We start from the raw sequence: 113,660 nt of genomic DNA, 5'->3' as shown, positions 1-113,660 counted from the left end.
ACCACGCCGTCGCCCGCCGCGGAATACCGGTGTCTGCTGTTGGGAGTGCCTGGGGGAACCCGGCGAGCCCCTCATCCTGGTTCCTTCCTCTCGTTTTTCCTGGAAACCCACACTCGTGTCCCGAAATGACTCAGCTGTAGTAAATCTGCAACACAACGTGCAATAGGATCACATTCGACACATTGCAAATAATGCAAAATCTTACTTTTTTCCTTACACACTCGTTTTGATCCGCACTCGTGCCTGTATTTTTTACTGCTGTGCTTAAATTACGCAGAATGTTTCTGACAACCATACCTTGGAATCCAGTAATCGTCATTTTAAAAACGTGGCGCACGGATGTAGAAGACTGAGGCCATTTCATTTTTACTAGTATTATTAGTAAATGCCTTAGGGGGAAAATTATTCTAATAAGTTTGTGTAAAAATTCTCCCTGTTTTCTTCAGGGAGAATTTTGATTAGCAAAAGAGGTTTAAAAAATAATATTAAAGAAGAATTTAAAAATTACCAAAATAGGCAACTTAGTTTTATTAGGTAAGAAATTCCTTTGGAAGTCCGAAATCTGTGGCTTAGCACTGGTGATAGAGTGTTTATCCAATAACAAATGCTGTGCCGCTGTTATGAGCCAACACTGTGTATGGCACCAGGAGTGCAATGGTGAACAAAGCAAACTGAGTCCCTCCTTTTAGGAAAGAGAACAATTTATGAATTATAATACATTTGGAAAAATACCTGATGAGCACACATTTCATATAACAGAGATGGATCAACCCAAGATGAGTAAATAAACTAAATATACTGTACCTAGAACAGATGTAGGCAAGCTTTTTCTGCAAGGGGCCACATAGTAAATATTTTTGGATTTATGGGCCTTGAGTTTTTTCTGGCAAATATTCAATAGGCAATGTCTTGGCATGAAACTGGCCAGAGATAATACATAAGAAATATTTGGCTATATTCTGAAAAAACTTATAGGAAAATTTCATTTTATGTAATTTATATGTCATGAAATATTATTATTTTAATTTTTTCCCCCAACCATTTACAAATCTAAAAGGCAACGGCTGGGATGTGGATCAGTGGTAGAGCTCTTTCCTAGCAAATGTGAGGCCCTGGGTTTGATCCCCAGTACTAGAAGGAAAAAAAAAAGTAAAAAGCATTATAACCTTACAGGTATACAAAAACTGGTGCCAGCAGGATTTGTCTTGCTGGCCACAGTTTTCTGACCCATTATATAGAGTAATAAAAGCAGAAGTGCACTTAGAAACCATCTAATGAGCCTTCCTCACTAACACTTCCCCTGCAACTTTGCAAATGAGGAAAAAGCCCAGGGAAATTAAGTAGTTTACCCAGAATCACAGGTCTGTAAATGGAGCAGAAGTAGCATCCAGAAATTCTGACAGTAAATCCAGAACTTTCTCACATCCAATTGTTGCCTCTTCTTCCCTGTCTCCTCTTCCCCTTCTTCCTTTACACTTATCTATATTTTCCCTTTATTTCTTTCCACAAAGGAGATGAAGTGTTACCCTAAAATGACACATTTAAAAAGAAAAATACAAAAGTAACCTATAGGCCAATGGCTAGTCAAAAATTGGATAGGATGCCTGGCATGGTGGTGCATGCCTGTAATCCCAGCAGCTTTAGAGTCTGAGCAGGAGGATGACAAGTTCAAGTTCAGTCTCAGCAATTTACCAAGGCCCTAAAAAACTTAATGAGACCCTGTCTTAAAAATAAAAAATAAAAGGGCTGGGATGTAGCTCAATGGTAAAGTGTCTCTAGGTTCAATCTCCAGTAAAAAAAAAAAAAAAAAAAAGGAACTGGATAGTATTATAGAAATGAAACAGGAATTGCTTTTATCACATTACATCAGCCTTTTTCAAGAATGTCAAAGTGCTTTTCAAATATTTTAATTTATGTAACAAATTTTCCAGATTTTACTTCAGAAGACAAAGGTTTTATATATATACATACATACACACACATATATATACATACATATTACATATATGCTTCCTGGTTACCATGGGCATCATTTAACCAACATTACAGAGAAAACAACCATGATTATAGTGGTAAGACTTGGTTTTGGGGATCCTGAGTAATTTTCTTCCCTTTTTCTTTCTTTCCTCCACCCCCCCCTCCCCAGCTTGTATGTGTCTGTAAGTGTGTTTTGAGGATTTAACCCAGGGGCACTTTGCCCTGGATTACATCCTTTTTTTTTTTTTTTTTTTTGAGATGAAGTTCTCTGTTGAAAGTTTCACTATATTGCTGAGTCTGGCCTCAAACTTGTGATCCTCCTGCCTCAGCCCTCTGAGTCTGAGTCGCTGGAATTACAGGCATGTGCCACCACACCTGGCTCCCCCTTTTCTCTACTACAATGTTATCATATTACTTCAGTGAATTGAGTACATTTTATATACATATAGAAATATTGCTTTGACGGGCTGGGTTGTGGCTCAGTGGTAGAGCACTCGCACGTGCAAGACCCTGGGTTCAATCCTCAGCACTACATAACAATAAATAAGTAAAATAAAGGTATTGTGTCCAACTACAATTGAAATATTGAAAATATTTAAAGATGAAAGAAATATTGCTTTGAAACTAGATATTAAAGCATTTATAAAAAGTTGCTTTTCCCAAAGTAGGAATGAGATAATATATATGTAGTCAGTTCTACTCCCTGCCTGGCTCACTCCCATTTGCTAAATGGTTCAGCTTTGGTCACTAGCCATGAAACAGAATTTTTCCATTTACTTTATTCAGTACCATGCACTGTGTGCACAGGACTGACTCATCTGCAGTCCACTAATGGATAAGGTTCATAGTTATTGGCCTCTCCTGACTTTAGTGCATGCATATATGTATTAATTCAATATACACATACTGAGTGCTGGTTACCATGTGCCAGAGTCTATGCTGGAGCAGAGACAAAGAGAATTTTGAAGTTATATCCATTCTCTAAGTCTTTGGAATGCATTCTAAACTTTTGGGGAGCTCAGATTCTGGTGATTTATTGGGCATGGAAATAATTATCATAGCTAAATTTGTTGAGCACATACACATACTCTGTACTCTCCCTATGTTAAGTGTTTCAGTGTACTGTGTCCTCTCATCTTCACAGTACCCCTATATAATAGACCTGTTCACAAATAAATTACATTCCAGAAAGGTCTTGAAAATAATGGATGGAAGGGTTCAGCCTTGACTATTTGACTCCAAAGCCCACACCTGTAACCTTCACTAAATCATCTTGCTAGTAAACATTAAAATATGAGCCAGGGGCTGGGGATGTGGCTCAAGCGGTAGCACACTTGCCTGGCATGCGTGCGGCCGGGGTTCGATCCTCAGCACCACATACACACAAAGATGTTGTGTCCGCCGAAAACTAAAAAATAAATATTAAAAATTCTCTCTCTCTCTCTCTCTCTCTCTCTCTCTCTCTCTCTCTCTCTCTCTCTCTCCCTCTCTCTCACACTCTCTCTTTTTAAAAAAAAAAAAAAATATGAGCCAGATGTTGTGGCACATGCCTGTAAGGCTGAGATAGGAGGATGGAGAGTTCAAAACCAGCTTCAGCAATGTCAAGGCACTAAGCAACTCAGTGAGACCCTGTCTCTAAATAAAATACAAAAAGGGACTGGGGATGTGGCTCAGTGGTCCAGTGCCCCTGAGTTCAATCCTCAGTGGGGGGGGGGGGGAGGCACACACACACAAAAAAACCCTATGTGTATCATTCAACAAATACATGCTGAGCTCATTATCATCTGTTAGTCACTGTTCTTGGGTAACAGAAAATAAGACTGATCTTTCTCAGTGGTGCTGGGGATTGAACCCTGGGTCTTGTACATACAAGGTAAGCACTCTACCAACTGAGCTATATCCCCAATACAAGACTTATTTTAAATAAATTCTTTCCTTAGTGACGGTGGATGTCAAGTTGGATAGTTAACTAAGATTGACTTACTTAAAGTTCTCTTAGATGCTAATTTGATTAAGAAAAGAGATATTGTTAATAAGGGACATTGATGGGGCTGGGGTTATGGCTCAGCGGTAGAGCGCTCACGGAGCACTTGTGAGGCCCTGGCTTCGATCCTCAGTACCAGATATAAATAAATAAATTAAATAAAGGTATTGTGTCAACTACAACTAAAAAATATTTGAAAAATAAAAGTGGGGGGGCATTGAGGAGTGAGTGACTACAAAAAAGTGGACATTTAAACAATTTTCATTCAAACCAATTTCCTTTTCTTGGCTTGAGGGTAAATTGCCCTCAATCAGAAGAACTGTCAATGTTGGGATCTCATGCAAGTGTTCAGAGAAGTAAATAGGTCCTCCAGAATCAGAGTACATTATGCTAGCAAATGGATTTTTTTTTTCTGTCCTTATTCTTCACCCTATATCTAAAAGCTGACCCAGATGTACAATAACAAAGGTTGAGAATCATTTTTTTGTTCATTTGTTTTATCTGTAAAATTTACACACACAGTTTTCCTTACTTGCGTAAACAAAGCTTTGGTAGAATTTCAAACTAGAATGCCCAAACTTACAAACAGATCTCTTCTTGTCTGTACATCTATAAATAGTCAACTAAATAAACATCAGTCACTCTAGAGTCATCTATAGCATCTCATCTGGCTCTGAGAAAAGTCACTCAAAAAGAGTTGCTGGAATCTTTGTTATGCAAAGGTAAAGTGTGTTTACCTTTACCTTTGCAAAACAAATGGGGAATCAAGTTGAATAATCCCTTCTTTCTGGGAATGTAGATTTGTTTCCTGTGTTATAAGATTGAGAGAGAGAGAGAGAGAGAGAGAGAGAGAGAGAGAGAGAGAGAGAAGTTAGAAAGTTGTTTCACACTAACTACCATAAAAATGGCTAATATTTTTTTAAAAGAACTAGCATCACTGAATGTTGTTACAGATACATAGAAATTGGATCATTTGTACCTTGCTGGGAGTAATGTAAAATGATGCAACTCCTCTGAAGAGCATTTGGCAGTTTCTTAAAAAACAAAACCTGCAACTACCATATGAACCAACAATTGCATTCCTGGGCATTTATCCCAGAGAAATGAAACCTTATGTTCACACACACAAATCTGTACACAAATGTGTATAGCAGCTTTATTTGTAATAGCCAAAAAATGGAATCAGCCCAGATGTCTTTTAACAGGTGAATGGTTAAACAAACTGTGATACATATCATGGAATACTACCTGGCTATAAAAAGGATGAACTATTGATATATGACAATTTGGATGAATTACACAAAGCAGAAAAAGCCAATCTCTAAAGTTTACATACTTTATAGGTCCATTTGAATAACATTTGAAAATAACATAATAACAATTTGAAAAGTGGAAGAAAGGTGGGAGGTGACTTCTGTATGTATGTTTTAAAAAACTTAGCATTTCTTATCTGGGGAATGCTGGTCACTATGTAAGACATTTAAGTAGTCCTATAAAGAGACTTACATAGGCACTGAGACCTGTTGCCAACAGAGGGAAAGTGGGTATAGTTACAAAAGGGCAAATGAAGGACACTTGTGATATTGAAACTATTCTGTATCTTGACTGTAGTGGTGAATCAGGGTTGTAACATTGTATAAAACAAACTATACACATACACAAATTAATACAAGTATCAATATTCAATTGTGATATTATACTATATAGTTTTACAAAATGTTACCAAAGGAGGAATTAGAGAAGGTATGCAAAAGTTTTCTCTGCGGGGGTGGGGGGGTGGGGGGGGGTTGTTTTAGGCACCAGGGATTGAATTTAAGGGCACTCGGGCAATGCCACATCCCCAGCCCTATTTTGTATTTTATTTAGAGACAGAGTCTCACTGAGTTGCTTAGTGCCTCGCGGTTGCTGAGGCTGGCAGTGAACTCTCCATCCTCCTGTCTCAGCCTCCCAAACTGCTGGGATTACAGGTGTGTGCCACTGTGCCGGGCTTCTGTGTTATTTCTTATAGTGGCATCTAACTCTATTAGTATCTCAATATTAAAAAGTTATTTCAGACGGACACCATGGTACATGCCTATAATCCCAGCAAAACAGCAGGCTGAGGCAAGAAATCACAAGTTTTGAGATCGGTCCGAGCAACTTAGCCAGACCCTGTCTCAAAATAAAAACTAAATAGGATTGAATATGTAGCTCAGTGGTAGAGTGTTCCTGGGTTCAATCACCAGTACCAAAAAACAAAAACATAAGTAATTGTTTCACGTGTTAAGAAAAGTGTTTCCAGAAAAAAGTGTCAAAAGTGGCATTTCTGTATGTGTGGTTACTTGAGTAGTCCTTGCTCTATTCTCCAAGCTTTACGGTTCTCAGGGGACCTAGATTTGATAAATCTGCAGATTAAAAGAGCACTTTGAAGAACCAGGCATGGTGGCAAACACCTGTAATCCCAGCAGCTCAAGAGGCTGAGGTGGGAGGATCACGTTCTCAAAGCCAGCCTCAGCAATTTAGTGAGGCCCTAAGCAACTTAGTGAGATCCTCTTTCAAAAAATAAAAAGGGCTAGGATGTGGCTCAGTGGTTAAGTGCCCCTGGGTTCAATTCCTGATGGAAAAAGAAAAAAAAAAAAAAAAGAATAGAATACAAAAAGCATCTGAGAGAGATGTACAAAAAATGTGCAAAGTTCCACTTCAATAGTAGCTTTTTTCCCCCTTGCAAAACAGCAACAGTGGTGGACTGACCAGATTCCAGTTTCCCCTGGTTATCAACCTTCTGATGTTAGAAGGAAACTGCCTTCATTTTTTTAGATTGAATAAATCTTTTGGGATTTGGCACATCAAATAATAAAATCTCGTGCTTGTGTGCCAGGCACTCTGCCATGTGACTTTACATGGATTACTTTTCAGTTCCTGAAAAAGAAACAATCTGTGAGGTGAACAGAGAACCCACATCCTGGGAGCAAATTTTTACCCCTCACACATCAGATAGGGCACTAATCTCTAGGATATATAAAGAACTCAAAAAGCTAAGCATCGAAAAAACAAATAACCCAATCAACAAATGGGCCAAAGACCTGAACAAACACTTCTCAGAAGAGGATATACAATCAATCAACAAATATATGAAAAAATGTTCATCATCTCTAGCAATCAGAGAAATGCAAATCAAAACTACTCTAAGATATCATCTCACTCCAGTCAGAATGGCAGCTATTATGAAGACAAACAACTATAAGTGTTGGCGAGGGTGTGGGGAAAAAGGTACACTCACACATTGCTGGTGGGACTGTAAATTGGTACAGCCAATAGGGAAAGCAGTATGGAGATTCCTTGGAAATCTGGGAATAGAACCACCATTTAACCCAGCTATATCCCTCTCCTTGGACTATACCCAAAGGACTTAAAAACAGCATACTTACAGAGACACAGCCACATCAATGTTTATAGCAGCACAATTCACAATAGCTAAACTGTGGAGCCAACCTAGATGCCCTTCAGTGAATAAATGGATTAAAAAAAATGTGGCATATATACACAATGAATGGAATTTTACTCAGCATTAAAAGAGAATAAAATCATGGCATTTGCAGGTAAATGGATGGAGTTAGAGAAGATAATGCTAAGTGAAGTTAGCCAATCCCCAAAAAACAAATGCCTAATGTTTTCTCTGATATAAGGAGGGTGACTCATAGTGGGATAGGGAGGGGGTGCATAGGAGAACTAGATGAATTGAGATAGGGAAGAGGGTTGGGAGGGAAAGGGAAGTGGCAGGGGATTAGCAAGGGTGGTAGAATGTAATGGACATCAAAATCCAAAGTACATGTATGAAGACTCAAATTGGGTGTCAACATACTTTATATATAAACAGATATGAAAAACTGTGGTATATATGTGTAAAAAGAATTGTAATGCAAAAAAAAAGTACATGTATAAAGGCATGAATTGACATGAACATACTCTATATACAAAGATATGAAAAATTGTACTCTGTATGTGTAATTAAAGAATTGTAATGCATTCCGCTGTCATGTATTTAGAAAAATAAAATCAATAAAACTAAAAAAAAAAAAGAAAGAAATATTTTTTAAAGAGAGAGAGAGAATTTTTTAATATTTATTTTTTAGTTTTCAGCGGACACAACATCTTTGTTTGTATGTGGTGCTGAGGATGGAACCCGGGCCGCACGCATGCCAGGAGAGCGCGCTACCGCTTGAGCCACATCCCCAGCCCAAGAAAGAAATATTGATTGAAAACTTATCATAGGAAAAGCCCTATTATAGACCCTGGGGATAGATCAATGAAAAAAAATAGGGATTCTTGAGAAGATCTATTTTAGCAGGATGAGAATGGTGACAAACAGCTATATAATATGTCAAGTGGGATATATTCTATACTTTTGTATAGAATATATCCCACTTGACATATTATATATGAGACAAAGTGAGGGAATAGGGAATGATAGGGATGGGAAAAAGACTCTTTGAGCTCTGGCCTAGAGGTAATAAGGGTATTAGTTTGTGGATATTTTGAAAAGCAGCTTTCCAAGGAAGTACAAAGACCCTGAGGTAGGAACTTGCTTGGCAAATCTGAAGAAAAGCAGGAGGCAGTGGGACTGGAACAGAGTGAATCAAGAGGAAAGTGATGGGTTAGCTAGGTAATTAGAGGTCAGATCATGAAAAACTTTGTTAAGCTAAGAGCTCTGGATTTGAATATCAAGGGAGACTGGAAGACATTTAAGGTTTTAAGAAGAGGAATGAAATGATCTAACTTACCTTTTTAAATTTTTAAATTTTTTTTTTGAGAGAGAGAGAATTTCAATATTTATTTTCTAGTTATTGGTGGACACAACATCTTTGTTGGTATGTGGTGCTGGGGATCGAACCTGGGCCGCACGCATACAAGGTGGGCACACTACCGCTTGAGCCACATCCCCAGCCCTAACCTACCTTTTTTAAAAAAGTGTAATCACTGCAACTGCTCTATGGCCATCAGAGTCCAGGGGGCATAAGTGGAAGTAAGTAGGGAAAATAAGAGACGAGTGTGATCATCCAAACAAGAGATAATGCTAGTTTGGACTAAACTCATGGTGAGAAGTTGGACTCTGGACTTATTTTGAAGATAAAGCCCCCATTTTTGCTAACAGATTAATTATGGATCTAAAAGACAAAGAAAAATCAAGGATGACACCCAAGTGTTTGTCCTGAGCATCTGGCCTGAGATGGGGGGAAATGATAGAAGAGAAGGTTTAGAACATTGCTAATTGATCCAGAATTCAGTTTTAGACATTGTGGTAGCCAGCTTCAAGACATTGCCCTGCCCCCCCTGTTTTTCCTCTCCACCTTCATACCCTCAGGTACTTTCCTCTCACATTGGATCAGTGCCAGTCTGACCAACAGAGTATCCCTGAAGTGACATTGGTGACTTATGAGTCTAAGGTTTTTTTAATTTTTATTTTTTAATATTTATTTTTTAGTTGTAGTTGGACACAGTATCTTTATTTATTTATTATTATGTGGTGCTGAGGATTGAACCCAGGGCCTCACACATGGTAGGTGATGCTCTACCGCTGAGCCACAATCCCAATCCGAGTTTAGGTTATTAAAAGCATTTATCTTCTACCTTGGACTTCTTGTTCTGGAAAGCCAGTTGCTATGTTGTGAGACAGCCCATTAGAGAAGTCCACGTTGAGAGAAACTGAAACCTCTTACCAATATCATGAACTAACTTTCTAGGCTTATGGGGGCCCATGTTAGAAGCAGATTGTCTGGCCTTGATCAAGCTTCAGATAGACGACTGTACTTCTGGCCAATATCTGACTGTGATCTCATAAAAACAAAACAAAACAAAACAAAAAAAAACCCAGGCCCATCAAAGTGTTCTAAAACTCCCAACTTCCACAAACTCCTAGAAACAATAAATAACTTGGCTTTAAACCATTAAGTTTTGGAAAATTATTTTGGGCAGCAATAGTAATTAATATAAAAATCTCTAGGTAATGTTGAGTAAGTAGTGGGATCAGTAAATCTAGACTTCATGAGAAGAGTTGGGTCTGGAGTTAAAATCTATTAGCCTGCAAATTGTGTTTAAAGCCAGATATTTTAGCTATCTTGAAAGTGAGTAAGTTTAGAATGGAAGGCCATAGGGCATTCCCCTGTATAGAGGAAAGGTGAGGACTATTCAGAAATCAGAAGGCATAGCCAGAGGAAAAGACAGAGAAGAAACATTACTTAAGAAAGTTGGAATTTTTAAGTGTATCAACTGGAGTTCATGGGTCAAGTCAGATGAGGACAGAGAACTGACCACTGGATTTGGCAGCAGGGGGTAATTGATGAGCTGGACAATTCCACAGAGGAAAAGAGGTGAACATGTGATTGAAAGGGGTTGAGCAGAGAAATTAGACAGCAAATGGCAGTTCTCTTGAAGAGTATTATTGTAAAGGGAAATAAACCACCAATAAAGATACCAGAAGGTATTGTGAGGTAGAGAGAAGGATGGGGTTTGCTTCTATTTTGGTTTCCCTTGCTTGTCTGTTTGTTTGCATAGAAGATATATGAATGTGGATAGGTACAATCTGGAGAGAGAAAATATAATGGTGCAGGTGAGGTGAGCAACTTGGGAACAAAATCTCTAAGCATGCAAAAGATAATGGGGTTTAGTGTACAAATGGAATATAAGTCTTAACAGAAACCTTAATTATTCATCATAAGTGCAAAAACAGAGCCCATATTGGTAGGTAATGATATGATGGAGATGTGGTAAAAGAAACTCATGGAAGTTCCTCACTAATTGCTTCTAGGTTTTCAGTGAATTCAGAAGCAATCATCAAGAGCTGGGCATGGTAGTGCACTGTAATCCCAGTGACTTGGGAGGCTGAAGCAGCAGGACTATTTGTTTGAAACCAGTCTCAGAAACTCAGTGAGACCCATCTAAAAATAAAAAATAAAACAGTGCCAGGGATGTTGCTTGGTGGTAGGATGTTCTTGGGTTCAATCAATCCCCAGTACCATTAAAAAAAAAATCAATCACCAATTTAGTGTAAAGAGGGATTTCTGGATGTTTGAGTCAGATTGTCTTTTTGGAGGCAGGGGCAGAGGGGGGTTACCAGCGATTGAATTCAGGGCACTCAAACATTGAGCCACATCGCCAGCTCTATTATGTATTTTATTTAGAGTCTTATGGAGTTGCTTACTGCTTCACTGTTGCTGAGGCTGGCTTTGAACTCATGATCCCCTTGCCTCAGCCTCTGAGCTGTTGGGATTACAGGTGCAGATTGTCATTTTTAGCTCTGGTTCTGGGGATTGGACCCACAACCTTGTGCATGCTGGTCAAGTGCTCTACCAATTGAGTCTGGATGTTTATGGAGAGAAGTATCAAGAGAAAATTTATTTTGTTTTTCAAATTCAACTTTTTTTTTTTTTTTACCTAGGCTGGCCTTGAACTTGTAGTCCTCCTGCTTCAGCCTCTCCAGTCTTTGTGACTACAGGCATTACTACCACACCAGGTAGTTTTTCAGATATTTTAAGCTCCTTCCCACCATGGAGCCTGTGCTCTTGTATTTATTGGTCCTTTCTTCCTGGAATTATTTTCCTCACATCTTTGGATGGGAAGACCTCTTCATAAGAAGAGCTGGATCTGGAGTTGGGTCTCCACACCTTTTTGAGAAGGCCTTCCCTGACTATCCAATCTAAATTAATACTCTATTTCTTTGTCCTACTTATTCTAAATAATATCATCCTGTTTTATCTTTGTCATAGCGGTTTTTACTATCCGAAATAGTTTTTTTCACTTATTAATGCTCTCTACCCCACCCCAACTAGAACATCTTCATAAAGTCAGGTATTTTGTCTTCAGTTATATCTGTAGTGCTAGCATAAAACCTCTAATATGTAACAGATGATCAATAAATATTTAGTGAATAATTTAACATAATCATTACAACAATATTACTAAATAAGTACTATTATTATGATATTATAGGCCAAAATCAAGTAATTTGCCCAGGGTCACACAGCAAATTGAGTATAGGGGGATCCATGATTTAAAATCAGGCAATTGGACATTAAAGTCCATGCTCCCAGATATTACATGAGAAAGATAGTAGTCTTCTTTTTGTGGGGGGTAGTGGATACTGGTGATTGAACCTAGGGCTGCTTTACAATTAAGCTATATCCCGGCCCTTTTTATTTTTAATTTTAAGACAGGTTCTCACTAAGTTACTGAGGGTCTCCTTAAGTTTCTGAGGCTGCCCTTAAATTTGTGGTTCACTTGCCTCAGCTTCCTGAATTGCTAGAATTACAGGTGTGTGCCACCCTGTGCAGCAAGATAGTAGTCTTCTGGTTAATAAGATATTGAGAACCTGAAGCATAGCATGGTGGCACACTCCTGTAATCCAGTTACTTGGGAGGCTGAGGTAGAGGATTGAAAGTTCAATGCCAACCTAGACAAGTTAGTGAGAACTTTTCTCAAGGCAAAATAACTTTTTTGGGGACTGGGGATGTAGTGGTAGAGTGTTTGCCTAGCTTGTGCAAGGAGGCATTAGGTTCTATTTCCAATAATGCAAAAAAAAAAAAAATTTGGGGGGCCTAATTAACAGGGGGTAGAGAGGGGGACATGATCCTGGTTGTTTCCCTAATTTATAGTGTAGATAAGTCTAGTTTCATGATATAATAGAAACAGGAACCTTAAACATCATAAATGCACAAAATAAAAATTTAAAACTAGTTAGTAAATTTGAAATTTCAACAATATGTTAGTAGTTATTTTTTTTTCTTCCTTCCTTTTTCTGTTATGGAGTCCTTGGACTATTCCACACTGGCGATGATGATAATGGTAGTGGCAATATGGATAGTAGGCTGTTTGGGAACTACAAACAGTGTTTTGATGACTCAGGTGTCACATTGCCCATATGAGCCCATGACACAGGGTTCAGTGCTCTGTGGAATGTTGACAAGAGGGCAGGCTGAATCTTATGGACCCTGAGTCTGTAGTTGTATAGAATGAGTGAGTGATTTCTAATTCCTCAGGATCAAAATATCCCACTTTAGAAGAAAAGTAGACATTATAGAGGCTTTTCAAAATGTTTGCATCTGAGCAGTGCAACTTCTCTAATTTGGTTACATTTGTTTAAATAACAAGGCAGTCTCCCTGAGTAACAAAGCTACTATTCCTAGCTCATGTCAATCAGATTTAGAATTTTCACTAATTGATTGACCAAACTGGTTTCCAGTGGTCTCCACATTTTTATTTTATTTTTGGAGCCTGGGATTGAACCTAGGGACACATCCCCAGGCCTTTTTACTTTTATTTTGAGACAGAGTCTCCTTAAGTAATTTAGGGACTTGCTAAGTCCCTGAGGCTGATTTTGAACTTGTGATCCTCCTGCCTTAGGCTCCTGAGCTGTTGGGATTATAGGTATGCATCATCTATTTTTCTTGATTGCTTGACTATTTGATATTTCTTTCTTTCTTTTTTTTGGTACTGGGGATGGAACTCAGGGGCACTCGACCACTGAGCCACATCCCCAGCTATATTTTGTACTTTATTTAGAGACAGGGTCTCACTGAGTTGTTTAGCACCTTGCTTTTGCTTAGTCTGGCTTTGAACTCTCCATCCTCCTGTTTCAGCCTCCAGAGCCGCTGGGATTATAGGTGTGCGCCACCACGCCTGGCTGTTTAATATTTCTTGAGCACTTACTGAGTACCAGGCATTGGGTTAATCACCTTGCTTGGTAAAGCTCATTTTATTCTCACAGCAAGCTGAAGAGGTAGGTATTATCATTATCTACATTTTATATGGGAGGACTCATAGGTCTCCAGGGTTGAAGGAACTTGCCTAAAGTCATAGAACTAGAATGGGACAAGGCCTCATCAGACCCTGGCATTTGAATTCAAAGTCCATGAAACAACCACTGAGCATAGTACCTTCCTCCACTGAAGTTGCACAGAGGAACTCCAGCATCAACTAAGCTCCTGAGTTCTAGAAGGCTTTTATATTTCTACTCTTTGTGTCATTTAAAAGATTTTTTTTCAAGTACTGGGGATTGAACCCTGGAGCACTCTACCATTGAGCTACATCCCCAACGTTTTTTTTTTTTTTTTCTTTTGAGACAGGGTCTTGCTAAATTGCTGGGGCTGGCCTTGAACTTGGGATACTCCTGCCTCAGCCTTCCCAGTTGCTGAGATTATAGTCATGCACTACTGTGCCCAGCAAAAAATAAGTATTCACTATTCTAGAAGTATAAAGATAAAGGTAGAACATGTAGTACCTTGTGTCTGAGAAAAAAAATAATTTAGGAACTGAAGGTGTGTAATAGGTTAAGGAGGTAGTCACTAGGAGCCACATGCCTGAGGACAGAAATATCCAAAGAAGTTCTCATAATTCTTTCTTCAGAGGACCCTGTCATATAGAGAAGTTAGGTAAATATGGATAAAAAGCATATACAAAAGGACTCAAAGACATGTCAAAATTAATTATAGTCTGTGGATCTAAATTTAGAAATGTTGACTATTTACTGAATTGAGTGGTGTAACCAGTAGGGCAAGTTTGGGGGAAAAAAAATCAGGGAGCAATTGAGTTTTGTTAAGTAGTTTTGAAGAATGACTGCCATATGGTTCAATGGTCTGAAAGGGTATGTCATACAATTATACCATGTTAACCAGCTCAGTTAGGCCAGGAAAGAGTTTTATAGAGTACAGGTATCCTTTTTTTTCCCATTTTAATCATTGTTTTAGTTTCCTTAAAACAATGTTAACAATAGCTGACTTTAAAAAGTTTATTATTTTAAAATTTAAATTAAAATTTTTTTTGAGGTACTAGGAACCTAGCCCAGTGATCCTCTACCACTATATTTCTTTTTTCTTTTTTTTTTTTTTTTGAATTTTTTTTTTAAAGAGAGAGTGAGAGAGGAGAGAGAGAGAGAGAGAGAGAATTTTTTTTTTTTTAAAGAGAGAGTGAGAGAGGAGAGAGAGAGAGAGAGAGAGAGAGAATTTTTAACATTTATTTTTTAGTTCTCGGCGGACACAACATCTTTGTTGGTATGTGGTGCTGAGGATCGAACCCGGGTCGCACGCATGCCAGGCGAGCGCGCTACCGCTGAGCCACATCTCCAGCCCTAGAGAGAGAATTTTTAATATTTATTTTTTAGTTCTCGGCGGACACAACATCTTTGTTGGTATGTGGTGCTGAGGATCGAACCCCGGGCCACACGCATGCCAGGCGAGCGCGCTACCGCTGAGCCACATCTCCAGCCCTAGAGAGAGAATTTTTAATATTTATTTTTTAGTTCTCGGCGGACACAACATCTTTGTTGGTATGTGGTGCTGAGGATCGAACCCCGGGCCGCACGCATGCCAGGCGAGCGCGCTACAGCTTGAGCCACATCCCCAGCCCATACCACTATATTTCTATATCTCTATCCCATACCCCATATTTTTTCATATTGAGATAGGGTCTTACTAAATTGTCCTGGCTGGCCTTGAACTTACCATCCTCTTGTCTCACCGTCCAGAATAAAAGGAATTACAGATGCGTGTCACCATGACCAGCAAAAATATCTGACATTTTAAAGTGCTGAGTATATGCCAGACATATTCATCATGTTCATATGCATAAACAGGGTTTATATGCTTATTATTTCTTTAATTCTCATAGCTGTACTGTGAGCTACATACTATTATCACCTTTAGTGTTTAGTTGAACTGCTTGATGTCACTCATCTAATAAATGATGAACTGGATCTGTTTGACTTTGAGCCTGAGCTCTATCTACTATCCTTGCTTGTTTCCTTTCTTGCTTGCTTTTGTTGATACTGGGGATGGAACCCAAGAGCACTATATCACTGAGTTACATCCCCACCCTTTTTTATTTTTTAATTTTGAGATAGGTTCTCACTAAGTGGCTGAGTCTGCCTACAAACTTGCAATCCTCTTGCCTCAGCCTCTTGAGTCACTGGGATTACAGGTGTACGCCACTGTGCCTGGCTATTGAACTACCTTTCTAATAAAATTTATCTAAAGAAGGTATTCCACATGGGCTAGCAAATTTCTGAGGCTGACCTCAAACTTCCTATCTTCCTGCCTCAGCCTCCTAAGGCTGAGGTATGCACCACTTTATTGTCCCTGGCCCAAAAAATGATTTTTGGAGGAATCTTAGTCATTAAAATAGGAATATTCATAAGAATAAATTTGGAGGCATGAGGGCAGGTTATACATAATTTTTTTAAGAGAGAGTGAGAGAAAGAGAATTTTTTAATATTTATTTTTCAGTTCCCGGCGGACACAACCTCTTTGTTTGTATGTGGTGCTGAGGATCGAACCCGGGCCGCACACATGCCAGGTGAGCGCGCTACCGCCTGAGCCACATCCTCAGCCCCACATAATCTGTAAACATATAATTGCCTTTTTATTTTCTGCTTTAATGTCTTATGCCCATTAGAATGTAAGCTCCATGAAGGCAGTAACCATGTTTGCCTTGTTCCCTACTCTATTTCAGTTTTATGTAGGGTTCATGGGAAGTATTCAATAAATATTTGTTATATGAATAATTGCAATTACCAATGTGAATTGGAAGGAGATGAATCAAACTTGACAGCTAATACAGGTTAGGGCAGAATTGGAACAGGAAAGTAAACCTAAGTTAGAAGAGCTGTGGAGTATGAGATTCTTTTATTTTGTACCAGGGATTGAACCCAGGGAGCCTAGTCACTGAGTCACATCCTCAGCCCTTTTTATTTTTTACTTTGAGACAGGTTCTGGCTACATTGCCTTAGGGCCTCACTAAGTTTCTGAGGCTGTCTTTGAACTTGAGATCCTCCTGTGTCAGCCTCCTGAGTTGCTGGGATTACAGGCATGGGCCATTGCATGTGCCTGAGATTCTCATATTCATTTAAACAATACTTATGAGGTACCTGTCATGTGCCAGAAACTGTACTAGGCACAATCTTTGCTGTTTTGGAGCGTGTAGTCTGGTGCCAAACAGGCAATTATGGTATACATCTGTAATCCCAGCTACTCCGGAGGCTGAGGCAGGAAGATTGCAAGTGCCAGGTCAACCTGGGCAAATGAGACCTGACTCAAAATAAAGAGGGATGTGGATGTAGCTCAGTGGTAGGGTGTTTGCCTAGCATGTAGGAGGCCCTGGTTTACTCTCCAGTACTACAAACACAAAGCAACATCAAACAAACAAAACTAGGCAATTAAATTTAGTGAAATTAATTTTCCAAGGGCGGTACTTAGGGGATACTTAGGGGAATTTCTAGGTACTTTAATCCAGACTTGGGCCATCAGTAAGCAATTTCTAAATTGTTAGTAGCTAAATGAAGAGGGTGTGGAAAGTTATGGGGAGTATTTAAATGTTTAAAAGCCCGGAGTCAGGAGAGCCAATGGTGGATTCTCTATAACTTAAGGTCTCTTTTTAACTTTCTCTATGCAATACATTTTCATTGAGACTATCTCACATGCCAGGCATTGTGTTAAGCCATCATTAAATCTGTATTTTAAAACTAGTTGTTAGAAATATGAAAAAAAATTTTTATTTAGTCTTTTTGTAGACACACCTGAGCTGTTGCCCCTCACCCTCTTAAAGTCCTTTGTAGATGCCTAATGTTGAAGGGATTAATGAATAAACTCCTGAGCAACTAATCTGACCACCAGAAAGTAGAAGCCTTGTATCAGTGCTGTATTTTTTTAAAAATATTTTTTTTTAGTTGTAGAAGGACACAATATCTTTATTTATTTTTCTGTGGTGTTGAGGATTGAACTTAGTGCCTCACAAGCGCAAGTAAGGTGCTGTACCACTGAGTTCCAGCCCCAGCCCTCAGTGCTATATTTTAATAAAAAATAAAACTTTTTGCTATGATGGAAATGTTCTATACCTGCACCATACAGCCACTAGCCACTTGAAATGTGGCTTGTGCGACTGAAGAAATATTAAAATTTACTTAATGTTCATTATTTTGAGTTTAACTTGTCACACCTAAGTAGAAACTACTGCATTAACAGATTTGCCTTGGGTGATACTGCTGCTTAAATGGATTAGTCCGGCAGGGAAACAGGTGGAAAATTTTTGGTCTCTTACCTAAAAATGTAGATTGTTACTAAAGGGCTATAAAATGTCTAAATGTGAGCTGTTGAATGCCACAGACAGTAACTAATATCTATGCATAGTGGTAAGCTATAATTAGCACCTCAGTCAATGAACAGTAATTAACTTCGCATTCTGGCATCCTGACAGACACCCAGCTCGACAGGGTGAAAAGGTTGAAGGCCCTAACTCCACCTCTCCAGCGTCGGCTTGCGGCATCCAGCGATCCCGAACTGCATCATGGGTTTTGTAGTTTACGTGAGCAAACGTAACTTCCGGTGTCACCTCTGAGTGGATCCATTCACGGCTGACTTCCGGTAGTCCGCTGTGTTTTGGGAACTGTAGTCAGCAGATGTCTATGGGACGTCGGCTTTCCTGGTTTGGAAACTACACTTCCCGGCGGGCCGTGAGATGCACCCGGCTGTAGTTAGTTACTGGTGAACGGGGCGATTGCCTCAGCAGGTGTTAAGTGTGTGCTTTAGTGTCGTGGATGGCCTGGCTTTTCTGAGAGGGAGGGGAAAGGTTGTAACCACTCCTTTGAGGGGATCACCGGGGTCACTGTCGTGGATTTCCAGAGTCGGCTGGGCGGCGCCATGGCTGTGAGTTTGGGCGGGAAGAACCCTCTGGGTCGGGCGCTGGAACCGTGTTGTTCCGTGGCTGGGGACTCTCCATGTGCTGTCCTCGTCGACTCGAGGGGAAAAATGTTTTCCTAAAAGGCTTAAGGCGCAGGTGTTCTGCAGGATTGATTGCCTTTTCTTGCGAGCTGATGAACCAGGAACTGAATGTCTAGCTTTACAGACTATTTGAGTGTCATATGTGAAACATCACTAGATTTTTTGTTGTTTGTTCCTGGGTATCTTTACCACTGAGCTACGTCCCCAGCATCCCCTTTTTAAAATTTTTATTTTGAGGCAGAATCTCGCTAAGTTAACGAGACTGGCTTCCAATTTGCAGTCCCCCAGCTTGATAGGGTGAAAAGGTTGAAGTCCCAGACACCCAGCTCCCTGGGATTACAGGCGCGCGCCATCGCACCCCTACATCACAGGAGTTTTAAAAAGAGTGGTGGAGAGAGAGGAGTATGTAAGGTCGACTCGCCTTACAACAAAAAATTGGGCGCCTCTCTGTCAGACAAAAATCTTTGTTTTCAGGAGGTTTTACGAGCGTGTGTTGGCGACATACTAAATTATTTAGAAAAATAGTATATCGGGTGCGGATAAGCGATATGGAGAAAAATAGAGTAGAAAGTAGTGCTAGGGGCAATGGCGTGAGGATACAGTTGCAATTGTATTTTCAATTTATTTTTTGTTAAGGCGACTTAGCCCAGGGGGCGTTTTTACCACTGAATACCACTGAACTACATTCCCAGCCCTTTTAATTTTTATTTTTTTAAAGTTATTTTTTAAGTTGTACGTGGACACAAGACCTTTATTTTTATTTATTTATATTTATGTGATGCTGAGGACTGAACCCAGTGCCTCACCCCTGCTAGGCGAGCGCTGTACCGCAGACTAACAAACCCAGTCCCTATTTTGAAACGCGGGTTCTCAAAGTTGCTTATGGCATCGCTAAATTGCCGAGGCTGGCTTCGTATTTGCGATCCTCCTTTCTCAGCCTTCTAAGCAGCTGGGATCAGAGACTAGTGCCTGCGCCGTTTGCCAAGCAATTTAAAAAGGCTGGTCAAGCAAAGCTTTACTAAGGACGCATGAGGAAAGAGATAAGTGAGCAAGCTTTGCAACTGAAAAAGAGCTTTCCAGGCAGAAACAATAGTGAGGTTTTTTTTTTTTTTTTTGAGAGAGAGAGAGAGAGAATTTTTAATATTTATTTTTCAGTTTTCGGTGGACACAACATCTTTGTATGTGGTGCTAAGGATCCAACCTGGGCCACACGCATGCCAGGCAGCGTGCTACCGCTTGAGCCACATCCCCAGCCCGAATAGTGAGGGTTTTATGGCTAAAGTACAGTGATCCAGGGGGAGACATTGTATTCATTCCCTGGTTCAATTTCCAATATTACAAAACAAAACAGAGGTTATCATTGATTACTGGGTTGAGGGGAAAAGGTAGCTAGAGGTAAAACCAAAGAGATCAGTAAGAGTTCTGAGTAATCAGTTGAGAGAGGATGGGTACTTGGGCCAGGATAGAAGTAATAGAAGAAAGAAGAAATGATTGAATTCTAGATATATTCTGAAGGTAGAGCCAATAAGATTTGCTGATGGATTCAATGTTGAAGATTTAGAGAGTTGTGGGAAAAGCAGGGTTTAGTTGGGGGATGTGTGAGATTGGAGATTCTTTTTTTCAGAACTGTAAAGTTTAGGTTGCTTTTAGGTATTTCAGATGGATTGTTGAGTAGGTATTAGACCTGTGAATTTGAAGATCAGAGGAAAGATGGGGGTCTATTTTCTTTATTTACTGGTACCAGTGTTTGTACCCAGGTTACTTTACCACTGAGCTACATCTTCAGCCCTTATTTTTTTTTGAGACAGGGTTTCAGTAAGTTGCTGAGGGCTCACTTAATTTGCTGAGGCTGGCCTTGAACTTGCAATCCTGTCAGCCTCCAGAGTTGCAGGCCACCACACCTGGCAATATTGCTTATATTTAAAGCCATGGGACTGAGCAGGGCACAGTGGAGCATGCCTATAATCCCAGCTACTCCACAGGTTGAGGCAGGAGGATTACAAATTTGAGGTCAGTTTCAGCAATGTAGTGAGACCCTGTCTCAAATTAAAAAAATAAAAAAGGACTGAGGGTAAAGCCCAGTAATAAAATGCCCCTAAATTTAATCTCCAGTAATAAAAACAAAGCAAGCCATAGGACTAGATGAAGTTACCAAGGTATACCTTAGTGTTTTGGGAGGCTTAGGCAGGAGAAACGCAAGGCCAGCCTCAGCAATTTCGTTATTAGACCCTGTCTCAAAAATAAAAGGGGTGGGGGATATGGCTTAGTGGTAAAGTGCCCCTGGTACCAAAAAAAAAAAAAAGGAATTAGCCAATAGAAAAGAGAATGAAGCCAAGTATGGTGGCCCATGCCTGTTACCTGTAATCCCAGCAATTTGAGGGGCTGAGGTAAAAGGATTACACATTTAAAGCTAGTCTCAGCAATTTAGGAAGACCCTAAGCAACTTAGTGAGATCCTGTCTCAAAATAAAAAATAAAGTGGTTAAGTGTCTCTGGTTTCAATCCCTGGTACCAGAAAAAAGAAAAATATCCAGGTGTAGTTAGTCATTATTGTATTGAACAATATGCATTTATTTTTTAATTAAAAAAAATTTTTTTAGTTGTAGATAAAAACAAATTTTTTTTAAAAAAAGTATTTTTCATGTGGTGGGGAGGATTGAACGCTCTGCCACTGAGCCACAACCCCGGCACTGCCCTTCCCCCCAAACAGTATGCATAATTAAAGTCTGAGAATAACTGACCTAGAATAAGAAGGAGTGACAGACTGACTTCCAGAAATTAGTAGCACTGCATGGAATCATTTGAACTTAATTAATTTAAATTAAGATCATTCATTTTGGTTTAGTGATTTCCTTCTGCTACTTCCAGCTGCCCAGGTGAAGGAGCAGAGAAGGTGGATAGGAGAGTTGGGCTTTTGTTAGGTAAGAGCAGGTAAAACCAGGAGTGATTGTATAGATGCAGAAGGGAGGAAAGTGAAGATGTTGGACAAGATGGGGTGGCAAACTAATGATTAATGAGAAAGGGGTCAAAATCCCAATAGAGTTGAAGAATTTTTGCAGTTGGAATTCATAAAGGATCTTCTGTGTGTTATATTGAAATCTTTTGAAATGATTATGTGGCTATTGAAATCATCAAAATTATGAGATAAGTAGTGTTATAGAGGGTGACAATGACCCAGGAACCAAAAACCTTAAGAAAGAAGGGTGTAAGATAGGTTTTATTTTCTTCATTTGGGTTCGGGGGATTTGTTCTACAATGTGAAATACCCTTAAGTAAAAAGCAGTATTTATATTCATAGAATACCAATTTGCAGTTTACGAAAGTTTCTAGTGTGTAGGAACTAGACTATATAGAGAGCACTGAACAGTTCGACAGGTGACCTGGGTAGAACCTGTTTTGAGCTCTACAGCTGGTAAGTGGTGGAACCAGGATGCATGCAGAATTAGAAAAGGAAGCAGAAATAGGAATGAGAAAATAAAGCACTTTTTCCAGTTTCCTCAATTACTGCCTTGATCTTTGAACTTCAGATTTGTTGTCTTTGAAAGGATAATTGCTTCTCAACCTACTTCTTAGACTTTTAAAATCAATTAAGTTAAATGTTAATAAACGTGTCTTAACTGCAGAATGCCATGAATTTATGAAAAGATTTGTTTATTTAATTTATTTCATACGGGGGTGATTCTGCCCTGCGGAGAACATTTGCTATTGTTTGAAGACACTATTGGTAGTCCCAGCTCAGGGTGTGCTACTAGTTTCTAGTGGGTAGAAGCAGGGCTGTTTTTAAACATCTTTCAGTGCACTGGACAGCTCTGGAAAACAGTTATCTGGCACAACATTAGTGCCAAAGTTTTAGGAACTCTGATCTAGTTAAATAATGTTTTATTTTTAAAATTTTTATTTTATTTATTTATTTTTTCCTATAGGGGATTGAACCCAGGGGTGCTTTAACATTGTGCTATACCCACAGTCCTTTTTTTACTTTTTATTTTGTGACAGGGTCTCTCTGAATTGCTTAGGTCCTCTGTAAGTTGCTTAGGCTGGTTCAAACTTGTGATCCTCTTGCCTTAACCTTCTGGGATTACAGGCATGGGCCACCACGCCCAGCATTAACATTTTATTATCAATGAAGAAATTGAAGCTCACATTGATTAAGTGACATGCTCAAGGTTATAGAGCAATTTGGTGCTGAGGCCAATATCAGGTTTCATTATGATTGACCTTTGAGGTACTGGAGTCAAGTTATGAGAAGTAGAAAACCCTTCATGAGTTTAGCATGCTCAATACACGGAAAAGAGTTCTAAATGTTTGGAAGACTCTTGCTTTCATACTTTAAGGGGGTGATGTGGTCATTTTTAAGCAAAAAATGTTTTCATGTAACTTACGAGTCAGTATCATTATTCTTGGCGCTGAGTTGACTATAATGATCTAAAAGTTCCTTCCTGCCGGTTTATAGTTCAATCAGGTGAAAATGTTTTAGGTGTTATTTGATTACTTGTAGAGGAGTCAACTAAAGTTGCTTAAGGAGAAATTTAGTTAAGATATGGTGGGAATTCATTTGACCCAGGACTCCTAGGGTATGAGATACCCCTATACTTCATGAGCCCCAGGAATTTATTTTCTTTGTAGGTTTCTTCCTCTGTAAAAATATTAAAAACTATATTTTAACAACTATATTGTTATGAAGACACATTCATATTATATATTAAAATTTTTTGTTTGACTTCAAAGTTCATGTTTTCTCATGATTTTATAAGAAACTAAAACATTTTCATGAGTCCTTAAATAAGTGGTCTGTTAAGAATTGTACAGGATTTTTTTTTTTTTTTTGTACTGGAGATTGAACCCAGGGGCACTTAACTACTGAGCCTCGCCCCAACTCTTTATATATTTTATTTTGAGGCAGGGTCTCGCTGAGTTGCTGAGGCTGCTGTCGAACTTGGAATCCTGCCTCAGCCTCCCAAATTGCTAGAATTATGGGCATGCACCACTTATTTTTTTTTTGGATACCAGGATTGAACTCAGGACCACTCAACCACTAAGCCACATCCCCAGTCCTGTTTTGTATTTTATTTAAAGACAGAGTCTCACTGAGTTGCTTAGTGCCTTGCTTTAGCTGAGGCTGGCTTTGAATTCACAGTCCCCTATCTTAGCCTCTTGAGCTGCTGGGGTTACAGGTGTGACCCCCGTGCCAGGTGTGCCACTACTTTTATATGGACTGGGGTAGAAGAAAGTGACTTACTTTCTTATACCCCAAACTCCTTTGCCAGAACCCAGTCACATATCTGTAATCTAACTGAATTTGCCTGGAAACCTAGAAAAATGTATTTAAATTGCTTTTACTGTACCCTAAGTAAGACTGGATTTCTTTTCTTTTCGTTTTTTTTTTAATAGTTATGTTTTAGAAGTAGTTGGCCACAATATCTTTATTTTTATGTGGTGCTGAGGATTGAACCCAGGGCCTTGCATATGCTAGAGAGTGCTCTACTGCTGAGCCACAATCCCAGCCCCTGGGTTTCTGTTACTAAGGATGAAGGGGAGGAATGGATGTTGTACAGGCAACCTGTTGTCACTGCCATAGTGTATTTGAGTAAGGTAGTCCTTGTATATTAGGATTGAAAACAGGGTTTTGTATATCTGAGACTCGAGAGACTATTAATAAGGTAGCCCTTGTATATTAGGATTGAAAACAGGGTTTTGTATATCTGAGACTCGAGAGACTATTTGTTTTTTGGTGGGCTGGGAATGTGGCTCTGGTAGAGTACTGGCCTGTCATGAACAAGGCCTGGGGTTAATCCCCAGTAGCTTCCGCCTGCCAATGTTGTTTTGCAGTGTAAATCAGGATCTAAATGAAAAGGTGACTGGTAGCAGCAGTGGAAAGGAATGAACAGGTGCTGGGGCTTACTCTTTCTGGGAAAAGGAAATCCTTATGTAACCATACTTAGTCTATATTTCTTAGTACCTTGATTCAAATGTGTAACCCAGTACCTAGTCCATGTTATTTCTTTATGGCCATAATATAAAAAAATTGGAATTCACTTTTTTTATTCAAATATTTACCAAGGGCCTACTATAATGTGAACATTGAGGATATACTGAGAAGCGAGACAGAGTTCTTACCATGAAGAAACTTATAGTCTGATGGGGGAAACATTAGGACCGCTATATGATTAGTGCTAGCATAGGGGACATATCGATAGGAACGTATTAAGAGGGATTTCGTGGGCTGGGGCTGTAGCTCAGTGGCAGTGCACTTGCCTAGCAAGTGTGCGGCACTGAATTCGATCCTCAGCACCACATAAAGAAATAAATAAAGGCATGCTGTCCATCTACAACTATAAAAAAAAGTAAAATAAAAAGGGATTTTGTGAACTTTTGGGGAATTGAGGCAGGTAATAGCTGAGACCTGAAGGATGACATAGCGAAACAAATAGATCCAAGCAGCGTGAATAGCTTAAACAAGGGCCCAGAGGTGAGAGGCAGCATGACAACTTTGGGGAAATGCAGATGGTCTAATAGGCCCAGAGTGGGTGAGAGGTGGGAGGGGGAAAGAGGCTTGTCAGAGATGAGACAAGAAGGACCTTGAACACAAGGTTTAAAAGTATGGACTTTATCTTAAGAGCAATAGAGAGAGCCTCTAGAGGGGAATTGACTTGATCAAATTTGATTTTGATTTCTATACATAGCAGTTATGATGTGATCAGGATTTAAAGAAACATTAATTTACTTGTTACTTTTATTTTCCTTTGGTTTTTGTTATACCCATGACTTTTTCAAATTATGGAATGCTTTTATATTTCCTCTCTGCTTTTAAGGCAAGGCTTTTAATTTTAAATCCATCATTTCAACTCCTTATAAGCTGATATTTTGTTTTTCTGTTGCTTATACTTGTCTTTGATCTTACACATGCTTAAAAATAAAACATAGTAAATCATTCTTCGATTTAAATAAATAAAATGAAAAAAGGTAAAAACAGTCGACAAGTTTATAGTAGAATCTTTCTTAATTTTAATACTACAATCTTGTGCAACATAATGATGTTTCAGTGACAGACTGCATGTAGGTGATGGTCCCATAAGATTATATATAAACTAGTGATGTCATAGTTATCTTATTTTGTGTAAGTATACTCCACAAAGTTTGCACAATAATGAAATTGCCTAAGAATGCATTTCTCAACATGCGTTCCCATTATTTTAAATAACATGTAAAAATATTAGTTATTTTTATTATAAAAGATAAAGCAGATTTAAGACAGTTATTTTAGGTGTTTTTGATTGCACAGAATTTCTCTGTATAATGCTTCATATTTGTGTAATCATTTAAAATAGCTGTCTAAGAATGTAGTATATCTGTGATAGGAAGGGTTTTTTTTTTTTTTTTTTTTTTTTGGTGCTAGGGATTGAACTCTGGGGACTTAACCACTGAGCCACATCCCCAGCCTTTTTTAATTTTTTATTTTGAGACAGGGTCTTTCTAAGTTGTTGAGGCTAGCTTTGATGCATAGGAAGCATTTATTAAATTGCTGTGTGCCAGGGCAGAGGAAAGACATGATTTAAAGGAGACTGAGATCCAGATGTTGGTTAACTTGGTGATGGCAGCCATCTTGTGATTTGTAGAAGTGTAAGTAGAAGCCAGGTATTTTCTCATTTGGAAATGCTGCAGAATCTGGAAATGGTAGTATGTAAGAAGCATAAGAAAGCCAGGTATGGTGGCATATGCCTGTAATCCCAGTGACTTGGAAGTTCGAGGCCAGAGGATCTCAAGTTTGGGCCCAGCTTTGGCAATTTAGATACTATCTCAAAATAAAAAATAAGAAGGTCTAGGGATGTAGCTCAGTAGAAGGGTATCCCTGGCTGGGTTCAATCCCTAGAATTTCCCCCCCCCCCCCCCCCGCCAAAAGTAGGAGAAAATATAATTTTGGTTCAAATTTATACTAGACAATAAAACCATAGAAACTAATATTAATTTTTTAAAACAGAATTAGATTTGTGTCTGGTCCATTGTCATTGAGTTTTCCCACGTGATTGTTCTCTAAGTCTGTGTTCTACTTGCTGCTAGCAGCTAATTCATTTTCATAGAGAAAAATAAACTACAAATTAAGTTCTTACCCTTTTTTCCCCAAGGTGGAATGATTTTCTGTGTTCTTTTATTTTCATCCAATAGTGGTTTAAGGGATGATGGGATGTTGCCTGGTAGGTCCAGTACACTAAGAGACTTATTATTTTCTGTTTAATTTAAGATTAGCAGTCTATTAAGCATTTTAGAGAGAAGTTCTTCATTAGTGCTTCCCTAAAAAAATATAGATGATTAATCCTTCCTCAGCCTCTACCCATTGGGACCCAACATCTACCTTTGGTGGGCATAATTGCAGCTTGGCAAGCAGACAGGACTCTATCCTATATTTTATTAAGTATTTATATATTTTAACTAAATAAATAGGAACATTTGGTGACAGTGTTACATTGTAGTATCCAATTTAAAAAATATTTCAAAAGGTTTTTACATATGTAAGTAATTTTTTATTCTTTTAAAGATTTGAAGTGGACAGATCATGATAACCCTAATTTATTTATTTATTTATTTTTTTTCTGCATGAGTAAAACTTTATTTTATGTATTCTGAGGGTAGAGAACACAGCTTAGGTAAAAAAAAGTTTTTTTGAGATGCCATGCACAATCTGAGTAGTCCCATGATCCAATTCTCTGACCTGTTTTTTAAAAGTTTGAATTTGTTTTAACTGATATGTAAAAACATAAAAATTATGCATATTAACACATAATAATGGGGTACTATGTGGTGTTTCAGTACACTTGTGCATTGCAATCAGGTTAAACATATCTATCTCCTCAAACAACACTATTTTGTGGCAAAAACATTAAAAATTGTCTTTTTTTAGGTTTTTGAGATATACAGTACCCAGTTGCTATCTATAGTCACTTTATTGTGCAATAAACACTGAAACTACTTACTCTTATCTAATTGTAACTTAGTACCCATTGATTGACCTCTCCTTATTCTTCCTTCAATCTACTCTTCTTGGCCTTTGGCACCTGCTATTTTACTCTCAATTTCTTTTTTCTTCTTTATCATCATCATCATTTTTTTTTTTTTTTTTGGTGTGGTACTGGTACTAAACTCAGAGGTGTTCTACCACTGAATTTATTCCTAGTCCTGTTTACTCTTTATTTTGAGTTAGGGACGTATTAAGTTGCCAAGGCTAGCCATGAACTTGCCATTCTCCTGCCTCATCCTTTCAAGTGAGTGGGATTACAGGTGTGAGCCAGTGTGCCTGACTACTCTCAATTTCTCAGAGATATGTAACTCTAATTTTTAGTCTTGTTCATTTACATTTCAAGATAACCATGGGAAAAATGGATCTATCAGTGAGCAGCTCAGTTCTGTGTGAATCCAATCCCCTCCCCCCCCTTTTTTTTCCTTTTTAAATCAATCCTGCTGAAGTGTATAGTGGATTATTTTATTTCTTTTGTGTTTAATAGGAAAGAAAAGGAACAGCCAAAGTAGACTTTTTGAAGAAGATTGAGAAAGAAATCCAACAGAAATGGGATACTGAGAAAGTATTTGAGATCAATGCATCTGATTTAGAAAAGCAGACCAAGTAAGTATCATTTGTGAAGTTCTGTACATCAATGTGCAGATGTGGAAAAGATAAGAAACTGTGTAATGTCTGAAATGGGCTAAAGGACATGACTTCCACTTTCTGCCTTCAAATTAAAATCTTCTGTGGAATTCTTAGAGATTTTTCTACGTAACTCTGTGTGTGTGTGTGTGTGTGTGTGTGTGTGTGTGTGTGTGTGTGTGTTTGTTTTTTATTTTTTTTGGTGGTAATGGGGATCTAACTAAGGCTCCTCTCACATCCTAGACAAGCAAGCATTCCACCACTGAGCTATATCTACCCCCTCACCCCGCCTCTAAACTTCTATTTTTCATATTCAGATAAGGGAGGAGTTTTATCTTATAAAGTGAAGTTATTCTGAGAGACTCATAGTGATAATTATCTCCAAAGACACAAAATAAATGTTTGAAGGGTTTCTGTATTTGAGGATCTTATTTCATAATTTTTTATTGTCTTGATGCTAAGATGATTTTAAGATATTAGATAGTGATACAATATTGGGTAAAAACAAAAACATAATGTCCCTTGGAACATTGCCATAATAAACCTATGCATCAATTATAAGATGAATTCCAACTTCAAATATGTTGAAATATGTAAATATATTCTTCTTCAAATTGAAGAAACATAGCAATAATATAACAATGATAGTAGCTAACATTGAAGATTTACTTGCTAGGAAACACTCTGGTTTTTACATGTATATTCTTATTTAATCTTATTCTAACTCGTTAAGGTAAATAATTAACAAAATAATTTTAGTTGTATTTGTACATAATAACTTTATTTTTCTATGTGGTGCTGTGGAAATCAAACCCAATGCTTCACACTTGCTAGGCAAGCACTCTATCACTGAGCCACAACCCCAGTCCAGTAAATAATTAAAAAAAAAAAAAATTTTTTTGGGGGGGTATTTTTAGTTGTTGATGGACCTTTAGTTTATTTATTTATATGCAGTGCTGAGATTTAAACCCAGGGCCTCACACATGCCAGGTAACTGCTCTACCACTGGGCCACAACCCTAGCCCTTTTTTTTTTTTTTTTAAATCTCTATTTTGCAGATGAAGGAACAGAGACTAAGTAACCAGCTCAGGATTGCATAGCTAGGAATTCATGAGGTCTGGGCTTGTTTTCGAATTTTCTAATTCTAAAGTGTATATTCCTTGCTACGTAACTAACTTTAATAGAATATATATTGTATTTTTTTAAGAGAAAAAATACCAAAATACAGTTTCTGATGTTATACTTTAAACTATAATATTACTATATTATACTATATTACTATAAATAAACTGTATTTTGGTTTTAGAATTTGTTCAACTTTAAGGTATTGAAAGTTATCAAAAGTTGGTGCTGGGGATGTAGCTCAGTTGGTAGAGTGCTTGCCTTGCATGCACAAGGCCCTGGGTTCAATCCTCAGCACTTTCCCCGCGCGCCCCACCTCCCACCAAAAAAAAAAAAAAGCGCCCTCTGAAAGTAATCAAAAGTGAACTGAAGCTGGTCGTGGTGACACATGCCTGTAATCCCAGAAGCTCAGGAAGCTGAGATAGGAAGATTGTAAGTTCAAAGCCAGCCTCAGCAACAGTAAGGCTCTAGAGAACTTAGTGAGACCCTGTCTCTAAATGCAATACAAAATAGGGCTGAGGATGTGGTTCAGTGATCGAGAGCCCCTGAGTTCAATCCCCAGTACCCACCCCTCAAAGAAAAATGAAATGAAAAAGCCGATTTGTTCAACAAAAGAGAATGACCTGTGGGTGTGTGTATTAGTGCTGAGGAAACTAAGTAATAAAATGTTGAGTGAAAAAAATCAAATAGTAGAAGTCTCTATAAAATATACCATGTTTTATATAAAATCCACAAGAGAGTAAAGCTAAATGATATATTATTTATGGACATGGATATATATGTAAACTCCAAAAGAAAGGGAATGATATAAACAAATTTCAGGATATTGATTATCCCTGGTGGAAAAAGTGGGGAGGAACACACAGGTAGTAGTATCAGTGGGTTTAAAACTTGGATAGTACATTTACAAATGTGGCATAGCATATATAAGTTTTCTGTTCCTTTTAGTTTATATAATATAGCATATAAATGCTGTACAGCATATGTATGTTAGATGTATTTCATGAGGAAAAATAATGTCACATAATAAACAGCATTAAAAAGGTGTTTTTTAAAATAAATCCATCACATATTTTATAGGGTGTTTTATTTTACTTAAGGGACTTTGAATTGCTTTATATATGTCTAATGAATACAATCTTATTTAATTAGTAAAATATTAAATTTATACAGATTTCCTAAAAGTATTAAATTTTTTAAATTAAATAATGTATTTTAGCTTAAGTTACACCTCTGGTATCTGCTACAAGATATTTATTTTTGCTTTTTCACCCAGCTAAAGATGTTTATATCTTTTTTTCCTTTCTTGGTACCACAGTGCTGGCAGCCTTTACCACTGAGCTACAGTCCCAGCCCTTTTTATGTTTTGAGACAGGACCTTTCTGAGTTTCTTAGGGCCTTACTAAATTCCTGAGGTTGGCCTCAGGCTTGTAATTCTCCTGCCTCAGAGACTTGAGTTAATGAGATTACAGGTGTGTGCCATCATACCTAGCCAAAGATGTTTGTTTCTTAGTAGTTACCTACAAATGTATTCTTTGAAAATCAAAAGTGAGTTTCAGTTTTAGAGAGCTTTTAATTTCTGGATTTATAAATTTTCTTTTAAATAACTAAAATTCAACACATTATTTATATTAAACGTTTCCTACACCCCATCCCTCATTGTAAAAGAAACTTGGCATTTTCATTTCTGAACTTTATTTTTTACATGATTGTTTTACAGCAAGGACAAATACTTTGCAACCTTCCCATATCCATATATGAATGGCCGTCTGCATTTGGGGCACACATTTTCTTTATCCAAGTGTGAGGTAAAGCTTCTTCTACATTTAAATAATGGAATAGAATCCTTAATAAATAATATTTTGAAGAAAATGGCATATGTAGAAATTGCTTCTTGTTAAAAAAAACTTAGAATTCCTTAATTTTAAACATAATTTTCATGTTTAGTTGATGTAATTTTTATATTTAATTTTCATATGTGTGTATTTGTGCAAGGTTCTAAGCATGTATGCATGTAACAAAACAGCAAAAACGACAGTATTAGAATTTTGGAATGACTAAAATCTAACTGGTGTTCTAAAGAAAGATAAGAAGAATAAAACTGTTCTTCATGAAAAATTAGCATTTTGTATTTGTGTCTCATGTATACAGTAATTTAAATTTAATTTTCTTTCTATAGTTTGCAGTAGGGTACCAGAGATTAAAAGGAAAAAGCTGTCTGTTTCCCTTTGGTTTGCACTGTACGGGGATGCCTATTAAGGTAAGATTGCTTATAGGATTGGTTTTTACTTCTTTTAGTTTAGAGCAAATACTAATATCCAATTCAGGAGCTTGATATAGGATTTTCAAATACTGCTATATTAAAATGTTTTGTGAAATGAGTTGAGTTATTATAGTGAAGATTAATTGAAAAAAACTTTTTTTTTAAATAATGTGTCATTTTTTTTTTTAAAGAGAGAGTAAGAGAGGAGAGAGAGAGAGAGAGAGAGAGAGAGAGAGAGAGAATTTTTAATATTTATTTTTTAGTTCTTGGCGGACACAACACCTTTGTTGGTATGTGGTGCTGAGGATCGAACCCGGGCCGCACGCATGCCAGGCGAGCTCGCTACCGCTTGAACCACATCCCCAGCCCTTGAAAAAAACTTTTGAAGCCACGTCCAGTAGTGATGCATGCCTAAAATCCCAGTGATTCTGCAGGCTGAGTATCACAACTCTGAGGCCAGCCTTGGCAACTTACAAAGATCAATCAATACATATATACATACACAGTATCATTTGAAAGAGTACTTAAATAAAAGGTATACACTAAAGTCTAAGTGATTTTTCTTTTGTTGTTTTTTTTTTTTTTTTGAGAGAGAGTTTTTTTTAATGTTTTATTTTTTAGTTTTCGGCGGACTCAACATCTTTGTTTGTATGTGGTGCTGAGGATTGAACCTGGGCCGCTCGCATGCCAGGCGAGCGCCCTACCGCTTGAGCTAAATCCCCAGCCCCTTTTGCTGTTTTTAAATATCTTGTATATTCTTTTTTTTTTTTTTTAATTTTTTTTTTTTTAGTTCTCGGCGGACACAACATCTTTGTTGGTATGTGGTGCTGGGGATCGAACCCGGGCCGCACGCACTCCAGGCGAGCGCGCTACCAGTTGAGCCACATCCCCAGCCCCATTATATATTCATATCTGTGTTGAAATTGTAATTTCTAACCAGCAGAATGTACTGTGATTTGTGCATTGGGACATATACAGAATGTTAGCATAAAGTACTAAATACTGGTATCATATTTTGATTATTTATTGCAATATTGGAGTTTGAAACTCTAGCTACATTCCCAGTCCTTTATATTTTTTGACAGAGTCTTGCTAAGTTGTCGATGCTGGCCTTGAAGAACTTGGAATCCTTCTGCTTTAGCCTTTAGTCTATGGGATTATAGGTGTTTGCCACTTGGGCTAGCTTGATCATTTTTATAAATGTTTTCAAATGTTATGAACTGACACTAGAAATAATTCTCAATGAGTAATGGACCAGAAAATTAGCGTTGAAAAAAAAAATCCCCTAAATATAATGAGATTAGGAATTTCTTTTTATTTTCCAGTCTTTCATTTTGAAGAAGTCAAACCTACAAAAAAGGTGAAAGGATAATACAGTAAACAATATTATATTCTTTACCTGTGGTTACCAAGTCATACCCTGTACTTGTGTTAACATGTGCCACACATGTTAATATGTTCTCTTTCTCTCTCTCTCACCCTCTCTTTAAAGAGAGAGAGAGAGAGAGAGAGAGAGAGAATTTTTTAATATTTACTTTTTAGTTTTCGGCGGACACAACATCTTTGTTTGTATGTGGTGCTGAGGATTGAACCTGGGCTGCACGCATGCCAGGCGAGCGCGCTACCGCTTGAGCCACATCCCCAGCCCAATATGTTCTCTTTCAACATAAACACATGTGCACACGTGCTCCTCCAACCTTTTTTTTTTTTTTTTTTTTAATTTTTAAACAGTCCTGTGGGTTGAGCCCAGGGGCAGGCATTCTTCTACTGAGCTACATCCTCAACCCTTTTTTATTTTTTGTTTTGAGATAGGGTCTCACCAAGTTGCCCAGGCTGGCCTTGAAGTTGTGATCCTCCAACTTTAGCCTCCTGAGTAACTAAGATTATAGGCATGAACCCCCACAACTTGTTCTTTCCCTTTTTCTATAAACTTTTTGAAGTAAGTTGGAGACTTAATATTTTCCAGCATGTATCTCCTGAGAAGATAGACATTCTTCTACCCCATTGCAGTCACATTATCCCCTCAAAGAAATTTGACATAGATGCAATATTATCATCTTTAAGCTCTGGCAAATTTCTTTCTCTCTCTCTTTTTTTTTTTTTTTTAAAGAGAGAGAGAGAGAGAGAGAGAAAGAGAATGAATTTTTTAATATTTTTTAGTTATCGGCGGACACAACATCTTTGTATGTGGTGTGAGGATCAAACCCGGGCTGCACGCATGCCAGGCGAACGTGCTACCGCTTGAGCCACATCCCCAGCCCCTCTTTCTCTTTAAAAAAATTTTTTTAGTTGTCAGTGGACCTTTATTTGTTTACATGTGATGCTGAGAATCGAACTTAGTGCCTCACATGTGCTAGGCAATTGCTGTACTACTGAGCTACAACCCTAGCCCTAAATTTTTTTAAATAAATAAAATCAAAGTCCATCTCTTTTTTTTTAATGAAACATTTATTTATTTATTTTAAATATTTATTTTTTAGTTGTAGTTGGACACAATATGTTTATTTTATTTATTTATGTGGTAGTGAGGAATGAACCCAGGGCCTCACACATGCCAGGCAAGTGTTGTATCCCCTAATTTATGGCAAGTTTTTTAGCTGTCCTAAGAAGTCCTTCTGGGTGGATTATTTTTCTTTTATGGGTCACCTGTTGTATTAGCTTTCTTTAATTTGGGTTAAATACTCTGGCAAGAATTAAACATTGATGAAGTGTACATTTCCCCCTATATCTATCAAAAATCATATAATTGGTTGTTTTTCTCATTTTAATAATAACAAGTTAATACCACACAGATTTCTTCCTTCTAAAAGTGACATTTTCCCTTTATAATTAAAAAGTAATCTTTGGGGCTATACTTTGAGAACCTCTGAATATCCTGTTACTTAGTAACGAAGTGGATATAGTATTTTTTGATGATTTTTATCTGTATTAATTATTGTATTGGTGGTTGCAAAATGGTCATTTTGGTGTTCTTTTTTTTTTTTTTTTTAAAGAGAGAGTGAGAGAGGAGAGAGAGAGAGAGAGAATTTTTAATATTTATTTTTTAGTTCTCGGCGGACACAACATCTTTGTTGGTATGTGGTGCTGAGGATCCAACCCGGGCCGCACGCATGCCAGGCGAGCGCACTACCGCTTGAGCCACATCCCCAGCCCTGGTGTTCTTTTTAATAACTGAAGCTCTTCTGAATTTGAGTGCGCGCTCGCGCGCGCTCGCTCTCTCTCTCTCTCTCTCTCTTTTTAAATTTGGTCCTAGGGATTGAATTCAGGGGTAGTTTGCCACTGAGCTACATGCCCCAGCCTTTTTATTTTTTGAGACAGGGCCTTGCTAAGTTGCTGAGGCTGGCTTTGAATTTGGAATCCTGCCTCGGCTTCCCAAATTTCTGGGATTATAAGCAATTAAAAACAGAGGAGGTGCCACCATGCCTGGCACCTCCTCTGTTTTTAAAATTTTCAATTCTATGTATATATTTTTCTCATAACTGTAATGCTGCTTAGTTTCATCTTTTTATTTTATATTTTTGTTTTAATTACTTACACATGACAATAGAATGCATTTATGCATTTTGATATATCATACACAGATGGGATATAATTTCTCATTTTTCTGAATGTACATGTTGTAGAATCATATTGGTCAAGCATCATCTTTGTTTTCTTTTTAATATTTTTTGTAGTTGTAGATGGACAGAACACCTTTATTTATTTATTTATTATTATTATGTGGTGCTGAGGATCAAACCAAGTGCCTCATGCATGGTAGGCAAGCGCTCTGCCACTGAACTATAGCTCCAGCCCTCATCTTTTTCTTTTTTTTTTTTTTAATTTTTTATACCTTTATTTTGTTTGTTTATTTTTACGTGGTTCTGAGGATTGCACCCAGCGCCTTGCATGTGCTAGGCGAGTGCTCTACTGCTGAGCCACAACCCTAGCCCTCATCTTTGTGTTTGCCAGTTGACTCATTATGATATAATTGGTAAGAGTTGGGGCAGAAAGCCCAGATTCAAATACTAGTTTTTTAGCTTGCTAGTTTTATAATCTTTCTTAAATCACTTTATTTCTTAGTGTCTTTTTTCTAATTTAGTACCTGTCCTGTCTATCTAGCAAATTGATCATGGTAAATAATGAACCATAGAAATTTAACTCTCACTACAAATATAATTATCTTTTTGTTCTTCTTTTTTTTGGTGCTGGGGATTGAATCCAGGGCCTTTTGCATGTGAGGGAAGCACTCTACCAACTGAGCTATATCCCCAGCCCCACAAATACAGTAATCTTTAGATACAGTAATCATTTAAATGATGCTGTTATTAGTATTTAAAGTAACATTATGTTTTATATATATTTGTTCTTCTCATGCCTAGCATATAATGTACAACATTGAGTATTCTGAGTATTGAATAAATGCTTGCTGAGGCAATCAACAAAAAAACTAATTTAATTTATAAATTAGTGTATTTTGAAGTACGTGATTTGTCTTATTTGAGTTTTCTGTGATGATCTACATATGTATATTGCAAAATATTCAGAAAGCGTCAGTTTTGATTGGCTATAGAAACAACAAATATTCATGATTTCCTTGAATTTTGAACTTTACCATCTCTAATTTTGGGTTATAGGCATGTGCTGACAAGTTGAAAAGAGAAATAGAGCTGTATGGTTGTCCCCCTGATTTTCCAGATGAAGAAGAGGAAGAGGAAGAAATCAGTATTAAAACAGAGGATATAATAATTAAAGATAAAGCTAAAGGAAAAAAGGTTTGGTGGTTGTTGATATTTATGTTGAAGTTTTGTATTTGTGTATTTATTTGTGCATTCTCTTATTAGCACATTATCTGGCACATAAAATGTAATTTTAAAGAAGTATAAAATTAAAAATTTGTCTTTATTGCTTTTTTCTTTCCACTTTCTTTTAAAATATTTTTAGATTTACAGAGGAGTTGAAAGATAGTACTTAGTTCTCTTATAATCTGCAACCAGTTTTCTAGTGTTATATTTTAACTGTGATATAATCCTCAAAACTAAGGAATTAATATTAGTCCAGTATTATTGGGTAAACTATAGATAAACTTAAAAACTCAAATCATTTGAATTGGATTTTGCGTTTAAAAATTTTGTTGTTGTTGTTGCTGTAGATGGACAGAATACTTTTTATTTTATTTATTTTTATATGGTGCTGCTGAACATTGAACCCAGTGCCTCACATGTGCTAGGCAAGCATTCTCCCACTGAGCTACAACCCCAGCCCACTTTTTTTTTTTTTTTAAAAACTAATGTCCTTTTCTGTTCTAAGTTTCCAATATAGGCTACCACATTGCATTTGGTTATTATGTCTCAGTACATCTCCTTAGTCTCCTCTGCCTTTATTGTCTTCTATGATTTTTGATGTAAAGAATATTCTTCAGATAGATAATTTAGGGACAGTCTTTTTTTTGTTGTTGCTATAACAGAATACCACAAATTGGATGATTTATAATGATCAGAAACTGATTGGCTCACAGTTGTGGAGGCTGTCTGAGATTAAAGGGCCAGCATCTTGTGAGGGTCTTCTTGCTATGTCATTCATGGTGGAAAGGCAATTAGATAGCAGAAGAGACAGAGTAAGCAAATGTGTGCAAGAGGGGGACAAATTTGTCCTTTTATTTATAAAGAACCCTCTCCTGTGATAATGACATTAATACATTCATGATGACAGAGCTCTCATGGCCTATAACCTCTTAAAGGTTCCAATTCTTTTTTTTTTAGTTGTAAATGGATCTTTTATTTTATTTATTTATATGCAGTACTGAGAATTGAACCCAGGGCCTCACACATGCCAAGCAAGTGCTCTACCACTGAGCCATAACCCAGCCCCAAGTTTTCAACTCTTAATAGTGTTAAAAGGGGATTAAGTTTCTAAAACATGCTTTGTGGGGCACATTCAAATCCCATCATAGACTGGTTTGCAATTTGGGTTTGTCTGATTTTTTTTCTTATTGTTTAATTGATATTACTGATTATTGGAAAGAATACCAGAGAATTCATGTATTCTTCTCAATGCATTATGTCAGCAAGTAGTAGATAATATGTTTGATTGGTGAAATTAACTTTTTTGTTATGTTGGTGTCTGCCAGGTTTTTCTCCTTTAAAGATTTCATTTTTTTTTCTCTTTATAATTATGTATTTTGGGAGAGTTAATTTGAGGCTAAACATTTACTCATTAACATTAGCATTCATCACTGGATCTTGCTTGTAATAGTGTTCTAGTGCTGATTTTCTGTTTTCCTCTTTCTGTATTATTTAGAATTCTTCTGAGAGGAATATTTGTCCTTTTCCCCTAATTTACTTATTTATTCAATCTTTTATTTTATATCAGTGTGGATTTATATTTTATTCTTTAGGTAATAATCTAAACTGTCAAGGTTTTATGTGTTTGTATGTCGTGGTGGTTATTATTATTCAAATTGTTCTAGTTTTGGCCATTGAAAGTTTGTTTTTTGGTATAGAGATTGAACCTAGGGGCGCTTAGCCACTGAGCCATCCCAAGCTCCTGTTTATATTTTAGATACACGGTTGTTGCTTAGGCCCTTGCTAAGTCACTGAGGCTGGCTTTGAACTCAATCCTCCTGCCTCAGCCTCCTAAGCCACTGAGATTACAGGTGTGCACCACTGTCCTGGGCCATTAGAAATTCTTTTAAGTTGATTCCTAGTATCCATTTGACACTCCTCATCTTTCCTTTCTTTATTATATATTTGTTACTTTTTATTATTATTAGTTTTTCTTTTGTTGAATTAGGGGTTGAATCCAGAGGCCCTCTACCATGTGTGAGACACTGGGTTCTATTCTCAGCACTGCATATAAACAATAAAAATAAAGGTCCATCAACAACTACAAAAGTATTAAAAAAACGGGGAGGGGGCTGGAGATATAGCTCAGTTGATAGAGTGCTTGCCTTGCATGCACAAGGCCCTGGGTTCAATCCCCAGAACTGCCCCCCACCCCCAAAAAAGGAAATGGGTAGAGTCATGTTTCTACCATTGATCTATAGGTCAATTCCATCACACTCAAAACTCCCTTGTGCTGTCTTAATAGATGTTTATTTTAATTTGACCTCCTCTAACCCTGGGCATTTAGTTGCCTTTTTTATATTGGTAAATCCTGAGAAGGAAGAAAACTCTTGGTAGTAGCTTATTTATAGCTAAAACAAAACTAACGTAAAAGAAGTATGTTGTATTAGAAGACAGGAAACAGAAAGTTTGGGACTGAGAGCTTACCTTCATGATTGGTAGTTCTTTGTCCATTTATTTAGTTACCATTGATATTAGTGTCTTGATAAATATCTTGACTGTATAGTTCTATAGACAAAATAGTACACCTAACTTCTGCAATGTTCTGATGTATCAGCATTGTTTTGGAATTTAGAAAATCACCAAATTAGATTATTCAGTTAAAATTACTCTGGTCCTGGGGCTGGGATTGTGCTCAGTGGTAGAATGTTTGCCTCACATGTGTGAAGCACTGGGTTCGATCGTTAGCACCACATAAAAATAAATAAATAAAATAAAGTATTGTGTCTATTTACAACTAAAACAATCTTAAAAATAAAAATTTGCTCTGTTAAGTAGTTGTTGGTTATTATTTGATGGAGTTTGTTTTTGCCTGTGTTTTCAGAGTAAAGCTGTTGCTAAAGCTGGATCTTCTAAATACCAGTGGGGCATTATGAAATCCCTTGGATTGTCTGATGAAGAGATAGAAAAATTTTCTGAAGCAGAACATTGGCTTGATTATTTCCCACCACTGGCTATTCAGGATCTAAAAAGAATAGGTTTGAAGGTATGCCGATCACTTTCATAGTTGAAGAATATATGAAGAAAGCATTTATATTTAAGTTATTTTAAAAGATTTGGATTAACTCTTACATTTGGAATAATATTTGCTGCCTGCATGCCACTAAAGAATTGTACTGTTTTTCATTTGAGCATTGAAGCACTTTAATATTTGTCTTAGTGGAATGTATCCTAGTATGTCAACAATTATTAGAAAGGGGCTCTACTGGCCAGGCACAGTGGCATAAGCCTGTAATCCCAGGGGCTCTGGAGGCTGAGACAGGAGGATTTCGAGTTCAAAGCCAGCCTCGGTAACTTAGGAAGGTGCTAAGACACTGTGAGACCCTGTCTGTAAATAAAATACAAAATAGGCTGGGGATGTGGCTTTGTGGTTGAGTAACCCAGAGTTCAATTTCTGGCACACAAAAAAAAAAAAAAAAAAGAAAGGAGGTCTACTAAAAACACGTGAAGAGCTGGGCATGGTGTCATGCTCCTTGTAATCCCAGTGACTTGGGAGGCTGAGGCAGGAGCATTGCAAGTTGGAGACCAGCCTCAAAAATTTAAGCAGGGCACTAAGCAACTTAGCAAGACCCCATTTAAAATAAAAAAGGTTGGGGATGTTGTGCAGTGGTTAAGCGCCCTTGGGTTCAATCTTTTGAACACAAAAGCAAACCACAGACATGAAGAAGCCAAAGATTAACTCGAATATTTAGGAATGCTATATTATTTAACTGTTTCTTCTTTAATTTATTATTGTTTCTGTATGTATGTTAATATGTAAATGTGTTTAAAACATTTATTAAACTTGTCATTGTGGTAATTGAGATTTTATATATATTATATATATATATATTTTTTTTTGGTGTCACACATTTCAGAATTCTTAAGTCTGAATGGTGCTTATGTTAATTAACATTATTTCAGTACCCTAAATATTCAGGCAGGACTTTGCCTGAAAGGTTTAGTCCTACTTCTTTCAATTAAACAGGTCCCTTTAGCAGCAACCATCTTCAGCTTTCACAATTAATTGGTACTCTGAACCCAGGGCCTTGTGCATGTGAGGCAAGCACTCTACCAGTTGAACTATATCCCCAGTCCTGATATGTTATTTTAATAAGTATAATTTGAAAACTTTTTTTTTTAATAGTTGACATAAGGGGCTGGGGTTGTGGCTCAGAGGTAGAATGCTTGCCTGGCATGCATGAGGCACTGGGTTCGATCCTCAGCACCTTATAAAAATAAAATAAAGATGTTGTGTCCACCAAAAACTAAAAAAATAAATGTTTACAAAAATAGTTGACATAATTCTTTTTTTTGTGGTACTAGGGATTGAACCTAGAGATGCTTAACCACTGAGCCACATCCCCAGCCCTTTTTGTATTTTGTTTTGAGACAGGGTCTTGCCAAGTTGCTTTGGCGCTTGCTAAGTTCTGAGGCTGGCTTTGAACTTGGGATTCTCCTGCTTCAAACTCCCAAATTGCCCAGCTTAATAGTTGATGTAATTCCAAGTTGGGGGAATAAAGGGTAGAAGAGTAAAGATTTGTAGGAATTCTTTTAAAATTTTTGGAAATTTCTCAAAAATTACCCTTTCTTTTCTCCTTTTATAGGTTGACTGGCGTCGTTCCTTCATTACCACTGATGTTAATCCTTACTATGATTCATTTGTCAGGTGGCAATTTTTAACATTAAGAGAAAGAAACAAAATTAAATTTGGGAAGCGGTGAGTTTGGTATTCTTTATAGAAAAGTAAAAACCATATAATTCTTGTTTTACAATTCAGTGTCCATAGGCTACTTTTTTTTCAAGTGGTGAGGAGGATTAAACACAGAAGTATTCTACCTCTGAGCTACATCCTAGGGGCCTTTTTAAATTTTATTTTAAGGCAGGATTTTGCCAAGTTGCCCAGAGAGGACTTGAACTTGTGATCCTTCTGCCTTAGCCTCCCAAGTATTTGGGAGCTGCTGTGTCTAGCCTGTCCTTTTACTTTTCATATTTTTTTTTCTTTTTTTCTCTTGTATCTTTTTCTTTTTCTCTAGCCAGTGTCTTAATTTTCTTGTGCTGCTTTGTATTTGTGACAGATAGAACCAGGGAAAAGAGAATTATTGGCTTTTATGATGTTATTAAAAAGATTCCTGGCGAAGCAGAAAAATGATGATTTTATTTCTGTTTTAGTTTGTATTTTTTTTTTTTTTTTAAGGGGGAGGCGGCTACTGGGGATTAAACTCAGGAGCACTTGGCAGTAAGCCACATCCCCAGCCCTATTTTATATTTTATTTAGAGACAAGGTCTCATTGAAGTTGCTTAGCGCCTTGCTTTTGCTGAGGCTGGCATTGAACTCACAATCCTCCTGTCTCAGTCTCCCAAGCTACTGGGATTATAGGAGTGTGCCACCGTGCCCAGCTTAGTTGGTATTTTTGTTCCATAAATTAAGATTCTTTTTTGACTATGTAGATTAAATAAAAGCTATTTGCATTTTACAAGGGAATTTATATCTTATACTCTTCTTTTTGTGATGATAGGGATTGAGCCCAGGGCCTGGTGCTTCGAGGCAAGCACTCTACTAACTGAGCTATATCCCCAACCTAGTTATAATCTTTCTTATTCATACCACAAAGTCGAGATCAGTGCATATTTTTCAATGGCATTACCTTTGATGAAGGTAGAAATATTTCATTAGTAACTAGAGTGACAATAGAACTCTATTTAAAAGTATAAATAATAGATGTAGACGGTTGTTTTCAGTCAGAAATTTTAGTTATAAGACATACTGGTAAGACATCAGAAGCAACATTGGCAAATATGTTAAGATATAATTCAAATATTATAATAGCTTCTGTTACTTACTGTTTATTTCTTAGGTATACCATTTATTCTCCAAAAGATGGACAACCTTGTATGGATCATGACAGACAAACTGGAGAGGTGATTATTTGTGACATAGAATAGCTATTACAATAATCTTCTTTTTTTTTCTTAATACTTTTATTTAGTTGTTTATGGTGCCAAGGATCAAACCAGTGCCTCACACGTGTTAGGCAAGCACTCTACTACTGAGCTACAACCCCAGTCCTATAATAATCTTTCATATGGCCCTATCCAGTTTTTTTGGTACTGGGGATTGAATTCAGGGGCACTTGACCACTGAGTCACATCCCAAGCCCATTTTTGTATTTTATTTAGAGACAGTGTCTCACTGAGTTGCCTGGCTTCTGGTGAGGCTGGCTTTGAACTTGAGATCCTCCTGCCTCAGCCTCTCAAGCCACTGGGATTACAGGCGTGTAATCCCAGTTTTAAATGAGAAACCTAAAAATAACTTCATTGCAATACTGAGGTTTTTTTTTTAATATTTTTGTAGTTGTTGATAGACCTTTATTTTTTATTTATTCATACATGATACTGAGAATTGAACCCAGTGCCTCACACATGCCAGGCAAGTGTGCTACCACTGAGCCCCAGCCCCAGCCCCCTGAGGTGTTTATTCATGATACTTTGATGGGTATCAAAAGGGAAACCAGAATATCATCAAAAGTGCTTGTATCATATCTATGACTTGCTACTCTAAGAGCAATCTTAGGACCAGCTATATCACCTTGTTCAGAAAAACACAGTTAAATAAACCTCACACAAAAATTGTGGAATCAAAGTGCTGAATCGAAGCTTTTTAGAGTGGGGCCTAGGAATCTGTTTTTATAAGGCTGTCAGTGTGACTCATATGCATGTTAATGTTTGAGAAGCACCATTTGGAAAATATACAGCTCTAAAAAGAGTGTGGGGAAAGATAATGAGATGTGGTTAAATATCTTTTAGGGTGGGTACAGGAGTTTGAACTCCAGGGTGCTTAACCACTGAGCCACATCTCACCCCTTTTTATTTTGAGACAGGGTCTCAATAACTTGTTTAGGGCCTTTATATTGCTGAGGCTGGCTTTGAACTTGCAACCCTCCTGCTTCAGCCTCCTGAGTTGCTGGGATTATAGGCATGTACCATCTTGCCTGGCTGTGGCTACCTTTTGACATATACAGATTCCATTTGTATGTGTTTTAATCATGTGTCTACTTCTTTCCTAAGTGCTTCCTAAAGCCACTCATGAAATAGTTCCGTCTACATTATTGTAGAACATATTAGTAACATTATTGCCTCTAATACTTGAATAAAACAAGGGTAAACAATTTGTTTGAAGCCTTGGCACAGTAAATTGGTGACAATGCCAGCATCTCAGCTTATGGACTCTTTATCCCTTTTCTGTTGCTGTAATTGAATACCACAGAGTAAATAACCTTTATTTGTAGTTTATATTGAATTTACATAAATTACCAAATAGAGGTTCTTTACTTCTCAGTTCTATAGAACCGGAGATCCAAGATCAAGGGGATACATCTGGTATAAAGTCCTTGCTGGTGAAGAGTCTCTGCAGAGTCGCTAGGTGGAGCCCTGTATCACATGATGAGAGGGGCACATATGAGAGGAGGCACACTGACTTTTATAACAGATCTCTTTTCAAAATAACTCATTAACCCATTAATCCATTAATTCATGAATGAACTAATACTTCTTAAAAGTCCTACCTAGTCCCATCTTTTAATACTTCACAATGGGGATTAAATTTTAACATGAGTTTTGATGAGGACATTCAACCATAGTGTAATCCTGTGAGTACCTTACTCTTTATCTTTGAGCATTTTTTTTTTTTTTTTTTTGGCAGGGGGCAGTACTGGGCATTGAGCTCAGGGGTACTTTATGACTAAGCTACACCTCCAGCCCTTTTTATTTATTTATTTAAAAAATTTGAGACAGGATCTCCCAAAGTTGCTTAGGGCTTCGCTAAGTTGCTGAGACTGTTCTTGAATTTGTGATCCTCTTGCCTCAGCCTCCTGAATCATGGGATAACAGGTGTGTGCAGCCACACCCAACTCAAAATTCAAAAGTTTTTGAGCATTGTCATGACACTCAGAAGTGTTTTGGAGCAATTTGGATTTTTGATTTTTCGATTATACATAGAGTTTGAAAAGTTTTGGATTTTGGAACATTTTGGATGTAAGATTTACAGGTTAGGGTTGCTTAACCAGTAAAGTCTATGCAAATATTCCAAAGTCTGAAAAATTCTGAAATCTGAAATACTTCTGCTTCCAAGCATTTTGGATAAGGGATACTTAACCTATTTAGCCAGCGTTTGCAGTATCCTAAGTTTCAATAACGCTTTAGAATTTTTCAAAGCACTTTCTATTTCCTTATGTTTCTCAGGACAGTCTGTGTGAGACACAGCAAAGTTATTTTATAGAACAGGAAAGAAAGGCTCAGGGACATTGTGATTGCCTTGTTTAAGCTATTAGTAAGGATGAAATTAAGTTTAGAATGCACATCATCTGATGCCTGAACCAGTGTATATCTGTGGAGTCTACTCTTTGGGATCTGCCTTGGTGGGCAGGATTGGGATTTTGATGAACACCATTTTGACTGATGATTCTTTCCCTGGATATGGTCAGCACTTCAATGGCAGTATCTTCAGTAGAATAAAGAATTATTCTAACAGTGCAAGAACCCATGTTAGAAATTTATATTTAGTTTCCCACATAGGTGAGTAGGTTTAATGCAAGTCTTCCCCCCTCCCTGAAATTTTTGTTTTGTTTATTTGTGTAGGGTGTTGGACCTCAGGAATATACTTTAATGAAATTGAAAGTGCTTGAACCATACCCATCCAAATTAAGGTAGGTTTGTTAACAAGTTATTGTTTCAACATTTCTGAACTGATAATTGTGTGCAAACCACCCCCCCCCCTTTTTTTTTTTTTTTAACAAAAGTACATACTTTTTCTTCTTAGTGGCCTGAAAGGTAAAAATATCTTCTTAGTAGCTGCTACTCTCAGACCTGAGACCATGTTTGGACAGACAAACTGTTGGGTTCGTCCTGACATGAAGTACATTGGATTTGAGACTGCAAATGGTGATATATTCATCTGCACTCAAAGAGCAGCAAGGAATATGTCATACCAGGGCTTTACCAAAGACAATGGAGTGGTGCCTGTTGTTAAGGAATTAATGGGTGAGGTAAGTTGATTAGCACACTTTTTATTTTCATGCATATAGTTAGAGGAAAATTTCAACAGTGAAGCTTGAGAAAAGAGCGTTTAATTTTTTTTTAAATTAAGGTATACATGCAGTAAAGTGAATAAGTTATTTGTATTTTTTTTTAAATATTTAGTTGTAGATGGATACAACTCCTTCCTTTCTTCCTTCTTTCCTTCCGCTGAGTATTGAACCCAGTGCCTTATAAGTACTAGGCAAGCACTCCACCAATGAGTCACAACCCTAGCCCAAGTCATTTGTATTTTATTGACTTTTCATGTGTATATACTTATGTAAATACCACCAAATCAAGAGATTAAGCAATTCTAGCAGTACTCCGGAGGGCTATATCATGTCCATATCATGATCAGTACTCATCTTTCTCCTCTAAAGGGAACATTTGCTCTGACTTCACCAAAAAATGGTTGGTATTCTTTTAACTTTTCATAATGGAACTATATGATATGCACTCTTTTGTGTCCAGCTTTTGCTCAATATTACGTGGGATTTTTGCAGTTGCACATAGTAGTAGTTATTTTTTATTTATTTATTTTTTTTAGAGAGAGTGAGAGGGGAGAGAGAGAGAGAGAGAGAGAGAGAGAGAGAGAGAGAGAGAATTTTTAATATTTATTTTTTAGTTCTCAGCGGACACAACATCTTTGTTGGTATGTGGTGCTGAGGATTGAACCCGGGCCGCACGCATGCCAGGCAAGCGAGCTACCGCTTGAGCCACATCCCCAGCCCAGTAGTAGTTATTTTTTATTGCTGTGTAGAATTGTATTTTATGTCACTGAAATAGTATTTTTAAAATTTTGTTTTAACTCAATATTTGAAAAATACGAAAAATGTGATATATACACATAATAGAATTTTACTCAGTTGTAAAGAACAAAATTATGTAATTTGTAGGAAAAGGTATGGAATTGGATAACATCATGTTAAATAAAATATGCCTCACGAGGAAAGTCAAGGACTGCATGTTTTCTCTCATACTGTGGAAGCTAGAGAAAGAATAAAAAGAGTATTTAATGAAAATAAAGGAAAGACCAATCGAATGGAGGAGTAAAGGGTGGAACCAAGGGGAGGAAGGAGGGGAGGGATAGAAGATGTACTGGGGAATGAAACTGACCAAATTTTTTTTTTTTTTAATATATATATATATATATTTATTTATTTTTTAGTTGTACACAATACCTTTACTTTGTTCATTTGTTCTTATGTGGTGCTGAGGATCGAACTCAGGGCCTTGCACATGCTAGGCGAGTGCTCTACCGCTGAGCCACAACCCCAGTCCTGACCAAATTGTTTTGTGCATGTATGAATATATCACAAGTGAATCCCAATATTATGTATAATTATAATGTACTTGTTAAAAATTAATAGGAAAGTATAGACAGTTTTCCTTAAGAGATTTAATAACATTTTATTTGTTTTTTGAATACTATTGACTGTGTTCCTAGAAATATTAAATTTGGAATTGCTGCTTTTTTTCCTGAAAAGCAAGTCTTGATTGATAATTAAATCTGGATAGTCTTGTAGCTTTTATGTTTATAGGTTATTTACTTAATTATCAGTATTTCTGAGTTTGTTTTCTCCTAGTAAATGCTGATCTTTGGTATCTTAATAATCTCTTAAAAGAAAAACATGAATAAACTCGATGCAGTGGTGCATGCCTGTAATGCCAGTGGCTCCAGAGGCCAAGGCAGGAATATCACAGGTTTGAAGCCAGCCTCAATAATTTAATGAGACTGTAAGCAACTAATGAGACCCTGTCTCAAAATTAAGAATTTTTAAGAAGGGCTGGAGATGTGGCTCAGTGGTTAAGTGCTCCCTGGGTTCAATTCCTGGTCCCCCGCCACCCACCACCACACCACCAAAAAAAAAAAAAAAGAAAAAGAAAACATCAATAGAGTATAGTTTCTTTCATTTATTTTGTTAAATTAAATATTTATTTATTTATTTTGCCATGTTAGGTATTGAACTGAGGACCTTATGGATGCTAGGCAAATGTTTTTCGAGCTATACTCTTGGCCCTTTATATTTTATTTTTTATACAGGATGTTGCTAAATTGTACAGACTGACCTTGAATTTGTGATCCTCCTGCCCCAACCTCTTGAGTAGCTGGGATTACAGCCATGTGCCACAGTTCCGCCTACAATTACTTTAAATGAAAGTATAACATTCTCTCTTATTGATATACCTTTTTTTTTTGGGTACCAGGGATTGAACTCAGAAGTACTCAACCACTAGCCACCTCCCCAGCCCTATTTTTAATTTATTTAGAAATAGGGTCTCACTGAGTTGCTTAGAGCCTTGCCATTGCTGAGGCTGGCTTTGAACTCGTGATCCTCCTGTAATCAGCCTCCCAAACTGCTGGGATTATAGGCATGCACCACCATGCCTGGCTATGTACCATATTTTATTACATGATTTTTCTGTCTTTGAAAACTTGTGTGGTTTCCAGGTTTTCCTAATATTATTGACTCAGCATTCAGTGTGTTCCTCAAAAAATAATTCTTTTCACTGGATCTGAGTTTCATTAATGTGTTTGTGGCTCTTGCAATGGATTCCTCTATTTTCCTCAAAGGAGTGCATTATCATAACCAATGTATTCAGCATAACATTGCTTGGTTTAGATAGTATCATTATTTAAAAATTATCTTTAGTAGATATAAAAGAATTGAGTTGCATTTTATTTCATATTTTTATGTATACTCTATTTTATTTATTCATTTTTAGAGGAGATTTATTCAAGTGAAAAGGAGAGAGAGAGCTCCCACAGGGCAAGGAGAGGACCCTATAGATGTTGCTCTGTATTTGTTTATTTATTTATTTTAGTACAGGGGATTGAACCCAGGGGTGCTGAACCACTCAGCTACATCCCCAGCCTTTTTAAAATTTTTTAAGACAGGGTCTACTAAGTTGTTAGTTCCTTGCTAAGTTGCTGAGGCTGGCTTTAACTTGTTATCCTCCTGCCTCAGCCTCCTGAGCCCCTAGGATTACAGACATGCACCATTGTGCTTGGCTTATTTTTTTAATGGACAAAATTGTACATGTTTGTGGTACACAAAATGATGTTTTGAAATATGTGTGCATTGTACAATGGGCAAATCAAGCTCATTAACAAATGTATTACCTGACATTTTGTTATGAGAGTACTTAAAATCTTTTAGTGGTTTTCAAGGATATCAATGTATTTTTATTAACTATACTCATTATGTCGTGCAACAATGAATCTAATGAGCTTATTCCTGTGTATTTTTCATTACTAGCTCCTTTGGCTTAAAACATTAATACTGTTTTAAATTCTAATGGTCACAATAAATTTCTTTAATGTTTATTTTGGTCTTTTTCATATGTAGGAAATTCTTGGTGCATCACTTTCTGCACCCTTAACATCCTATAAGGTGATCTATGTTCTTCCAATGCTCACCATTAAGGAGGATAAAGGTAAAGAGTGCATTTATTTCTAGAAATACTTTGGTAATCACATTCTGGTTGTATTAGTTAATTCTAACACTTTTTTAAAATAAGGTACGGGTGTGGTCACAAGTGTTCCATCTGATTCCCCCGATGATATTGCTGCCCTCAGAGATTTGAAGAAAAAACAAGTAAGTATCTGAGTTTTATGTTCTTATTTCCTGTTTACCATCTCATTTATTATATACTTCTGAACTATGGTATGAGAAAAGGCTAAAAAGATGTGCATTTATCTTTTGTTTTTTTTTTTTTTTTGGGTGGTGCTGAGGTTTGAACCCAGGTCCTTGTGCATGCTAGGCAAGCACACTACCAACTGAGCTATATCCCCAGACCTGCATTTATCTTTAAACTGATTCTAACCCATGTTTTTAATGTTTAAGTATTTTCAGTGGTTGGAATTTTGAATATAGTGTTTCATAGAATTTGGAAAAAGTTTTTTATATTCATATTTTTATTGCAAATAACAATGTGACTTTAATTATATGTGAGCATGTCTATGTACATTTTTGCATTTGACTGTAGAGTTTCATCATTTAAGGCATTTACTGTAATGTAAGCTATTCAATTTTAAAAGTTACAGATTCCTTCTTGATGTATTTAGTAAAGTTAAAAAAAATTGTTCTGTATGGAGAGAACAAATAATAGTTTAAAAACATTTGGAGATTGCTTCTCTTAATGATTGTATTAGTGAAGTATTGATCACTAGTGTTAGTTTATGAATTTTTTTTGTAGGCCTTACGAACAAAATACGGAATTAGAGATGACATGGTCTTGCCATTTGAGCCGGTGAGTACATGGACACAATCACATTCTTTTATTTTTTTTGGTTAGAGAATATAAGAACAAAAGTTTTCCTTGTAACAAAGCTAAAATAATTGGTGAAGTATGAAAATATGGATGGGAATTTCCTTAAGGGTTTACTCACTTTACTATCTTCTGTGACAGATACTAGCAAGAGAAAGGCTAACAATAAGCATTTTCTTATCACATGTCACTGGCATATATGAAACAAATAGCTTTTTTTTTTTCTTTTAAAACCACTGAGCCATATCCCTGGCCTTTGTTTAAAAATATTTTATTTAGAGACAGGGTCTCGATAGGTTGCTTAGGGCCTTGCTAAGTTGTTGAGGCTGGCTTTAAACTTGTGATTTTCCTGTCTCAGCCTCCTGAGCTGCTGTGGAGCAAATAGCTTTTTAGTATCAGCAATTTAGTAGTAGCCTGTTTTCTTATGATGAATTCCCTGGCTTTTAAAGGCAAAATTCACCATATTACTCATTAATATTTTTATTTTAATTTTTTTGGTACCAGGGATTGAACTCAGGGCACTTAACCACTGAGCTGCATCCCCAGCCCTTTTTTATATTGTATTTAGAGACAGGGTCTCATTGAGTTGCTTAGGGCCACACTAAGTTGCTGAAGCTGGCTTTGAACTTGTGATCGTCCTGCCTCATCCTATCCAAGCCACTGGGATTACAATCATGCACCACCACACCCAGCTTACTCATGAATATTTTTTGTGACCATAATAACCTTAATCAAATCCTACAACCCTTTTATTTGTGCTTACATGTTAGTGCTTGCAGAAGAAAAAAATTTAAATTACTCTCAAATAACTTTCTTGAAGAATCCAGAAAATTTAATATAAACCAAAAGCAGGAACATCCACAAAAATAGTTGTAAATGTTGTTTTGCTAGTTTCAATGTTAATTATTTAGTTAACTGTACACCAGTGGAGAGTTAAGAACTATGATAGTTTGGTAGGTGAAGGACATTGTGGGGGGTTAATACATAATTTAATTTCTTTTTTTAGAGTGTGTGATACTGGGGATTGAACCAAGGAGCACTCTACCACTGATCTATATCCTCAGCCCTTTTTGAAAAAAAATTTCTTTTTTTTTTTTTTTGAGAATTACTAACTTGCTAAGTCTGGCATTGACCTTGGCAATCTTCCTTCCTCAGCCTCCCGAGTAGCTGGGATTACAGGTGTGTGCCACCATACCTGTCTAGAGTTTGGTTTTTGTGGGAAGGAGGACAAATTCACATCTAGAAGTTAGTCACTTTATGATTATTTAATGTGTGTCACTGTCATAGGATATAAAATCTGAAATAACACTTCATGGGACATTAAATGAAAAAAGGGCTTTGCCCATAGTGCTTTTTGTTCATTCAGTATAAAAATAAGTTTTTGACATTTCTCTTTGCAGGTGCCAGTCATTGAAGTCCCAGGTTTTGGAAATCTTTCTGCTGCAACCATTTGTGATGAGTTGAAAATTCAGAGCCAGAATGACCGAGAAAAACTTGCAGAAGCAAAGGAGAAATTGTATCTAAAAGGATTTTATGAAGGTGTAAGTGATACTTTTTATTATTTTTAATAGATTTATTTCATGCTCTGTGATTTTTCTTAAAGACTTAGGAAAAAATATTCAGTGTAGTTTCAGCAGTACATTGATTTGAGAGCATTGGTATAAGATTATGTTCTATTTCTATTTAAAAAATTTTTTTAAGTTGTTGATGGATTTTATTTTTTAATTATTTATATGTGGTGCTGAGAATCAAACCCAGTGCTTCACACATATTAGGCAAGTACTCTACCACTAAACTACAACTGTGGCCTAAATTTCTATTTTTTATTTTGCCTTGTATTCAGAAATAGTTTTAGATTTTATATATATATATTTGCCTTCTGTAAATCTCTATGAAATGAATTTTTCAGCTGGTATGGTGGTGCACACCTGTAATTCCAGCAGCTTGGGAGGCTGAGGTAGGAGGATTGTGAGTTCAAAGCCAGCCTCAGCAATTTAGCAAGGCCCTAAGCAACTTAGCATGACTCTGTCTCTAATAAAAATGCAAAAAAAGGGCTCGGGAAATGGCTCTCCTGGGTTCAATCTCCAGTAAAAAAAAAAAGAATTTCTCAGCCAGGTGCATTGGTTCATGTATGTAATCCCATTGATTGAGGAGACTAAGACAGGAGGTTGGAAAGTTTGAGGCCAGCATCAGCAAATTAGTGAGACCTGAGCAACATAGTGGTACCGTCTCAAAATACAAAATAAAAAGGATTGGGAATGTAGCTCAGTGGTAAAGCGCGCTTGTGTTCAATTCCCAGTACCAGAAAAGAAACTGACCAACAAAAAAGATGTTCTTTCTTATTTTTGTTTTTTTTTTTGTGGTACCTGGGATTAAACCTAGCTGCACTCTACTATTGAGCTACATCCCCAACCTTTTTATTATTTATTTTGAGACAGGAAGTTGCCCAGGCTTGTCTTGAACTGGTGATCCTCCTTAGTTCATGGAGTGGCTGGGTTTACAGTTTTTTGGTATTAGAAATTGAACCCAGTTGTGCTTAACCACTGAGCCATATTCCCAGGCCTTTATTATTATTATAATTTTAAATATTTAGTTTTAGATGGACACAATATTTTATTTTTATGTGTTGAGGATCAAACCTAGTGTCTCATGCATGCTAGGTGAGCACTCTACCACTGAGCCACAACCCCAGTCCCCCTTTATTATTTTTAATTTAGAGACACAGTCTCGCTAAGTTGCTTAGGGCCTTGCTAAGTTGATGAGACTGGCTTTGAACTTGTGATCCTCCTGTTTTAGCCTCCTGAGTTGTTGGGATTACAGGTATGTGCCACTGCACCAAACTAAGAAATGAATTTCTTTTTTTTTTTCTTTTGTGGTGCTAGGGTTTGAACCCAGGGTTTTGTGCATGTGGGGCTGGCATTTTACCAACTGAGCTATATCCCCAGCCCTAAGAAATGAACTTCTTGAGAAGATATTTAAAATTAGTTCATAGCTGAGCATGGTGGTGCACACCTGTAATCTCAGTGACTCAGATGACTGAAGCAGGAGGATTGGAAATTTGAGACCAGATTCGGAAATTTAATGAGACCCTGTCTCAGAACAACATAGAAAGGACTGGGGATATAGCTCAGAGGTAGAGTGCTCCTGGGTTTGATCCCAGAACTGGGAAAAAAAAAAAAGAAAAATAAATAAATAAATTATGCATTAAATTCCAAAAGTTTATTGCATAGAGAATACCTTCTTTTGCTTTTAGTTAAAGGATTCATATTTCACATAAGCAGTTTCATTCAGGTCATTAATTTTCTTCTTATTGCTTCCTACATGCCAAGTGAGCAAAACAAATTTGTTCTGAATCACTCTTTTTATGTTTGTTCATGTGTCTTAGATTTGCATGAAAAGAAAACTAGGCTAGGGAAAGTGAAAATCCAGCTGAGTTGGTGGTTACTTGAGATCAAAATGAAGATTTTAAGGAAATTGATGAAAACTATTTTATTCTTATCATTCTTTCATCTTCCTAGGTGGCCAAGAATTAGTTATATGTCTTTTCTTTTCTTTTTTTTTTTTTAAAGAGAGAGAGAGAGAGAATTTTTAATATTTTATTTTTTAGTTCTTGGAGGACACAACATCTTTGTTGGTATGTGGTGCTGAGGATCGAACCCGGGCCGTACGCATGCCAGACGAGCGCGCTACCGCCTGAGCCACATTCCCAGCCCCAGTTATATGTCTTTTCTTCTCAAGTAACATTTATATTTTTGGTAGATGATAAGGGCTAATGCTGACATAGTATTTTTATGTGAACTTTTAAAATTCTTAAAATCTGTGAATTGTAGGTGTTATTACTCCATTTTACAGATGAGGAAATCGAGGCATAAAGAGGTTAAGTAATTTACTTAAGATCAGCCAGGTAAACAGTGTTTGTTAGGACTGGGATTTAGACTAGGCACCCTAGCTTCAGGTTTTGTGTTCTTAATCATGCCATGTGATACTCATTAAATATAACTTTATAATGACAAATGCCTTTAAATAAACACACAATGCCTTTATTTAAATAGATAATGAAGCATTTTGATATGTTGGAAGACTAGAAGTTCAATTTACACTGAACATAGAAACTATTTGAGAGAGATATCAAACACCAAACACTATCAAACACCAAAATCTAACTTAAATCTGTGTCAACAACGAGTCAGTTGATATTTTTTCTCTAGAATTAATTTCCCCTTTGTGTAAAAGGTGTAATTGAAAAATAGCAGGCCTACACCAGGTCTGTAGCAGGCAATATTGGAAAGAAGTGCAAATGGAGCTTATGAGTTAGTATAGCAGAATCTTTTTCCTGTAGAAACCTGAGAAGTGGAAGTTGAGTATTCCTTCATGGTATAATAGCTATCTTAGTTATTTGAGAGAAAAACATGAAGCCAATTTTAGTTGTTTTTACATGTGTTTTTTTAAAACCCCTTTCTCATCCTTTTAGGTAATGTTGGTAGATGGATTTAAAGGACAGAAGGTCCAAGATGTAAAGAAGACTATTCAGAAAAAGATGATTGACAATGTATGTAACAGGTTATCCTCTGATTGGTTGTTTTGGAAGAGCTCTTAATGAATAGACTTAACTGTGTGATTAGCGGTGGGTTCCATAGTAGAGCTATGTTAAAGATATCATATAATTTTATGACAGGATATAAGCCTTATTTTTTTAATTTACTTTTTTAGTTGTAGTTGGACACAATACCTTTATTTATTTTTATGTGGTGTTGAGGATCCAACCCAGGGTCTTGCATGTGCTAGGTGAGCACTCTGTTGCTGATCCACAACCCCAGTTCCAAAGAATATAGGCCTTCTTAAGCAATTCACTTAACTTCATTTAACTTGTACTTCCCTTTCTGTGGATGAAGGGAAGGTAGAGTTCTAATGCTGATGTGTGCAGAAGCACATACAGAGAACTTCCGCGAGACATTCTGGCAATGTCTGTTTTAGAAACTGGTACAGAAGTTCTCTTTTTCTAGTATTTTCCTTTTTACTTTCATCCTTCCTTCACTTCTAATTTTTGTTGAAACTGTTTTGGTTTCCTATGCAAATTACCCAGAATTAATTTTTTTGTGACTTTTCATATTTTTAATTTTTTTTTTTTAGTTGTAGATGGACACATGTCTTTATTTTGTATATTTATTTGTGTGGTGTGGAGGATTGAACCCAGCGCCTCATACATACTAGGCTGGCGCTGTACTACTGAGCCACAGCTCCAGCCCCATATCTTTAAATTTTAATTTTTGTCAGTTATATATGCCCATAATACAGAAAGACAATAGTCTATTAGGCATATTAAAATTAAAAAAGCAATAGTTTTCTATCTTTGTACATTCTCTTAATTTCTCTTCCTTGGAGGGGACCACTTTCAACTATTTTACTTTAGTATTGGTCTCTACCTCTCTAATTGGTATCTAATCTAAATTATTGTAATATAAATTTTCAGGATTAGTTATCCGCCACTTAATTCAATATCCCCCTTCCAGCCCCACCCTGTGTATTTTTTTTTATGTACTGGGGGTTGAACTCAGGGGCACTTGACCACTGAGCCACATCCCCAGCCCTATTTTGTATTTTATTTAGAGACAGAGTCTTAGAGTTGCTTCTTGCCTCCCCATTGCTGAGGCTGGCTTTGAACTTGCCGTCCTCCCTTTTCAGTTTCCCATGCTGCTGGGATTACAGGCGTGCACCACTGTACCCGGCTCCACCTGTGTATTTTCTAATGTCACAGATTTGTATATACTTCTTCATCCCTCATTTTCCCTATAGAGTTTTATTATAATTTATGTTAGATCAGTAGCCATTTATTACACTTTTGAGACATGGCTAATCCGTTGTAGTATAGTGAGAATTTTGTTCTCCAGCTTTCAGTTTTCCATGAGGTTAGTAATTGTTTTTATTTATTTATTTTTATTTATTAATGTTAAATTATCCTTTTTTTGAGTATAATGTCATAGGAAGAGACAGTTATCTGTCTGCATAGTGTGAAATTGGGATATCTATGTTCTAATCTCTTTTTAAAAAGCTTTTTCTTTTCAGCCTTATCTTATTTCCACTTCCAAAACTATTTCATACCACTAATTCCTGAGCCTTTTGGAGGTCCTATAATGCACACTGAACTGGTTTTCAGTTTTTTCTACTGGTGGCTTAGGATTCAGCTGACTTTCTTATTTCTGCTAAAAGAATGTTACTCATCCTGCTTTTGGCTTCCAATTTTTTTTTTGTTTGTTTGTTTTTGGGATTGAACTCAGGGGCACTTGGCCTCTGAGCCATATCGCCAGCCCTATTTTGTATTTTATTTAGAGACAGGGTCTCACTGAGTTGCTTAGGGCCACGCCATTGTTGAGGCTGGCTTTGAACTTGCGATCTTCCCGTCTCAGCCTCCTGAGCTCTGGAATTACAGGTGTGTGCCTCTGTGCCCAACTGGCTTCCAAAATTTGATTGATATTTTTTCTTTTTCCCTTCTTGTCTTTGTAGATACTTACCATTAAAAAAAAAAAAAGGAAAAAAAATCTAAAACATTCTTTGTCATTGTTTATTGGAATTTTGAAAGGGAATTAAATGTCTATTTTTAAACCATCATCTTTAATTTTTTTAAATATATATATTTTTAGTTGGACACAATACCTTTATTTATTTATTTATTTTTATGTGTTTAATTTCAGCATGAAGAATTACATTAAAAATACAGAGTAGTGAGTAATTTTAGGAATAATAATACTAGATTTATTTAAATTATGCTAGCTTGAAATGTTTAGAACAATAGACATTAAGAGATACTGGGACTGGGGCTATCACTCAGTGGTAGAGTTCAATCCCTGTGACTGGAAAAAAAGAAAAATATATATTTTACTTCCCATTCCCTGCCCGTCCCCCCAAAAAATTGTGGGAGTTAAAAAAAAATTTTATTTAGTCGTTGATGGGCCTTTATTTTATTTGTTTGTACAGCGGATCAAACCCAGTTTCTCACACATGCTAGGCAAGTGCTCTACATTGAGCTACAATCCCAGTCCCTTGTGGGAAATTTTCATGGTAATAACATCTTCAGTAAAAAACTGAAGATGTTATTACTATGAAAATTGTTTATTCTTTGTGTTCTTAAAAAAACAAAACACAACAGTAGTTCCATATATTTAATTTCATATTTTCTTTAAAAAAAATTTTTTTCTTTTTTAGTTGTAGATGCATACAATACCTTTATTTATTTATTTGGTGCTGTTGAGGATTGAACCCAGTGCCTCACATGTGCTAGGCAAGCTCTCTACCACTGAACCACAACCCTGGCCCTCCCTCCTATTTTCTTAATATTTTTATTTATTTATTTATTTTTTAAAGAGAGAGATTTTTTTAATATTTATTTTTTAGTTCTCGGCAGACACAACATCTTTGTTTGTATGTGGTGCTGAGGATCGAACCTGGGCCGCAAGCATGCCAGGCGAGCGGGCTACCGCTTGAGCCTCATCCCCAGCCCTTCTTAATATTTTTATAACAAGGATAAAGAGCTATCACTAGCAGCCTAACTATTAAATCACAGGATAAAAAACTACTAAAAACTTTTTTGTTTTTCTCTGAAAAGCAGCTAGGGAAAGATAGGCTTGATGAAAATGGGTCTTTCCAAAGCAGATATTTCTTAGACGGAAAGATAGCTTCAACTTTGGGAAGAGGGAAGACAATAAAAGATGGGTTTTGGTTACTAGTGTAGTATTTTTTAAAAAGTACTGTTTTCATCCTCAAGTAGTGGAGATTAATTTGACGTAATACTTGATATATTTTTGCTTACTTTCATTTAGGGAGATGCATTTATTTACATGGAACCAGAGAAACAAGTGATGTCCAGGTCTTCTGATGAATGTGTCGTGGCTCTGTGTGACCAGTGGTTAGTCTCTCTTATGGCAAGAAAATTCCATTAGTCACTTTGCTCACCTCTGACTTAAAAAAAAAAAACAAAAAAAACCCCAAAAAACAATCAATTTGTCCACCCAGGTACTTGGATTATGGTGATGAGAACTGGAAAAAACAGACATCCCAGTGCTTGAAGAACATGGAAACGTAAGATGGGAGAAAATGATGAGAGAGGAATGGTGATGAGAAACTGAGAAACATGGAAGATGATGAAGAAGAGACACTTTGTCTTTTGTTCTTTCTAGATTCTGTGAGGAGACCAGGAGGAACTTTGAAGCTTCCTTAGGTTGGCTACAAGAACATGCTTGTTCAAGAACTTATGGTTTAGGTAAGCAATTTTCAAACATTTCTATTTGAATGACTTTGCCAGTTATACAACAAATACACATTTTTATACCCCCTGCCCCTTGTGTTTTCTGAATTGAGAGTGACAGGTTTTGGTTGGAGGGTGAGGGAAACTAGGGTGTGATCCCTGGCCATCTACCTGGTGGTAGAAATATGTCCTCTCTAACACATAAAGCTTTTATGGTGTGACTTTTTGATAGACTCTAGAGCATCACTTGTTTTGTTTTTATCTAGTGTGTTATTTGTATTAGTTATTTAAGTAGAATTTAAGAACTTTCTAAGTAAATAGTTTTGTAAATAGTTTTGCTATAACCCTCTTGAAAATGTAGATTCCATAGATGAAGTGTCTTAGATTCCTGATCCATGAATTTTCCTTTTTATTTTTCAGGCACTCGTCTGCCTTGGGATGAACAGTGGCTAATTGAATCACTCTCTGATTCTACTATTTACATGGCATTTTACACAGTTGCACACCTGTTGCAGGGGGGCAACTTGCGTGGACAGGCAGAGTCTCCACTGGGTATCAGGTTGGTAAATAGTTAAGGGAAAGGAGTATATTTTATTAGCAAGCATTGAAATCTTTTGATTTACATGTTTGATTTACATTATTTTTGTTTTAATACAGTGCACAACAGATGACTAAGGAAGTTTGGGATTATATTTTCTTCAAGGATGCACCATTTCCTAAGACTCAGATCCCAAAGGAAAAATTAGATCAGTTAAAGCAGGAGTTTGAGTTCTGGTATCCTGTGGATCTTCGAGTATCTGGCAAGGATCTTATTCCAAATCATCTTTCATATTACCTTTATAATCATGTGGCTATGTGGCCGGAACAAAGGTGAATGCTAACATACATGTGGACTAGATTTATTGATTGTCAATAAGGGTGTCTTGTAATTTCAAGTATCCTAATAAATTTTTGTGGAGAGGACAGCTAGACTTGACAATAAAATTTTTTTCTTATTAAATGTACAATAAAGCAGAAAGCATACATCTTCTTATCTGTTATATTTAAAAACAAGGGTTTCTAAATATAACTTAGGCCACCAAAACATGTTATACTTCAGGGGCACTGAAGGTATAGTTCATTTGATCCATTAGATGTAGGAATTAAAGGCAATTTGAGGCGTTAGAACTTGAAGGAACCCCCCCTTTAGAGTTGGGAGCTCCATGATTCCAGCATTAATTGGTAGCACCATTTTGACCAGAATCTGGGTCCACACACTGTGCTCTGGGGTGGTTCTTCTGTCCTCCTTTATCTTGATGCAGGTGTGTCTCTGCTTTTTTTTCTCTCGTCTTTCAAATATCTGAAGAAAGCAGCAATTCAGTCTGTCCAAATTTTATTTCATAAAGCCAAAACAATCTCATAAAACTTGTATTTAGAAAGACATTCTATTTTTTTCCCTCAGGAATGCAAGGAAGATTTTTAAAGTAGAGGATTGATATCTAATGTGATTCTTATACTACTTGTCATACAATTATTTTACTCTTTGATTTAAAAAATATTTTTAAGGAAATTGAAGCCAGGTGTGGTAGTGCATAGTTATAATTACAGTGGCTTGGGAGGCTGAGGCAGGAGGATTGTGAGTTCAGAGCCAGACTTAGCAACTTAGTGAGGCCCTGAGCAACTTAGCAAGACCCTGTCTCAAAATAAAATATAAAAAGGGTTGGGGATGTGGCTCAGTGGTTAAATGCTCCTACATTCAATCCCTGGTGCCAAAAAAAAAAAAAGAAAAAAGAAAAGAAACTGGGTATCTTAGAGTAGCGCTTTTTTTTTTTATTTTTTTATTTTTTAAAAGTAGTTGTGGATGGACAACATGCCTTTATTTTGTTTATTTTTATGTGGTGCTAAGGATCAAACTCAGTACCTCATACATGCTAGGCAAATGCTCTGCCCCTGAGCTATAGCCCCAGCCCCTTTGAGTAGCATTTACTATTAAATTGAATCTTATCTTTGCACAATTTTTTTTATTTTTTTATTTTTTAAAAAATTACAGGTAAGTAATAACATCCAAGTACTTATGCCAGGCACTTGTTCTAATCACTTTCAGTAACTGCTTTAATTCTCATTACAATTTTTTGAGGCAGATCTCTGATATCCTTATTTTACAAACAAGGAGCCTTACTTGAGGCAAAGAGGGATCAAAAATTCACCCAGAGCTACCCAGTTAGATAAGTAGAAGAACCAGATGCAAACCCAGGAATCTGGTCCCAGAAACTTGCTTTTACCCATTGTGCCTCATATGATATCATTTGTTCTTTTTTTGGGTACCAGGAATTGAACCTGGGGGTGCTTAACCACTGAGCCACATCCCCAGCCCTTTTTATATGTTATTTTGAGACAGGGTCTTGCTAAATTGCTGAGGCTGTCTTTGATCTTGTTATTCTCCTGCCTCAGCTTCTCGAGTTCTGTCATTACAGGTGTGTGCCACTGCACCCAGCACATGATCTCATTTTTAAAATGAATGAATAAATGTACACACAGTTTGAAAATTCAGAGAGTGTATAAAGTAAAAAAGTAATAGTGAATTTTGAACCCTGTGCCTATACCACTGTACTTCTGAAAATTGATCACTTTTAGTTGGTAGTACTATTCTGACCAGAATCTGGATCTGCATAATCTTTGTGCTCCAGGATAGTCCTCTGTCCTCTTCCATGTTTATCCAGGTGTATTTTTATTTTTCTCTTTAGTCCCTTAAGTAGCTGAAGGAACAAACTCTTGATTTCTTCTGGAAAAAAATTGTTTATATATACACTGGCACCAGTTACCTATATTTAAAATTTATTCAGTGATACTGTGCTGTATATGCTTTTCTCTTTTTTTTCCACTTAATATATATTTAGGATCTTTTCTACTGATACATATAGCCCTGCCTATATTTTTAAAATAGTTATATTATTGTATGTGTGCATCATCATTTCTATAGTTAGTCCTTTGTTGTTTATATGTATTGTTAAATACAGGACAGCAGCTGGGGTGGTAGAACACTTTCCTTGCATGTACAAAGCCCTGGGTTCTATCCCTTAAAACAGACACACAAGAAGCCAGATCATAGTAAATACACTGTATATTTGTCTGAGCAAATTTTTATGAGTATTAAAATTTACCTCAAAATTTTAAACATATGCCATAATCTTTCTTTAATTTTCATTTTCTGTCTTTAAACATTTACCTGTAAAGTGACAAATGGCCCACAGCTGTGAGAGCAAACGGACATCTCCTCCTCAATTCTGAGAAGGTAAGGCTTATTGCCTCTTGAAAGTTTAAAATTCCTGGAAGTCTTTTCAGATTTAGAAAGTTGTACATTTTATAGGAATATGAATCAATCAGAGAGTTCAGGACTGGCAGCACAAATTTTTTTTTCTTTTTTTTATTGGTTGTTCAAAACATTACAAAGCTCTTGACATATCATATTTCATACATTAGATTCAAGTGGGTTATGAACTCCCATTTTTACCCCAAATACAGATTGCAGAATCACATCAGTTACACATCCACATTTTTACATAATGCCCTATTAGTAACTGTTGTATTCTGCTACCTTTCCTATCCTCTACTATCCTCCCTCCCCTCCCCTCCCATCTTCTCTCTCTACCCCATCTACTGTAATTCATTTCTCTCCTTGTTTATTTTCCCATTCTCCTCACAACCTCTTATATGTAATTTTGTATAACAATGAGGGTCTCCCTCCATTTCCATGCAATTTCCCTTTTCTCTTCCTTTCCCTCCCACCTCATGTCTCTGTTTAATGTTAATCTTTTCCTCCTGCTCTTCCTCCCTGCTCTGTTCTTAGTTGCTCTCATTATATCGAAGAAGACATTTGGTATTTGTTTTTTAGGGATTGGCTAGCTTCACTAAGCATAATCTGCTCTAGTGCCATCCATTTCCCTGCAAATTCCATGATTTTGTCATTTTTTAGTGCTGCGTAATACTCCATGGTGTATAAATGCCACATTTTTTTTATCCATTCATCTATTGAAGGGCATCTGGGTTGGTTCCACAGTCTAGCTATTGTGAATTGTGCTGCTATGAACATCGATGTGGCAGTATCCCTGTAGTACGCTCTTTTGAGGTCTTCAGGGAATAGTCTGAGAAGGTCAATAGCTGGGTCAAATGGTGGTTCCATTCCCAGCTTTCCCAGGAATCTCCATACTGCTTTCCATATTGGCCGCACCAGGTTGCAGTCCCACCAGCAATGTACAAGAGTACCCTTTTCCCCACATCCTTGCCAGCACTTGTTGTTGTTTGACTTCATAATGGCTGCCAATCTTACTGGAGTGAGATGGTATCTTAGGGTGGTTTTGATTTGCATTTCTCTGACTGCTAGAGATGGTAAGCATTTTTTCATGTACTTGTTGATTGATAGTATGTCCTCCTCTGAGAAGTGTCTGTTCAGGTCCTTGGCCCATTTGTTGATTGGGTTATTTGTTGTCTTATTGTCTAATTTTTTGAGTTCTTTGTATACTCTGGATATTAGGGCTCTATCTGAAGTGTGAGGAGTAAAAATTTGTTCCCATGATGTAGGCTCCCTATTTACCTCTCTTATTGTTTCTCTTGCTGAGAAAAAAATTTTCAGTTTAAGTAAGTCCCATTTGTTGATTGTTGTTATTAACTCTTGTGCTATGGGTGTCCTATTAAGGGATTTGGAGCCCGACCCCATAATATGTAGATCGGAGCCAACTTTTTCTTCTATCAGACACAGAGTCTCTGATTTGATATCTAGCTCCTTGATCCACTTTGAGTTAACTTTTGTGCATGGCGAGAGGAGGGGATTCAGTTTCATTTTGTTGCATATGGATTTCCAGTTTTCCCAACACCATTTGTTGAAGATGCTATCCTTCCTCCATTGCATGCTTTTAGCTCCTTTGGCAGCACAAATTAAATACAATAATAATCACAAATTAAATACAGTAATAAATAATCCCTGGTACCAGGGATTGAACCCAGGGTGCTTAACCAGGGAGCCATATCTCCAGCCTATTTTATTTTTTATTTTGAGACAGGGTCTCACTAAGTTGTTTAGGTACTTGCTAAATTGCTGAGGCTGGTCCCAAATTTGTAATCCTCCTGTTTCAGCCTCTTGAATTGCTAGGATTACAGACTTGCGCCACCATGCCCTGGTAAATAAAAGTGAGCAAATAGAGTAGATAGTTTCATTGAGGAAAGAAGAGGAATATTTACTTGTTATATTATTTGTATTTAAAGTGGCATAAGGTGACAATTCATGACTGGAAGAGATGGAGATAGGGACAAGAAGCATAAAGATCTTAGCATATTGACTCCCATGAGAACTTTCTCTTTCTCTCTCTCTCTCTCTCTCTCTCTCTTTTTTTTTTTTTTTTTTTTTTTTGATACTAGGGATTGAACTCAAGGGTGCTCAACCACTGAGCCATATCCCCATTTCTTTGTATTTTATTCTGAGACAAGGTCTTGGTAAGTTGCTGAGGCTGACTTTGAATTTGTGATCCTCCTCCCTCAGGCTCCCAAGTCACTGGGATTACAGGTGTGTGTCACCACACCTGGCAAGATCTTTCTCAATAACTTGAGAAAGGGATTTAGTGCTTTTTGTTTTTACTCTGACCACTAAATTAGAAAACAAGATTTTGAAGTTTATGTGATTTCTAGGTGTCACTTAATGCTTTTTCCTAGATAATCTATTATCATTCTCTATGCTGAAAATTGAAAAAAAAAACTATCACCCCCATTATTGTCACTATTAATTTGTGTGACTCTTTTATAGGCTACATAGGACTATAATTAATTAGCATTCTTGAGAGGAGGTTATGCAAACTTCTTGACAGTACCCTCATTTTCCCCTCTAATACCTTTGCAGAGAGAAAGGCATCTCCAATTTAAAAAAAAAGTATTATTTATGATTCAAGAGTTTGTTTTTTTTTGGGGGGGTGGTGTACCAGGGATTGAATTCAGGGGCTCTAGGTCTCTGAGCCACATCCACAGCCCTATTTTGTATTTTATTTAACGACAGGGTCTGACTGAGTTGCTTAGTGCTTCGCTGTTGCCAAGACTGACTTTGAACTTGTGACGCTCCTGTCTTAGCCTCCCGAGCTGCTGGGATTACAGGTGGGCACTACTGTGCCTGGCCCAAAGTTTTGTGTTGCTGAGGATTAAACCCAGGGTCTTAACCTTCCAAGCATTCTGCTGCAGAACTATATACTCCCAGCCTAGTATTATTTATTTATTATTAGTAAATATTGTATGTGTTACAACCAATGAATTTTATTATGACCAGTGAAAGGTAGTGGCAAAAGAGTATTAGTATCTATGTCTTAAAGAAATAGGTATAGATTTGAACAAACAGCATATGATATGAACTTTAGTATAAAATGTCAGATTTAGCCATTGCTGTAAAAGTAACACGTAATTAAAATGTTTATTAGCTTGGTGTGTTGACAAGCACCTGTAAGCCTAGTGCCTTGGGAGGCTGAGGCAGGAGGATCATAAATTCAAAGCCAGCTTCAACAACTTAGTGAGGCCCTTGGCAACTTAGTGAGATCCTGTCAGCAAGGTCTGGGATGTGATTCAGTGGTTGAGCACCCCTGGGCTACCTGGGTACCCTTGGTACCCTCCCTTACCAAAGATAGTCTGTACATTAGACTTAAAAAAAAAAAAAAAAAGGCTGTTTAGCAACATGAGTTGTATTATAGATTTTGTTAGATTAACTTGATTATTGAATTCCTCTTTTCTTCGTAAGTCAAAGTGGATCCATATATTTTGTAATTGTATTAGGATGTAACCTTTTCTTTGGCTTATCTGAACATTGTTGTATACTGACTATTAGAATGATGCTTTATTGTCATGTAGTGGAAAATTGATGTAATATCTGTTCTTCGGCATTAGCAAAGTTTCAATAATAACATAAAACAGTTAAAATATTAAAGATTGTCATTCTGTGAACGGTACCCTCCTAGATACACTGCCTTAGGGCAGAGCACAACTTGAACAACTAGTTATTGTGACCATAATGACAGGAACCTTCCTAAAATCCTAATTCTTAACCTCTCGAGCTAGTCTATTCTATCCTGAAGGACTCTTGAGTGCTGTACAGCTCTTGCTTATGTACCTAGCTTAAGCGTTCTGGTTATAGTGGAATCATTCCACATGTCTAATCAGTTACCTGGGGTGATAAGGATAATGGAAATCAGAGTAGACTGAATGTTGGCCTTGAGATCCACTCCTAGCTTTGTCACTAATGAGCTAAATAACTCAAGACAAGTAACTTTATTGGTTCAACTTCATATTTTTTTTTTCTCTAAAATTCATGTAAAGGGATGGGGTTGTGGCTCAGTGGTATAGCACCTGCCTAGCACATGTGAGGCACTGGGTTCAATCTTCAGTACCACATAAAAGAATAAATAAAGTAAAAAAAAATAAAATTTATGTATTTTTCCTTTTCTGTGTTTTGAATTCCTTTTTATTTTGTCATGTCCAACTTAGTTAAATTTGATTTGGCTGATTATATTTATGTATGTTGTCATTAATGCCTAATTATTGACTTTCTATTTCAGATGTCAAAATCCACAGGCAACTTCCTAACTTTGACCCAAGCTGTTGACAAATTTTCAGCTGATGGTGAGTTATGCATTTTTGTTATTACTGTTGCACAGAATCTGATTTGCCTTAGATTACAAAAGACAAGTTAAAATAGGTGTTTTAATTTTTTATCTTCTGCTTTGAACAAAATTTTAAAATATTCGTAATTTCTTTATGGATAAACAACATAAATTATAAGAATTATTGATAAAATCCATCCAGGAGCAAACTTCATCTAAAGTTAGTTTTCTTTTAAATGAAAGTCACTATAATTGCTGAGATTCAAAACTGGTTTTGTAGAGAACTTGGGCCTATAGGAAGTAAATATCTAAATATTTACTCTGTATTTGGTTTTTCAATGGAAGATTTGAATGTGAGAACATTTACTTTTCAGAAATTATTTTTCCCCTGATCTTAGAATTTTTACATTTTATTAGTATTTTGGGAAGAAACAAAATTAGTATTATCTTTAAGGAACCATTTATTTCTATTTAACTAGTCCTTGGTCATCGTGATATTTTTTTTGTTGATCATGGCTAACCCATTTTGAGTTCTTGATTTCTCTATTGGAACTGAATTATTTCTGTTTCTTAGAATACATTATTTAAAATTGTATTTGCGTTTGGATAAGTAATACATTCATATGGTTCAAAATATAGAAGATCTGAAAAGCATATGCATTAAAAATATACCCTCTTTTATCCCTTAGCTATCCAGTCTTTCTCAGTTGATAAAATCATCAATTTCTTCACATACTCTCTTATACATTGCTAGTGGGAATGCAATTTGTACAGCTCTCTTGGAGGCAATTTTGGCAATTCCAAACAAAGCTTATCTTACCTTTTTTTGCCTTACAGTCCCACTTATATGGATTTGCCCTGGAGCACCTCCTCCAACAATACCAAAAAATGTGTACATTATTGACTGTAGCAGTGTTTGAACTTGTAAAATATTGGAAGCAACCTAAATGCTTTTGTGTAGTAGAGTGAATGAATAAACTGTGCTACCACCACATAATGGAATACTGTATAATTATAAAAAGCAAGGATAAGAAAGATCTCTATCAATTAATTTCTAAAATTTGTGGAAAAAACAAACCAAGAAACCCACAAAACAATAACATTAGCTATGCAAAAGAACCATTTAATTAAACAAAACAAAACAAAACAAAAAACTACTATATGCATTCCTCATGTAGAAAAGTAGGAGATAAATAATATATGTGTCTACTGATTTTAAAACAGTTGTAGAATAGGCCAGGTGTGGTGGTACACATTGTAATCCCAGCAGCTCAGGAGGCTTTGAGGAGGATTGGAAGGTAAAAGCCAGCCTCAGCAATTTAGCAGGGTCCTAAGCAACTTAGCAAGACCTTGTCTCAAAATAAAAATTAAAAAATGGGCTGGGGATGTGGCTCAGTGATAAGTGCCCCTGGGTCCAGTCCTTGGAGAATGATAAACTAGACACTAGAGAGATTAGTGACCTATGACTATGAGGTAGGTGGGAAATACTGGGAAGAATGGGAATTTGCTAGTAAAGATGAAGAAGGAGCTGTACTTCTCTGAGTGTACCTTTTTGTATAACTTTGACTCTTAGAGCCACAATAATATTTCTTTCTTCTTTTTTAAAAAAATACGTTTATTTGTAGATGGACGCAATACATTTGTACTTTTATTTATTTATTGAATCCAGTGTCTCACACATACTAGGCAAGCGCTCTCCCACTGAGCTACAATCCCAGCCCCCATAATAATGTTTCTTGTACCAAAATATCAAGCACATAATTAAAATCAAAGGATGTGGTGGCAGGGGACTCCAAATGGTGATAAATGTACAAAGCTATATTGCAAATGGAAGCATGACTATAATGAAGGGGGTAGGGAAGAACAACTTAACTTTGTAAACAGTATTTTGGTTAAATACAAACACTAAAGAAAGAACTCTACACAAATACCGTAGTTAGTAAGTCTGCTTCTTACTAGAAATAAAAGCACTTATGAAAATGTGTTTACCAAGGTTGAATAAAAAAATAAATATATTGTGGATGAGAACCTCTTTCTCAGAGAGCTTACTTTCAGAAGAAGTTATAAAAAGTAAAAGAGAAAGGCTGGAATAAACCATGTAATATTGAATTGAAATTGGCAATATGAGTTTATGATTTTAATTTTATTTTTAGATACATATATACAGAAATAAACATTGATGCTTATGTGCATGTGGGTTAGTATACATACATATATCTTCCTAGTTCTGTTTGCTTGAGTGAGCCTCGGAGTAGTGACACCCAGTAGCAATGAAATGTGTTCAGATCTTGGTTCTAAATACCATTCTCTTACAAAAGGAGCGAGAGCTCCTAGGAAAAGTGATTGATTTGGTAGGAAAAGTACAAGATGAGCGTGGACCAGCTGCCAAAATAAGGAAGTACTTGCCAGGTGCAGTGGCACACACCTGTAATCCCAGTGGTTTGGGATGCTCAGGCAAGAGGGTCACAAGTTTAAAGCCAGCTTCAGCAACTTAACTAAGGTCCCAAGCAACTTAGTGAGAATCTGTCTCTAAATAAAATATAAAAAAGGGCTGGGGATGTGGCTGTGATTAAGTGCCCCTGGGTTCCATCCTGGTTTAAAAAAAAAGAAAGTAAGGAAGACTTATGAAAGCAGGAAACGTGGGGCTGGGGATGTGGCTCAAGCCCTAGCACGCTCGCCTGACATGTGTGCGGCCTGGGTTCGATCCTCAGCACCACATACAAACAAAGATGTTGTGTGCGCCGAAAACTAAAAAATAAATAAATATAAAAAAAAAAAAAAAGCAGGAAACGTTTTGTTTGTTTTCTTCGGTGCTGGGGATTTAATCCTAGGGCCTCATACTTGCTAGGCAAGTATTCTACCACCAGATTATCCTCTGTCCTGAGTGGGGATATGTTGAAAGGACACCAGAGTGATTTTGAAGGAGCTTCCATTAGTATGTGCTAGAACAATTTAGGCATCAATAAATAATAATAGTATTGGATTATAACCTAATGGATAAAATAAATATCTCTGGGTCCATACTGATATCTACTAATTATTGAATAAATAAATCAGTGGGGAAGTAAGGAAGTCTTTTCCTTTGAAGTCACTTAATGTAGAAATACTGAGTGAACTATAAAAGCACCAGTAGTCAAACACCATGATAATAATTGTTATAGGGAAGATCCACCAATGGTTGCTAAAATGGGTTAAAGTTTCAGAAAAATAGGATATTTGCATATTTTCAGTGTTTCTCATCTCAAGATATTTATTAATCATAAAGGAAAAAATAGTAATTTTATAGTAGAAATGCTTGGTGCATAGCCAAGTGATCAAGGTTAGCAGTAACAGTACTTAAGTCATATCAATATCATGTACCTTCCTGATAGGATACTCAAAGAGGGTACAACAATTTTTTGTGGTGTTCTTACCAGAGGTTCATAACCTCAGGCTACTCATGAGGAAACATCACACAAAACTAAAATTGAGAGCAGTTTTATTAAATAACTAACATCAAAGCTGTTAATGCCATAAAGGACAAGGGAAGACTAAAAAAACTGTCATAGATTTGAAAAGAACAAGGGGAGACACAGCCATGAAATGCAGTGTGAATTTCTGAATTGGATTTTTTTTTAAATATTTATTTTTTTAGGTGTAGATAGACACAACACAATGCCTTTATTTTTATGTGGTGCTGAGGATTGAACCCGGGTCCCGCCTGTGCTAGGCGAGCGCTTTACTGCTGAGCCATAATCCCAGCCCCTGAATTGGATCTTGAAGTAGAAAAAAGATCTTAGGGGAAATGGTGGAAAATTTACATAAGTTCTATAATTTGGTTAATAATATTGTACTAATGTTAACTTCCTGGTTTTGATATTAGAGTTATGTAAGTTGTTGACATTTAGAAAGCTGGGTAAATGATACATATTTATTCTCTACTGATTTTTGTAAATTTTTTAGTTGAGTGTAAAGTCGTTTCAAAGTAAAAAGCTAAAATGTTTTCACCTTGTGTGTGCCAAGAAGTATTTAATGCATATAAAACTTAATGTTTCATGTTCTCATCTTCCTCCTTTAGGATATAGAAAGTAGCTTTACTGCTCTGTATTTTTCCTTTTTTCACTTAGCAATTCTTATATTGGACTATAGTGAGTTACTTTTTTTGTAGCAATATAGCATTTCATTGTAGATATATGTCCTATAATTTTTAAAAAATTAGGCTTATTGATATTTAATTTTTTTCTTGTATTTTCAAATGAAAGATTTTGCTAATACTAAGACACAAGAATTGAAAAAATAAAGTTTTATTAGTTGAAAACTGAAACAAAGTAATTTTAGTACTGAGAAATTGAATAAACATTTGTATACATAGAGCAACAGTGTGTGTTCTCATGCATTAAAAATACCATAATATTTTTCTACTTTTAAATGAGACTGAGATATTGATGGGGAAACCACAAAGAAATGTCTATCCCTAATTCATCATTTTCTTCCTTTGCCTTATTAAAGATCACATTATCTCATTAGCTCAATATGCCTGAGAAGAAGCACATATTAATGCTAAATGTATGTAAATTAATATAGATTGTTCAAATATTTGAACAGCATTAGAGTTCTTACTTTTGGTGATTTTTATTTTTGCTGTTGGTCTAGTACAGTACTTTAAAACAATTGTGATTTCCTTCCTTCCTTCCTTCCTTCCTTCCTTCCTTCCTTCCTTCCTTCCTTCCTTCCTCCCTTCCTCCCTCCCTCCCTCCCTCCCTCCCTCCCTCCCTCATGGGAAGCAAGTGCTCTGCCACTGAGCTACTGCCCCAGCCCCAATTGTTGTTTCTTAATGTGTATGTGGACTTTGTGCTGTGTTATGTGTTGTGTACCTAACTAGAGACGTAGTTAATACTCAGTAACCATATTATCAGTTCATTTACTTGATTTCCCCTCACCCTTCTTTCAGGAATGCGCTTGGCTCTGGCTGATGCTGGTGACACTGTTGAAGATGCCAACTTTGTGGAAGCCATGGCAGATGCAGGTATTCTCCGTCTATATACCTGGGTGGAATGGGTAAAAGAAATGGTTGCCAACTGGGACAGCCTAAGAAGTGGTCCTGCCAGTACTTTCAATGATAAAGTTTTTGCAAGGTAATGTATGGGTCCCAAACACTTTTTTTTTTTTAAACTTAGTGGTGGTGCATTTTTAAATTTTCTTTTTTTCCCTAAAAATAAGTTACATGATAATAGTAGCTACTATTTATTGAAGGCTTGTTTGTGCTAGGTGCTATGTTAATTACTTTCCATCTTTAGCTTTAGCCTCAAAGCAACTTTATATGGAAAAGATATTATCAACTCTATTTAAGAAACTGAGGCTTAGAAAAATAAACTGTTGCATTAAATACCTTGAAGCTAGTAATTGAAAACTTAGTATATGAACTTGTTTTTCTGTCCTCAAAGCCTGTTCTTATATAACCATTTTTCTCTACTGTTTCTGCATGTTAAAAAAGTGAGTAAAATGATTCTTTGTTGTCTAGCAGGACAAACAACCAATTGTAAATGCAATAATAGGGATAAAGAGAATTCATGGGAGATGTGTGAATTCTGGGTGTTTTTGAAAAATAAATAGGAGATATACAGGGAGAGGAGAAATTATGTCAAACCATGGAAAGGGTATAATAGTTATTTGACTTACAGTATGTGGAGTGCAAAGATAGGCAATGAAAAAGATTGGTGTCACTTTAGGCTAAATAAAGAAGGGCCTGGGCTGAGATTGTAGCTCAGTGGTAGAGCGCTTGCCTAGCATGTGTGAGGTACTGGGTTCAATCCTCAGTACCACAAATAAACAAAGGTTTATTAAAAAAAAAAAAGGGGGGCCTGAGGTGGTAAGAAAAAAATTTTCTTCCTAATATTCAGTATCAGTTACTTGAAATGCAGCAGTTAAGGCCTGGCTATGACTTTAATTAAGCTATTTTCATGGGCTTCAAAACAGAGTTTCCATTAAGGAATTTTAAACAAACATTGTTAACTGTGCTATCATAAGCAGGAACCTTAAACGTAAAAGAGGGCAATACTTAATGGTGAATAAACAATAAAGAGACTATAATAATTAGTTTTAAGGAGAACAAAGATGGTTTTGTGTTGAGCAGTTTTAAATGTTTTAGATAGTGTTCTCATTTTATTGCTTATTAGTGTATGCAGCAGCTTTATATACATATACATATATACTGTGTATATATAAATATATTGGTATGTAAATATATGTATTTGTGTATAATTGTCTTTAAATGCAGTAACTTTTTTTTTTCCTAATCAATAGTGAAATGAATGCAGGAATTATAAAAACAGATCAAAACTATGAAAAGATGATGTTTAAAGAAGCTTTGAAAACAGGATTTTTTGAGTTTCAGGTATGCTATTCTTTTGGTATAAAACATGTCATTGTGAATATAGTATGTTTTTCCCTTGCTATAACCTAATTGCATGTTTAAAGTACAGGCTGAAAATCTGGTTAGGAAATTTTTAAATTCACTTGTGATTTTTTAAGTGTTTCTTTGATATTTTTTCTCTTGTATTCATTTCATATAAAGAATTCTGCTCTTATTTGATCCATGAATATTAATAATATTAAATCTAAAAATCAGCTTATACTTTGTAGGAAAAGATTTAAAAGCTGATAATAATGAAGGAAAATTTGTAATTAATTGTTATTTTGAAAGCCAGTATCTTCTGAGGTTTTCCACAAGGTGTCAGTATTTCTTAAAGATTGTCATTTCAAGTGTTTAAGGTAAAAAAGAAAACTTTTAATATTCTTTAGGCAAAGACTGATATAGATTTACTTGCAAATTTTAAAAGATTAAATGAAATCTTTATAATTATTAATTATGGAATTTTTAAAGAACAAAAGCTTTTAAAAAATTGCATTAAATATAAGATACTGAAAAATTTTTGTTTTAAAGAAGTGAGGGAAATGGTAAATAATTTTGAATTTTATAGGCTGCGAAAGATAAATACCGGGAATTGGCCATAGAAGGCATGCACAGAGATCTTGTGTTCCGCTTTATTGAAGTTCAGACACTTCTTTTGGCTCCATTCTGTCCGCATTTGTGTGAGCACATCTGGACACTTCTGGGAAAGGTACCTTACAGTTTTAAAATGTCATGAGTGGTTTTGATTTTTGGCCTTATCAATTGTTGTGATTATAATATTACTTAAGAGAAAAAGCTGAAGAGCTGGCATAGAAGTAGTAGATCAGTGTTGAAATGCTTGCACAAGTCTTGGCATGTGCAAGGCCCTAGATTTGATCCCCATTACCACCCCCTAAAAGAAGAGAAAAAAGCTGAAAATGAGTATTTTAAGAATAATACTGGATTCATCATCGTAATTATTACAACATGTTAAAAATAACTAAACAAAACAATTAAATTGTATATGTGTCTTTATTTGTATATAAATGATACATATATTTTAAAATTGTAATAGTATGTGTTTCACCTAATTCCCATCTGTTAAGAAAAGTTGTAATACATTTGAATGTATTCAGCTATGCATTGTATTATGTGTATTTCAACTGTTGAAAAAAGGTGAAAACATTGAGAAAGATATAAAACAATGGTTTTGAGGTGCTTATAAATCAAAATAGAAGCATATGTTAGCATAAGTTTCTTATTATCAAATTCTAGGCATATATATATATAGGACTGTATATTCAGGATACTATATTTGCATTCTTACTGTGAAGATAAATTTAATTATTTTTCCCAGACTTGCAGATAGATTGCTGTTTTGATAACTTTTTCCAGTCTTAATAACTGGGCTCTTTTTTTTTTTTTTTCAGTGCATGAACCGTGCAAAAATGTGCTTATGATCTATATACTGAGTAGCCATAGTTTCAATACTGGATGTATTAATAGAATAAAAACTGGGAGTGTGCATAATTTATATAATAATGGTTAAATTTAAGCAAATTAGCATTGCATAATTTTCTTTGAAAGTGAGCATATGTGTGTGGGTATTAATATGCTTGTACAAATGGATGCTAATTAAGAGTGTAGAATCAGACTTCACAGCTTGAATTCTAGGGAACATTAGATCAGGGTCTGTAAAAGTGTGTTATGTGTAGTCAGGTTTGAACTCTGCACAGAATTACAGATGGTACCCTTGATATGAAACTGTAAGCAAGAACTGTAAAATAGTTGTGTTGTCAGATCTCACTGAACCTTTCTTTGTTTCTGTTTTTAAAAGCCTGACTCAATTATGAATGCTTCATGGCCGGTGGCGGGTCCTGTGGATGAAGCCTTGATACGTTCCTCACAGTATCTCATGGAAGTAGCACATGACCTTAGACTGCGACTTAAGAACTATATGATGCCAGCTAAAGGAAAGGTGAAGTTTGTTCCTTAAAAGTTATTGGTCTGATTTCTTGAACTGTAGGGGTCTAATTCTGGAAATATTTGCCTGTACCCATATGTTGAAGTGTTTCCCAGTTTTTTCTTCTGACAGTTGTAAAGTTTCTGGTCTTATGTGTAGGTCTTTGATCCACTTTTTTTTTTTTAAATTTTTAATTTTTTTAAATAGTTGTAGATGGACAACATGCCTTTTTTTGTTGATTTTTTTTTTTTTTTTTTTTTTTTATGCAGTGCTAAGGATTGAACCCATGCTAGGCAAGCGCTTCTGCCAGTGAGCTACAGCCCCAGCCCACTTTGGTCCATTTTCAGTTGACTTTTATACAGAGTGTGAGATAAGGATCTAGTTTCTTTTTCCATATATATATATATATATTTATTTATTTATTTATTTTTAAGTTGTAGTTGGACACAATACCTTTAGTTTATTTATTTATTTTTATGTGGTGCTGAGGATCGAACCCAGGGTCTCGTATGTGTGAGGCAAGTGCTGTACCGCTGAGCCACAACCTCATCCCAGATCTAGTTTCATTCTTCTTTTTTAAAATTTTTATTTGGGCTGGAGATGTGGCTCAGCGGTAGCGCGCTCGCCTGGCATGCGTGCGGCCCGGGTTCGATCCTCAGCACCACATACCAACAAAGATGTTGTGTCCGCCGAGAACTAAAAAATAAATATTAAAAATTCTCTCTCTCTCTCTCTCTCCTCTCTCTTTAAAAAAAAATGCATTTAAAAAAAAATAAAAAAAAAAATTTTTATTTGTCTTAATTAGTTAGACATGAGAGTAGAATGCATTTTGACACATTATACATAAATGGAGTATAACTTCTCATTCATCTGGTTGTACATGATGTAAGGTTACATAGGTCATGTAATCATATATGCACATAGGGTTATAATGTCCGATTCATTCTACTATCATTTCTACCTTCATGACCCCCCTTCACTTCCCTCTGTCTAGACCAAAATACCTCTATTTTTCTCTGCCCCTTTATTGTGAATTAGCATCCACATATCAGAGAAAACATTCAGCCTTTACTTCTTTGGGATTGGCTTATTTTGCTCTGTGTAATATTCTCCAGTTCCATCCATTTACTGGCAAATGCCATAATTCCATTCTTCTTTAAGTCTGAGTAGTATTCCATTGTGTGTGTGTGTGTATGTGTGTGTGTGTGTATACACACCATATTTATCCATTCACCTGTTGAAGGTCACCTAAGTTGTTTCTATAGTTTAGCTACTGTGAATTGAACTGCTGTAAATTGATGTGACTGTGTCACTATAGTATGGCTGATTTTAAGTCCTTAGGGTATAAACTGAGGAGTGGGTGACTGAGTCAAATGGTGGTTACATTGCAAGTTTTCTTGGGAATCTCCATACTGCTTTCCATAGTGGTTGTGCCAATTTGCAGTCCCACCAGCAATATATGAGTGTACCTTTTCCCCCACATCCTAGTTAGCATTTATTGTTGCTTATATTCTTGATGATTGTTGTTCTGACTGGAGTGAGATGGAATCTCAGTGTAGTTTTTATTTGCATTTCTCTAGTTGCTAGAGATGTTGAATATTTTTTCATATATTTGTTGATCAATTATATTTCTTCTGAGAAGTGCCTGTTCAGTTCCTTTGCCCATTTATTGATTGGGTTTTTAAAATTTTTTTTTTATTCTTTTTAATTATACATGGCGTAGAGTATATTTTGACATATTATGCATATGTGGAACATAACATCCCATCTTTTTTTCTTTATTTTTAAAATTTTATTTAGAGACAGGGTCTCGCTGAGTTGCTTAGGGCTTTGCTAAATTGCTGAGATTGGCTTTGAACTTTAAATCCTCCTGCCTCAGTCTCCTTAGTTGCTGGGATTACAGGCATGCACCATCATACCCAGCTTAACTTCCCATTTTTGTGGTTGTATATGATGTGGAGTTTTACTGGTTATGTATTCATATATGAACATAGGAAATCATTCTCTTTCATGTGGATATATAATTTCCCCATGCCCATTTGCTAAAGAGGCTGTCTTTTCCCCAATGTACATTTTTGACAACTTTATCAAGAATTACATGATTGGAGCTGTGTAGGTTTGTGTTTGTGTTGTTTCTGTTCCATTGCAAGAATCAATAAATGGGATGGCATCAAATTAAAAAGCATCTGCACAACAAGAGAAACAAAGTGAAGAGATAGCCTACAAAATGGGAGAAAATCTTTTCCAGCTACTTGTCTGACAGAGGTTTAATATCCAGTATATGTGAAGAACGTCAGAGCTCAACTCTAATAAAAACAACCCAATTAAAACTGAGCAAATGAGCCAAGTGCTGTGGTACATGCTTATAATCCCAGAAGACTGGGAGGCTGAGGCAGGAATATCACAAATTTGAGGCCAGTCTTAGCAATCTTTCTCAAAATATAAAAAAAAAAATTCTGGAGGAAGCTCAGTGGTAAAATGCCTCTAGGTTCAACCTTAGTACTCCCCCCCCCCAAAAAAAGACTAAAACTTGTATTGCTATATTCACTGCTAATACAGTTCTGTAGTGTGTATATTCATACATGGTAAAGGCAGTGGTAGTGTGCATCTGGGGAGTGGGTGTTCTCAGTTTTGATTTATATAAAAGCCAATGAAAGCTTTTTCCTTTGCTTCTACTATGTAGAAGACTGACAAGCAACCACCTCAGAGGCCCTCACATTGCACCATCTATGTGGCGAAGAACTATCCACCTTGGCAGCATACAACTCTGTTGGTTCTACGTAACCACTTTGAGGTGAGGCTCTTAGTAGACTCCCCCCCGCCCTTCCCGACAGTGTTGTGTCCTGCTTATGTTGTTTTTGTTTTTAGGATGTTAGCAGTGTCTGGGAGAAAGGTGACAGGTAACTTTGTTCAAGTCCATCCAGGTTGGGATCATTTCTTTGTTATCCTTGGTAGTTCATAAATGAATTCTGAGGGAAAGCTGCTATTATTTTCATCATTTCTAAAAGTTGGATAAAAATAGATCTAGTTGAATGTAATCAAAAGGTGGGGGTTTTTCATATATGTGGTTAAAATTATGGAGCAAAAGGACAGAGTTTGTCTTTTGACTTTGTTGTGACTTAAAAGGTTGGATTCAAGCCTTAACATTGTTATATTTGAAGTAAATTGAAGCTTCATTCTTCCAAACTTGAAAAGAAAATGTTTTAATTTGATAATAGAAAGGCTAAGGGTCAAAGATGTTTTTGGGAAGTATCTTTGTAATACAATGGTTTTATATAAAGTAAATTCAAAATTTATACTTAGTTCTAAATTTTCTAAAGGAAAAAAAATTCCTTTTTCTTTTACATTCAAAGAATAGGGAACATATTGTATCTTGTATAATTTGTACTTTTTTACTCAGGTAACCAATTCAGTTTTTAATAGACACAAACCATTAAGGTGCCCTTAAGAAAGAGCCTGAACAAAATAGGGATTATGGTGAAAATGAAGTGATGACAAAAAGAAATCCATAGCTCTGATTTCCAGATCTTTTTTTCTTTTTTAATATTTTTTTTAGTTGTAAATGGACCTTTATTTTATGTATTTATATGCAGTGCTGAGGATCGAACTCAGGGCCTCATACATGCAGTATATAATATATATATATGTATATATATATATATATATATGTATGTATATGTATGTATATATATATATATGTATGTATGTATGTATATATATATATATATATATATATATATATATATATAAATTTTTAGTTGTAATTGGACCCGATACCTTTATTTCACTTACTTATTATGTGGTGCTGACGATTGAGCCCAGGGTCCTGCATGTGCGAGGCAAGTGCTTTACTGCTAAGCCATAATCCCAGCCCCTGAGTTCTGTTTTTTAAATGACTAATTTTGTTTGTATGTATGTATGTATGTACGTATGTATGTATATATCCGGGATTGAACTCAGGGCACTCAGCCACTGAGCCACATCCCCAGCTCTATTTTTGTATTTTATTTAGAGACACTGTCTCACTGAGTTGCTAAACAACTGGCTTTTGCTGAGGCTGGCTTTGAACTTGCGATCCTCCTGTCTCAGCCTCCCAAGCCTCTGGGATTACTGGCATGTGCCATTGCTTCTGGCCCTGATTTCCAGATTTTTACTGGAATTTTGCCAAACTACTTAGTTAATTAAGAAATACTCAGAAAAGCTGCTTTGGCATTTGTAAAATTTGATGGAAAGTGAAAAGCCTTTTTTTATACCTTGTGAATCTATTTTTATGGATATTTGTATCTTTGGTTGTGGGTAATAGAAATGGAAGATAGACTTGCAGATTTTGAATTATGGCAAGTAAAAGATAAACACTACTTTGAAAATGAAATTGTAACTCAGTGGATTGATATATTCAAACCAGCAAATCAGAGGACTAGTGGAAGAATCAAATATAGTAGTATATGATATCTCAGGTATTTAAAAAAGGCATCGCCTCAGTTCTTTCAGAAATTAAATATTTATTTTGTATTCCTTGACTAGATATTATGTTGTTTTGAAACAACATCATTTTTTGGCATTATCAGCTTCTTTTTAAAGTTTCGTTTTCATCCAAAAGAACTAAAAAAATCTTAATTTGTAATCAAGAGTGTTGTTATGTTAAATATGGCACCTTTTTGATGATGTAAGGAAGAGGAGTGTTTCCCATCCTCTTTTTTCTTTCATATTTTCAGAGAAATACATTGACAAGTGGAGAAAATATTTTTTTCCCCCATGAATTTTAGTAAAGGTTAGAATTAAATGGAAATAAGTTCCTCGAAATCTTTGTATATGTTTCTTTTCATTTAGATTCATTCCCAGCCCTTGACTTTTACAACTAGTAAAAAAATAAGTTGCCCAAAACTCTGTAAAGGCCACCTGCTTTATTTCTCACTAAATTGAAGGAGCCATTGATGTTTATGGAAGTGATTTAGATTCAGTCAGCACATTTCGGACTGGTGCATATTAGTAATGTATGATAATATGTGTTAGTTTTTAATAAATAGAACTGACAAGATATTTAAATTTTTTTTGTAGTTGTAGATGGATAGCATGCCTTTATTTTATTTATTTCATTTTTTATTTTTTTAATGTGGTGCTAAGGATTGAGTCCAGTGCCTCACACATGCAAGTGCTCTGCCACTGAGCTAGAGCCCCAGCCCCAAAATGACAATATTTTTAACATGTTGGTAACTAGGAATTCTTTCTTTTCACATTGGTAATAACAATTTATTTAAAAACACTCAAAAGCAGACATTATATAAATCCTTATGAAAGTTGTTTAGTTTTCCATTTTAATATGACTAATGAAATGAAGATAAAGAACTTTATAAGACTATATTCTGTTCTTACTAGATAGGAACTAATGTTACAATCTTGGAGTTGCTATTATTGTAAGAAAGACTAAATATTCAGTGCCGTACACTTGGTTTTCTCCTTTAAACTAAGAAAATGTATCTTCTAAATTTAGAGTTGAAAACTCCTTTCTGCATTGTTCATTCAGCCTTCACTTTGCCATGATATTGAGGGCTGCAGATATGCTCTGCTCTAATAGACTGGTAGAGCCACCATTTTGTGTCTGGCTTACTTCTTCATATTCCTCTCTCCCCTTTCCAATTTTAGACCAATGGTGGAAAATTGCCTGATAACAAAGTCATTGCTAATGAACTAGGTAATTTGCCAGAATTGAAGAAATACATGAAGAAAGTGATGCCGTTTGTTGCCATGATTAAGGTAGGCTGTGGACCTTTCGCAACTGGGATACTGGAGTAATGCTTAGGCAGGATAGCAGAGGGACAGAGAAAAGCTTTGGGCAAAGTTTCTCTCCCTGTGCTCCCCTTTCCTACCTCCCCGAAATCTGCTAAAATAACACTTTTCAATCAATGGTAGTAAGAAATGAGCTATCAGATTTTGGGTTTACCTGAGGGATTGCTGAATATGTGAAAATATGTATTATGGAAGAAAAATTGGTTTAGAATTGCTGTACTAAATTATTCCCTTCCTATGCTTCCTTCTCTTGTTTTCAGTTTGAGGGGAAAACGTTCTGTTTTTACTAGATTTTATTACTGGGACCAAGATTTTACATTTGTGTAGTTGTAGGTTAGAGTAAACTTTGGTTATAGTAATTGGACCAAGGATTCTAAACAATGACTCTAGATAATTTGGGCCAGATAGTTTTTTGTTGTGAAGAGTTGGCTTCTTTAGGATTTCATTTAGCTTTAAAGAAGCACTGTCAGACTGTTTACATGGTGTATATATTTTAAATAATATTGGTGATTTACCCTACAAATTATCCCATCCCCCACCCCCTCTGCCCCCCATACTGGGGATTGAACATATGTTCCCAACCCTTATTATTTTTATCTTGAGATAGGTCTCACTGAGTTGCCAAGTCTGTCCTCAAACTTGGCATCCTCTTCCCTCAATCTCTTTTGTAGGTGGGATTACAGATGAACAAACTCAAATTCATCTTTTTTTCAGGGACCCACTTCTGCATAACTAAATAAATAAATAAAATAATGGTCCATCAATGACTAAAAAAAGTTACAAAAAAATTTTTTTTGGTATAAGATTGTTTATTATATAGTATGAATTTTTTTTCTTTAAAGTTTATGGGAATATTTTCAAGATTTTTTTGTTTGGTATCTTGGAAGATTAAAAAAAAATTTTTTTTTTGATTACCTTGGAATCATATATTTGTGTGATTCCAAGAGCCCAAGGCCTTTTGTTTAATTGTTGAAATGTAAAGATTTTTTTTTTTAAACAGGCATGTGCTGCGCTGTGCCTGGCGGCGGGGGGTGGGGGGGAGATTTATATAATTTTATTTTTAGTACTAATGGACACAATGCCTTTATTTTCTTTCTTTATTTTTTATGTGGTTCTGAGGATCAAATCCAGTGCCTCACACATGGTAGGCAAGTGTTCTACCACTGAGCCCCAGCCCCTCGAAATGTAAAAATTTTTATCAATTGAGAGAAAAATGATTGCTTTGAAGGATGTAAATCAGTGTCTTTCTAATGCAATTTTATTTTTCAAAAACATTTTGACTGTTAGGAAAATGTGGAGAAGATGGGGCCTCGTGTTCTAGATTTGCAATTGGAATTTGATGAACAGACGGTGCTTATGGAGAATATAGTATATCTGACTAATTCCCTTGAGGTAAGAGGGCTAGGGATTGTAGTTACTAATAAACTATAGTAGCCATGACCCAGTTTTTGAATTTTATAATAAGCCTTTTTATAAACTTCACCTTCTATGTTTAGTATTTTTGCCAATTATATTCAGTCAAATATTTGGAGGGTAAGAGAATGAGAAGGCTATAAAATTTTCGGAAAGAATAATAATGAGCTATCATCATGTTTCATTTATCAGTTATCCTACGTGTAAAAACTATGTCTAGATTTTCTCCTTAGTTTTTTTTTTTTTTTTTTTTTGGAACTAGGGATTGAACCCAGGGGCGCTTAACCACTGAGTAACATTCCCCAGCCCTTTTTATATTTTATTTTGAGACAGGGTCTCACTAGGTTGTTGAGGCTGGCTTTGCATTTGAGATTCTCCTACCTCAGCCTCCCAAGTTGCTGGGATTATAGGTGTGCACTACCACACCCAGCCCAAATTGTTTTTAAGAAAACAAGAGACCTTATATTTAAATGCCCACAAAGTCTCTTTTTACAGAACACTGTAAATTGTTTTTCCCCCTCCCTCAATTCAACTTCAGATTCACACAATCTGTGGTTTATGATTTGTTATCAATCATAACTACATATATATATATTCTGAAAATGCTTTCTCTCAAACAGCTTAGGCAGAAGGGAAAATAATTTGCTTCAGAAAACTGTTAGAGACTCAAAGTGGTTTCAGTGATAATGAAGACATACAAGTCAAAAAAATGATGCAGATTTAGAGTTTCAGTAAAATTGTTTCATACAGAGATGGAAGAAAGTTATTCTAAATAAACATTTAATTTTATTGTTTTTATTTTTTTGTTGGTGAAGATTGAGCTTAGGTCTTTACACATGCTAAACATTTGCTGTTTAACACTGAGCTACTTCTCCAACCCTTGAACCTTTTATTTTATTTTTTGGTATTGGGGGTTGAACTTAGGGGTGCTTTGCCACTCATCTATGCCCAGCCCTTTTTAAAATTTTTAGTTTGAGACATTATCTTGTGCAGTTGCTGAGGGTCTTGCTAAGTTGCTAAGGCTGGCCTCAAACTCGCAGTCCCCCTGCTTCAGCCTCCTGAGTTGTTGGGATTATAGGAATGTACCTTCTTGTCTGTCTTAAGTATTTTATTTTAAATGAGTTAATGAAGTTGAATATTAATTAACATATTTTCATGTATATGTATTTATAATCGTTCACATGTATTTCTGAATTTGTCTAAGCTTTATATATATATATATATTTAGTGTAGTTAGACGCAATAACTTAATAACCTTATTTTATCCATTCATATGTGGTGCTGAGGGCCGAACCCAGGGCTCCATATGTGCCAGGACAGCACTCTACCGCTGAGCTACAACCCCAGCACCCCCTGAGTATAAGCTTTTTCTCCTGATTTCCTTTTTCTTCTATGTGCCATATAGATGCCAGAATTCATTATAGGAAATGATAAATATGACTTGATTAAGAATATTCTGAGACATCTAAGATGAGGATTAAATAACTGATCACAGATTTTATTTAATGTTTATTTGGAAAATAATAAAATTACACAGCCCATTTCATGTTAAGTGGGAAACCTAGTTGTGCTCTTGATGAAATGAGGTGGTGATTAATTTCAATCATATTAAGTGATACTAATGACTTCCATTTTTTCTCCTTTATTTAGATAGAACATATAGAAGTCAAGTTTGCCTCTGAAGCAGAAGATAAAGTCAGGGAAGACTGTTGTCCTGGGAAACCACTTAATGTTTTTAGAACAGAAGTAAGTTGAAGGAATCTTATTGAACCATTGCATTTTAGAGCTAGAAGAGACCTTAGAGGTCATTACATCTAAGCCCATCATTTTAAAGATGGAATGAAGAATGGTCCAGAGAAATTACGTGATGATTTGTTCCAGGTCACAGTTAGAAATGGAACTAAAGTTGAGGTCTCCTAATTCCCTGGTCATAACAGTAGTTACTTTTCCTCACTTTACTCTTTATGGATGGTATCCGATCTTATTTGAGGTTTTAAAAATAATAAAAATAATATGAGTTTCAGAATCCGGTGTTTATTAAAAACAATATAGTAGCAATTTAAATATCAGACTTTTTTAAATAGTGAAAAGGAGCTTTTCAAACTTTAGATAAATCTTAATTTGATTGTTATTCCAGGCATTTTGTTTTTTGGTATAAACCACATCAGTACATCATCTTGTTATGCTAGAATTGCGTCCTCCTCCCCCCTTTTTTATATTTTGTTTATCATTGGTGAAATAAAAGGTCTTGAGGTTTTAGAGATTCTATTTATTTGGCCTCCAAGAATCCATTCAGATTGGCAGCACTTGGCGAAGTCCAGTGTACTACAACTGAGTATACATGATGCCCTTTATATCTTGATAAACAGAAGACTTAGATGTGTTACTTTTTCCACATTTAATTGAAAACTTTGCAAACAGAAAAACCCTGTTTTGAAAGAATAATTTTCATAATCCTGGAAACCTCTTTAATTTATCATTGTATAATGATACTCTTATTACATTCAGATGTGGTAGTTTTCAAAAATGCAATTTTTGAAATTTTTGAAATGCCTTGGAGATAGATAGAAATGAGTTTAGTTCATGCTACTACCAAGTATTCCATTAAGCTACTGTGTATTTAAGTCTTTTACTGTTGAAATAATAAACAGAGTCCCTGTGAGAGGTAGAATGATCTAGAACTGTGTTTAATCCTTGCCCTGTCACTACCTCTGTGACTTTGGGCTACTCAGTCTTTCTGTTTCTTGGCTTCTCATTTGTGAATAAGAGTTGAAAGAACTACCTCTCAGGATATAGAACTATTCTAAAAAAATGTTTAGTACAATACATGATGTATAGAAGCTTAACAAATGGTGGTTGTTGTGGAAGAGAAAATAATTATTACTTTTGTCTATCGATATTGATATTTGTAGTTGTAGTCATTTTTATGTAGGTGTCTGCCTATAAGCATGGTTTTTCATTTGAGTAGTCTTAGTCAAGATTTTAGAATATCAGAATTAGGTCTGTCTTTCACTGAGTTGAAAGTGTAGCAGAGTTTCCCCTTTCCTTAGTAGTATTCAGGTTTGATTTCCTCTAACAGTCATTCATTCTTTGTTTTCCTAGCCTGGTGTGCAGATTTCCCTGGTAAATCCCCAGCCATCCAATGGTCACTTCTCAACCAAAATTGAAATCAGACAAGGAGATAATTGTGATTCTATAATCAGGCGTTTAATGAAAATGGACCGAGGAATTAAAGGTAAATGGCTTCCCTGAAACTTCACTTTTTGGCAGTAACTTATGAATTTGATTAGTTTTAAGCAGAGGGGAGAAAGAAAAGTGACTTGCTTATGGATAGCTGTGTAATACAGAGTGTTGAACCCAGAATCAAGAAACATTCTTTTTAGGACTCTGGGGTTAGATACTAGTTTAGTGACTTTGTCATCTAAGCTGTGATTTTTAGCAAAATGAGGAAACAGGGTTAGATAATTTTTCAAGATTCCATCTAGCTCTAGAATTGTAACAACTCATTTCTGTTTGTCAGAGGTAATTTAGGATAAAGAATACACACCTTTAATATTCTCAACTAACCCCTCCAGCTGGGTCTGTTCTTGGGGAAGGAAGGAAGATAAACAGAATAAAAGTTCTCGAGGGCCTGCCATTTGTTAGGCATTTAATCCTTTCACAGTCCTATAACATAGATGATATCATTGCCCCCTTTTTATAGATAACAAAATGAAAGCTCAGAAACACTAAGTAACTTGAAAAGTTTGTTCATCTAGTAAATCTTGGAGGTGGAATTCAAACTTGAGTCTGTTTAACTCCAAAGTTCATATTCTTTCTTCTAAATTATGTGCCTACAAGTAAAATAATAATCTCAATTTCTGATCAAGGTCTTCTGTGATTAGATTCAGTGTAGTAATTTTTGACTTCCTTTTTTCATCACCTAGCCAGGTCCTGGGCAGAGTGTGAAGGGAGTTAGTCTGTCTATATTGTTTTCCTTCTGAATTATGAAGTAAAATTAATATCGAGAGTCTCTATTTTGCATGTTCTCTCCTTTTTATTTTATTTATTGTTTGTTCTTTTTTTAAAATTTGGGGTGCTGAGAATTGAATCCAGGGCTTTGTATATGCTAGGAAGCACTGACCATTCAACTACACTGCCAGTCCTCCGTTTTTTATTTTGGTGTGTGTGTGTGTGTGTGTGTAGTGGTGGTGTTGCTGGGAATTGAACCCAGGGCCTTGTGCATGTGATGCAAGCACTCTACCAACTGAGCTATATCCCCAGTCCTTCTCTTTTCTTTTTGAGAGCAATCAGAAATGGATTAAGCCATTTCCTATCAGTATAAAAAATTTCTAATGATTTAAAAATACAAGACAATGACTTTTAAGAACTACAAGTGGTAAATTTATATATGCACAAATTAAACATATAGCACACACAAAAAAAGATGAGATTATTTCCAGCTCTGGTAATCAAGGATGAATATATGGAGAAAATATTTTTTTGGATGTGCCTTGAAAATTATATATGTGATGGTGAGGGGAAAGGTATATCAGGAGGAGGAAAGTACCAACTATGTGTTTACTCTGTATGGATCATCATCACTAGGTATATATTAGGGCTAGGGATTTTATTTTTTATAGACATATTTTTAACATTTTAATAATTTTTAAGTATACAGTTCAGTGGCATTGAATATATTCTCATTGCTGTGTAACTCACCAACATTTATCTCCAGAATTTTTCATCTTCCTCATCTGACTGAAACCCTTTACCTATTAAACTGAATTCCCTATTATGCCTCCTTCTAGTCTCTGGTAACCACTGTTTACTTTCTTCCTCTGTGTATTTGACTATTCCAAGTATCTCATGAATGGAATCATATAATATTTGTATTTTAATCTTTTGATTGGATTTATTGGGTATATTTTATTTATAAACTTTTTCTTACTATTTTTAAGAGACGGTGATCTCACTATGTTCCCCAGGCCCGCTCTAACCTCCTGGGCTCAAGTGATTTCCCTCTGTTGGCCTCTTGAGTAGTCAGGACTACAGGCATGTATCATTGTACCCAGCAACATTCACTCTTTTTGTGTTTAGCTTATTTTACTTTACTAAATGTTTTCAAGATTCATCCATGTTGTTATAGACATTTATTTTGCTATCTTAGGAAACTAGATAAAACAGAATGGTAGCTCAGTCATTTAGAATGTGTAGGTTATAAGAAGCAGAACTTGAACATTTATAGAAATATGAATATGTAAGAAACCATTTTGTGACTTGTCATTTTTGTATTGCAAGTATTCAGTCATGAGGGGATTTCATAATAGGAAGAGACCTTAGCTTTGAAGAACACTTTAGTGTTTTGTTTTTTTTTTTTGGTACTGGGGATTGAACTCAGGGGCACTCAACTACTGAGCCACATCCCCTGCCCTATTTTGCATTTTCTTTAGAGACAGGATCTCACTAAGTTGCTTAGCCTCTCACTTTTGCTGAGGCTGGCTTTGAACTTGAGAACCTCCTGCCTCAGCCTCCTGAGCTGCTGGGATTATAAGCATGCACCACTGTGCCTGGTAACTTTAGTGTCTTTTAAAGAAAATAGGTATTTTTATGGACTCACTGGGTAGGATTGACATAAGGTTGTAACCCATGAAAGGATGCATTCCTATATTGAAATTGCATATACTTAGGTGTATCACTGAATAGGTTCTTCAGAGTTGTACAGACATGTCTTTCTTATCTCTTGTCTTTTCTCATGGTGCCTCTGGCAGAATTCTTATATTCTTTGTCATAGTGGCTGTGAATAGTATGATGATAGTGTTTTAAGTTTGGTGTTGGTAACTGCTGTAAATTTTAGAAAACAGAAACATTAGGGGGAGTTTGAAATTGATATTCCTGTAAGTATTTACCAAAGAGATCTAACCTTGATACTTTTCCAGAAGCCCTCAGGATACTTTGATACCTTTGGGGGCTGAGTGTATCGAGTATATGAGATGGAGAAGAAGTTAAATTCAATAACATAGTTCTTAGTCTGTCTGCTGCAATAGCCAGCAAGTTGTCCAATTACTGCCAATTGTATTGAAGGTGATTATAATCTAGGACCAGTAGGAACTACACTAAAGCCATCATTTCACTCCACAAAGGCCATTGAGCAACTATTTGATGATAATGACTTTAAATCATTCACAACCCATGCCACAAATGAACTAATAAGTTGGAGGTGAAAGACTCCATTTCACATTATCAATCCCTAGGGACTTTCAATCACTCTCATCTTTTCTCTAAGTGCCTTAAATCTTGTATAGTTGCAGACTTAAATTTCAACATTTTCAATAAGAGAAGTCTGGGATAAGAAAAGATAGTAGAACCACAAAGAAAGCACCAAGAATTTATTGGCATTAATGAACTACATGGTGAAACATCAAAGTAAATGTGTTTTGTCACTTAGAAGCCTAATTGAGTATTAAGGTTTATTTGAAATAGTTTGAATTAGAATTTCTAGAAGTGAAGAGGGAAGATTGTTTCAGAGAGAGAGAGAGAGAGAGAGAGAGAGAGAGAGAGAGAGGGGGAGGAGAGATTTGAAGATATGCGCTAGAAAAAGGCCTTATATATAAAATCTACTGGTAAGACTTATCACTGCTTCTATAGCAAAATATTTGGTACCACTGATGTACAGTATGAATTGCAGTGGTTGTGAAAATGAATTGTATTCTCCCAAGTAAGATCATGACTGTCTTAAAGATTGTGCCTGCTGCTTAGGACTTGTGCTATGTCTGAGTATAGGTTGTATGGTTTCTGCAGAGGCTCTCCAAAGACTCTCCAGCAGAGTTTGCTTTCATGGTAGGAAGTTGTTCTGTAAGCCCCAAGATTTCTTGTCTAAACTTGTGGTTCTTCAGTTTTTGTTTCCTAAAAATAACACAATACCTGGATAACTTTTATTCCAGATATCAACACCAGCTGCATTAATGTCTCCTTTTATCTCTTATCCCTCTCATACTAAGCTTCATACTCTCAAGATGACATGAGTGAGTGTAGCTTACAGACCACCCAGCAGTGTGTTTTAGAAAGGGGTGGGTGTAATTCAGAAAACAATTTCTGTTTCTTTGGATGAGGTTAAGTATAACTAGGCATGCTCCACTTAGAATGAGTTATAAACCCAGAATCATCATTAGTATTCATTTATAATATTTTTCTGTCATGTAAAACAAAGTCATTTGGGGATGGGGATATAGCTCATTGGTAGAGTGCTTGCCTCACATTCACAAGGCCCTGGGTTTAATCCCCAGGACCACCAAAAAAAAAAGAAAAAAAAAAAAAGTCATTTGTTCTTGGGAGGTCTCCACATTGCTTGAGGAAATTTCTTTAAGGCTCAGTTGTTGGTAGGATTGTTAGATCATAATTTTTTTCATGAAAAAAGTGCTTTTTTTTTTTTTAATTGCCAGAAGCCATCTTATCAGCTTGCACAAGAGCATATCAAAAAAATCTCAAGCAGAGTAGGATTGAAACTCATCTTGAAATTTGAAATTTTAAAAGCTTTGCCTTTTCCTTCTGCTTTGCTCCTTCTCTGCTTGTCTCATCAACTTGTTAATACAAACACTTTGATCTTTTGAGCAAAGCAAGAAATGGATAATGCTATTTCTTATAGTAGTAATTATTTCTCCAAATGTAGCTCTGAGGAAAGCTATAACTCTTGCAAGTTTAATGCATTGCAGGAAACACAACAAGAAATAAATAAGTTTTAGACTTTTTGATTTTTTTTTTTTTTGTAATGCTGGGGATTGAACCCAGGGCCTTATGCATGCAAGGCAAACACTCTACCTACTGAGCTATATCCCTAGCTCTGGACTTTCTGATATTTTGAGACATATAAAAAGTGATTTAAAGATTATATAAGTTAATGCTCAAAAATACACTCAGTTTTTTCTTTCTTTAGGTTGTCATTCCAGGAGATATGCTATGTAGATTGTCTGACAATCCTTGATCTGACTAAAAAGCTGAAAATTTATTAGATTTCAGCTGTGCTCCTGAGATTAGATCCTAAAATTTAAATATCCGACGAAAATATTTTTGTTTAGATATAACAATGGGTGTGTTTTAATTTGAATTATCAGTCTCACTCGTGAGTTCAAGTCATTACTATAATTAAATGTTCATATTGATAATCTCTTCTGCTATAGACCTTTCCAAAGTGAAACTGATGAGATTTGATGATCCACTGTTGGGACCTCGGCGAGTTCCTATCCTGGGAAAAGAGCACACTGAGAAGACACCCATTTCTGAGCATGCTGTTTTCCATGTGGACCTCCTGAGCAAGAAAATTCATCTCACTGAAAATGGGCTACAGGCAGACATTGGCGATACAATTATTTATCTGGTTCATTGAACTCATGAAAATTGAAGATTTACCGTAGTTTCTAGGTATACTACTACTCTTAGATCCTTAGGCTAAGCCTAAATAAATTTTATTTCTAACCATTAAATCTGTATGTAATCACAAGTCATCTTTGATTCATGGACCTAATAAATTTTGTGCTATGCTATGTTATTTTTTTGAACAAATTATTGCCATTTGTCAGAAGTTTCTAGTCCTCAACACAAAAGTGTCAATATGCTTATTTTATGAGGTGTACTTTTATATTATTTTTGAAGGTTTAGAATATCACACAGCTTTTTATAATATATCAATTTAAGGAGTTAGCTATCTTTTTTATTTAAAGAAAAAAATAATAAGACAGCCAGTTCTATTTAAGAAAGGAATTCTCATGATTTAAAAGAGTAAATGAGAATATTTTCACTTAACTATGATCACTAAGTATTTCATGTAAAGAACAAATAGGTTCTGTATTTTTTAAAACTTTTAAAAACTTTAATATAGCCAGTTAACAATCAAATCACATTTTTTTTTTCAGGGCTAATAGCAGTAGTTTAAAAGTAGTTTATTTCATCTACACTAATTTAGGTATTTTAACAGAAAGAATTTTTCTCCTAGGAATTTGCATTTACCAAATTTGAGTCTGATTGTGTTTAAACATCATTCTGACTATAATTTTTGTTATTTTTTAATGGTGCTAGGGATTGAGCCCCCAGGGTATTCTACTGAGCTTCATATCTAGCTCTTTTTATTTTAATGTGGGTCTCAGTAAATTGCTGTGGCTGGCCTTGAACTGGAATCTTCCTGCTTTAGCCTCCTGAGTCACTGGGATTACAGGCCTACATCATGCCGTTATTTTATTCTTGCCGAAAGCTTTTAATATTGTCTGTGTATCATTCTTCATATTAGGAAAAAAAATGTAAGGCATTGACTAACAGAATAACATTTCTGTCTCTGATGAATTTGATTATAGGGAAAATCCAATTTTTGATAATTATCAGGAACCTTATGTCTAATTGTGAGGTTATATGAATGGATTTCATGATTTAATTTTGTAATTCAGGATTACTCAGCCTAGTTGAATGTTTTATTGTGGATTTATTGAAGCAAATTATAGAAGGTTAGAACTGAAATGTTCCTTAGAAATCCTCAAGTGCAAATCACTATATTTATGCTTGAGGCAGGCAGTATGGAATAATGAGGCAAGATCATACTTTTTCTTTCTTTCTTTCTTTTTATATTTTCTAGTTGTAGATGGACATAATATTTTTATTTATCATTATGTGGTGCTGAGGATCAAACCCAGGGCCTCACACATGCTAGGTGAGCACTATACCACTGAGCTACAACCTCAGCCCCAAGATCACACTTGCTGAAGTCAGGCAATCTAGGCTAGATTCCCATTTCTTCAATTTTTCTGTTTGTGTGATCTTAGCAATTACTCGGAGCCTCAGTTTCATCTATACAATCAAAGTAACAATGGCACTTACCTTGTAGGCTTATTATGAGATATTTAGGTATAATCTAGGAAATCTGTATCCTTACTGTTTTATTTTCAGCTTAGATTTACTAAAATCTATTATGGCCCTTTATTTACTCCTTATAGGTTGGACAGCTTCTACTTTGCATATAAATATAGATTGTATCATCTTTCTGATAAATTGAACTTTGTTGTTGTTGTAGGGGATTAAACCCAGGAATGCTTAGCCACTGAGCTACATCCCAACCCCTTTTCTTTTTCTTTATTGTTTTGAAATAGGTCTCTTTAAATTGCTTAGGGCCTCACTAAGTTGCCTTGAGATCCTCCTGTCTCAGCCTCCCCGAATTGCTGGGATTTTATAGGCATGTACCACCATGTGCAGTTAAATTGAACTTTTTTTTTTTTATTGTGGTGCTGGGGTTTGAACCCAAGGCCTTGTGCATGTGAGGCAAGCACTCTACCAACTGAGCCATATTACCAGCCCTAAATTAAGCTTTTTTAATCAGAAAGTTTTTAACTTTTAGTTTTTCTTTCTTTCTCTCACACTTGTCTTTTTTTTTCTCAAGTCTATTTTGCCTAATAAATAATATAGTAATTCCAGTTTTCTTTTGGTTAGTGTTCATGTGGAATACCTTTTTTATTCTTTTACCCTTCTGTAACTTTATTTTACCACTCTATTTTGACAAATTTAAAGCCTGCAGGAGAGTTGAAAGTATTGGCCAATAAATATCCTTATACCTGTCACCTAGATTTATCAGTTGTTGGTATATTGTGACATTTGCTTTATCTGTCTCTAGCCTCACATTTGTAAGATAAACTTTTTAGTTTAGAATAGTTTTTAGATTTCTTTTTTTTTTTTTTAAAGAGAGAGTGAGAGAGGAGAGAGAGAGAGAGAGAGAGAGAGAGAGAGAATTTTTAATATTTATTTTTTAGTTCTCGGCGGACACAACATCTTTGTTGGTATGTGGTGCTGAGGATCGAACCCGGGCCGCACACATGCCAGGCGAGCGCACTACCGCTAGCGCCACATCCCCAGCCCCAGTTTTTAGATTTCTTATAAGACTGAGTTCCTGTACAACTTTCACCCAGTTTCCCCTATTAACATCTTATATAACCTTGGTTTGGTTGTCAAAGCTAATTAACATTGGTACATTACTATTAACTAAATACAGATTTTTTTTTTTTTTTTAAAGATTTTACTGTTTTGGGGCTGGGGATGTGGCTCAAGCGGTAGCGTGCTTGCCTGGCATGCGTGCGGCCCGGGTTCGATCCTCAACACCACATACAAACAAAGATGTTGTGTCCGCCGAAATCTAAAGAATAGATATTAAAAAAGATTTTCTCTCTCTCTCTCTCTCTCTTTAAAAAAATTTTTTTTTCTAAAAAAAAAAAGATTTTACTGTTTTTTCACTAGTGTCTGTACTATTAAGGATCTTGATTCAGGATACCATATTGCATTTAGAATGTACTTTAAAAATTTGGAACCATTTGAGAATAAATTACACCATGACGCTTAATTTTTGAGTATATTAAAACATGCATCTCCTAATAAGAACAATGACATTCTATATAATCACAATATCATTGTTATGCCCAATATATTTAGGATACAATAATACTAGGCAATAAGCTTTCCTAATTGGGATAATAAAATTTCCTTATTGAGTTACTGTGTTGATGCCTCTTAGGATCCAGTGAAAGATCAAGCATTACAGTTTATGGTCTATTGATCTTTCTTTTTTAACAGTAAAACATCGTCTTAGACACTTTTACATCTATAGGTGGCCCATTCAGCCAAGATCTTTCCCAAGAAACAATCTATAGAATCAGTACACTATTGCCCATGTGTTAAAGGGACAGAGACAGATACAAATAAAAAAACCATAATGACAGAGGATCCCAAAACCATGGCCTACAGACAGAAACCTTTAAAACAGACCAGATAGGGAAAAAAATCTCTCCAAGGTTCCAACTCCTGCTTAACCATGACTCCTACACCAGTAGTGCCACAGATGTCTCCACACGGGAACCAGATGCTCCCACAAAGGAGAACCAGAATCAAGGGTTTTGGTGTGCACACTGGAGCTTACCAGATGGCCAAGGTGTCATGACTTTACTGCATTCAGTTTTCCTTTTTCTGAAAACAGACCAAAATGGAGCAATTCTTACAATGCCAGTAAAGAAGGCGGGAGTTCCCCCAAGCAAAGGGGCTTTGGCAGCTGTGGGGAGTCTCTCAGTCCCTCCCTTTACTTACAGCAATATAGCTCCTCTGGTTTGGTTTGACCCGAGGCACACTTTCCAGTAGTCAGCTCTCAAAAAGTTCACCTTACATCCTCCGCATGGAAGTGCAGTTGCTTAGAGTGCCAAGCTTGCCCAAAAAAGCAGAGCGGGGGCTGCTCTCAGGTCCCATTTGGGTCACCAAAATTTGTAACCTAAAGCTTGGTCCAATCAGTGCCAATTTAATAATGAGGATACAGTTGTGGGAAAGAAGAAAAAGAAGGTTTATTGCTTTGCTAGCAAAGGAAAAATGCAGGGGGTTCCTGTCCCTTAGGTTGTGACTCTCTTGATCTTTCTTAAAGCAGGACAATTTTCTGCTTCTTTCTATTTTTCTTTGGTCTTTTTTTGACAATGACTATTTTTGGTACCAGGGATTGAGTTCAGGGGCACTTGACCACTGAACCACATCCGCAGCCCTATTTTGTATTTTATGTAGAGACAGGGTCTCACCGAGTTGCTTAGCGCCTCGCCATTTCTGAGGCTGGCTTTGAACTCTCAATCCTCCTGCCTCAACCTCCCGAGCTGCTGGGATTACAGGCATGTACCACCTCTCCCGGTCAACAATGGCATTTTTGATGATTAAGCCAATTAGTAGTAGTATGCCTCAATCTGGATTTGTCTTATTTTCTCAGAATCAGTTAAAAGTCTAGTGCTATCTGGGTAAATATTTCCTATTATATCAGTGTTAATATATTGTGGGTTTGTTCCATTTATAATGGTAAGTTTGATCACTTGGGTAAAATGGTATCTTCAGATGTACACTTCCCTTTTCTAATTAATAAGTCTGTGGTGATATTTTGAGACTCTGTATGATCTAAATGCTTGTACCCCTCCCCATTCCTATGTTGAAATGTAAGCTCCACAGTAATTGATGTTTAAAGGTGGGGACTTTGGGAGGGAAGGTTAGGTTTTGAGGTGTGTTCCCTCAGGCGTAAGGCTAGTGCCCTCATAAAAGAGGCTTGAGAGGGCTCTTTTGCCTTTCTGTCATGTGAGGATGCATAGAAAATATAATTTATAACTTGGTTTGATGGTGCATGCCTGTAATTCCAATGACTTGGGAAGCAGAGGCCTGTGTATTGTAAATTCGAGTTCAGCCTTAGTAACTCAACAAGACCCTTATCAGCTTAGCAAAGACTGGGGATGTAGCTCAGTGGTAAAGTGCCCCTCCATTTAATCCACAGAATAAAGGCAGGGGGATATCTATGAGGAATAGACCTTTACCAGACACCAGATGTGCTGGCCTTTTATCTTGACTTTATAGCTTTCAGAACTGTGAAAAATAAATTTCTATTGTTTAGAAATTACTCAATTTAAGAATTTTTTTTTAGGGTGGGGGTATTAGGGATTTAACTCGGTCAATTTACCATTGCTCTACATCCTCAACCCCTTTTAAAAAATTTTTGATTTTGAAACATGGTCTCATTAAGTTGCTTAGGGCCTTGCTAAATTACTGAGGCTGGCCTTGAACTTGGGAACTTTTGTCTCAGCCTTCCAAGATGCTGGGATTACAGGTATATAATCCTAGCTCACTGCACCCAGCTCAATCTAAGATATTTTGTTATAGCAGTGCAAATGGATGAAGACCCTATTTGTGAGCAAACTTACATGAAGTGATAGCATTCATGGATAATTTTTGTGATATTACTTTGATGGTTGTAATATGGTAAGTTCTTATAAATGATTAAATTATCTCATCTACCTTAATTAGGTATTGTTTTTCTATAAAGAAGCATTCCTCTTTCTTTTGTTTCCCCACCTCATTCTTTTAAAATCACCGTGGACTAAAGTTAGGGGTGTATATAGCTCAGTAGTAGAATGCTTGTCCAGTATGTGGGAGGCCTGAGTTCAGTACCCAGTACCACACATAAATAAGTAAATAAATACGATCACTGTGAACTGATGTATTTTTTTTCATATGTGTGCTAATCCTTTATCGTTATTTGAATATTCAGTTTTCCAAATTTAACCACTTGTGGAGCCATTCCAGCTGGCTCCTCTGTCCTTTTGTTATCTCCCCACGAGACTTAGAGCATTTTTTAACTTAAAAGCTCAAGAAGTTTCTAACTTACCTCATATTTTCCTGTCCCAGAAAGAATTAGGCTTTTCTCCAATAACTCTGCTTTATTTTAATGGAGAATGGTATTAAGAAACCAAGTGTTAAGATCTAATTGGTATTAAAATCCAAGTGTTTTCTGTGCTCATTACTACCAAGGACTTTTTTTTTTTCAATCTTTCCATTGGACACAGCTAAGAAGTGTTATGTATTTTTTTAAATCATAATTTTATATAATGCCACAGAATTATTTATTGCCTCCTCACCTTATGTGTATTTCCCTCCTTTACACAGTGAGAATTCTGGTTGTTAAGAATCTCAGTAATGTGGCTGGGGTTGTGGCTCCGTGGTAGAGCGCTTGCCTAGCAGGTGCAAGGACCTAGGTTTGATCCTCAGCACCACATAAAAAATAAATAAAATAAGGATATTGTGTCCAATTACAACTAAAAAATAAATATTTTTTAAAAGAATCTCAGTATATTTTACTCATTTGGTCTATTAGAATTACCAATCCCAATTCTCTACTAACATTCTACTAAGTAGAGTTCAATACTACTTTTGCAGTTCTTTGTGTTCTTAGAACATACCCTATAAGGGAAATAACATCATATTTAAATGTTTCTTGAATTTTTCTTTTTTGGTACTTCTTTGGCAATTGAACCAGGGGCAGTTAATTAATTAACCACTCAGCCATATCCCCAGCCCCTTTTTGTATTTTATTAGAGACAGTGTCTCACTGAGTTGCTTAGGGCCTCACTAAGTTGTTGAGGGTAGCTTTGAACTTGAGATCCCTCTGCCTCAGCTTCCTGAGCTGTTGGGCTTACAGGCATGCACCACTGTGCCTGGCTGTGTGTTGTTTCTTAAGAAATGTTTTTATTGGTCCTTTGTAATTACATATCACAGTGGGATTCATTATGCCATGTTTCTACATGCACATAATTTGGTTGATCTCATTCTCCAAAACCTTTCCTTTCCCTCCCTCCCTCACCCTGATCTATTTGCTGTACTCTGCTGATTTCCCTTCTATTACTAATATTATTTTAATCAGTACATTAGCATAATGTCTTATAGACATTATAATGTCTATAAGAATGGAACTCACTGTGATATTTGTACACGGACATAAGCATAATTTGGTATATTTCATTCCCTAGTACTTCCCCATACTTTCCCCTCCTCCCTCCCTCTCAATCCCTTTCCTCTATTCTAGTGACTTCCTTCTATTTTCATGAAATCTCTTTTTTTATTTTTTCTCTAGCTTCCACATATGACAGAAAATATTGACTCTTGACTCTCTGAGTCTGACTTTTTTCACCTAGCATAATGTTCTCCAGTTCCATATATTTACCAGCAGAGGACAATTTTATTCTTTTGAGTAAAACTGCATTATGTGTATATACCACATTATCTTTATCCACTTTTCTATTGATGGACACTGAAGCTGGTTCTGTAACTTGGGTGTTGTGAATTGTGCTGCTATAAACATTGGTATGCATGTTTCACTATAGTATGCTGATTTTTGTGCTTTTGGATAAATAAGGAGAGATATAGCTGGGTCTTTTGTGGTTTCATTCCTAGTCTTGAAATATCTCCATTCTGTTTCCAAAGTGGTTGTACTCACTTGGTGCCCCACCAACAATGTATAAGTGTACTTTTTCCTCCCACATTCTTGCCAGCAGTTATTTTTATTTGTATTCTTGATAATGTGATTTTAATGGACAGTCATTAGTTTCTCTTTATATCAAGTTTTGTAGTTTCCTTTTTATTTATTTTTTAATAAGTAAAATACGTAATTAAAAAGTCAAAACCATATCCATTCAGAGAATTCTTACTCTCTTGCACTACATTCCCACTCACACAATAGTAAACTGTTGTCATTATTTTCTGGCTTACATATTTCCCGAATTTCTTTTTTAAAAAATAGAACTGTTGTTTATATGTGTAAACTTTAATTTCTTCTATATTATGCAAATAGTAGCAGGATATATCTATGGAATTATATATAAAATTATTTTACACCTTGCTTTCCTAACTTAACAAGAGAGCCTGGATATTTTTCCATTTGGCTCATAGAGATCTTTTTATTTCTCTTCCTCCTTTCCTCTTCTCCCCATTCTTTCTGTCCTTTTTCTCACCTCCCCACCCCACCAATAATAGTGTTGTAAAGGTGTACCATAGAATTTCAGCCAGTCTCCTATGGATAGGCACTTAGGTTGTTTCAAAGTGTTTATAGTGAATAATCTTATATGTGGTTTCATATTTGTTAGGTGAATCTTCAAATTTCTAGATGTGAGCTTGTAGGTCCAGAGGTAAGTATATGGGAGGTTTTGTTAGCAGACACCTGGGCAACAGCATTTTAGGCAGACGCAAGACAAGCACAGAACTCTGAGGAAGGGGTATGTAGCCAGTATCGCCAAGGAAATAGCAAGCAGGGCCCATGATAAAAGGTCTGGAGATGAGTCGCCGCGGTTTCCTGCTTCAGCAGTGCTTGGACGGAACCGGCGCTCGACCCCCACCCCGGCCGCCGCTCAGAGCCAGCAGCCCTTCGCCACCTCTTCACAGCGCCCTCGGACTGCCCCAGGCCTCCGCCGCCGCTCCAGCGCCGCGCCTCTCCTCAGCCGCCCGCCATGGCTACCACGTCCCCCTTGCAGGTGCGCCAGAACTACCACCAGGACTCAATGAACCTGGAGCTCTACGCCTCCTATGTCTACCTGTCCATGTCTTACTACTTTGACCGTGATGATGTGGCTTTGAAGAACTTTGCCAAATATTTTCTTCACCAATCTCATGAGGAGAGGGAACATGCTGAGAAATTGATGAAGCTGCAGAACCAACGAGGTGGCGGAATCTTCCTTCAGGATATCAAGAAACCAGACCGTGATGACTGGGAGAGTGGGCTCAATGCAATGGAATGTGCTTTGCACTTGGAGAACCAGTCACTTCTGGAACTGCACAAACTGGCCACTGACAAAAATGACCCCCACTTGTGTGACTTCATTGAGACTCATTGCCTGAATGAGCAGGTGAAATCCATCAAAGAATTGGGTGACCATGTAACCAACTTGCGCAAGATGGGAGCCCCAGAATCGGGCATGGCAGAGTATCTCTTTGACAAGCACACCCTGGGAGACAGTGATAACGAGAGCTAAACCTCAGCCTGACTTTCCCATAGCCATGCAAGTGACTTCCCTGGTCACCAAGGCAGTGCATGCATATTGGGGTTACCTTTACCTTTTCTATAAGTTGTACCAAAACATCCACTTATGTTCTTTAATTTGTACCATTCCTTCAAATAAAGAAATTTGGTACCTCCCCCCCCCCCCCCGAAAAAAAAAGGTCTGGAGATGAAAGAGACTTGTTCAAGAGCCTACATACTAGTATTAGAGTTGAATGAGAACACTCTTCCATATTTCCACTTCACTATAGCACACTTATTAGATAGTCGAAGAATTCATGAATGGGAAACAGTATTTAAACAAGACCAGTATTGTCAGGTCAGAGATGGGAGAAGTTTATATGGACCACAGTCAAAAAAGACAATAGAGGAGGTGAGATGTGGAGGATAATTTGGATTGGAATAGCAGGAGAAGAGGACCATATTCCTAATTTTTGGAAGTTTGTAATAGCTATGGGCTTGGAGGAGAAAACAAATGAATAGCTCATTTGAGAGATGAAGCCAGGAGTGAAATGTTTATCTGGGAAGGAATGAGGAAAAATTTGAAACAGGTAAGTAAACTAGGTCTTAAAGAATCTTGGATCTCTGGGTGAAATTGGATGTTTGACTCAATTTCTGTGGAGTCACTACAATTTTTGAAGCAGGAGAGATTGCTGTGTTTTTTTTAGTCTTCTGTAGCCTGCAGTAGTTGTGCCCATATATTTTTTTTCTTGAAAACTTTATTCGATACTTTATTAGAAGCCTATTTGCCTGTCTTTAGTTGACATTCAGCTGGCATTTTGTTAAAATTGTTTTTCTTTTCCTGAATATCTTTAGATATAGCTTCATTTCTGTATTAGAAAATACTTGACCCCCCCCGAATTTTTTAAAATATTTTTTTTAGTTGTAGGTGGACACAATATCTTTATTTTATTTATTTATTTTTATGTGGTGCTGAGGATTGAATCCAGTGCCTCACTGTTATGAGGCAAGCACTCTACAACTGAGCCCCAGCCCCAGCCCCTTGACCCCAAAATTTTCAGCACCAATTAAGTTTCTTAATTGCTTACTGCTATACATAGAGCTTAGTTGGTTATAAGGTGAAAAAACAGTACAAAAACCAGGGTAGGATGTGGCCCTTGCTCCTAAGAGACCCGAAAAATGTGACAAAGGAATTCTTAATGCATTTTCACTTTGGTAATTTATCCCTCTCTTGTGTTTCTCATTATTGGAAGGTAAGTTCAGAGCTGTAGGGTTCAGTGCTTTAGCCACTAGCTACTTTTAAATGTGGCTAGTCCAAATTGAGATGTACTGTAAGTGTAGACTGTACTCCTAAGACAGTAAACAAAAGAATGTAAAATATCTCAATTTCAAAATACTGACTATATACTGAAATTATTTTGGATATGTTGGGTTAAATAAATATAATATTAAAATTAACTTCACCTGTTTCTTTTTACTTCACCTTTACTAATAGAAAATTTAAAATTACGATTGTGGCTCAAATTATATTTCTGTTGGACAATGTGGTCGAGAAAGTTGTTGAAATTTGGGTTATACATTACTTCTTTTGTAACTGTTATCAAGAAGTTTATGGTGTCAGATATTCCACTGTTAGTGATCTAAATTGGATAAACTCCAGAATTTCCATATTAGAAGTATATTTTGATCACTTCCAGGATGCTATATTGTAAAAGATATCATTGTTAAAAGCCACTTCCAGGGCTTTTATTGCAGTTAAATCTTTTAAAAAGCACTTTCAAAATTTTATATCATGAAGATAACATTTTGAGTACTTTTGTATCTCTCCAGATTTAAAATATTTTTTTAAATTTTGCAATTAGAAATATGTGGAGTGATACTCTGGTATCTAGAGAATATTCTGTTCCTAATCTTTTTTTTTAAAGACTGCTTTTTCTTTCAAAAATTTTTTTAGTTGTAGATAAACACAATATTTTTATTCATTTTTATGTGGTGCTGAGGATTGAATCCAGTGCCTCACACATATTAGGCAAGTGATCTACTACTGAGCCACAATCCCAGCCCATCCTAATCTTTTTTACCTGATGGTTTTAGTACCCTTTGAAGATCCTTTCCGGATAAGTGACTATGTTGGGAACTGTGCAAAATAACAACTTTCTAATGCTATCATTTTTAAAAATAAATAGTTCAGAACATTTCATTCTCTTTTCACTTTTTTAAAAATATATTTTTAGTTGTTGATGGACCTTTATTTTATTCACTTATTTATATGTGGTGCTGAGAATCAAACCCAGTGCCCCATATATGCCAGGCAAAGGCTTTTACCACTGAGCCACAACCTCAGCCCTTTTTTCACTTATTTTTAAGTGAACAAATTAACTGTGTGGCATGTGGACTAATCATTTCATACAATAGATGTTTAATTAGGAAAGCAGGGTACAAATGGAAATTTAAAATATGGAATCAGAGCTTACGTGTACAATGGTTGTTCACTCTTAAAAGGAAGCACGCTGTAAATCTTTTTGTAAAGCTAGTAATCACTCTTAATTTGTATTATTCTTATAACCTGAATTTTCATGTATAACACATGTATTTAACAAATTCTGAGTGCTATTATGTGTCAGACACTGTGGTAAGCACTTGGAATAGAGTGGTAAACAGCAGAAACATAGCTGTTCTGAATATCAGATGCATCTTAGAGTTCTCTGAGTCTGTTGTCCAGAAGCCTGCAGGTGAAGGCAATTATGAAACTGTGTCTAAAAACTCTTAATTTGAAAGGTAATTCAGGCTTTTGGTAATAACCCGGGTGACGTAAATACTTAGGAGTTCAGAAACACAATTATTCTTTATGGGTCTGATGAAAAGAATATATACCATGGTGGCAATTTCTTCCTATTGTTTTTTTAATGAATCATTAATTATGACTTGAATTCTTCCCCTTCATGTGCAATTTTGCCTTATTTATTTATTTATCTTCTAAGGACATTTCTTAGTGTTACTGAAGTCCATCCCTCCTGAAGCCTGTCCTAAATGTTTGCTTTGGTGGTTCCTATGATCCTGAAGATACAAAGCAGTTGGGAAACTATTACCACCCAGCCCTGCTTTTTTCTCTAGATCCCATCTGGGCTAAGTAGGAAAGAAGCATTGTTTCCCTAGCATTATCAATGAAGTCCATGGAAGATTTCTACAAGTTCTGAATAGCCTTATGGACTTGGGGCAACCTAGCATGTCTCAAATGTGAGGCAACCACTTTCAAAAAATGGATTCAAGTATGATACTGGGCTAAAAGACCTTTCTGTCCATGATTTTAGCTAAGTTTTGGGACTCGTCTCAATGAATTGGACAATAATCTTGGAAATGAAGAAAGGCCCCTGATGCTTCTCAGTCATATAGTATGAAAGAAATCTATGGCTTCTGGGTCTTCCAAGGAAGGGTCAAGAGATACTTAGTGACATAGAGCTAGATAAATGTTTGATAGAAGTGATCAAAACTAAGGATTTTTTTCCATCAGAGATAAGTTATCTGAATTTTTTTTAACTTAAACTATATGTCCAGCAGTATCTCCCTTCAGATAAGTCAAATAGACACACCTTCAGTTAGTTGTGTACCTTTCAGGAGATTTGATGTGTCAGTCATACTGCTATGACCTCAGGTTCCAGAATATCAATGCAACATTCTTTCCAAGAAATATGTCACTTTGTATTGAATCTAAATTTAGAATCAGTAATTTTATTGCCAAAAGAAAAAGGATAGCCCAAATGACAAGAAGCCACTTCTTACTATGAATTGGTTTGGACATTACTTTTCTAAGTGTCCCAAGGATGTTTCCTTATTCAATGTACCCTCACCTCTGCTGTTTTCACTCATACCGTCTGAAGATGAACATTTTATTTCCAACTTGAGGTAGGAAGTAGAATGAATTCTTTTCCCCCAGCCTTGGCTCTTTAGATGGATTACCAAGACACGTCCTTCTTAAAAGGAACTAGGGAAAGGAAAACTGGGCTTGTGAAGAAAGTGGTTTCTGTCTTGCCCCTTGTGTACTTGAAAAGGGGGCAACTAATTAGTTTCATCTGGCCTTGCTTGGCTATTGAAAAGAGGAGGATTGGCTTAGGTGAAAGGATGACTCTTCATTCTTTACTTAAAATGTTGAACCTTGACTAAGTGAAACTTTATTTCTGGCGATTGCCAGTAACTGCCACTCCTTTGAAATAATAATTCAAGGGTTTTGGCTTTAGTTAAGAATGTGAAAGAATTTAGATGCCTGAGTGAAAGGCAAAACGAATTCTTAGTACTGCAAGTTTGATTAAGGAAGAGAGTGACATAAACCCTGCTAGGCTGAAGTATTAGGCATTTGGGGACATACAGTGTGGAATGTGCTTAGCTGCTATAAGGACTGACTAGAGTGAGGTCAAGGCAGGGAAGGGTGTGTATCTCATCCATTTCCTGACACTAAATAGGAACAGATCACACTTTGGCTGGAGTCAGCCTCCTGCCTTTCATGAGTTAAAACTTCCTTTGACTTCTGATTATTAAGGTTACTGTTTCTTGGTTTGTCAGGGAATATCCTGGTTTTAGCACTGAAAGTTTCCCACCCAGGTAAGACCATTGATCCTAAAGAAGCTGGGATATTTGGTTTTCCTGAATAAAATTTAAGGCATTTGGTTAGCAACATGATAACTGAAAAACTGGCCCAGATCTCTTCTCTCTCTCTGTTTCTCATAGGGTATGTAGTGGATCCTGAAGTCACAATAATAACAATAGCTGCCGCTGATTATAGGCCTGCTATGTGCCAAGTACATGATCTTCCTTAGTATTCATGCCAATTGTGATCTAAGGTATTTTAAATCCATTTTATGGAGAAGAATGCAAGAGTTGAAAGCTGTGACAAGTTGTTTCTCAGAGTCAAACAACTAGAATGTAGCTGAACCACATTTGAATTTTTAGTGTGCTTTAATCTGAAGTCTGCTTTTTCAACTAAGGGAAGAAATTGTTAACTTTGATGGTTAAGTGGATGGGTTCTCTTGAGTTAGCATAGTTCTGTGGTCATCATTTTCACCCACTGTTCCCAAATTTGTTCCGATTTTTCATGGTGACATAAGATTCTCTAGGGTAATACATAAAAGCAGTCTGGGAATCTACAATGGCTACTTTATTCTAACACCTATAGCAGCCTCGAATAATCTTTTGACTTTTAATGGGACTACTCAGTGCCAGGACATAAAAGATTCTCAGGGAAGGGTAGAGTTATTTAAATTATAACACATGAGCAATAATCTTGAACTGAAATGTCTTAGCTAATGTATGCAAATTAAGACATTTTAATATAAAAATCACCAAAGATTTAAGGTATTAAGGAAAGAAAATTAGGAAAACACACACACACACTTTTTTTTCCACCAAGGAAAATCTGTCTTCTTCATTGTTTGATTTGGAGTAGATAAAGGACAGGCATCCTTGCTGTGATAAAAGGTGTTATGCACATAATTCTATGATTGAAGCAAAAAATTGTATTCTAGGTTGCAAGCAGTAAATGATTCATTTCAGAGGAGAATCTAATCCAGCCATTCAGCACTAAGAAATCTCTCTACTAAAATCAGGGATGATTGAAACTCTTAGCATAATGATGGAAGCCCTTGCTGGTGGGCATGATGTGGAGAGGGAAATGTTTTGGATTGTGTAGGGTGATGCAGGAAGCTTTTAGGTTACTTGCGGCTTTTATTTTATCAATTCACACCTGAGAGTTGCACTTTTACTAGAGAATGAAACACAGTAATAGTCATATAATTTAGATTAGAGGAGCTAGATTGAGGAGGACTCATGTACAGAAAAGACTTAGGAATCCATTTGATCCAATTTGACAAATACTTATTGTGGTAAATATCAAGGTAGTGTGCTGGATACGAGGAGGAGCAGCAGGTGCCCCCTGGCCTCAAGGAGCTCAGGTGGAGGCTGAGGAAATAACAGTTTCTTCATGGCCATTTAGTGTCCTAATCTGCTTGGATTGCCATAGACTGAGGGAATAAAAGAGAAATTTATTTTTGCATAGTTCTAGAGCCCGGAAGGGTGCCAGCGTAGCTAAGTTCTGGAGAGGGCTCTTCCTGGACTGTGGTGTGCTTACACGGTCTTTCCTCTGCACATGCATATTGGCAAAGAAATCTCTTTATTCCTCTTAAAAGGCTACCTGTGCTTGGTGTGGTGGCATGCTGTAATCCCAGCAGCTTGGGGAGCTGAGGCAGGAGAATCACAAGTTAAAAGCTAGCCTCAGCAATTTAGTGAGCCATGAGCAACTTAGTAAGACCCTGTCTAAAAATAATAAAAAAGGCTAGGGTTGTAGTTCTGTAGTTAAGCATCTCTGGGTTCAATCCATAGTACAAAAAAATGTTTTTTTGTGTGTGTTTTATTGAGCCAGGATCCCACTCCTCTGACTGTATTTACTTCCTAAGAGCCCTATCTCCATGTACATTCACATAATAAGCTAGGGCTTCAGTGTGAGAATTTTGGAGAACACAAGTCAATCCACAGAAATAGACCCTAACTCACACCATAACAACATACCTACATGATAACTCTTCCTCTTTCCCTCTGAATAATAAATTAAAGAAATTTTATAATTTTGCTTGAATAATTTTCTTTTGATGGTACTGGGGATTGAATGAAGGGACACTTTACCACTAAGCCTCATCCCTGGCACTCCCCTGCCCCCCCTTTTTTTAAAGAGAGAGTGTGAGAGAGAGAGAGAGAGAGAGAGAGAGAATTTTTTTTTTTAAAGAGAGAGTGAGAGAGGAGGGAGAGAGAGAATTTTTAATATTTATTTTTTAGTTGGCGGACACAACATCTTTGTTGGTATGTGGTGCTGAGGATCGAACCCGGGCCGTACGCATGCCAGGCAAGTGTGCTACCGCTTGAGCCACATCCCCAGCCGCCCCCCCTTTTTTTTTAAATATTTTTTTAGTTGTAGATGGACATAATATTTTTATTTATTTATTTTTATGTGGTGCTGTGTATCAAACTCAGTGCCTTACACATGTGAGGCAAGTACTTTACAGCCCATTGCTGGCCTTTTTGATTTTATTTTTTATTTTGAGATAGGGTCTTGCTAATTTATTGAGGCTGACTTTCACCTTGTGATCTCTTGCCTGAACTTCCTGAGTCATTGGAATCACAGGCATATATCATCACACTGCACACAAGTAATTCATTTACTTAACCAATGGCTGCTGCTTCTCAGCAGTCATGCACACTAAGGAATTTTTTTTTTTTCGGTACCGGGGATTAAGCTCAAGGCCCGTTAACTGCTCAGCTACCTTCCTAGCCCCTTTTTAAATATTTTATTTAGAGATAGAGTCTCACTGAGTTGCTTTGCTAAATTGCTGAGGCTGGCTTTGAACTCGTGATCCTCCCACCTCAGCCTCCCAAGCATCTGGATTACAGGCATGTGCCACCATGCCCAACCCATACTAGGGAATTTTTGTAAAACAAGAGAACTTGTAAATTGTTTTTCAACTCTAAATTTGACAATGCTAAATTTTTGTGTTTAACAGCATTAATTAATATTTTGCCCTTTTTATATTCAAGAGCTAGTACTTTTTTCCAAGCATCAAACTCTTGAAAATCTAGTTGGATGCTAGGCATTGTCTGTAATGCCCAATGGATGAAAGAGATGGAGATGTTTCATAGATTCATTACAGATTTCTAGACAGGCACTCCCAACCCCAGCCTTTCTTCCAAGTTCTGGTGCAGCACTTCCAGCTCTGTTGGGCATCCTCTTGACGTCCCACTGGCAGTTTATACTGGGTGTGTTACAAGCATATTTCCTTCCAACTTACCTCCCACTTATCCGATTTTCTTGTCAATGGTTACACTGACAGCACTACTAGGAGAAGACTTAGAAATTATTGTAATTACCATTAATGGTATTCAAATCTACTGGTACCAGGTTTCAAGAGTGGTAGGGTAACTGCTTAAGTATTACCTGGAAACCTTTCTATGATACTGATTTCTTCTTCCTTGGAGGGTTACACTGGTCAGAGGTAAGGCTTAGAAGCATGATAATTAATGTGCTGTCAAGTTTGGGAAGTTATGTACTTGTGCAGTATTGGTGGAAAGACGAAGAGATTTGGGTCTTAAGAACATGCAACCTATATTAAGAGATCATAATATTCCACTGGCCTTATTGCCCCAATTTAGAGGTTCTCAAAGGGCTCCTCAACTTTCCATGATGCCCCCAGGTTGCTACCTTCAGGGTGATCAAAAATGTTTTCCTCTGACCTCCAGGCTCTCTGTCCTAAGTTCTGAGTTTTGGTGACTTATAGCAACAACTATTAGAAGAAGAAATGCTGCTTTCTCTTGTTTATTTATTTATTTATTTATTTAGTGGTGCTGGGGATTGAACCCAGGACCTTGTGCATGCGAGGCAAGTACTCTGTCAACTGAGCTATATCCCTAACCCTTCTCTTGTTTATTTTTAATCAAGTATGAGGCAGGTGCTTTCTTTAATTCTTCATAGAACACCAGAGATTGGACTCTTTATGAGCCTTGCCAAAACAAAAGCACAAAACAGGAAAATGACCACACCATATAGGCTCAGATTCACCCTAGGGCCCCTCCACCCAACTCTTGAACACTCCTTCCAGGGGGCCAGGTGCAGCTTACCCTTCACTATGGGAATATCGCCAGCATCCCTATGGTTTAAATTTAGTCAAGATACTTTAAGCCTCAGAGAAGGAAGTTTTTCCTTACCTCACTTTCGAAGTTGAACTTCTAGGCCTTAATTTCCTAATTCAGAATGATGGACATAGGGAATATCTATTCCATTCAGGGAATTTAACCCGAAGTTATACTTCATAGTCCTACCAGGACAAATTATAAAGCAGTTTGCTATCAAGATATATTCTAAATTGGGGGTTTTCACTTAAATGATTCTGCATGTTAACTTCAGTGACCTAGTCCAAGCTTCAGTCTGCCTATTCAGTCCAATTCCTTTTCAGTCTCTTCATCAAAGGTTCAAAACCCTTGGGGTGGGCTGCGGTTGTGGCTCAATGATAGAAGCACTTGCCTATCTTGTGTAAAGCCCTGGATTCTGATCCCCAGCACTACAAAAGTGAAAATAGAAAGCAAAAAAAAAAAAAAAAAAAAAAAAGAAAGAAAACGCTTTGGGGTGCAGCTTACTCTGGGTCACCTTGTTACACACCCTCTAGGCACAGTAATTATGTCCTTCAGTTGACATAGAAACCCTATAGCAGTTTTTTTTCATCTGAACTAACAGAAAGCAGAGCTGTTAGCCACTAAATCAAGATCAAGTCCATCAGGAAGTGGCATGCTGGGATATGAACCAAGGCCTCTTGGTTTCAAATTTGTGAATTTAACTATTATGAGACACTACAAAAGCATACTAGACATTGAATTTGACAGGATTTGGAATAATAATGCTATTAATAGAGAGAGGGCAAAAAGTCAGATAAGAAGGTGTAATGAAGGGAGGGAGATGGTGAACTTTGCCTGGGTTATGAATTATGAGTTCCTTTTGCACCACTGGGTTCCCATAGCCTCTTTATCATTTTGTCTGCTTAATGATATTGTTATGAAGAATCTTCACTCTCAAGTTCATCACCATTCTTGACTCTCCAGGAGCCATGTACCAGTCCACGCTGTGGTGAAGCAGCCCGTCCGCGGAGCCAGTGGCAGGACCACCATCACAGCAATTGTCCAGACTGGTGGGGACTGGAGCACCGGCCTCTTCAGTGTCTGCAGAGATAGGAGAATTTGTAGGTTTTTTTCTCTTAATTTTAAGTTCTTTTTCTTACTTTTTCTTACCCAAGATATCAGTGAATGAACCAACTGCATCAGGTATAAAGACCGAAATTAAGTGGTTTCAGAATAACTGGACTAACCCAAGTGACTTAAATGTACTCCCTAGCTGGAAAATCTTGCTTCTCAGCACTGTGGATGCTTTTGTAGAATAAGAGGTGCCTTCAAAGATTTTTAAATGACAAAATCCACTGTTGGTAAAGACACTCAAAATGGGCTCCCTCATCCACTGTTGGTAGAAATGTAGATTTCCTCATAGATGGCCTAGAATTACATATGGAAAGAACCTCAAGTGTTACATAGCTTTAATCCAGTAAATACACTTTTTAATTTTAATTTTAATCCGTTTTTTCTTGGAGTATTGGAGACTGAACCCATGGTCTTTGCACATGCTGAACAAGTGCTCTACCACTGAGCCACACCCCCAACCCCAGTAATTACTTTTTTTAGGAGTTTAGTCTAAGGAAATAAATCATGTGCATAGACTTAGCAGGCACATTACATTTTGCACATTGATTATGACAGCAAGAACATGAAATAACCTAAATGTTCACCAGGGTATACCCACAAATCAGTATTTACACAGCCAGATGAAAAGATCTTTTGGATACATGTTTAGGTTAAAGAAACAGGTTGCAAAGTTATGCACATTAGACATCGTTTTTTTTTTGGGGGTGAGTAAAAATTTAGAAAAAATGTGGAAAGATACATATATAAATGTTTACAGTAGATGTTTCCAGATGGCAAGACAATGAATAAGTTTTATTTTTTTGATTATCTCTTTTCAGTATTCAGTATTTCTTTGAAGAATATCCAATACTCATTATAACAAGAATGTTCACAAAATGAAACTCCCTTCATGGATTGAAATCTTTTCGGATACTGGTTTAATTATAGAGTTACAAATACCACTGTCCTCTTGCTGCATGATTTTCTCTGGATTTGGAGTTAAAGCATATTGATTCCAATTTTTACCTTAGGACATTCTAATCCACTTCTGATACCACAAATTAGGATCTCCCTCTTGTGCTTGATTCTCTCGTCCTAGGGAACAACTGGGTCAAGGAATCTCTCTTAAAGGAAGGTGGGGATGGTATTGTTTGATAGATGAAGGCCAGTCTCTTAAGTTCAAAATCCAAAGACCCTGGGTCTTACTGTTTTTGGAGAATATGACTCTTCCCATCTTGTGAAGCTTTCTGGGAACATCTGAACTTTCCTGACAGTAACACAATATGCATCAGCTGGAAACCTCTGAGCAAGTCCTCATTCGGCTGAGTCTTGAGGCTCAGCTCTGCAGGTCTGTTCCTGCCACTGCTACCAATGTGGATTTCTGACCAGATGATTATGGTAGCCGTTCTCTGGCTCTCTCAGGGCTTTTCTTGATTCTCTAGTTGTTACTTAGTACCAAGATAAAGAGAATGCAGAATAACCATGCAGAGATGTTTGTCACATTTGATTAGGGGCTGGGTGACATGAGTGTACCCTACCTATGGCAAAGGCCTAACTATAATGTGGTTAAGAGAACAGGTTTTATTAGATATGGGCCTCACCTTGATTCCTCACTCTGTTCTTTTTAATGGTTTTTTAAAAATTTGTTATTTTTTAGTAATATGTGACAGTAGAATGTATTTTGACATATTATATATACATACATGGAATATAATTTCCCATTCTTTCAGTTGTACATGATGTGGAGTTACACTGGTTTTGTGTTCATGTATGTATATAGGAAAGTAATTTCTGATTCGTTCTATTGTCTTTCCTATTCCCATCCCTCTTCCCTTCCTTTTATTCCCCTTTATCTAATCCAAAAATACTTCTGTTCTCCACCCACTCCCCTTATTGTGTGTTAGCATCCACATATCAGAGAGAACATGTGGCCTTTGGTTTTTTGGGATTGGCTTATTTCACTTAGCATAATAGTCTCTAGTTCCATCCATTTACCAGCAAATGCCATAATTTCATTCTTCTTTATGGCTGAATAATATTCCACTGTGTAGATATACCACATTTTCTTTATCCATTCATCTATTGAAGGGCCCTTAGGTTCCTTCTGTAGCTTAGCTATTGTGAATTGAGCTCCTATAAACATCGATGCCTTCCTCTGTTCTTAAATGTCTTGTAACCTTGAGAAAATTCTCTGGGTCTGCATTTCTCCCCTCTAAAATGAAGATAATAAAGATATTAACCTCAAGGGTTGTTGTTAAGATTAAAACACATAATGCAAAGAACCCACTCTTAATACTAGTTTGGAGCATTACTGGATCAGTTGGGGATATTTGGTTGTAAGCCAAATTAGATTGAATGGTGCTTCCTTAAAATTCATGTCCATTTAAAACCTCTGAATGTAACCTTGTATGGAAATAAGGTTTTTGCAAATGTAGTCAAATTAAAGTCTCACTGGATTAGTTAGGGTGGGCAAGGGGTTCTCCCTGGAATCGTCCAGAAGGATCTAACCCTGCCAACTCCTTGATTTGACTTCTGCCTCCTATATTTTCCAGTGAGAGAATTTCTGTTATTTTAGGATGCTCAATTTGTGGTATTTTGTTATGGAAGCCCTAGAAAACTAATGTAGAAGCAAATGCTAGACTTCATTAGAAGATAATCTAGTTCATCGAGTCAGAAAGGACAACATGCGTCGTTACCAGGAGCTGACAATCTACATATCACCAAATGTTTTTACCCTTGTGTCATCCTATCTGGGAATTGAGGTTTTAGCAGACACAACTCAGTTTGCCTGGTTTGGGTCGCATGCCTACTACTTGGTAAGGCCAGGGCGTTCTGAATGACAGTCCTACTAATATTGCTCCTAAGAGTGAAGGGATAATTTCTCAAATTTACTATTAGGGTGCTGTTACAAGGAACATCCCAACAAATATTACTACAGTGTTAATTGTAGTGAATCTTAGCTATTAATATTGAATGCTATTGGCTATTTTTTGTTTTCCTTCAGCACATTGAGAGCCAAGAGTAGAGACAAGAGGCTTAGATTGGATGCTGCAATGATTTCTACCTAATCCTAGGATCCCCTAGAAAGATGACCAAAGAAAGGCTCTCTCCTCATCTTATTTACCTTAAGCATTGCTGTACTGCTCAGCTTTTCTCTAACTCCCATCAAAGTTCAGGATACCACCAGACTATTTTCCTGAGGATTCCATTTGAGAGCCAGTTCTAGTGACAAGGGGAGAAGGAAGGAAGTGACAAGGGGAGTAGGAAGAAAGTGACAATGTGGAGAAATACAACGCTCTTTACAACTGGGCAGGAATCATGCAGGAAGATATCACAGATCTAGCATGCAAGGTGATTGAATGTCATGTTCTAACTGTTCCCTACTTGGGCCTTCATTGGTGACTGTTCATAGTGTCTCTAAGTTAATGGCCTCAGAAAAACTCTTTAAAGGCAATATCACTTTGTGCACTCATTATCTACACTATATCTGTGAGGACACAGGTGGAGTATGAGTGCTATGAATCTTGGGCTTCTTCCCATTATTGTGTAAAAGGACTTTTAATTGGGAATTATTTCATCCATAGAGGATCATTTTAAGTAAATCACTGTGCAAATAGTTGTGACAGGCTTGGGAACAAAAACAGAACTGCTTCCATGCCAGATTCCCATCCTGGGATATTTTTCCTTTAAATGCTGGGAATTATTGCTCCAATTTGTCATCCATTAAGCAACGGGTACATTATGAACAGCAATGATTTCCACTTCTTTTTGACATTTTGCATCTTCATTTTATGGTAATTATATATTTTTAACTGCCTCCCTCTTTCCACTCCTGTACTTTTATCTGAATTTACTCTGCATTGGGACTTGCAAATGGGTGTCTTTGTGTCCTTCATAAATAGAGTACCCAAGAGCTCAAATGTGAAGATGAGGCCAAGGTGGAATAAGTAACAGCTAAAGTCATAGTGAATAAAAAACTGTGTATTCTGGCTTTAGGAATATTTGTAATATTGTTCCAAAGAAGTTTATACAAAAGGTGTAATCAACGTTGGTTTGTAATTCAATCAATATTTTCTGAATTCCCACCTGTGTATAGGCTACATGATGTATGTTATAGACATAATAGTGAATAAGACAGAAATAATTTTGTAGAAGAGGGACAATTAATAAATAAACAAAATAATTGCATTTGTAATAAATGCCATAAAGGAAACAGGGTATTATACAAGGAAATGATAGAGGATATGGTAAAGGATGGTTTTTCAGAAGACTTGCTTAAACTCTGACTAGTAAGAAGTATCCAGGCTCTCAGTGTAGGGACACTGAGAAGGCACTGTAAACAATAGGTAGTAAGACTGATACATACTAGGAACCATAAGACACCCAAGATGGATGGAAGGAAGCAAACCAGGATTTTCTTTGAGGAAGGAGGAAGGAGGCATGAAAAGGCATCAGACTACGATTGGTGTCCCCTCACTGTATCTCAGGTTAATAGTACACTCTCTGAAAGCAAGAGCCACAGTTGTATTGTTTACCACTCTGGTGTCCAGCCAAGCACCTGGCCCATAAGAGGCACTTAAAAATATTTCCTGAGCCTGGTGTGTTGGCACAGGCCTATAATCCCAGCAGCTCAGGAAGCTGAGGCAGGAGATCACAAGTTCAAAGCCAGCCTCAGCAACTTAGCAAGGTCCTAAGTAACCCAGTGAGAACCTGACTCAAAATAAAAAATAAAAAGTGCTGGGGATGCAGCTCAGTGATTAAGCACCCCTGGGTTTAATCCCTGGTACCAAAAAACAAACAATCAAAAAAAAAAAAAACAACAAAATGAAACAAATTACAAAAAACCCCCCAAATTCGCTGCACACAAATAAATGCATAAATTGTAATCTGTATTTTCACTGCTGCTGCTGCTGCTGCTTCTTTTTTTTCTTGCACTTAATTAAAAGAATCATAGAGCCTCTGAGTTAGAAGGGATATTGGAGGTCAGTTGGTCTGCTTGTCTAAATCCCTTCTGCAATATACAGGATAGCCTTGACATTGTGAACACTTCAGGGAGGAGAGCTTATTGCTTTTGCAATAGCTCAGTTAAAAAAATCATTTTGAAAGATTATTTAACACACAAGGTAGAACTCAAAAGTATCTACCTTTTTTTTTTTTTTTTGTATTTGAAAAGCAAGTACTCCCTCCTGCTTTCCACCTACCCAATTCTTCTCCAGAGGCAAATACTCTTGCCTGAGCATAGATATAGTCCATATACCTAGAAGGATATAAACATTTAAAAAATGAAACTATTTTGTATTATAAAAATATCTCATAATCATTGTAAAAAAGAAACTTACAAAAGACTCTTAAAAAGCAGT

General features: G+C 36.5%; 2 protein-coding genes and 1 pseudogene across 3 annotated transcripts in view; all 3 read left to right on the top strand.

Moving 5' to 3' along the window:
• Positions 1 to 18,471: 18,471 nt before the first annotated feature.
• Positions 18,472 to 89,789, top strand: Lars1 (leucyl-tRNA synthetase 1). Of its 2 annotated transcripts, XM_077800995.1 has the most exons (32): positions 18,472 to 18,627; positions 28,199 to 28,317; positions 31,181 to 31,268; positions 31,640 to 31,720; positions 36,340 to 36,477; positions 39,371 to 39,532; positions 41,133 to 41,245; positions 42,384 to 42,447; positions 45,163 to 45,230; positions 45,344 to 45,569; positions 48,951 to 49,038; positions 49,123 to 49,199; positions 49,801 to 49,854; positions 51,273 to 51,413; positions 54,344 to 54,421; positions 57,687 to 57,772; positions 57,880 to 57,945; positions 58,044 to 58,126; positions 58,532 to 58,670; positions 58,769 to 58,981; positions 61,325 to 61,382; positions 65,671 to 65,734; positions 70,646 to 70,829; positions 71,998 to 72,088; positions 72,675 to 72,815; positions 73,923 to 74,063; positions 76,732 to 76,842; positions 79,692 to 79,802; positions 81,123 to 81,227; positions 82,899 to 82,994; positions 84,351 to 84,483; positions 89,405 to 89,789. In XM_077800995.1, the coding sequence occupies exons 1-32, from the start codon at positions 18,622 to 18,624 to the stop codon at positions 89,608 to 89,610; spliced, it is 3,531 nt and encodes a 1,176-aa protein (XP_077657121.1). In that variant the 5' UTR covers positions 18,472 to 18,621; the 3' UTR covers positions 89,611 to 89,789. The 2 variants fall into 2 exon arrangements, with proteins under 2 accessions (XP_077657121.1, XP_077657128.1); XM_077801002.1 differs by lacking the exons at positions 18,472 to 18,627; positions 31,181 to 31,268 and having other exon boundaries at positions 28,229 to 28,317.
• An 8,123-nt stretch (positions 89,790 to 97,912) lies between these two features.
• LOC113179691 (ferritin heavy chain pseudogene) lies at positions 97,913 to 98,650 on the top strand (annotated as a pseudogene).
• A 3,675-nt stretch (positions 98,651 to 102,325) lies between these two features.
• Plac8l1 (PLAC8 like 1) overlaps positions 102,326 to 113,660 on the top strand; it is an 18,718-nt gene continuing 7,383 nt past the window's right edge. The window contains exons 1-2 of the mRNA XM_026384471.2: positions 102,326 to 102,447; positions 108,172 to 108,308. Of these exons, the coding sequence (XP_026240256.1) occupies positions 102,326 to 102,447; positions 108,172 to 108,308 (259 nt within the window). The remainder of the gene's footprint in view (positions 102,448 to 108,171; positions 108,309 to 113,660) is intronic.

Source organism: Urocitellus parryii, chromosome 1, assembly GCF_045843805.1.
Source record: "Urocitellus parryii isolate mUroPar1 chromosome 1, mUroPar1.hap1, whole genome shotgun sequence".
Taxonomy (NCBI): domain Eukaryota; kingdom Metazoa; phylum Chordata; class Mammalia; order Rodentia; family Sciuridae; genus Urocitellus; species Urocitellus parryii.
Note: the sequence above shows the minus strand (reverse complement) of the source record. Positions and strands in the feature narration are given on the sequence as shown.

Excerpts from the sequence above, each read along its gene's own strand:
- Lars1 (XM_077800995.1), top strand. Across the intron at positions 58,127-58,531 it reads TTCAAGAACTTATGGTTTAG|GCACTCGTCTGCCTTGGGAT; the intron begins GTAAGCAATTTT and ends TTTATTTTTCAG. Across the intron at positions 82,995-84,350 it reads TTAATGTTTTTAGAACAGAA|CCTGGTGTGCAGATTTCCCT; the intron begins GTAAGTTGAAGG and ends TTGTTTTCCTAG.